Source organism: Cavia porcellus, unplaced genomic scaffold (assembly GCF_034190915.1).
Source record: "Cavia porcellus strain 051 isolate PalLab524CR breed Dunkin Hartley unplaced genomic scaffold, mCavPor4.1 scaffold_15, whole genome shotgun sequence".
NCBI classification, from domain to species: domain Eukaryota; kingdom Metazoa; phylum Chordata; class Mammalia; order Rodentia; family Caviidae; genus Cavia; species Cavia porcellus.
In genome coordinates this window covers 58248082-58387889 of record NW_026947498.1, presented here as the reverse complement: position 1 = coordinate 58387889, position 139808 = coordinate 58248082, and the positions used below count along the sequence as shown (strand labels likewise).

The following is a 139808-nucleotide window of genomic DNA, read 5'->3' as shown; positions in this document are numbered from 1 at the left end:
AAACATAGAAAGAAACATGAAATAGTAACCTGTAGTACAACAAGTATTTGTAGAGAGATATTAAACAGAACCAATATACCGACGTTGAGATTGCCTAGAATATGAACTGAGCATACAAAGGTCTTAAAGCAGTTTTGTTGCTGTTGCTGCTCTTTGTTTAGTTGTTTTGTTTTTTTATTTTAAACAGAAAAAGTGAAAAGTAATAATAGCACAGTTTCAAAACAGGTTAGTAGGAAAGTAATCAACACATTGAGCATTGTTATATTCATAGTGTTGTTCGGAGTACAAGATATAGACAGGAAACACTGTCCAGAAAATTACTAGTACAAAACTTTCTCCTCAGTGAACCAAGAGAAACCAGCTGTATAACTGTCTTAACTGATACATATATATATATATATATATATATATATATATATGTATATATATTATATATGTTTAAAGCTATATATATATATATCTTAATATATATCTCATACTTCGTTAGAGTAGTTCTAAAGCAAGCCTTATTGTAGGTCATGATCTTTATTCTTAAAGTATATTCTTTCTGGTCCTAAACAGTCTGTCTTTACTTGCAAGATTCAGATTGTTAAAAGTATAGATATAGATATATAGATAGTGTGTGTGAATATATATATATATATATATATATATATATATATTCACACTTCTCCCTCCCTTCCTTTCCCCTTTGCCCCATCACACTTTTTCTTTCTTTTTGAACAGTTTCTTCTTTATTCACAATGTATATTGTACATTTTTTATCTTATTTACTCTTTCAGATTCTCACACTAGTGAGACAATACAATGTTTGTCTTAATCTCATGAGTCTGATCTCACTTATGAGTCTGATCTCAGGTTCCATCCATTTACCTATAAGTCTCAAGTTTATCTTTCTTTATGGTTGAGTAATATTCCATTACATAAAACAACCAAATCTTTTTTATTCATTCCTTGATCAATGGGTATTTGGGTTGATTCCAAGATTTAGCTATTACAAATTGTGCTACTATAAACATAGGTGAACATATTTCACTATGTTGTGATGTTTTAAATTCTTCTGGGAAGATACCCATAAGATGAATAGCTAGATCAAATGGGACCGGGTTTTTAAGAAATGTCCACACTAATATCCACAGTGGTTGTGCCAGTCTATATTCCTAACAATAGTAAAGAAGTGTTCTTTTTTCCCCATAGCCTCTCCACCATTTGTTATTGGTTGATTTCTTGATAATAGCCATTCTTTCTGGAGTGATATAGAATCTCAGTATTGTTTTAATTTTCATGTCTCTAATGAACAATGACATCTTCTCATATATTTATTTGCCATTTGTATTTCTTCATTTCATATTGGGTCTTTGAATTTGGAAGGAGCTGATTTTTTTCAATTCTTCAAATGTTCTGGATATAAGTCCCTGTCTAAGAGGCAACTGGCTATAATTTTTTCTCACTTTGAGTGTTGTCTTTTTATTTTGTTGGTGACTTCTTTTGTTGTGCAAAAGCTTTTTAATAAGGTGAGATCCTGTTAAAGCAGTTGTTAAGAACAGATTCCTTCACAATAAATGCTCTGAACAAATTTAATGTAGAATAAGCACACCTCAGTATAATAAAAGCCATATTTAACAAACCCATAAAAAACATTATGTCAAAATGGAGAAAAGTCAAAATCCTTCTACGGGCGAGGTGTGGTGCCACATGCCTATAACACCAGCACTCCAAAGGCTGAGGCAGCAGTGTAACTGTGAGTTCAAATCCAGCCTGGGCTACATAGTGAGATCAAAGTCATTCTGAACCACAAACCAAAATCCTGACTCAAAAAAATTTCTTCAAAAAAAACCAGAAAACCTTCCTGACACTACCAGAAAACTAGAAGAAGCAACAAATTCAGCAAAAGCACAGGACACAAAACAGCACACAAAAATTAGAAGCACTGGCTGTGTGCTGATAGTGAATTGCATACATAAGATAGCTAAAATGACTACACTACTAATTGTATTAGCCACTAGAAAGGAATATTTCAGTTAATATTCATATGGTTAGATCAATTTTACATGTCTATATCTGTATTCTTTTGAAGGTAACAATATGCAATATTACAACCACTGTCAAATTCTTATCTTGCTTTGTAAGCATATACTGTTATTGTATTGGGTTTGTTATTGTTGTTTGTTTATTTATTTTGCTTTTTGTTTTTCTTTTCTGTCTTTATTTCTCTTAAATAAAAAAAAAAGAAAGGAAGGAAGTACTGAGTTTGAACCCAAGAGAGTACATGGCTCTCTTTACTTCCTCTTTTGAGCACAAAACTCAGTGCTCAAAATGTGGTTAGGGATGATATACCTCTACATGTTTTCCAGATCCCTGGATATACGGACATAAGGGCCTCTGGAGCAAAAGGGATACAGTTAAGCCAACAGCTACAAAGCTGCTTGGGGACAAAGGTGGCTCAGGACACACAGAAGGATGCAAACACTCAAATCCTCTGGAGTGAATACAGCCCTCAGAGAGACAATGTACCATTGACTGAGCACACAACATCCACAACAGCAAGAATCTATTCCATAGATTTGGGAAAAGTAGAGGCCTCAGTTGGGATTTGCTCTCTCTCTTCCATCCCTGATTATCTCAATACTATAGGCCCTAGAAATTACCAAACCGAATACTTCAGCATGGAGGAGGTTTTTGTTTATTTGTTTTTGGTTTTTTCTTCTTTCTCTTTTTGTTTGTCTTTTGCTATTTATTTTTCTTTTTTGGTTTTATTCTCCTTAGTTGGATTTTCTCTTTTATTCCTTCCTTACCTTGTTTATTTTTTACATTACTGATACCTACTTCTTTTTTTAATTATTTAATGGGATTTTAATTTGATTTTCTTTACTCCTCCTTATTTTATCTTGTCTTTCTCTATTCTCACATTTTACTGCTTTTTACATTGTGCCTCTCATTCCCTTTACTTTCATTATTATTACTATTAACCTTTATTAATTTGTAGCCTTTCAGTTTATTCTATTTATCTTTGATTTTTTCTCTGCTGTTGATGATAAAACTATTACATTTTTGCTATATGTTAATATCTTATTTATCTTTGTGACCCTGACATTACTGTGATGATACTTCTCCTTTGTGATTTGTGCTGAGGAATATCCCTCAAAAAAAGGTTGGATACTAAGATTCTCAAAACTAGAAGACATAGCTATCACAACAGTTATGAAACTCTCACTATAGAAGCACAAGAAATGTAGAAAACAGCTTTTGAACTTGGAGCACCCTGAAGAGTCCAGTAAGTTCTGCAAGTTCCCATCCAGCACGTAACTGCCATCTTTAAAGTCATCCCAGGGGCTACCAGGAAGATGGCAGAATGGTGATCAGCAGATCAGCAGAGAAAGTCTCTCTGCAATAGGAGCAGGAAAGTGAGTGCAGCAGGGATGTGAAGAATTGAAACTCACCAGGAGAGTTAACAAAGAGACATCAAGCAGAAGAAGGAGTCAGCAAGCAGTGGCTTCTCCCTGAGCCCTGACTCGCTGCATGGGAAGGGAAGCTTGTACCCACAGAGGCATAGTGACTACTGGCAATGCCAGAAGCCTCCACAGATGAACACACCAGGGGAAAAGAGTAGTGGAAACAGAGAACTGCAGTGGACAGTGAATTATTTGGGTTCAAATGTCCTCAAGGAGAGGGCAGTTATCTGGGTGCCACCTTGGAGAAGGGCTAACTGAGCTAAGAACACAAAGCAGCTATGGGCCAGCTCCATCTGGCAGGTCTCAGTGTCCATGTGAAGCAGAACTGATTTCAACTGAGGAAGAGATCAAGCTAAGCTCAAGCCAGCAGGGCAACTCAGGTTCTAGCCTCATTCCCAGAAACCAGACTGAACCTCAGTAAAATAAAGATGCGGCCTCCCTGGAATTACCAACCACTCCGCTGTAAATCTACTTCTGGGATTAATCAACATGAATATGAGCTCTCTCTGACCACTCCGAGACTGGAAATATGCTTTGAAATGGACATTTTTTTCTTCTTTCCTTCTCTGTTTTGTTCTTTTCTTGATTCAGTGTTCTTATATTTATATGAGTGTGGCCACTGTGTCTAGCTTTTGCTATTTTGTTGTTTCTTTCTTCTCTAGTTCCCTTTTGTGTTCTTCATCACTATCCCAAAATTGGCATAAACTTTCTTTGCCCTCCAACAATGCTTCTAATCGCCTTCTCTTCTTTTATTTTGGTTTCTTCCCCAACCCCTTTTAAAATTTCTCCTGGGAGAGTAGTCACCATATTGATGGCATACTTAGTGTATACAATTTTCTAGTTTGTTTCAGATTTTTTTATATAACCACAAATCTAGTTCATAGAGTTGGAGGTAGTAAGTTAATAGCTACCACAGTTTGTCATTTTCTAAGTTGTGTTTGATGTTATTATTATTATTGATTGTATTACTTTATCTAAGATAATATAATTGTTCTAATCAGCTACTCTCTCTAGAATGCCAAGACTGAGGTTGATAAATAATAAAATGCAAAAAAACAGAGAGTAGGCCAAATAGCAACTTCTCATTCCCAATAAACTGAAGAAGTAGGACCCTACAACAAAGTCAAAATTCAAATCCATCTATGCCTAGAAGGTATCTATCACAAGTAGTCAATTCCAAAGAGTTGTCAACACCAGCAATGAAACTACCCGCCAAAAGAAATTTAAAAGCTTCAACTCAGGGGAACCAAGAAGTACAAAAATTCAAAAACCACCCACATGAACTCTCTGAATTGGTGACCACAGAAATAAAAAAGCAGATGAATGAGGCTCTAGGAAAAGCTCAAATCCGAAATAATTTCTCAGATAGCCACAGAGATGGTAACCCTAATGAAGGCTAGTGACTCTAGAGCAGATACAGATTTTTTAAAAAATAGGATCTTAGGAAAATTATGGAAACAATAAACACCCAGTATAGGAAAGAAATAGAACCCAGGAGACAGGGTCAAACAGATTTCCAGGAGATTAAAAATTCCATGGAAAGTATATGCAACAAAATGAGCCAACATGAGGACAGAATATCTGAAGCAAAAGACAGGATTAGGGTTTGTAATTATGAAAAAAAAAAAAGATTTCCTAAAAATAGCAAGGAATCACAAAAAAAAATCACTCCGAAAACTTGTACATGATACAAAAGAATAACATGAGGTTGATCAGAGTTAATGAAAAAGCAGGAGATTGCACAAATGCCATAAAAACCTTGTCACAGAAGTAAAAATAGAAGACTTCCTAAGCATGGGAAAAAGAATTTAGCATACAAATAAGTGAGGCATTGTGGCGTGGGCTAGGAAGAGAATCAGAGCTCCCGAGACCCGGCCATGGAGGGACTCAGGCAGCTTATTCACCCGCCCTCTTGGTAAGCGCCCCAGTGAGGGCCAGGAGGAGAACCATTGCCTGTGAGCCTACTGCCACAAGGACTGAAAATCAAGCACCCTTCTCCCCTCCTGCCCCACCCTCTGCTGCATAGCTACTGGGGATAGATGTCTCAGCATCTCTTGGGAGGATGACCATATGCAGTACAGCAAATATGGGGGATTTCCTTCTGTCTTCTGTTTGAAGGCAAAGGTTGTTTTCACTGTTTTGTTTTGTTATGTTTCTTTCGCTCTATTCAGTATTCTCATTTGGTTTTATAATGTTCTATTTTTGGTTTGAGTTTGCTTTACCTAATTGACTGAACAACTATTGTGAAGTTAAAGAGGTATACCATAGTACCTATTACTACTATCCCAGTATCCTACTTTGAAATCCTGTACCAATTTCACTGCATTGTCTCAATTGGCTTTGTTCTATCCTGACTGTTGCATTTTTACTACTTTCAAAATAAAATTAAAAGAAAACAAGTAAGTGAGGCATGTAGAACTCATATTAGTCATAATCAAAACACTCTACACCAAGGAACATACCAGTCAAGATTCCAGAAATTCAATGCAAGAGAACAGAGTATTAAAAGCTGTTAGAGAAAAGAAATAACCTACAAAATAAAGACTATCATATTCACTCTCGACTTTGCAACACAAGCCTTAAAGTCAAGGAGAGCTTAGTGTGAAGTATTTCAAGCCCTAAAAGGAAACAACCTCCAGCCCAGATTGATATACCCTACAAAACTATTTTTCAAAATTAACAGAGACTGGCCAGGGATTTAACTCAGTGGCACAAGTGCTTTCCTGGCAAATGTGAGGTTGTGAGTTTGATCCCAAGGACAAAAAAAAAAAAAAAAAAAAAAATTAATGGAGAAACAAGATACTTCTATGACAAAAAAGAACATCTAAAGAAATTCATGACCACCAAGTCATCACTCCAAAATATTCTGAAGGACATTCCATAAAGAAATAATAAGGACTACAATGCAATGAACCCCAACACAATGAATCAACCAGATAAGACAAGTAATTTAACAGAAAGAAAAAAAGGAATCAACAACGGAAAAATAACATGGCAAATATAAGTCAATACATATCAGTTATCACCATCAATATACATGGTCTCAAATCACCAATCAAAAGAAACAGATCGGCAGAATGGATCAAGGAAAAAGAGCCAACATATCCTACATACAAGAAACAAATTTAATTCAAACAGAAATTTATAGACTTTTGAAAGTCAGAAAACAGCACTCTCTGTGACAATAACTCCCCCCAAAATAGGGGTAGCTATTCTGTGTGCAGACAAAATAGATTTCAAGCCAAGACTAAGAGAGACAAAGGTTACTACATCCTTATAAAAGGGAACAATCCAAGAGGAACAGATAACATTCATAAATATCTATGAATACCCAACACACCCAGCTAGGTAAAACATATATTAACAGACATGCAAAGTCAAATAACCTCTAACACAATTGTAGTGGAGTAATCAATACCTCATCATCAAAAATAGACAAATAAACTAGACCAAAAAATCAGCAATGAAATACCATAACTGAGCCAAACTTTTGAATTTACTAAATGTCTATAGTGTGTTCTACCCTACAACATCAAAATACGCATTCTTCCCAGCTGTTTATGGGATGTTCTCCAAGATAGACCACATACAACCTTTAAAAACATGCTTAAATAAATGCAAAATAGTTGAAATTATTCCATGCATATTATAAGACCATAGTACAATAAAATTGAAAATCAATGGCAAAAGAAACCACAAAAATTATGTAAACACATGGAAAGTAAATAATACCCTCCTAAACAACAAAATGCATCACAAATACAATTAAATAATAAATTATACAGTTTCTACAATTAAATAATAATACCAAAAATATATATACCAGAACCCATGGGATTCAAAGAACACTGTCCTATGAAGGAAATTTACAGCAGTGAATTCCTATATTGGAAAAGCAGAGTGAGCTCAAATAAACAACCAAATGTTGAATCTCAAGCTTCTATAAAAAGAAGAGTAAGTCAATACAAAAGCTTATACAAAGGAAGAAAGTATAAAGATCAGAGCAGAAATTAATGTAATCGAGACTAAGAAAATGACACAAAAAGTCAGTGAATTGAAGAGCTGTTTTATGTAAGATTAAATTAAATTGACAAACCTTTAGTCAATTTTATCATAAAAGGAAAGACTCAAATCCACGCAATTCACAGTAAAAAAAAAGTGAAATCACAACAGATTCTTCAGAAATTCAGAAAATCATCAATACTTCAAGAAACTGCACTCTAGTAAGATGAAAAACATAGAAGAAATGAACAGATTCCTAGATACATATGAATTACCAAAGCTGAATCAAGAAAATAAAAATAAACCAATATCAGTTAATGCAATTGAATACGTAATAAAAAACCTACCATCAAAGAAAAAGCTAGGCTCTGACAGATTCACTGCTGAATTATACAAGAAATGTAAAGAAGACCCAATGTTGCTACTTCTCAAATTCTTTAATGAAACTGAGTGGGAATGGGCTCAATGATAGGAAAGAAAGAAAAGAAAAGAAAGGGGGAAATCAATTCACTCCTGGAAGCAAGCATTACCTTGATAGCAATACCAGAGAAAGCTCTAACTTAAAACAAGAGAACTTCCTAGGGAGTATAGATTTTTAAAAAATACTCAATAAGATACTGGTAAACAGAATGCAGCAAATCATTCAGAAGATTATGCACCATGACTAAAGAGCATAGAACAAAGAAAAAATATTACTCAATAAGATACTGGCAAACAATGCAGCAATCATCAAGGAAACTATGCACCATGATCAAGATTCATCTAAAGGATTCAGGATGATTCAACACATGGAAATCAGTAATGTAATACACCATATTAACACAGTAAAGAATAAAACCCATATGATATCACAATAGATGCAAAAAAAACTTGGCAAAGTCTACCACTCACTCTACAGAAAATTGGAATAAATGGTATTTATCTAAATCTGATAAAAGCCATCTATGGCAAATCAACAGCCAACATGATACTAAATGGACAAAAATTAAAAGCTTTCACTTTAAAATCAAGAACAAGACAAGGATGTTCATCATCACCAATTTTATTCAGTATAGCTCTGGAAACATTAGCCAGAGCAACTGGACAAGAGAATTAAAAAGAATTAAGGACAGGAAAGGAAGAAATTAAATTACCATTATTTGCAGATGACACGATACTCTACATAGAAGACCCAAACACTCCACCAAAGGACTTCTAGACTTAAATGAACAAATGTAGTAGTGTAGCTCGACACAAAGTCAACACTCAAAAATTAATAGCATTCCTGTATGCAAATAATAAATCACTGATGGAAAAATTAGAGGGATAACACCTTCCACAGAACATTCACAAATATGAAATAACAAAATCCAACAAAACAAAACAGAACAAAGCCAATCAAAACAAAGCAGTGAAAGTGGTATAGAACTTCAAAGCAGGACACCAGGAAAACAATAGCTACCACAGTATATCTTGTTATCTTCACAATACAAGCCCAAAACAAACAGAATATTGAATAAAGCAAAACAATCAGATCACAGCAAAAGTGAGAACAATACTGGATTTCAAAGGCAAGCTAGAAGGAAATCCCCCATATTTTCTCTTTTGCATACTGTCATCTTCCCAAGAGATGCTCAGACTGCTGGCCCCAGGCCTGCAAAATCAATCAGACAATACAAGCATTTAGGTGCTTTATGTACCTTAGTTGCTATGAATTCAGCCTGTCCTCTGAACCAGCCGGTTGCTTATGGAGAGAAGGGGACAGGGTGGTGGTGGTGATGGTTGTGGCTTGATTGTCAGCCAGGAGGTGATGAATTTACCTGTAAGTCTCGCAGCTTGCACGACATACCAGAAAGGCTGGCTGGTTGGCTTCTTGTTGGATCCTCCCAGTCCTAGCATGGTGGATTCTCAGGAGGCACTGACTTTTTTCTTTAGCATTTGCTTTTTTAAAATAAAATTTTTATTCATGATAACATCTAGTCCCTTAGAAAGAGGTAAAAATTGAATGATAATGGGTAACCCATCATATTTTTATTATGTTTATTGGTACAATTGAGATATACATAATGATAACATTTATTATAGGGAACTTGTACGTACACATGATATATCTTAGTTCCTCTTTCTTTTTCTCCCATTCCCCTCCTCTCCAATCAATCCCTCTTCCCTTCCTTATTTACAAAAGTTTATTTCCATTTTATCCTTTTCCTCTCATTTTCCCCTGTTCTTTGTTCCCATTTCCTTTTGCACAATTTCTATTTCACAATATTGTTTATGTATTTCAGTTCTTATTTACACTTTCAGCTTCTCACACCAGAGAAACAATGCAATATTCACATGCATGTCCAATGTATTGTACTTAAAAGTATGATCTCAAGGTATACCCCTAGCTATAAATATCTCAAGTTTATCCTTCTGTATGGCTGAGTAGTATTCCACCGCATAAAAAAACACAAATTCTCCAAACATAGTATTATTTGCAATATTTTTTAGGTTGTCCAGATTTTATTTTGGCAATCTAAGCCATTGTAGTAGAGAATCAAAGGTATCACAGTATTAGTCATTGTCAGTGCCTGTCTAAGTTTGTGCATTTGATTGTAAACATATCCTTACAGAAGATACTGAAATATGAAATAATGTTGGTATTGTATATGGTGGATACACAAATAGAGACAGAAAGAGACAGAATAGAAAGTTCTGTGTGCAGGGTTAATTTTTCCCTTAAGAATTGTAAGTTATGGTATTTGACCTTGGGAGGGCATGTGGAGCTCATTTCCATTTGACAGAGAAGTAAACCACTTTTTAGAATATTTTCTTACAAGGCCCTGAGCATCATTTGCTTTAATTATCTTTAAATTTTAAAAAACCTGCTTATTCCTTTGGCCTTGGAATTTTTTTAATTTAAATAAATTCTTTAACCTTTACAGAGACTACACTTGCTTTGGTTTTATTTTTCTGTGGATATTTATCTATCTTATAAACTAGAAACAGGAAACTTGCAAAGGAAGCAACACCCAACCCAAGGTTCATTCCTTCAAAGGGCAGTGCTGTTCCATTCTGCCAGCTATGTCCGTAAAAAAACCTCTTGGTAAAATGAACAAGTTTTTGTTTGTTCCCAAACATTAGCCTCATCAATAAAAAATAAGCCACTGACTTATTAATTCTGACAAGTTGGTGCAGCTATATGCTGAATCATTTCACTAGAATGCAACAGCCCAGCCTCAAAATTCACCCAGAAAGATACTGGACCTCCGTTGCTAACTGCCTTTAAAAAAAAAAAAAAACTCTCTAATAAGAACTATCAAAATTAGTAGTATGGTTCTCTAACACATAACTCCCAGATGTTCGTTCAGACTCATAATCAGTTCATGTTATGTGCGAAGAAGCAACTAACAGAAAGTTATATTCAGAAAGACTGCTCAGTCTCATCCCACCACATAAGACTTCACCTTCTATTGAAGGGAAGCCTAACAGAGAAGTTGTAACTAAGGTATTAAACTTCTAGTTCTTCAAGATGACTTTTTTTAAAAAGCTCTTTTTCTATCATAAAATGCTCTAAAATGATTTTCCTTTTGCATAAATTGGTGTCCCAGATCCCTTCTCTTATTTCACAAAAATCCAAAAGTGACTGGGCTAAATGCTAGAATTATCACAAGAAGATCTTTGATATTTCAGGAGCTTCTCAGAGTCACTCTTATCCTAAAAATATTCATCTGTCTTGGCAGATGAAACCATCCCAGAGTTTGAAAACCACGTAAGAATGGGAGGTAGTAACACACTTCAAACACGCAAACATACTGCTTTTGACTGACCAATCTGTTGAAAGCCAACTTGGTCTTTCAACAAATGTTTACTAAATAGGATAATGAATAGACAAGTTAACATCTTATTTGAACTTATATCGTAGCTCTCTCTCTTAGTATTGGGATAGAAATCTGTGACTTCTAAGGATCACGTGCTCTCATCTACAAAAGAGAGGAAATTGTATTTATCCTACAGAATTAAATGAAAACATCAGAAATTGCTTCCAAATCAACTCACAGAATGCCTGGATAATTAGAAAACCCTTAACAAATGGTTATTATGATTATGCTATACTGTGATTTTAAAGGTCTATCAAAACATTGGTCATTAGTTTTCTACAGTAATGCCAAAAATTAGGAAAGCAAATTTAATGATCTCAACCTCACCTGCCTTTCACTTTTCCGTCATCTGCTTACAGATGTCCAGGTTTTTGCTTCCAGCTCAGTTCGCATGTTTTCTCATATGTGTTAGAGACAAACACTAATGAGAATACAGAAGCTGCAATTTAAAGCTCCTATACATGAGCATGTGTTGCTATGCTTTCATTTGTACTGTGTATTTATCTAGCTCAGTTTGTTTCACAGTAATAAATGACTGTAATAACTACCCTGCTCTTTTGGCTGTCTAGCAGTCCGGAACTTTGATGAGCCCTAGCTAACACTTGCATAGCTCTGCTTCTCCACCTACTGGTTGAACTAAAACTGAAGTTACAGAGTTAGGAAGTGACACCTACCCTAGCCTTCATTTACAGTGGACTGATCGCCTTCCAACCCTCACTCCTACTCGGTTGACCCGGGGTGCAAAGAAGCCTTTGGATGACATTGGAGCTGGTTGAGCCTCTCAAAGGGTAGCATTCAAGCTGTCCGCGCAAGCTGACAAAACCCAGAATCTGAAATACCTTAATTCTCAGCTACCCTAGGTGAGGACTCAGCCACAGAGCAACTCACTCACTGATTGTGCCTCCCATCTCGCCTCAATGGGCTGAAAAGTTTGGGACCTTGCTCCTGTTCTCTACATGATACAGGAGGTGCTGAGACTTCGCTATCCTCCCCTCTCTCCATCCTCCTTATGCATACACACACAAAACAGCAGACAATTGGTTGTTATCCCAAATTTTCTATGCATATAAGACATTCATTAGTATTTATTATAATTATCCTGCTTAGGAAAGGAAGTGCTTTTAAAAGATAATAATGGGAGAAATACAAAAGGGTACACATAGATTCCTTATATCTATATGTAGTATATACCTCTAATATTTAATGTTTTGTTAAGAATTTTCTCTCTTCACTGTTTAATCTAATCTACTGATAACAGTTTTCATAAATTTCGGATATTTATACTTTAGAAAATCTCCCTTCTTGATGTCTCTCCTAATTACCTGAGCAATGAAGGAAAATTTAATGAAACTAGTCTTATAGATAGTCAAGTTAGATAGAAGATAGCAGCTAGCAGGAGAAGCACTGGGTCCAAGATAGAGTCAGAATGACCAGGTCTGGGTCAGACAAGCAGGAGCCTGAGGTTGGCAGTGAAAACTAGGTGGAATTAAATAACAGGAAGACAATTAGCAAGGTCATAGATAGTCACCATGACAGCTTCTGCCCCTTCCTAACTAGAAAACATTTTTTCTTTTCTCAATGAATTTTAATAAGCCACTTAAATAGATACAGCCCACAAAGTCACCTCCAGACATATGCTTGCACATTCTCAACTCCTCATACGTCTACTTCTAGTTTAGGTAAGCTTGATTTATCCTGTAGGTTGACTTCAGCTTGATTGAGAGTGGTCTGAGCCCTGGTCATTTTTGGCATAAAAGTTCCTAGACAATACCATCGGCAATCCATTTTTGAGTCTCCTCTTGATGTGGGTTCATGAACAATATAGGAATCCAAGCAGCCTAATTGATAATGTGGAATTTTATTAGCTGAGCTCAGGACCACTCACATTTAGACCCCTTTTTCAGAGTCCCACTGAGTGACCAAGAGCTGGAAACTTTCAGAGCTTTTAAAACAGAAAACCACAAAAAAAACATCTGGTGGAAACACTAGCTAGAATCTTACATTAATTTTTGGTTGACACCTGTATCCTGCTTCCTTGTTGAGCAGGTTAATTTTTCTCTTGTGAGTGCAGCTCATTTTGCTTTTCTCACGGGATTGTACTCTAAGTAATTTTTCACTTTTCTGGGTCAACTACAGGGCACTAGTCAAATACAGGCCACAAGATGGCATCAGTTATGCCAAGCTATACCACTCTTCACTATTGAGAGCTATTTATTTCTTTTGCTTTGAGATGAAGTCTAGCTATGCAGTGCAGGCTTACCTTGAGCTCATTATGTAGCCCAGGTTGGCCTTGAACTCATAGCAATGCTTTGCCTCAGCCTCTGGTTCCTGGCATTACAGATGTGAACTACCGTGCTCAATAATTCTACTTATTTTCGATAGATACTACATTTGCAGTTTGGATCCAGGTGCCAATCAAAGCATCTGTTCTCCCAGGAAAATTTGTTTGGTGATTACATTTCCAAGAAAATAACTCTGGGTCCTTGAGGAAACATTTCTAGGTTGCATGCTTTACCTTTAAAACATGTCACATGCATTTAAAAGAAGGAGAGAAAAAAACAAGTTTTCTAAAGTAAATGCTTTAAGAAAAAAAGGAAAGAAATCTTATTTTCAACAAAGAGAATACTTTTGTTTGTATTTTCCCTTAAAGAACTAAAACACTGGGCTTGCAAGAGTGCTGATTATCCTTTCCTTCAACCAAAGGGTCCGGACAGGCCAACAAAACCCACAGTGACACAGTAGGCCCCAGCTGGGATGCACACTATGCACAGGTGGGTCTGGTGGCCTGGAAAAGTCTGACGTAGCAGCAGCAAGCCAAGGATTGATTCACATCAATACTCCTAGGTTAGACAGCCCAGATCTAGGACTTGCCAACTGATCCCACAGGACGAATTCAAGTGCACAGCTCCTCCCCTATATCACAGGACCTGCTAACTTGCAGAATGCTAGTCACACAATAGATTCTGACTAAGGCATGTACGACAGGCAGGTGAAAGTAGCCAGATTAAAAAGACAAAATATGAACAGACAGGATTGGTAAATTAGGTGAACCAGCATTGTGCTTAGGGACAAAGACATAAGGAATAAAACCAAGTGGGTAGGGTGGTCTTGTATTTTATTTTATTTTATTTTTTTTGTTTAGATAACTTTGTTTTACTTTATCTTGCCTTTTGTTTTTATCTTTCTTTTCCCTTCCTTTCTGTTTTCTCAATTTTTTTATTTCTCTTCTCACTTTTTTCTTTTTTCCTTCTTTATCTTTCTCTCCTCTTTATTGTCCTTTCTTTTGTTTTATTTTTTCTCTATTTTCTAAACAGCTGAAGAGAATTTGAGCCATGCAAAACTAACCCCACCCCTAAACCCAATCACCAAATTCAGATAATCCTTCAGACATCCCCATCGTCTAGTTTCCCAAACCTTGTCTGATCACTCTTATTCCTCTAACCTTGCTTCTACCTCCTTTCCAGTTGTCTTTGTTTTATATAATATTCTCCCTATGTTTTCCCACCACAAGATAAAACCACTCTATTAAAAGGAAATATTTTACATACATAATTTTAATTTACTATGTATTTCTGTTAAATAACTATAGATTTTTTTCCTGTGGTCTAAAATACAAAATCAATAGTTACCAAAGTTTGTCAGTTTTTAAATTGTGCGTGATGCTATTGTTACTACTAACTGTACTATTTTAGCTGGGATATCAGACCCGTTCTAATAAGTTGTTTTCATTTCTATGACAATACTGGAAAGCTCTGGAATAATAACCTCACAACACTCCAACACAAAAGGACTTGGGACAGAGCCAAACAGATAATGAACATCCCATTATCAGTTAATTGAAAAGGTAGGATCCTGGAGCAGACGCAAACTAAGAACCTCTTATACACAGAAGACATCCCTGAAGGACAGACTCTACAGAGGCCTTGACACTAATGATATTGCTACCTAACACAAAAACCCACAAGGATCATCACAGAAAACAAAATAAAAAATTTTTTGAAATGGAAAATGACAAGATGAAAGATCAAAATGCAATCTCAGAGCCCTAGCCTACCTAAAACAAGTCAAGGAAACATCAACATAGAAGACATTGGAAGCCACACAATGAAATTTCAGAAAAAAATGAGAAGTGAAGTAAAGAAATAAATTCATGAGGCTACAGAGGAAGTCAGATCATAAACAGGCTCTCAGAGACTTCTGGGAGAATATGGTGGATAGATAATAGCAGCTATGGAGGCTCTCTGAGATAGCCAGCTTAGATTCCAGGAATGGTGCAGTATGGGAGTCCTAAGCAGGGGAGATAAACCCTGCCAACCCAGGAACAACCTAAACTGAGAGAAACCAACTGGAAATGCAATCATGGTGCTATGACTGGAACAGCTAAAGTTTCAGTGTCGCCACAGGAACCCACACCTCTGGAAATCATGGCTTGAATTTCCTGCTGCCGCTGCTGCATCAGAATCAGCACAGCAAGGAGAGAGATGCCAAAGCTCTGAGAGTGGGAATTCGCAAACCGAATTGATAGCAGAGCTGGCGGGGAGCTCTGCATCAACCTGCGGTGAGTGAGAGGAACAGGGACCCTTCCATAGATTAGGAGGCTCCAACAGAGGACATTCTGGGACTGGGCAGACTATCGGAACAAGACGCTGCAGTGACTTCAGCCACATATTCCACTCTCAAGCGGGATTGGTGGGGAGCACTTGACCTGGGTGATGCCATGGACTAAGACCGAGTAGGCTAGCCCAAACCAGGTCCCTGTGCCTGGCAGTGCACCCTAATGCAGTGAAGCCTTCAGCAGGTTGACTGACCTGGAGGGTCAGACCCAGCATAGGCTGCCCAGGTCCGTGTCTCCTAGTACACTGCAGTGGGTGGGAATACCTAGCTGGCGTGATTCAAACAAACTGTAAATGACAAAAAAAGAAACTGGGCCTCCTATATATGCTTGTATGGAAGGAACAAAAAGTATAGGAAGAGGGAGCAAAAAGAAAGGGTACTCAGACCCAAATCCTGAGAACACTGATCCAGGAAAGGTAAATGCAAAGGAGAATGAGGACAGAAAACATGCAATATCAGGCACGGCACCAATAGACATAAGGCGATATCTCCAGGACCTCATAGATGAGTTCAAAAGTGAAGTATTTAACCAAGTAAAGCAAGATATAAGTAGAATAATTAAAGAAATACTAAGCACCTCCCAAGAAAAAACAGATGGTAGAATGGAAAAACAGAAAAAAAGGGGGAAATTATTTGATGGAGAAAATAGAGAAAACATAGAATACATGAAGCAGGTTCAAAGAGATTACCAGGAAACTAAAAACTCTATTGAAAGCTGGCATAACAGCTTGAAAGAAACTAAGGATAGGTTATCTGAACTGGAGGACAGATTTGTAATGTGGGAGCATGAAAGGAAAAACTTCTTAAAAATAACAAGGAAACAAGCAGTAACAATACAAAGGCTAGAAGATGATAAGAGGATCTATAACTTAAGAATTAAGAATGTAAAGGAAGAAGCAGGGATACAAACAAATGAACTGCAAAGTCTATTCACAGAAATAATCAAGGAGAACTTCCTTAATATAGGAAAAGGTAAAGATACTCAGATCTATGAGGCATACAGGATCCCAGCCACCTACAACCCAAACAGAACTACACCAAGGCATATAATAATCAAAATTCCAGAAATCTAATATAATAATAGAATATTAAAAGCTGTCAGAGATAAGAAACAGATCACTTACAAGGGAACACCGATCAGAATTACAGCAGACTTCTCAGTATAAACCATCAAATCACGAAGAGCACGGGGCGAAATAAATCAAGCTTTGAAAGATAATAACCTCCAGCCAAGATTGATATATCCTGCACAACTGTCCCTAGAAATTAATGGAGAAACAAGGTGCTTCCAGGATAAAGAGGAACTAGGGGAATTTGCAACCAGCAATCCAACTATACAGAGAATACGGCAGGACATTCTAAAAGAGAAAAATATCAAGATTCCAGAAACAGTGGCAGAGAGGCCACAATGAATGGAGCAGAAAGCGAAATGAAGAAGATAAACTGACAACTAATGACAGAAAAAGAGCTCAACAGAAATGAGGCAGAGAAGGTTGGATGGTAGGAACAGCTATTTTGGAGAAAACAAGACATCATAATAGCAAATGCTGATTTAATATCATTTGTTTTGAAGTTCCATCAAGTTTTTGTTCTTCTGTCCCCACCAGTCTTAACAGGTTGTATCTTATTGGATTTTATTATATGTGATAATATAAACAAAAACTTTTATAGACAAGGAGATAATACAGAAACCATTGTTCATTGTCTGTTGGTTGGTTTTAAATACCCTGTAATACTGTCATTCTCTTGAATGGTTTTACATTGTCTTGATATGTTTGATGCTACAGTATACAAAGTTATACTCAAAGATTTCAAGGAAAGAGACACTACGGTAACTACTTTTATATCAGGATATCTTGTGGTGAAACACTATTTTGCTTAAATGGTTATGTTCTGACCTGTGCTGTTTTGTTGTTATGTCCTCTTTTATCTCAATCTCCTTTTATTAGTATTTATTTTTTATTTTTATCTTTTTAATTAAGGGAAAAAATAAATAAAAAGTAGCAGGATATATTATAGTAACCCACTTTGATTTCCTATTAACTTGATTTGAAATGCTGTATTGCTCTCACCATCTTGTTTTGACTGATTTTACTCTATTCTGTTTTGCTTGATAGTACCAAGTTTGAGAGTATAGGTAATAACTGTGAAGACAATAAGATTCACTATGATGCCCATTCTGGTTTGACTATTATCTTCTTTTGAAGTCCTGTAATGTCTCCAATGTTTTGGTTTTATTGGTTTTGTTCTTTACTGTTTTGTTCAATTTTATTATAACTAAGGATATAGGCAATTCTTTTTAAGATAGCAAGAGACATTATGGTAACCATTGTTGGTCACCTTGTATACTGTTTTTACATCATGTACTATGTCCATCCTTTTGATTTGACTGACTCTGTTTTGTTATGTCACATTTGGTTTTATTGTCTTCAAAAAAAAAGTAATAAGAACTGTGGGAGTAATAAAACCTAAAATATGTAAATGTCATTGTAAAAAAGAAAGGAAAAGAAAGTACTCTAAAGGCTATAACTGCACGTATATTTAAGCATAGAGATAGATAACCATATTACTAAGTTTTTGTTGGATCATTGAACAGAATTGTTTGCAGTCTCACTGTTTGAATGTCCACTTTATATGCTTTAATTTTGTAACTTGAACAATTATTTCTAAGATGACAATATGTAATCTATTAACTAGTGATTTCCTACTGTTTAGGGGTTTTTTTGAAATTCTGTATAACTTGTACCCTTTTTCTGTTTTTTTCTTTTTCTCCTTAAATAAAATTTAAAAAAATAAATAGTCCCCTAGGCAAAAAAATGAAATGACAACCATAATGAAGGAATTGCTCAATATAGCTGGGGAAGCATAGATTTAAAAAACAGAGGAGCATAGGAAAATGATGGGAAGCCTTGAATGAAAGATATAAAAAAGAAACAATTCACAAAACAGATTGAAAGAGATATCCAGGAAATTAAAATTCCATTGGAAGCTGGAAAAACTGCTTGAATGAAACTAAAGATAGACTTTCAGACCTTGAGGACAGGATCATGGCTAGCAATAACAAAAAGAAAGATCTCTTAAAAAGTAAGGGCCCATAAATAACAATTCAACACCTCCAAGATGATGCAAAGAAAAGCAATATAAGACTAATATGTGTCAATGAAATGCAGCAGTAAACACAAATGACAAAAGAGAGCTATTTGCAGAAGTTACAGCAGAAAGTTTCTCAAGCATGGGAACAGAATGTGACATACAGATAGGTGAAGCATATAAAGTAACAAACAGCCATAGCCAAAATAAATCTACACACAGACATATAATAAAATCTCAGAAATTTAGCAAAACAAAACTCCCAGAATATTATAAACTGTTAAAGAAAAGAAACAGATCATCTACAAAAGAAAGTCCTTTAGAATCACAGGCAACTTTTCAACGCAAACCCTCAAGTACAGAAGAGTTTGGAGTGAAGTATTTCAAGTCCTGAAAAAAACAACTTACAACCCAAATTAATGTACCCTTTAAAATTATCTTTCAAAATTAATGGAGAAACAAGATTCTTCCACTACAAAGAACAACTGGAAAAATTCATGACCACCCAACTAACCCTAAAAAGAGTACTGAGAAATATTATAGATAAATAAATAAATGATTACAATTCCAAGAAAAACAACAGAAAGAAAACACCTGACAGGGTACTCAAACAGAGGAGAAAAGCGAGGACCCAACACCAGGAAAGTGGTATGACTGAGATAAGCCAATACATATCAATTATAACCATCAATGTAAATGGCCTCAATTCATCAATCAAAAAAAACAGATTTCTGGAATGGATTAAGAAGCAGATCCAACAATATGCTATATATAACATACATTTAATTAAAAAATAAACTTATCAACAGAAAGTCAAATGATAGAAAACAATACCCCAGGCAACAGGAACCAGAAAAGTATTGTATTTGCAGACAATCATCATGAAGAGATAGATCAAGTAAACAAAATGTCAATAAAGATATGACAGAATGGAGTCAAACATGTGAACAATTGGCTTACTAGTTTACAGAGTGCTCCCAACATCAGAGTACACATTCTTCTCAGCTACACAAGAGATGTTCTCTAAAATAGACCATATACTAAGTGATAAAACATACTTAAGTAAGTGCGAAGAAGTTGAAGCTAACCCATACATATTTTCTGACCATAGTGCAATGAAATTAGTAATTAAGGGCAAAAGAAACTGCAAAAACTCCATAAACACCTGGAAATTAAATAACACTCTTCAGATCAAACAATGGATCACAGATGAAATTAAAGAAGGAATTAAACAATATACACCATACTGGAGCCTGTGGGATGCAATAAAAGCAGTAATTAGAGGAAAATTTATAGCAGTGAATTCTCATATTGAGAATATAGAACAAGTAAAAATAAGTAGCCTAATGTTATACTTCAGGCTAATAGAAAAAGAAGAGCAAATCAAGACTAAAGCCCATAGAAGGGAGGCATTATAAAGATCAGAGTAGAAATTAATGCAATTGAGACTAAGAAAGCATTATAAGAATTATTGAATTTAAGACTTGGTTCTTTGAAAGAATAAATAAAATTGTTAAACAAATAAAATAGATAACCAACCCTATTAAGAAAAGGAAGGAAAAGACTCAGATTCATGCATTGAGAAATAAAATGGGTGAAATCACTACAAATCCTGTAGAAATTCAGAAGATCATCAATTTCTACTTTGAAAATCTTTACTTTCATAGGATGGAAAACATAAACTAAGAACATGGAAAATTCTGGATAATCCATTATTAGTTAAAGAAATTGAAAATGTAATTAAAAACTTGCCAACAAAGGAAAGCTCAGATCCTGATGGATTCATGCTGTATTCTACAAAACTTTAAGACATTTAATGTTAATACTCTTCAAACTCTTTAATGAAATTGAAAAAGGAGGAATTCTCTCTAACTCATTCCTGGAGGTAAATATTACCCTGATACCAAGACCAGAGAAAGACCCAGCCAAAAAAGAGAACTATGGGCTAATTTCCCTAATGAATGCAAATGCAAAAATTTTCAATAAAATATTAGCAAACAGCATGCAGTACATCATCAAGGAGATTATGTACCATGACTAACTGGGACTAACTCATCTTAGGAATGCAGAGATTCTTTGATATGTGCAAATCAAAAAATGTAATACATCGTATCAACAAAGACAAAGACAAAAATCACATGATCATTTCAACAGATTCAGAAAAAGCTTTTGACAAAGTCTAACACTCATTCATGACAAAAACGCTAAAGAAAATCAGAATAGAGGGTCTTTACTTTAATCTGATAAAAATCATCTATGACAAATCAATAGCCAACATCATAAATGAAAACAAAAATTGAGAGCTTTCACCCTAAAATCAGGAACAAGACAAGGATGTCCACTATCACCACCCCTCCTATTCCATATAGCTCTAGAAATGTTAGCCAGAACAATGAGACAGGAGAGAAATATAAAAAGAATAAAAATAGGAAATGAAGAAGTTAAATTATCATTATTCACAGATGATATGATATTCTACATAGAAAAACCTCAAAAACTCTACCAAAAGACTATTAGATTTAATAAGCAAATTCAGCAGCATGACTGGATATAAGATCAACACTTCAAAAATCAATAGCATTTTTGTACAGAAACAACTAATTCACTGAGAGAAAATCTAGGGCAACAACATCTTTCACAATAGCAACCCCAAGAATGAAATATTTAGGAATCAGTCCAACAACACAAGCAAAATACCTATATATTGAAAATTATAGTTCTCTGAAAAAGGAGATCAAAGAAGGTATCAGAAAACAGAAAGATATCCCTTGCTCATGGATAAGAGGAACCTACACTGTGAAAATGACTACATTTTCAAAACTGTTATAAAGATTTAATGCAATCTCAATCAAAATACCATTGGGACATCCCATAGATCTAGAGAAAACATTCCTAAAATTCATTTCGAAACAGAAGAGACCTAGAATAGCAAAGGCAACACTAGGCAACAAAAGCAAGGCAGGAGTATCACAATCTCTGACTTGAAATTATACTACAAAACTACTGTGATAAAATCAGTATGGTACTGGCAAAAAAAAAACAGACCTAAAGATCAGTAGAACCAATCAGAAGATGCAGACCCAACCACAAGCATACTTACCTACCTTATGTTTGAATAAAGGGCAAAACATGTTCATTGGAAGAAAGATAGCCTCTTTACAAATGGTGCTGAAAAAAACTGACTTTCCACATACCAAAGATTAAAACTAGACACATGTATAACACCATGCACTAAAATAAAAGTGGATCAAAGATCTAAATATTAAAGCAGAAACACTAAGTCTAGTGGAAGACAAAGAAGGTAGAAATCTTGAAGATCTAGGAGTAGGCAGAGATTTCATATGAAGAAAACACAAACTGCATGGGAAGTACTTCAAAGAAACAACAGCTAGGATCTCATCTCATTAAAAAGGTTTTGCACATCAAAAGAAATCAACAACAGAGTGAAAAGACTTGTTCAATCAATTGAAAGTCATATATATATATATGATAGATAATACTGCTAATTGTTATTAGTTCATAGAAAAGAATGGTTTGTGCTTTCATGGTTTGATCAAATTTTCTTGACTATATCTTGTATCTGAGCAGCTACTTTGAAGATAACAATATACAATATTTTAACTATTGTTAAACTCCTATTATTCTGTTTTGAAATTCTGTGTCATCATTTTTCTTTTTAAAGTAAAAAAATTACTAAATCATTACAAATAAGAATATGTTTTCTTCCTGCATCAAAATCTCTTCTGAATTGCCTTTGCCTTCTTGCCCTCAAAAGCCTTCCTCATTGCAGAACACTTTTTTTTTCCTAGCAGCGTTGCTCACTTCTCCACTTATTTTTAAATCTGCCCCCAGAAATAACGTGCAGGACCAGACTGAATTCTGGAGAGCAGCTACGAGCCCGGTGTGAGACCGGTCTGCCATTGCACGACTGATATACTCATGTCTTTCTATCTTGTTTCTGGCTGTTTCAAGCATGACCTCTTATTTCTAGGTCAGGCAGCACTTTGTTTTATTTCATTTTAAGGAGTTCTACGGGTCAGGGGTAGAGCTCAGCAGCACAGTGTGTGCTTGGCAAGTACAAGGTCCTGAGTTCAATCTTCAGAACAACAACAACAAAAGAGCTAAGGAACGATATGAGGGCAGACCTGCATCTGCTTTGGCTTACCACTGAACTAATAGTACACAACACATATAAAAATAATGCCAAAACCCCAAGATTCCTGACCCTAAACCAATTTCCTTCTTTTCTTTACAGTACACAGCTGCAAAGACTATGAGGAATATATGGAAACGTGACCAGCACAATGATTTAGAAAAACAACAAAAATTCTCACTACTCAGAAAGTCAATCCCTCCCATATCTTTTACTCTTACAAATACTTATGTGCTTTCAGTTCTGATGATTTTGTTATATCCCAAATGTCACAAAAGGTCAGCTTTAAGTCTAAGTTCTGTCACTTAGCACAATTCATGTGAGATTCATCCAAGTTGTTGCATAAATTAGTAGTCCATCTTTTTACTGCTGAGCAGTATTCTGTTATATGGATACAACACAACTTGTTCAATCAAATGAAGATCATTTGGGTTATTTTCAAGGCTTTTTTTTTTTTGCAGATCTAAAATATTATATACAAATTTTTATAGGGCATAAGTTTCACTCTTAAATCACTAAAAGTGGAATTGCTAGGTTTTATAGAATATTTATCTTTTACCTTGCATGAAACTGCCATCTTAGTTGCATTTTTCTTGTTGCTGAAAGAAAATACCTGATACCCAAAATTAAAAAGGAAAGGTTTATTTAGCTTACAATTTACTCCATCTCCAAAAGTTGCCAGAGTCCTAACAGTTTCAGCATTGAAAAGTCTGAGTTCCAAGTCTCCTCCAAGATGTAAGGTAAACTCAACTACAACCCACTGCCAATGCAATGGCACAAGGTAAACATTACCATTCCAGAGTGTAGAAATGAAGATACAAATGAAGTCTAAAATCCAGCGGGACAAACATTAAATCCTGTAGTGGTACATCCAGCATCTAAAGCAATCTGTAGTAAATTATGAGCTCCAAAGAGCAGTAGCTTCCACAGCTTCTCTCTTCTCTCTTTGTTTCTCTCCCTCCTTGCAGGTCTCCTTAAATGATCCACATTCCTAGCTTTTCCCAATTGCTAGGGTCTCCACTGCATCATTGGCTTCATCCTCACTGCTTCACAATGTGCCCTCTCAAGGGCACACTGCCTGGCCTCCAAGGCCTTCTGAAATCCAGGTGAAATCCTTTTCAACCTCAGATCTCTTGCATTCTGTACACACCTAAAACCAGCACCACATGGATGATAACAAAACTGGCTGCCAACTAGTGAATTAGCCAGGCTTCTTTTTTGTCTACAGTGGTTGAGTGCCTGGATCACTGAGCACTCTAAACCTGATTCTGAGGAACAAATTCTCTATGCTGCCAACATTCTGGAACCTGGTGTGGTCGTTTTGGAAACTTGTGTGGCCACTGGAACATTGTGCTCTGTAGATTTCTCCTCAGAGGAAAGTCTTTCACTTATGCAATAATGAAGCTTCAAAGGGTACAGATCCACCAGTTCCTGTGATGTCCCCAGGCTGTCTTCTCTATTCTGTTCCTTCTCAGCAATCAAAATCTCAGCTTTATCTTTACCGTCTACAGCTTTACTGGAGCTTTCTTTCTGGCCAAACTCAAATTTAAATCATTCTTCTGGGCTCTTTGCTTTTGATTTGCAACATAAATCTGACTAAAAACTCCCATAAATAGCCATGCCACTGCCTCAATATTCAACTGCCTTGAAATTCTTCTTCCAGATCAATTAGTGTGATGCCCTTAATCTCAGACGCAGGCCAACTGTCTGGGAATGAGCAAAATACAGACAAACCTTCTGCCAAGCCATAACACATGTCATCTGGAGTCCAACAGCCAATGCAGTCCTTCTTTCCAGCAGAAACCTCTCAAGCCTGGTCTTTACCAGCAGGATTTATATCAGTCTTCTAGTTTTCAGAGCTCTGATCAAAATCTCCTATGCAGAGCATCCTGAATCTTTCCAACATCTCTGAACCTTTCCAAACTCTTCCCACAAGCCATTCCTAAAGGCTCTTGAACCACATGGTCAGATATAGTCACACTGACAACTCCACTCCACTGGTACCAAATTATGTCTTAGTTACATTTTTCCTGGGATAAGATACCTGAGATATTGCTGGGATAAAATACCTGACACCCAAAATTAAGGAAGGAATGATTTATTTAGCTTCTAGTTTTTAGATTTTCAGTGCATACTCAGCTGGCTCCAAGGCAGGGTGGCATGCCTAAGGGGCAAACTTCATGGCAGTCGCAAGAGCAAGACTGAAAAGGGAAAAAAGGAGGAGCACAGAGAGAAGACATTCTCTGCCCCTTATATTGTGTGTAGGCCACATTCACCAGGGTAGCACTCATACCCATAATCCCAGCATTGGACCATGAGTCATTTACAAACTCTAGAAGCCTGCCTCTATGACTGCATGAGGCTTTGTGGGGACTTCGAGACTCAAACTATAACACTGCCATATTGGTTTCCTAAAAGACTATATCATGTTGTGTTGTCAGTACCAAAACATAGGGTTTATATTCATAACTCATTCCTTGTCAGTACTTGGTGTTATCAGTTTTATTTTGGTTTTTAACATTAAACTTTTTAATAAATGTGTAAAGGGATTGCATTGTGGTTGAGACCGTATTTTCCTAATGACCATGGCATTGAGAATCTTTAAATACATTTAGCATCCCCACAGTGTCTTTGATGAAAAGTCAGTTTGAATTATGTGTAATTTACCATTATATGTTTGTTTTCTCATGAGTAGTTTTGAGTCTCTTTCATATATAGCATTTTTTTGGTAGCCTGTGGCTTAATGCTTTGCTTTAATCTTTTCTCTTTTAAATAAAGTTTCCCCCTGTGGTTTTTCTAAGACAAACTAATTTAATAAATGTATGCATTTTAAGTGAAAAACCTCCACAGCCAGCCCAGCTGTAACTGCAGGCTTGAGTTTCCCCCCAAGGCTCACAGAACTCACTGACCAGCAGCTTGTGATTATGGCGAATGATCCAGGCTCTGACATTTAAGGACCTTCTATGTGTATGCACCTTTAGCTCCTCCCCTCTGCATATACCCTTCTCCTTTCTGTTCTCTGTGCAAGTGGCCAGAACCACACAGCACCTCAGCTCAGGAGCCACTTTATAGAGTGCAAGGCCTGCGTGCGAGGAGGAAGTAGTAAAGGGACCAGGACTAAGAGAGGCTGTTGAGAGGAGTGAAGCATGGGAAACGATCTCCAGAGGAGAAATAGGTAAGTTCACACTCTGCCATAGAGCAGAGGAGAGGGAAAGGACCAATGGGAGAAAAAAAGGAGGCTGCTTGGGAATGAAGAGAATTGGCTAAGAATTCAGTGCCTGCTACCTGCCAGACACCTTTTAAATTTTCTTGTAAATTTTGCCTTCCTGCCCAGAATCATGCATAATGTTGATGGATCTTCATCAAGGGAGGACCCTATAATAGAAGCCACCTAAGCAATGAAACAACTTTCCAAGGCCTGGCAAGGGAAGGTTGTGCCAAGCCCTAAGGCTCCAGAAAGAACTCAAATATACCTACCCTTTTAACTATCTTAATTTAAAAATAAAAAGCAAGTTTCCTGACACTATGAGGCTTCGTTTAGTTTACACTCCTCAGTCCTTAAAGGACATAAGCAGAGTTCATCTATAAAGATAGAGAAATTAGCTTAACTTTTCCAGAGTTTAGTTTCTTCATTTTAAATGGAATAATACAGGACCTACTTGAGAGTGTTCTAGCATGTACAGTGGGATCAAAATACCTGATACACAGAAGGGTTCCATAACTAGAAGACATTCCTGTTTTTATATTTTAGAATCATGATCTTTCTTAACATCAAAGCCACTATTGTGAAGATTAGTACTACCAAAAACAAGGGACTCTTTAAGGTATAAAGTGAGGTGATCTAGGGAGAGAGAGTTGGCCTGGGACTCTTCAGATGATTACATTTGGTGTCCCAGGTCTCAGATTATGACACTGGAAAATGGAACAAAAAAAACAGAAAGTGGCCCAAAATACCACTTACAGAAAAGTCCCTTCTTGACAATTATTGTCATCTGAGATTTCTCCCTAGATCTTTGTAGAAATGAATTCTTCTATAAGATTAGAAATTGTGAGATCTCCAAATGTAGGAATTTTTTTTGTCTTTTTGAGACAGTCTCAGTATGCACTTCAGGCTGGGCTTGAACTCACTTTTAGCCCAGGCTGAGCTTGAATTCTCAGTGATCCTCCTACCTCAGCCTCCTGAGTGCTGGGGTTATAGACATGTGCCACCATGCCACGCCAATCTATTGTTTTTCACCCTTTCTTGAATTCCTGGATCCTGGGATTGTTTCTGAGATTAAACAAATGGTTGAGAATATAAGGAAATATCTGTTCCTGGGAGAGAAATAAAACAAAATACAGATATGATGTGACCAAGAAAGTACTGATTGGTACCACATACAGAGTTTTGTTTTGTTGTGGAGGTGAAGCGTTACAACATGGTTACAATGTGTTTTCATTGTAAACATAATTGGAAAGTACAAAAACCTGAAAATGAGGTAAAACGGTAATCATAGTGTACTTAGGTCCGTTATCTATATTCAGTCATTTATACTTTTTCATCAATAAAGAACCGATTGTCCCATTTTTGTTTTGGATTTTGGTTTGTCTATTTATACTTTGAAGAAATTAGCCTTTCTCATAAAAATTGAAAAATAAGTATTTTTCTAGTGTGTGTGTCTTATGTCATCTCTACTTTTATTATTTTGTGTTTATTATATTTTAAAGATAATTGAACCTAATCTAGATGGCATTTAGGTTTCTATCATGGCATTTATGCTTAGCATCCTCTCCCCTTTCCAAGATAAAACAAATTTGCACAAATATATTTTGTGAGGTTTTATTGTTACACATTTATCCCTATACATTTGCTATCCGGCATCAGATTTTTTCCCCAAATAGTTGATCAGTTGGACTATCATCCCTTTGCTAACTTAGAATATGTCCCTAAATCTATTCAGAAGTCTTACCCTGAGTGGGACCTGGTTTTCCACTTCATGCCTTTCACCCAATTATCATCCAACAACACCCCCCTATCATGCCTCTATAGATGAAATATGTTAGGAAAGCCAGGAAAATTAACTCCATAGGCTAGAAGGGCACCTTTCCTTCATGAGAAGAGGTCAGATTTCAAAGCAAGGAATCTGCCTAAATAAAATCTGCTCTTACCCTCACCAGTTGTAGACCCTCGGTTAAGATGCCCAATGCTTTGGATTTAGTTTCTTTATTGATAAATAATAGGATGATAATATCAACCTCACAGGTTTATTCTGAAATTAAAAACAATTTAACACATAAAATGACTAGCTGGCAATAAGCAGTGTTTAGTTGTTTGTTAGTTTCTTTTTTCTTTATACCCCTCAACTTCCAGTAAATGAAAAGATGATTATGCAGAAATCCACCCCAAGCAAAGCTAATTTATTTTCTTTAATTCTTTTTCCTCTTGCTTCCTGCCATGGTCTCTGCCTCTGTATTGTCTGTGGAAGATGGTGATTGTTGGTGTACCTTTGCTTATGTAGCCTTCCCCCATTGTTTGTGTACAGCCGTTGGACTATACCAAAATAGACAATGATAGCAAGAGGACAACTCCTCTCTCTTTGTGATGCTGACATTCTTAAGGATGAGGATTCCTGGACACTTGGAAACAAGTGATTTAGGATCAGAGGTGTATGTTTGCTCCCAGAGAAAATTAGTGGGCTGTTCCTATGGCAATATAAAGAGATCTAAAATGATATAAAATGGAATGTTGTGTGTGCTTTAGGAGTATTAGAAAATGAAAGGGTGACAAGGAAAAAGCTAAGGCAATTTCATATACAAAAGTAAGAGAAAAATTGGAAAAATTTTTCAAAAGTAGGAATCCTAGAGAGGAACCCAGAACCTATTTCCCACATGTTGAATTTTAGGTGGCAGCAGGACACTCAAGAGATGCCTTGAATTCGAGGCTCCAAAATGCCAAGCAAACAAGAGCCAGGCAAGCATGCTCAACTCTTCTAAGGTTTTGAAAACATGGAGCTGAAAAGCAGTTACTGAGCTAAAGACTTATTAGGAGCTAAAGACCCAGCAGTCCCTCAGCAGACTGCGTTTCTTCAGTGCAAGCTGAGGGTTCTGTGAATCAAGAAACGATATCTCATGGAGTTTAGAGATATGAATCCAGTAACTCAGTATCTCAATATTCTCATCTCATGCTCACACCCCCTCATGAACCTGATTTCCTAGCATTGCTTTGATTCAGGAGTTGCCTGATGATGTTTGTAGCAGTAGCAGCAGGAGATGAAGAACAGATGGTCTAAAGAATACTGAAGACGGGGAAGAACTCTGACCATACCCTTCAACACTGAAGTCTCTGATGGTGCAGAGACCTCGGAGGCAGTCAGGACACTCAGCCAAGCGGGTGGCCACAGTCATGGTCACAGTGCCATTAGCCACTGTCGGTCACTACCTCTTCTTAGGGAACTCCAGGAAAAAGCTCATTGGGGAAGACATTTTTAGATGGTATTTTACAAATGATTTTCCACTGTAGCCAGTATATATAGTACTTTACAAGGACTTTTAACATTCACCCATGTAGTTAGTTGATTATGCTTCAGATTTAGAAATATTCCATAAATGATGCTTAGAATTTAACTTACATGTCTGGCTGCAGGGAAATCCTAAACCCATCTGTGATAAACTATATAATGTTCTCTTATATAGCTATACACTGGAGTTTAAGTGATAGATCGGATGGCCTCCTATTTCAGCTACAATTGCTTTATTTTTGGCTATTCATTCATATCTTCATCATTCATTATCTTCCTTATTCATATTTCATCAAATATTTATTGAAAACATTTTATGTATTACCTTCCAGCATATACTGGTGAGACACTCCATGATGAATAAGATAAATGGTCTCAATCTTGTAAAGTGAGCACACAACTACAACAGAAAGGAGAAGAGCCAAGTCAGATATCAGTGAAATCCTACAAAAATGCTGTCTATGCCATACCTGAACAAAATGATCTCTCAAATGTCTATGTGCTTATCCCTTGATTTCCTGCAAATACTTCTTATGTGGTTTTCATCACAAAGAAACCAAATAAATCATTAGAATTGGAGATGAGAAACCCTTTCCTCTTTGCTTAAAATACAGCAGAGAAGTTTTTATTCCCCGATTAGGAACTGACACATCCAGGTCCCCTAAAATGAATGCTTGCTTGGGGAAACAAAAAATTTTCCCCCAAGAAGTGGCAATGGGATGGGACTATCTCACAAAGCTTCAGAAACCAATCCTGTGACTGTGTCATCTTTCTTGGGTTTTTCAGATGCGGGGATCACCATATTATCAAAAGTTGTTTCTGCTTTCCATGGTAAGTTGAGAGCTGCTCTTACGAGTTACTTCCCCAAACGTGGTTTCAGTGTGGTATTTGCCGTAAGTTACCTGTAACTCCCTGCCATTTGTGGCGACCCGGGGGCCTGGCACTAAGCCCAGATGCAGTCACCTAATAGCCACTCAGGCAAGCAATCCTTCAAGTCTGGTAAGAAACAGGAACGGCTGTTCCATGGGCCGTACACTCTCCTTCAGTGGGTTAGCCTTATGTCAAAATGAAACTGGCTACTAACATAAAGACTTTTTTCACACTGCAAATCCATATACAAATACATATACAAAAACACACGTTTCTGTCCCTTGCTCTGAGATTGTAAAGTCCGGAGTACAATATAATTTAATTTATTGTCCAAACTGAGATAACTTTGAGGGTAAAAAGGATTCTAAGAATAGCTCATGATTGCCAAGGGATTGATAATGACATTAACCAGAGTGAGCAAATGAGAACATATGGCAATCCTTCTGAAACAAATTTGCCCTGTCTCCTGAGATGATAATTAGTTTCCATCACATATACATCCACTTATCCAGGGTGTGTTCTAGTGGATGGTGTGCTTTTGTTTTGGAAATTATAGTTTAGGCTTGACAATAATACTGGCTCCTGCACACTCATGGTATAAAATAAACTAGTAGCTAATCAGAAAAAAATTCTCCAAAAGGTAACCTATAATGGCATCATAGTTGTCCTTCTATGGGAATAAATTCTGTATTAGAATTTTTAAAAGGAGGAGGTAGGAGGCTTTCTATTTGTCCTCATCTTTATTTTTCTTCTAACAGTTGTATGTTGAATGACGTATCGTGAAAGACATACAATTTTTAGAAATTAAAGATGTTACATAGGTCAGTGTAATTTTCTTTGAGAGTTTCTGAATATTGTAACAACTAAGTCACTTTTCTCCTTTCTTAAACAGGAAAAGAATACGTAAAGTCAGCCGAGACCAAAAGGAAAGTAAGTCATCACTGTCCCGTCACATTTTGCATATACTACCTACATATTTGGCTGCAATTTGCCCACCTGTAGGTCTGTTTTCCCCACTAGGCCATGAGTTCATTGAAGCAGGGATCACCTTATGGAAATCTCGGTTCTTCACTTAGTGCCTGTGGTATGTAGATGGAAGGAAGGGAATAAACAGAAAGCTGGATCAAATGGAACTTATAAAGGACATCAAGAAGGCCACCTAAGACACAAAGCAGTTAGGAGAGGGGCAGTTATGGGTTATATCCTTACCTCGACAGTGACCAGCGATAGTAAAGGACTCTACAAAAAGACAGGTGTAATCAGATTTGCATTTAAAAAAGATTCACCCCTTTGGTTTTGGGCAGAGAATCTATATTAGGAAGTACCAGAGCAGACATCAGGGAACCACTTGGAGGCTGGTGCTATAGTCTGTGGGGACTCATGAGTGTTAAAGTTAAGGAAAGAGAAGACTCTAAGATGGACAAGGTGGTAAGTAGCATCATATGTAAGAGAATAAGAAACTTCAGCCTGAGACAGGCCACTGGATTTCTGAAGAGGAAAACTGTTTTGACCTTCTCTTAAAGAAAAGGACATGGCCTTTGGGTGGTGTGCCTCAGTGGGCTGTTCACATTATTGAAATCTCTAAAAAGTTCACCAGCACTGGTGTAATTCATTCACACACTTAGTTTTATGAGTCAGCTCTGTAAGATATGCAGAGATATAGAAACAAAAGAATATAAACAAAAAATCTAACCCTCTTAGGCCTAGCTATTTCATCCAAGCAACAGTGGTTCCTAAGATACTCTGATCTTCACCAGAGAAAACAAGACCCACGATGCTAAAACTCTAACACTCTTTTCTTGTAATTGTAATGAGGGGAGTCGTAGATGGAAATGTGAGAATTGCGGGAAATGTAAATCTCTGTACCAAGGTACCATATCATAACCACCTGGACACATCTTCCTGGACAAGCTTCCATGGAGGATACCTGCTTGCTTACTGAGCTGGCCCTTTTATGAAGGGGTAGCAAGCATTCACTTGCTTCTTTGCTGGGTAGCCAGAACCAGCTTAAAGAAATCTGGCTTTGGGAAAACTGGCCTGCTCGTGTTTGTGTCTTCCAGGAGCTGCAGGAATGGGGGTGATCAGCTTCCCTTTGTGTAAAACTGTCCTTGAGCACCAGGGTCCAATCTGGAACCATCCTCTGTTGGCTGCAGGATAAATGCACCCTGCTCTGTGTACTGTGGTTTCTCGCAGGCCCTGCCTGCCTCCCAAGCCAGTCAGTAGAGGACAAGGTTTTTTCTGATGCCAATATTTTGTATAGTAAGAAAAGAGAGATAAAGGAGACAGGGGATAAGTGTGACTTCCTAGCCAATGCTTCACCAAATGTCACCTTCCCCTTGGCCTCTCACTCTGAGCAACCTCTGACTGTTTCTTGTTTATATGGTCCTGCATGCACCCACTGAGGGATGTTCTGTGGTTCAAAGAGCCTAGAAAGGGCTACTGCAGCTGCTTCTTGGTTCTCTGCTTATAGTCCAGTTCTCTCACCCCTCAAATCTCTGAATAACCTGAAATTCATTGAGTGTATTTCTTTTTGCAGAAAAAGGAAAGACACTGTCTCCCAGCAAGGTAATGAGACCCCTTCTGACCTCAGCATAGAAGAAAAACATTAGACGCCAGGATTGTGAAAAAGCTAACATTTGGTCAGCGTTTTGTATACAATAAGCAATGTGCTGAGTGCTTTATAGGCATCATCTCATATAACCATCATGACAACCCCCAATTATTTCCCCCTTCATTTACAGATAAGGAAACAAAGAAATCAAGGGATAGTCTCCAAATCTAGACAGCTAAACTATGGCAAAGCCAAAATTCATAGCCAAGTCCTACTCCAAAATCCATGCTTTTTGCATTGGCTACCTCCTGAGATTCTACCTTGAGACTTCCCTTGGTAGTCTTTGGAATGAGTGTAATTAAGATGCCATTACATTGTTCTGTCTTATCAGAATGGGAGACCAGGGATATAGCTCAGTTGTAAGTTCCTGCCTGGCAAGCATGAGCTCCTGAGTTTGATTCTCAGTACCAAAAATCAATAAATCAATCAAAATAAAATAAAAAATGAAAGAATGGGTTGCCCAAGAGCCCTGAGACTCTGGAAATTATACGGGGTAGTTAGGGATCACTTGGGAACATGTGCAGAAAAGACACACTTAAGACACTTAAGAAGGTATATGCTCTGAGCAATATGAGTGCTTTGACCAAAAGTTTTAGTGGTTGGAGTGGGAGCAATTGAAAGAAAAATAGGCAAGAAATGGAGAGGACGTGGTCCTGCGAGAGATAGACTTTACCTAGAATCAGGCCTGTGTTGAAACTGAAGTGTAAGGAAAGGTTTGATGATGTTCTCCTTTGGTCAGCAGGACAATGGTACCCAGAGCTACACGGGTGAGGTGTGCTACATCCTTGTCAACCACACAGCCCTCGGGAGGAAGCCATCAGGGAACTCTTCTGAGGAGGAGGAGGTCACCGGAGAACTTTATGAGAACATCTCTTGTGAGGCTCGCAGGCCCAGAGAGTCTTTGGGAGGCACCGAGACGGAGTATTCCCTTCTCCGTGTGTCTTCCCCTCCAAGTCATCCACCTTGCCCAGAAGATGAATATGAACTCCTCATGCCTGGCAGAGTCTCCTCTTCTCTCCAGCAGCCAGGCCCACGCGTGACCCCCTTTGAGACTCAGTTTTCCCATTTCCAGTGAAGTGATTGGACTGTCTTTGTGTAGCACCAGCATAAAAAGTAGAATGTGGGGCTCTGGCTGAAGCAGACCTGGGTCACTGAACTCTTTAGCTTATTCTCCAGGATCTCAGTAGAGCATAGCATGCAAGCCACAGTGTGATCAGATCCTGCTCTATATCTGCCATCCAAAAATCAGCCAACTAATTCTGAACGCCACTATCCAAAAAAAGAGTGGCCATCTGATTCAAAGTGGCACTGCAAGGACTCTGTGGTAGGAAGGGCTCTCTGGTCCCCCAAAGCTGTGTGCACCACAAAAGAGTCTAAGCTTCTGACTAGCTTTCGTTCTTGTTGTTATTGGGGGCGGGTTGTTTTGTTTTTGTTTTTTAGTACTGAGAATTGAACCCAATGCCTCTGTAATATATTCCCAGCCCTTTTTTAATCTTTTATTTTGAGACAGGATCTTGCTAAATCACTAACGTACCTAGGCTGGACTCAAACCTGTAAATCCTCTTGTCTTAACCTCCCATCTGCTCTCTGAGGTTACAAAGCATTTATTCATCACACTAAGCATGCCCCGAGGGAGAATTCATACGTGACGGTGACTTTCCAGCTCAGCCTCCATCCCAATGGGAGCATGATATTCCCTTTACTCCCTATGCCTAAAGAATGTCCTTTACGTGGTATCTTTTGTCTTACTGGTCCCCGTGGCTTGGTTAATTATGTGCGTTGAGTCAGAAGGTTCCAATTTGTTTTATATATAATTTTAATACTTCTTTGTTTGCTTGTTAATTTTGTATTTCTGTCCATAATTTTTGGCAATGCTGGATATCAAAGCTAGGGTCTCATGCATGTCAGGCAAGCATTCAACCACTGACCCTCTGTTTTGGTTACTTTTCCCTCACTGCTGAGACAAAATACCCAACACCCAAAATTAAGGAAGGAAAGATTTATTTAGCCCACGGTTTGTGGAGGTTTCAGTCCATAATCAGCTGGCTCCAAGGTAGGGTGGGATGGCACTGGGGAAACACTTGAAGGTGGCAGAAGACAGCAAAAAAAGCATCAAGAGCCAAAAAAGAGAACAAGCATCTTCTCCTTCCTTATATTGTAAGCAGGCTACCTCCTCCCCAGGGCATGAGTAGCCCTCCTCTTGCACAGGAGGAGGGTATTTATAAAGTAAGGATCCTAGCTCCCTGATGAGTCTCTTAGTTAAATTTCTAAACTTCTCAAGTTGACACAATGTATCAACTGTAACACCCTCTCTCTATATCTTAATATTTGTCATAGCATCAGAGGATGTGAAAGTAGAAAGACCTTCAGTGGTTTTGGGTTCAGAGAGAATAATTTACCCAATGATACATTAAAGTTATAGCAGAATCTTATCTAGGTGCTGATTTACTAACTTCTAATTCAGGTTTTCTTGAATATACTATAGAATATAGAAGAGCCTTTGATATAGCATAAATAACTATGTTAAATAATATGACATGAACCACATGATTAAAATGTCCACAAGGAAGAAATATTGCACCCATCCATCCTTTCTCTAATAAGCATTCCTCTCTATAGGCCTGGATTATTTCTTTTCTACCACCCTTTAATGTTTCCGCAATTAGGTTTATTTCCTCAACTAAAGGCCAGCAAACAATAGACCACTGACCAAATCAGGCCCACCACCTGTTTATGTAAATAAAATTTGATTGGAACACTGGAACACTCATTTATTTACATGTTCTGTATGGTTGTTCCACTGTGATAGAGTTCTGTAGGCCCCATAAAGCCAAAAATATTTATGTTTTGGTCCTTTTACAGAAAACAATTTTGCAGATCTCTGCCCTAAACCATCACACTTTGAGACAAACCTAACAGGAATATATTTAGTTATCAATATAACTCATAGAAGCAGGTGCCAATCAAACAGTATGAAAATATTAAAACCACAAATGGGGAGACACCAAGAACAGTTAGCAAATTAGACTATTTCTACATTTGCACCTGTGTCACTGCTGCTGTGTAACTCATAATCACCACTAGCCTAATTTTAGAGATGTTAAAATAGCAAAAGGCCTGTTGAGCCAACTGGTAAAATATTACTATTTTTTGCTCAAAGCAATGGCTATTTAAAATGTGCTAAGTGATTAATGATGATAAATCCATTAACTGGAGATACAATGAGTCAAATCAGGTTTTCTGAGGTTTCTGATAACTTCTAAATTTAGTAAGTTTCTTTCACATGGAAACCGAAGTTTTCTCTTTGGCCAAGATTTACTCAGGCTCAGGGGAGGGTGTCTGTGGTGGCCGCAAACTGTGTACAAGTTGTAGCATTGCTTAGAGGGAGTTGTGTGGATCCAAAGTAGAAAAGCAGTGCTTTGAATCCTGGGTCTCTCCCTGCATCCTCTGTAACCTTGAGTCTGTAACTTGGAGGCTTCATTTTTTTCTTTTACCATAAATCCTCTAAAATGTGGAAGTCATCTATTGCAGACCCTAAGTAGAAATAATATCAAAGAGTAAAGGGACCTTTCATTCTGTGTGGAGAAAGAGGCAGATGCATCTGGTGACCCACCCAGCAATCCCCAACAAGGCAGAAACATCAAATTGATAAGTTCCAGGGCCAGGGATATGGCTCAGTGGCACAGTGCCTGCCTGGGGAGTGCAAGGTCATGTTATATTCCTGGCACAAAAAAAAAAAAAAAAAAAAATGATGTTTGTGCTGCAATTTTCCACATGACTACAAAACCATTGTGGAATATGTTTGGTTGAAACATTCTTAAGATGGTCTGGGCATGGTGGTGCATGCCTGAGGCAGGAGGATCACTTTGAGTTCGAGGCCAGCCTGGGCTACAAGACCTGTCTTTAAAAAAAAAACAAAAAAAGAAAAGAAAGGAAGGAAGGAGGAAAGAAAGATTATTATGAAAAGTTGTATTTGTTTAATCCTTGTCTTGTGAAAGTATTACCTGTCCCAAACACATATACGCCTTTTATCAGGAATGTAGTCAATGTAAATGCTTAGTAAAGAAAGCTGTTCTTGTAATAATGTTATATAAAAGGAAAAAAAAAATTTTGAGCAGGCAAGCTATTGGGAGTGCTTGAAAAAACCCACTGCATTGTACATAATGTTATTTGTCAAGTTAAATGTTAATTTTTAAAAATAAAAATTAGAAACATTTTTATGAGTTTAATTACTTAACGTATGGAATAGAATACGCAGAATTACATATAATATACAGAATATAGAATCTTCAAGTAAATAAATTTTTATGTCAAAATACAGCCACTGCATCTGTTTATAATGTGAATCCCATTTCACACAGATTCCAGTATTTCTGGGTGCCCTATTGGCAGGAAATGCATGACTTCATGGGGTCAGGGTTGCAGTCCCTCAGTTAAAGGATCACTGCTTTTGGAGCTGAGGTTGAGCATTATGGTTACCTTTCACATAACTGGAAAGTTTTCCTCTCCCACACTCGGCTTTGCACATACACAGCTCAAATGCAGAGGTGCAGCATGTGAGGCCACTGCAGGCTCTGTGGTTTCCATTTACGTTCACGCTAGGAACTATAAATAAGCTCTCAGTCTGTAGATAAATACTTTTTTGAAATGAAATGAGGGTGGGAAATCCTACTTCTGACAATGAGTTGAAATGCTGGCATTATTCTAACAAACCTGAGGGACAGGCCCTTCACATACTTCAGGGGGAAGGGCAGGACAGAAGAGGTGTGTCTCTAGGGTGCCCCAGGAACCCATAGAGAAAAAAGGAAGTGCTACTTCTCTTTGTCTGCTTCTATGCTTTTCCAATCTAGGCTCTGAAATTCAGAAAGTCCACTTCAACTAAGTGGACTCTGTTTTGCCAAATGTTTATGAGACCAGTGCAAATGGCTTGCACTTTCCTTGATGATTCTTTTGCAAGTACTTGGGGGAAGTGTTGAGTGGTTTTCAGCGGAGAGTTTCATAGCCATATTTGTCAATTCACTGCTTCCTCCAACCATCTGTGCTCCTTCAGATTTATAGATGTCAACTAGTCATGAGCTGAGCCTGACCATGTGGCCATTCATATGTGTGATTGCCTAGTAGTGGGTTTTGTCCTCTAAAACTATAGGACTCTACCTGGTCCTTCTCACTCTCCAGGATTAGTGTTCTGGCTGTAAGATGACAGGGCTATGTTCTGATGCCGAGTCAATGATTTCTAATAAAGCTACCAGTGATAAGATGAATTGCCTGATTTAAATCATGAAATTAAACAGTAATGAGAGAGAAGGAAGGACTCTGGGCTACCATTTTTCTTGTTTGTTTGCCTGTTAGTTACTGCACTGGTGATTGAACACAAGGCCTGAGCGTCCTAGGCAAGCTCTGTACCACTGGGCTACATCTCTAGTGCTATTTTTTTCAATTTTGTCTATGCTGACCACACGCTGAATACGGCAGGAGTTCAAAGAAGGAGTTCACTTAGGGGACCAAGAGAAGAGACTAAACTTCATCCTGTGAACACACGAATACATGCAAAGGCAGACAAATCTGCTGTTCAAATCCCACCAGTAAGTCAAGCTCCGCTTGAGTTAAACCCCCTATGTAAGGCACTCTCCAGCCAAATTACACTCTTTCTCTGGCCTCCCCCAGCCTACAGTTTGTCTTGAATTTTACACTCACTTAAATCTTGGTGTTAAATGAGGGGTGGGTAGAGCTGTTTGTCTTGCTTTGTTTCTTTTTTTTTTTTTTTTTTTTTGTCTTTTTCGTTTTTATGGGGATTGAACTCATGACTGCCTGCTTGCAAGGCAGGAGTTTATGCCGCTGGGCTAAATCCTCAGCCCCTTTGTTTCGTTTTGTATTGAGGATTAAACCCAGGGCATTTACACTGAGCTGCAATCCCAACCCTTCTTTATTTTGAGACAGGGTCTCACCAAGCACAGAGGTGCTCAGAATGGGCTTGAAATTGTGATCCTCCTGCCTCGGCTTTCTAGAAAGCTGGAATTACAGAGGTGTGCCAGGTAACTGTTGGGTATATTTTCCCATCTATTCCCTGTTTTATCTGTGCAGGTCCTGATTTCCAAATAATAACAGTTATAATAACATCTTCCTTTCTTACTGCTTTCTTCTGATCTGGTATCCTCTATAACCTGTCATGACACACATCACTTAAAGACTGGGGTTGTAGCTCAGTGGTAAATCTTTTATAGTATACTCACGGCCCTGTATTCAATGTCTAGTACCATGAAAAGAACTTTTAAAAATCTGTACAACAAAATTAAATTAAAGAGAAAGCAGAAATTACTGGATATGTGTGGCTAGAATTTCTGTTGGCAGAAACAGAAACGTGTTTCTGCCACCCTGTCTATATTGAAGTGACTTCCAGAAAGAAGTTTTTCATTTTAAACTTTTTTTAACAGATATTTATTGAAACATTACTGTGTACCAGGGATTTATTAATCATTAAGATGACTGATGACCAGTAAATTTATCTCCTGTGGCAAAACAAAGTATAAGATATGCAAGTATATTTTTTTCAAACATTTCAAAATGCTTTAGGCACACAAATTAGTTCTTTTCATGTCAGTTGGATCAAAAAGTCCTCCCTATGCCAAAACCCAAGGCAAGGTACTCGCAATTCGGTGCTTTTTAAAGGAGCAGAAAAGAACAAAATCAGACGCTGTCTCCAGACACAGACAACATCATCTTTCTAGCCCTTTTAGGTTCCTGATCCTTCTGGAGTGGGCACTCAAAGAGAGAGGATGGCTTCCTCCTGTTTTCACCCAACATTAAAGAAGGAAAAAATTTTTTGGCTTACAGTTCATAGAGGTTTCAATCCATAGTTGTCTAGCTCGAAGGCGAAGTGGCACATGGAGAGTGACATCACAGAGGAAAAACAGTTCATTGTGGGCAAAAGACAGCAAAAACAGTCGTCCAGGGACAACCATAGATCTTTCTGTCCCTGATGCCTTATCTAGGCTACTTAGGGTAGGTAGCACTCATATCCTTAATCCCAGTGTCCTTGGCCTAGATTGTACCATGAATCAATTCCAGCATCACACACTGTAGATCAGGCACCTCTGGAAAAGCCCCACCTGTGACTGCAGGAGGCTTGGAAGAGACATCTAGAATCAAGCCTTGACAGGAAGATATGGCTCACCCCAACCAAACCCGGCTCTACCTCATTCATACAGAAGAGGAAGCTATCCTCAGGACATAAGAAGATCACTTCTAATCCCAGGAAAATACCAGCCCAAAACATGGCCCTGGAGACTCCACACAGCACAAACACACCAAAGGTGAATGCGGCACCCAGATGCAAAAATACTTTATTATAAATGTTTTAAATCAATCTCCATTAAACATCTTCATTATTTTCTATACAGTGCAGACATGCTAAGGTTCACTTCTGATATGTAAAAAATACAAAGGAAGAGAAATTTACTAGTTTAGGGAACTGTCCTTACAATGAAACAAGTTACAATACATGTATCTTCTACTTAAATGAGACAGCAAATTCACATTATTCAGAACTGAGTCATAAAGAGCTCAAGTCAAATCCATACCAACACACAGCTGCATACCGCTGCCTCTCACTGACTTTCACCCACGTCAAATTTTATTTGATACAAGGACTAGGGAATCTCTCATTTTATGAGCATAAAATTCATCTGGAAAATTTACAGCAAGGGAATTTTAACAACAACATAAATACTATTCCCTCAGAACCGACAATGTTGCATCTACCAATGACTGATACAGTCAGTAATGTTCCTCCCAACCCTGAAATTATCAGACACAGGCTTCCAACAGTTTATTTCAAAAGGTTCTTCCTGTCTCACAACCAGTAATGAGACACATACTGAACACTCAAGGACACTGAGTCCTCCAGGGAGTTACCAACACTGGGCAGGACATAGTCACGGGTGGTATCAGAGGCAGAAACTAAGCGATCTTCATGATTCTCTGATGGAAGTTTATAAATACAGAGGTGGGGTAACAATCCTAAAGGATGAAGGCATGTTTAAAACTCAAAAGGACCCATATTTCCAAAGGAAGTGTTCAGGAGCTCAAGGAACATAAGAAGAAGCAAGATAATTACTATCTTTGTTTCAAATATACATATATTCCAATTTTTTTTTTCACAGTAACACTGGATGGTGTATCCAAGGCTGGTTTGTATTATCATGAAAGTGATAATACAAACACAAAGCACAGCTGTTTAGGTTTTGGAAAGTCCCTTCCTGTTCTTGACACCATCCTTTTCCTGGCTCAGAGGTAGATCAGATACAATGGTAGGGCTGGGCTCCATGGGCAGGCCTGTAATTTCTAGCCCTGAGGAGGCTGCGCAGGAGGATTACAAGTTCACATCCAGCCAGGGTAATTTAGTGAGACGACATCTCAAAATTTTTAAAGGAGTGGAGGGTGACAGATGGGAATATATTTCAGTGGGAGAGCACCCCTGGGCTGGATCCTGAGTACCACAAAGCACACATACACCAATATGGGAAGCACAAGGGGGATGTTAGGAATTGGCTCCGCTCTCCCTCACCTGGCTGTCTGTTGTCCCTGTCCACCAGCATGGGCTACCAGAATCCTGCCTAAGCCAAGGCACTGCTGCATCACCCTGTGCAAAAGAGAAACAAAAGGTCCCTACAAGAGTGGAGACAGTCAGAGTCTCAAGGACATGGGGATGTCCTGTGTGGGGCCTGGCTCACTTCACCTGCCCCACGCACTCTGGCTTCCTGCTCTGTCAGGACTGGAGCCAGCTGGAAAGGTCTCCACAGGTGCCTTGCTGGACTGGAGACAGACTGGATCTCTGCAAATCTGGAAGAAAGACAGGCTCCGCCCTCTGGTCCCAGTACAGAATGAATTCTCTTCCACTCCAAACTCAGTGGAGCACAACTTTCTGACGTAGAGTGGCCTCCACCGCTTCATTCTAAAAAACAAAACACAGATGAACAAAAGTCACTCATTTTAAAAATCAAGATTATTTTAAACATTTATATTTTGTCTGATTTGTTGGGTTGAAGATAAATCTTAGGTAAAGCTGAAATGTTTGTCAGTTCTGAACTGTGAAAGTTTACCTTCAGTCAGCACACACACACACTGGGAAGTTTTCAAAAGGAAAATAGTATTTGTTACAAGTTTGCTTACTTGTTTTGATATAATTCATGGTAAAGAACATGTTCATGTGGTCTTATGGACACTTAGAAAATTTTAACATCCAACTCTTTTTTTTGTAATCTAATAAAAAAAATACCTATAAAATGGGGCAGGGATTTAGCTCAGCAGCACAGCACCTGCCTGGCAAGTGTGAGGTTGTGAGTTCAAATCCCAGTACCCCCCCCACAAAAGCCCTATACAATGTCAGTATTTTAAACCATACAGTATACTATAAGTTTTTGTTCTTGTTGTTTGTGTGGTACCTAGGGATTGAATCCAGAGGCACTCTGCCTCTTAACTACATTTTAATTTTCGTTATGAGATAGGACTTGCTAAATTTCCTGCGCTGACCTTGAATTCGGTCCTCCTGCCTCAGCTTTGGGAGCAGCTGAGATCACAGGTGTGCAGCGCCACGCCTTCCTCCATGACACCTCTGATGAGGGAGATGGTCGGGCTGGCTGCGGAAGGTGAAGGTGCTGATGCAGGGCCTTGGAAGCTCCCTGAAAGCCCACCTTGTCTGCAGCAGGCCTCCTTTACGCTTTATTTTTTCCGTAATATTTTCCACCTGCTCTCTTTGCTTACATGGCTGTAAGGAACTGTGTGTCCTCCACAGCATGGAACAAGCCACCCAAAGTTGCCAAACCAAGCCATCTGTGCTCAATCTGTTCACTGGCTTGCTGTCCCCACTCTGATACCCTACTTTCTCTACCTACCATAGAGCACGAGAGATTCTGGGTCCAGCCCCAGCCCTGCACAGCTAGGTTCGCTCTGATCGTGGAAGTCCTGCAGCAGAACTCCCAGCACCAGCTCCTCACTCATCATGTACTTCATAAAGCCGTCGTCTTCCAAGGGAACTCCAAACCGCAGGTGATAGGTGACCGTGGAATTTTCACCACTGGAAGTCAAAACAAACAGAGAGATTATACTCTGTCAACAACACCACATTGAAACTCAGGAAATTAGCTTTAGCAATGGCATTTGTTTACTGCACATTTTCTGTCTTGAAGAATCTGCCACTCTGGTTCCATCAACATAGCCTCCTCCCTCCCCTCCCTCCCCCTTAGAGGAGGTCCAATGGGAAAGCCACGGGGCTGGCACTATCAAAGAAGGTCACCTATCCGAACACCAGCCCAGTCACTGATCATCTGAAGCAGCCAGTAAAGCCTGCCCTTTCCTCCTATCCAACTGCTCCCAACAAAGCTCCTCCTGCAAATGCAAGCCCGAGCTATTCAGTATAACCAGTTCTCTATCTAACCCAGAAAAGCTTTATGGGAGAGCCCAAAACACCTCACCATGGGCTGGGTGAGAATTTCTGAATTCCCGAGACCATCTGTGCAACGACCACAAATCGTACTTCCTATGATTGTTTTCAAAATGAGAAATTTTTCTGTCTCATTTCCAGTTCCACAGGCCCCCAAGCAGGATGACCAATGTCTTTAATTGTCAGTAGTGGGACCCCAGGAAACACTAAGTTTGAAGAAACCCTAACTCTTTCTTCTTAGAGCGTATTTTTTTCCCCTTTTCAGAGTAAAAATAATCATAGGTCTGTCGTTCGTTATTTAGAACCTTATGATGTCCTTTAAATGCGACCTCTGCATTTAGGATTTTTGGTTATTCTATTATCAAGATGACCCAGATTAAGGACCAACAGTAAAATAACTGTCAGGAGGTTCCAGGTGAGACCACCACACTAAAGACAAGTTTGATGGATTCTCTGTTCCCATTAGCAGTGAACCAGATCATTTTCTCTGCTAAGAAAAACCAAACAGCTCCCTCTTGTGACCATAGGCTACAATAATCACGTTTTATGCCGTGGTTAACAATTTTGTCTACTTCGGCCAAGAAATGCGTCAAACTCTCTGAATCAAACGAATAACATAGACTTAAGCTCTAAAGAAACATACAGATGCAAAGATTCCACTAACAACAGACTAAAAACAATCACTTTCAAACTCTCAGTGGTGAAGTGCTTGCCTACCATGCACAAGGCTCTGGGTTCTAACGGCACCCCAGAAAACAAACTTCAATTCAGCTACACTAGTTTGCAGGTGACATTATTTATTCTCTGGATTATTTCCTTTAATATTTGCCAATGATGGTCAACATGTTGACAGGCAGCCACTCTGCACGCCCACTGTCAAAGGCTAACAAAAAGGGCCAAGGTTGGACCTCCAGAAGATCGGGCCAGAAGCTGAACGAGAAGATCAGGTTGCCAACCCAGCCTGGCTACCTGCTCCCTGTCCCTCTCATGCCAGGTCACTGGGTAAATCTGCATATGGCTTAATTTAGAAGGGAGAAGGAAAAATATCTGGAAAGCATTAAATGCTGTAGGCTTCACCACAGCAGCTGCCCCGCTAACACACACTAGCAACTGTTAAGTCAAAGAGAATGGTCCAGAGTCCTTCCAAGATGAAAGTCAGGACCCCTTTGGGGACATAAAATCCCAGAGATGTGGCTGTCTCTTGCTACATGCAACAGTGTCCTTCTGGAAAGGAAGGCTTTCATTTCTTGAGTAAATATTTTAGACACCCTGAGTGGACTTTTAAAGAAAATATTTTTAGAGGAAATTTCTTTATTTACAAAAATAAAGTGTTGGGGGAGTCTTCTGTCAAATAACATTTTAAAGCAGATTCTCCGACACTGTTTTGGCCTGGTTTCTACCTCATTTCACTCATTTTTCTGCTGAGTTTTTCTGCCCCTGTCCCATACCCGCAGTTCCTCTTGACCCTCTGCATAGGGCTGGATTCTTAGACCCTAAGGGTTCTCAGGATCTTTCTTGCTCATCTCTTTCATAATCTTTGAACTGGATGTGAGGTCAAGGGGAGAGAGTAAAGAGAATCTGATGGCTTAGATATAAAACATCCCCTAAATACCTCAAGTGTCTGCAAGGTGACTGGATCATGGTGTCTCTAAAGCTGCTAGGAGCTGGCCCTGGTGGGGGCAAGTCACTGAGAGAGAGACCTGGAAGAGTGTGTTTGTTCCCAGCTCCTCTTCTTTCCCTACTTGCTGACTGCCACCAGCCAAGCATCTTTTCCCCATCAGGCCACTTCTCCCATGGAACCAATTGGCCACGGACTGTAACCATGAGCCAAAGTAAACTCCCGTTCCTTCAAGTAGTGAATGTCAGCTATTTTGCTTCAGCAATGGGAAAGTGACTAATACAGTGCATACACTCTGGTTGTGCTTTTTCTCCTTGTTTTGTGATTAAAGGACCTGTTACAGGCAGCTGAGTTAGGTAGAAATATTACAGGCAGTCAGACAGGGCTAGGCCCTCAAGAATCGGGCACCAGAAACCTTGTGACCTTGGAGGAGACAGACACCTCCCACTGAGGGCCAGATTCTGTTGGAGACCACTATGAAGCTGCTCTGAGCAGGATTTAAATTTTACTGATTGGCTTTCTATGTTTATCTGTGAGTCTGTCCTAGACCTCAGCCCCTTGCCTGGTGATGGATGGGAGCTGATTCACAGTAAGTGAACCTCTATGAATCACTGGTCCTGGCTGAGGCCTAGCGTGGCCTGTGAGGCCAGAGATAGCTCAAAGGGCAAGATAAGGCCACAGCTGAAGACACCTTGTCTCCAACACTAATTATGTATATAGAGACTGTAGCTGCAGGCATCTCATCCTGCAGTCTCAATCCTACCATAAATGCTACATTGGAGATAAATAGTTCTCCTAAATTGGCTTAACCTACTACTTGGGAAGTCTTTGAAGTGACCCCCCCCCCCAGGTACTGCTCATTTCCTGTTCTTTCCGCAGTTCCCCCACCTTTTATCTTGGTCCCAATAAAAGTGGGCTAATCCAGAGGATTTTTTGTCATAGCCCTCGGAGTCTTGAGCTCAACTAAAGGGTTTCGACTCTCCTAAAGCCCTAAAAAATCATACAATGTATCTCTTTTTATTTAACCTCTGCAGTATACTCGGTACACTCTTTTAGAAGATTGGGGATCTAGGTTGGCACCCAATAAGATCCCAAGACAAAAGGCAAAATGAATGCAACCACACCCTAAGTATAAACATAAGGGATTGATATTCTAAACAGGTGTGGTCACTTTAAGGAAGTCAGGAGCCACCATCCCGGCCCGCATAGGAAGAGTCACTGCTCCACAAGAATGCCAGTTTGCTGTGTGACTCACTTCCCCATTTGTCCCTGATTCCGTCAAGTGTACCTGAATGAGTAATCTTTTTGGCTGACCATAATTCTGTCTACCTCATGCCCATCCACCTTTGGAGTTCCCAGGTTTTCCCCAGCTTGAACTGGTCTCACCTCATGATTTTACTATCTAACGGCCCCTAAAAAAGACAGTCTTAGACAACCCACTTGAGACTCCTTCTGTCTCTCTCAGACAAAAGCTTTCTTTCTTTCAATAAATATTTCTGCTAACTTTTGTTGTTCCTAAGATTCATTCTTTGATTTTAGAGACTACAAACAGGCATATAGTAGACTGGGGTTTCATTCTCTATATCAGAAACAGTGTCGAGGCTGTCACCTTTGTAGCATATGCCTTGAGGACCTATCTTAGTTACTTTTCTAACTGTTGAGATAAAATACGCAACACCCCAAGTTAAAGGAGGAAAGGTTTATTTAGCTAACAGTTTGTAGGGGTTTCAGTCCATAATCACCTGGCTCCACAGCGGGGTGGTAAGGCACTGGGGAGGAGGGCATTTCGGAATCACAGAGGAGAAACTGCTCGGGGCAGCCAGGGCAGGCAGAAGCAGTGAAATAGTAAGAAGCAGCAGCAGTACCAAGCGGCACGGCAGAAGCCTCTCCCTTTTATCCCTTCCCGGCTACCCGCATTTTGAGTGGTGTCACCCACACCTAAGGTGGTCCTTCCCATCATGCCCACCCAGAACTATGCTAGAACAATCAATGGACTAATTTAGTAATGACCCACTCCTAATCCCAGCAGCACACACCCTAATTCAACCACTTGCAAAAATCCCCATCTATGATTACATGAGATTTCAGGGGGCATCTAGATACAAACCATAACAGGGCCTATAGAAAATGCTAGCCTGACACTGTATGTGTAAATTTCTGGTCTTTTTTGATCTTGTCTGTTATGATTTTATATCTAGATGTCCCCTGAAAGCTTCATGTGATCATAGGCAGGGCTTGGGGAGGTGGCTGGGTTATGGGGGTGGTACAGCTAGCTGGCTTAATGTTTGAAAGCAGAGTCTGGGTGAAGGCAGAGTGTCAGTGGACATGTCCTGTGGAACAGTTTGTCTCCCTCCTCAGCTCCTCCCTTCTTCTGCTTCCTATCTACCATCTCACGAGCAGCTCCCCTCAACCCAGGCCCTTCCACCATGCTTCCTGCCTTGGCACTCGCAAACCATGGGAGAAACCTCTACAAACTGTGATCCAAAGTGAATCTTTAAATTGTGGGTGTTGGGTATTGGGAGTCAGTTCTGTGACAAGAAAAGTAACTAAGACACTATCCTGCAGTTACCACTGGCTTCACATGCTTCTTCTTCCTGGACTACTCATGTTGTGATTTGGGAAATGCATGAGCGGAGAGGACAGCTTTGTAAAATAAGATAAGGTTGTTAAGCTAGGTTGTACCCAAGCCATTCTAGCATGGAGCCTCTGTTGTTCTATTATTTGTTTTTCCCACTCTGAAGCTCAGGAGAGTCTTCCTAGGTAAACAGTAAGCAGGGAGATTAGGGTAGTTCAATGCTTTTTCCAGAGAAAAAGACCAAAGCATAATGGTCCATACTCTTACCTGAAGTCCACTATTCCAACCGACATGAAATAACGACTCAGAGATGGTGATGTACTGTACACATCTGTGAGCTAAAGAAACGGAAAAAAGTACAGATTATTAACAGTCATTTTACATATCACCTGACAAAGCAAAAGGAGACTCTCCATTTGAGCCAGGAATTGATCTCTCTAGAGGCTCTTGCCTAATACAGGAAGGTGCATGTATATCAAAACCAAAGCTCAAGTTAACACTCACTTACAAGAGCTTCATTCGTAAGGACTAAGTAACCAGGCTAGGAAATCCCACTTCTCTTACGGGTCACACTGACACCTTGTGGCTTCGGTAGTGACAGGAGTAGGTGATCAGCAGCTACAGCCCGCACAGGCCCCATGGGCAGGGGAAGGGGCAAAAAGTGGCAATGGGGCAGGACATTGGCACAGGCCACTCAGTGCCAGGTACGTAACACTCAACACTTGCTTGTCTCTCCAGAGCTTCACTGAAAGAGAAACCTACACTGAGTCACAACTCTATATTGCTGCCTCTGGACAAAGGGACAAAGGGACACATTGCAAAGATACAGAGGTTTTATTTTACGCATTAAATACTGCACACATCATTTTTCTTAAAAAAGACACTTATATTTCCATCACCAAGGTTTCATCTCTTTTTATTTTACCAAACAGATGCTGCTTAATTTACAATCTGCTGTTTCAATACAACTACTGCACAATGAAAATTTTGTAAGTTGAAATACACGTGATACACACAACTACCAGACCTTGTGCTTAGCCTAATCTACCTTAAACATGCCCAGAGCACCTCCCACTATTGTACTGTTGGGCGACCATCTCAACACAAGAACTATGCTATGAGATAGTGCTGACCAGTTCATGTAATTTATTGAATATTGCACTGAAGCAAAAAACAAAATGGTTACATAGGCCAGGCATGGTGCACACTCCTGTAATTCCAGCACTTAGGATGCTGAGGCAGGAGGACTGCCGTGAGTGAGGCTAGCGGGAATAGGATACACAGTGGGCTTAAGGCCAGCCTGAACGATGAAGTGAGGCCCGTCCTTTAAAAAAGAAAGAAGGAAATAAGGAAGGAAGGAAGGAAGAAGAAAGAAAGAAAGAAAGAAAGAAAGAAAGAAAGAAAGACCCTGTCTCAAAATAAATTAAAAAAAATAAATAAATAAATAAATAAATAAATAAAACAAGAGGGGCCATAAGCTACATAATCCTCCAAGTCTTGCTATTTGCTACTTAAACATATTTAAAATTTACACAGAGGGCACATTTCCGTGAAGCTTCTTTGGTCTAGTGCCTTCACAAATTCCATAACATGATCCTACCAACTCACCTCTTCCCTTCGGCTGACCATACGCATGGCTTCCAACTATCCCTATCACAAAGTGGGTAGAAGCAGTCACCTTTGAGGAACTGTGCTTCTCATACGAGGAAGCGTTTCCCTGGGGATCTACCAAGGAATGAATTTGCTGGGTTCAAGACCAGGTAATCTTCAACTCAGCTAAATCGTATAAAATCGTTCTCCATTTTACTTTTCTCTTAGTAATGTTGCATTTTTCACACTCTTAGAAGACTTCCAAAGTTTTTGCAATTTGAAAGACGCAAAATTGTATTTCATATTGTTTGTGTTGCCTTGCTTACTAGTAAGGCTGAGGCTCTTTTCATGTATTTAATTTTTTCTTTTTTTAAATAAATAATGTATTCACTATTTTTGTTGTTCATTTGTTGAGACAGAGTCTCCCTATATAGTTCAGGCTTGCCTTGAATTCATTACATAGCCCAGGCTGGCCTTGAACATATTGTGATCCTCCTGCCTCACCTCTCAAGGGCTAGGATCACAGGCTTAAGCCCCTGGAGCTACTTCACATACATTTAATTCCTTGAGAGTTCTTGCCTTTGAATTATCTGTTACCTTCCCTTATCTCTCTGAAGTAGTTAATTGTACATTCTGAATACAAGCAACGGATACTTTGTTATACAATCTTGCATCAGGCTTTTGATTGGTCTTTCTATCATGTATCAGAAATACAAATCCTAACTTCATAGTAACCCAGAATGTGTGGCTGAACACCATTGCATTACATTTCTTGTTTTTCCCACTGAGGCATTACATTTTATGTAATATTTTCTATTTCTAGAAAAAGAATTCCAGGGTTTTCCCTGCTCTGTGTTGTTGTCTTGCTTCTTTGTAATCCACACCAGCTGCGGCTGTGGGTCTAATGTGGTCAAACTGATAGAACAGGGGCAAGTTGTTCAGCCACATTCTGAGGTCTCAGAGCTGCACATCAAAGTTGGAGCCGATGGCTTCCTCCTTGTCTAACCCACCTGTGAGGCTCACAATTTTCTCCGCCCCCTAATTATCAATGATTGGAAAGCCACCAATGTAATCATTTTTCAGCATCACAGTTAGAACCTAGATGATGACTTCGAGGCATGACCTAAGAAGAGCCCAGCACAACGATGAGCTAAAAACACCTGCAGACTTTGTTCACATGTGTCTCTATCAATAGATACATATTTAAATAAATGTAGCTGCTTACTAATGTCATTTTTATTCAGCAAATGTAAACCTTCAATTTAAAAAGCAAGCAAGAGTAAAGTAACAAGAAGCTAGTCTCACAGTGCTTTTGGTAAGGCAAGTGGGTGGGAGGAAAGGTGGGAAGGAAACTGCGGATACAGTGTTCACGGAAAAGGAGAAGGCTGGAGTAATCATCACAGGACACGAACGCTGTGATAAAAGAAGACACCATCTCTCATGCAGAGGATTTCACATGACCTATGTGGTGTCACTGTCTTCAGAAGTTTCTGAGGGAACCACATGAAAGCTAGATAGACATGACACATTCCATTCAACCATTCGGTGGCAGAAAAGTGTCAGGTCTTGCTCAGATCTTGTCAAAAGAATCTCCAATGGACACTTCATTTCATGGAATGAAGTGTGGTCCAGCTTTGGAAATGAAGACAGATGCTATGTTTGGGTCAGTGTCTCCCCAAGGTCCATTCACTTAAAGGTTTGGACACCATTCTTGGGCACAGTTGGGAGATGTAAAACCTTTAGGAGCCAATCATCTTAACCTGTTTCGGTTTTATCCTTTGACAGATCTGGAACTATTTAGGAGCCAGGAAAGAGGCTGCTCATAACCCTTAGACCTCTTGAGAAACACAGAACAGGCACCCCTGACCCCTGGAGGTCCTTCTTAAAATGAGCTCTGCTTTTTTGCATCAGGTGCCACCCACTTTTGATTGTTTTGGTTCTTGGGGCTCCAGGCTTAGTTTATATTGTGAAGAAGTATTTGATTATTGATTTGCATTGCTAACAAGTCACTGATGAAAACGGCAGTTGTATAGGCAACTTGGAGGAATAGCAGTATCACAAGGCCTGCCAACACCAGTTCTCAGAATTCACAGAATTAATTTTTTTTTCATTTAAGCTATCTATAGTTTATAGCAATTTGGAAAGGTATACTTCTGTAAACAAAAGTTAAAACTTTTAGTTTTTCCCTACCTGATTTCTCCAGAATCTGTAAACTACTGGTGAGTATTCCTATTTTTATAAGAATTCCTATTTTTATAAGAATAAGGTCATTGAGTTAGTTCAATAAAAATGTGTTTTCTTTATGATAAGATACAGTTAGAAATATTGCCTTTCCTAGAAATGCCATATTTAAAAATGTGCCTAGACCTAAGAACCTGGACCTAAGAACTCTACTCCTTGTCAAATTACAGCAAAACAAATTTTAAAAGAGCCTAAGTGCTCATTTTAGATAAAATAATTACTTTGCAAGCTAATTAGTCTTACCATGGTTACCTTGGGTAAAAACAGGAGTCATCATGGACAGAAAGATTATATTTCAGAAGAAAGTCATAATATATCTGCTATTAGCTTGTATACCTGTTCACTACTTTTGAGTATTTATGATCCACTTGTAGACTGGACTAAATTCTAACTTTTCCTCATTTTCTCCAGTATCTGGCTAAAAGTCTCTCACTAAGAACAAAAAATTCTTGGTTCTTAAACTGCAGTAGGCTGATGAATGATACAAATGTAAGTTTCAAAGGACAAGTCTCATGCCAAATATGTAGATCATTGCTATGGTTTGGTTCAGGATTTCCCAAGGGTCCATTTACTAAAGACTTGCGCACCATTCCATGGCACTATCAAGAGGTGGGACCTCGTGCAAAGAAGTTGGTCATGGGGATGCATCCTTGAAGGGAATACTGGAACTGCACCCCCTTCTTTCTTTCATTTCCTGGCCTCTATGAGGTGAGCGGCTTTCTCTGCTGAACACTCCCTGACAGATGTACTATGTCACTATGAGCTCCAAGGCTGTGGATAAGATCAAGCAACTATGGGCTAAAAACCCTGAAACCATGAGTCAAAACAAACCCTCCCCTCCTTGTAAGATAATTGTCTCAGCCAAACAATTGCAGTAAAACAAAGCTGACTAACACAACCACATACGGAGTTCACCAAAACACCTAATGCTACAACCAGAGCTATTCAAACTATAAACAAGTAAAATTAAGTTTATGCTGTAAGCAGCTTTTTCCAAGATTGTCATCAGGACAATCATAGCGGCTGCCAAGAATATAATTGGAACAATCATGATTATCTCCCTATCATAATAAGACTTTTACTTCTCTTAATTTTTCTTTGTTTATGACTATCTCTTTAATGGTGAAGGATAATTCCGTGTTTAAAACTCTACAATCAGTAGCTTCTGGGGTAACTACTTGTTGGCACTACAGTACTGTCACTTTCCTATCAAACCTAAATCTTTATAGATTCTAAGTGATCTCTTCAACATCCCTAATGCAACTGTTGGTTCAAATTGTCCTAGTGGTCTCTCTTACTTCTGTGTTAGCACTCTGCTTTAACTTAACCCAGTTCTGGTATACCAGATGACCCAGCTACTAACTACTAACTGAACAGAAAGAAATCAGGAAAGTTGTTAGCACTTTTTGTGCATGTATATAACTGGGTGTTATAGAGACTCAGGTGCAAAAATTAACAAATAGGTGACTTAAGTAAGAGGGGTAGACTCCTTGTTCATATCATTCTTTGATCCACTTGATTTTAGTTGGTTTGATTTATGGGCGCCCTGGCTAAGGAACATAACTGAAACTCTTGGTATAATCCTCCTGACAGTCATAACCTCAATCTTTCTGGTGCATTGTACCCTCTCAAAAGTTTTGGATGTCTGTGTGCAGCCATTTGTTGAATATCAAATGGTCCTTCTTTGGCTAAAACAAACATGAGGTTATCATAACCAACAAAGGATACCTTAAAAACTGGATGCTAAACACAATGTTAATGTCCTAAATTATGGTCAGGCTGCCACCCAGAAACATAATCAAAAGAGAAAAGCATTAAATAAAAACTAAAGGGAATCATTGTCTGGGGCTAAGCTACTCAACGGATCCAGCCAAAAATCAAGATAAAACACTGAAGTTTAAATTCCATATTATCAAACTACAGTGTTTATCTGACCTTGTGAGACAAATTTCCCCAAACAAACCAGTTTCAATTCATGATATAGAAGTTCCCTTCACCTTAAAACCCTTACTACAAAACAAAGGCAGCTTGAAATGTTAATCAATTATTTTTCAATTGTGCTGTTTCTCCGCCGTCTTCTTACAAGAAAGTAACTTTGAAATGACTTACCCACTGTTAGCTTTCTACTTTCTTCAGACTCTTTTCTACCTATAAAACTCACTTCCTTTGCTCCTACCATCAGACATGTACCCTGTTTTATAGAATAAAGTCTTTCATGCTTGTAAAATTGAAAATGAAGGTAATTAGGCTTTGTACAAAATCTTCTGGAGCTGGCTGTCAGCCGTGCTGTCTGTGCCCAGGTAATGACTGCCGTGCACAGTCCTCAAGGTCTGGCTGAGGAGCCTGGACTTTGATGAGAGGCTCATTCCCTGCATGTCCCCCTCCATCTTCCCAGTCCTCCAACCGCAGCCTGAGTCATGCCCTCCCTCGCTGCCATCCAGCCCGACATTCAGGCCTGCTGAGTGAGGACACCTCCTAAAGTGTCACCGAATCTTCCCTCTGTCCCCTGACCCTGCCCTCATTCGCCTCCCCACTTCTCAGCTAAAGCACTATAACACCTTCTAACTGCTCTCTTCCTTGGATCTTTCTACACTATCACCCACCAAAAAAACTAACATGAAATCTGACCACGTGATCTGCTGATTAAATGCTTTCCGTGCCTGTCCATGAATGAGAAAACTCGCATTACCTAACACCTACGCTCCTCTTTAACGTCACCCTGGCGTTAAAGGGTGCCTCACTTTCCAGCATGCTCAGGCGTACTGCACTAATTGGCAGATCTCTTCCTCTCCCACAACGCTAACACAAAACATTTTAACCTCACATTTCAAAACTCATCCTGGCCATCGTATCCTTCAACAAGCCTCCCACCTAGGCGTTCAGATGCCCCTCCGGTGAGACTGTAAAGTACACTCTGCACGGCTCAGTAACAGACACAGTGCATTGTTTATAGCTATTTGTTACCTCTCCTTGAATTGTGAGCTCCCTGAAGTGTGTTGTCTATCACATTATACTACAGGCTGAGCAAATACAGCACCAGAGTGAGAGAACATCTCCAGGGTGCGCGGAGCTGGAGGTCAGGGCTCTCCCTCCAGCGTTTCACCACAGAAAATACCTTTATAAGCATCTTCTACTAAAATCCATACATGGAATAGAAGCTCTTCGCTCTAAAGCTCTTAACAATTGTTCTGGCAGAACTCATAATCTCATATTAACAACTCAATAATCAAAAGAAAAAGAAGAAAGAGAAAAACAACTCAGTGAAGACGTGTGAATCGTAATTACCCTTTTAGTGAGCAGGTGAGGCAACTCCTCTTCAGTAACACACTCCTCTGGGATCTTCAGCATGATGAAAAATGTTTTGTTTGATGATAATTCAATTACTTCATTTTCATCTTCATCAATGTACGTTACTAAAGAGAGTGAAGTAAAAATAAAACATAGCAGTGAACGTGTGTGTAAACTAAACTTATGTATTCTATTGTCCACTATACTTAAAAATAGCCATGAACACTCATCAGGGTTAAAGTCTGGACATGGTAAGAAAGCATAAGCTTTTTCCATGGGGTAAAAGAGTGAAGGACCAGAGCCTCCATTATGATAAAAGATTTGTCTGTGTGGTCAAAGGGTCCTCGTATACAACCAAATACAGACGGGAGGAAGACCCAGAGGAAAGGAGTAGAGAACAAGAGCACATTTATTAAAAGAAATCACCAACAGACTGAAAAGACAGCTCACAGAGAAATAGCATAGCCAGTTGTCCCTCAGACAAAAGATTTACATCTAAAACATATCAAGAACTCAAAAAAATCAGACTCCCCCAAAGTCAAAGACTCAATCCAAAAATGGGCTTCTGAAATGAATATACACTTCTCAGATGAAGAAATACAAATGGCAAATAAATATATGAAAGAGTGTTCAACATCATTGGTCATTCAAAAGATGCAAATTAAAACAAAAGAAATTCCATCTCACTCCTGAAAAAAATGACTATCATCAAGAAATCAACCAATAACAAATGCTGGCAGGGTTGTGGGGGAAAAAAAGACCCCTTCTCCACTGTTGGTGGGTGTGTAGATTCATGCAACCATTATGGAAATCAGTACGGAGATTTCTCAGAACAACAACAACAACAAATAGAATTAGAGGTCCCATTTGACCCAGCTATTGCCCTTCTGGATATCTTTTCAGAAGAATTTAAAACACCGAACCACAGCGATATTGGGTGCACCCATGTTTATAGCAGCAGAATTTGTAATAGTTACATCTTGGAAACAACCTAAATGCCCATCAATCCAGAAATGGATAAGAAGATTTTCTTAGATAATGGAGTACTACTCAGCCATAAAGAAAGATAAGCTTGAGATTTTATAGGTAAATGGATGCAACTTGAGACTGTACCTATAGTGAAATAAATCAGACTCACATGTGTAAACATTGTATTGTCTCCCGAGTATGAGAAACTGAGTAAATAAGATAAAAAAAAATGTATAACAGATAGCATAAATAGAGAAGAAACGAAAAAGTATGATGAGAGAAAAGGGAAAGAAAGGAAAATAAAAGTGAAAAAAACATATATATATATATATATATATATACACATATAGGCAAGATAGTTAAGAAAGTTATACAGCTAGTTTCTCTTAGTGCATTGAAAAGAAAGGTTTGTGCTAATATTTTTGGACAATACTTCATGCCTGTATCTTGTACTCTAAACACCTATGATGAAATAACAACACACAATGTAGTAGTTATTGCTACTCTCCTACTAGCCTGTTTTATTGTTATTTTTGCTTTTCTCTGTTTAAAATGAAATTTTTAAAAAAGGAACACCTTTGTTAAACTGAACCTGCACCACAGTGGTGTGCACAGGACTCAGGGCAGGTGCCGGGAGACAGTGGGAGGTGGAAGGGAGCCACAGTGAACAGCTCCGGTGCATCACCTCGCTGTCCTGTGTTACCAAAGACTGTGATGGGGAAGCAGCACTGTCCACCAGAGCAGAGATGGAGATAGAAAATGAGTGTGTGAACCCAGGTCTTGACGTCTCCCCAGGAAGCAGCAGGTGGGCATGAAGTCACCGCCTTAGCCGTCTCCAGCAGAGAAATGCTGTCACACTTTGTTTGCAAAAGGAAAGCCAAACTGCCTGAGGGCCAGCAGGCATCAGCTTCCTGCAACAGTGAGCTCTGCATCTCTTGTGTTCTAGACACTGCTGGCTAATTGATTTTTATGCAGTTAGAGCTGAAAGAAAACAAAGCCAGGAGCCAGAAGCTGGCAGTGGTGTACTCATTTTTTCCTGGGGCTCCTCACCAGCCTCCCAGGCTGGTCCTGCTTCAGAGCCACCTCTCTGGCCCTGAGAAAGGTGTGGGTGGGAGGAACCAGTTCCGCAGTGACAGTGCCTTAAATCTCTTGCCTCCAATTAACAAAACCAGCCTCTCTTCCTGGACTTTGAAAACCCACTGCGGAATAAACTGAGTGTTTTAATGAAAGAGAAAGTTAAAAAAAAAAAAAAAGAATTCCCTAAGGAAATTTGGAAATGTGAGGCATTAGGGGCAAAGTATATGTAGAAAAGAGTCAACATAGCAGGCCTGACATTTCTAGTTTTTAAAAGCTGCTCAAGTTTAGCCCTGTAGCTGGCCTAAGAGGTCAGGTCTGGGGGAGGTTCCCACTATTTCCCCATAACAGCATTGCTGAACCTCAAAAGTTTGTGCCCACAGTGTGGTTAATGGTCCCTTTCTTTTGGGAGTCTTGAATTTTGGTTCACTCTAAGCAAAGATGACCAATGCCCAACGAGAACCCGGGGCATGGGATATCTAATGATATTCAGGTGTTCTGTCCCTGCAGTAGGAATCAAGCACATCTTAAATAACTACACTGGGAGCTGACTCTTTAAAGCTGTGACTGGGTTCTCCTGGGTTTTGCTACAATAAATTTTTTAATGCACCTAAACTATATGCTAACAAACCAGTGAACCTCAGAATGACTTCCAGGAACCCCAAACATAGGGAATTATCCTCATGTTCTTATTTGTTGTAAGTCATTGCATTACTCGGATGATAAGAGTCTATCACAGCAAAAAATTCACAAATAATAGAAAACTGTAAGAAAGCAAAAAACAACCATTAATAATCCTTTAATCAAGAAGTTCTCCTCTGTATATTTTACATTATGTATTTCCTTCCATATTTTATATTATATATTTGTAATACTACTAAATACATCACTTATATCCTGTTTTTGTCATTGTTGGCTATTGTTCATGTTTTGATTCTTTTGATGTTAACAAAAGCCATTCTCCATTTGCAAGAAATCCCTTGAAAAAATTATTTTTTAATGGCTTTATAAGGCTCATAGGGGCTGGGGATTTAGCTCAGCGGCATAAGCACCTGCCTTGCAAGCAGGCAGTTGTGAGTTCGATCCCTGGTACCAATAAAAAGGAAAAAGACAATATATATATGGCTCATAAAAGGATCATTCATTTTCTTAGTGGAAGAGAAAATTTTATTAAAAATAATGCTGTAAAGTTCATCTTTGAGCTCTATAACCCCAGACAGATTTTTACAGTCACTATTCACGCCTCAGAAAGGAACAGAGGATACTAGCAAGGTATATCAGGGAGTCTAATACTTGCTAAACTCAAGGGTACTTAGAAGCCACATTCAAAAAAGGAACTCAAATAATATCTCTAATGACACATAGAGTACTTAGCTTGTACCCTCTAAATGCATCTGTAGCAAGAGCTGACAAAATAGTTGTTTGTCAAAATAATAAAAACAACAACAGCAACAAACAGTAGTCAGGAGAGTTCTATGTTAGTAATGAGACTTAATCTGGACAGTACTTTCCATGTAGAGAGTTTTAAAAATCACAGAGGCAGATGCAGTATGTGGGAGGCACATGAAAAGAGTTCTTCAGATGAATTAGAGCACATGAAGCTCTTTAAAGCTCTTTAAAGCACACGAGGGACACTTTAAATGCCAGATGTGGTCAGGAGGTCATGGAAGGCTGCTAGACATCTCCTAGAAAGAAAACAGAGGCTGGCACGGAAGGAAGGCAAGAAGGCAGGACAGGAGAGTAAAGCCAAGCTCGATTTATAGGTAGCAGGACTTAGATCCGCAGCCCTATTATTTATTAGTCATGTGACCTTGAAAAAGTCATTTAAATCTCTGAAGCTATTTCCACAACAGAAATATCAACACAGCCCAACAGAACGGATACAAACAGAGAGTGATTTCACGTGGATAAGGATTGGGATGATGAACGTTACTGGTGCATCAAGATCTCTAACAAAGCATAAGACTCAAAGAAATGTGGCACATATACGTGGTCTGATCAAAATATACGGTGATTATTTAATTTTGTAAAACTATTACAATGAAAGACACACTGTCCTTACTCCCTCTCATTTCCAATATACTTATCTCATTGATCTTTCCACTTTCTGAGGTACTTTGGCTTGGAAGTCCTCTTCTGTGAGTGTCTTCATGAGGTGTAATAAAAAAATACAGCGAATGTTATTGCCAACTGCCATCCAGTTTAAAAGGCTGGCTTGAGAAAACACTACGATTTGTCCTCATGCACCTTATTAGTGGATCTGGCGCAGTGTGACTACTGGCTCTTCCCCAAAATCAAAATGACCATGAATAATAAGCATTTTGAATTCATTCAGAGCATTTAGCAGCCATGACAGTACAACCATAGACACCAGTGAAAAATGATTTCTAGTATCTAGAGATTGATTACTGGCTACTTCAGAAAGTAGCACAAGAGAAGGGATTGTTTTGAAGGGTATTAATGTGTCTTTTACTATAATAAACTTTTAAATGTAAGTATTCACTGTATATAATTTTTCTCATCACACTCTGTACATCCACGAGTTTCCTCCTAGGTGCTGCCCTAAGAGTGAATGAGCTTCCCTAGAGAAAGAATGAAAAGTGTGAACATTAAGAAGGCTGTAGACAAGCCTCATGGACCCACAGTTAGGGATGGAAAGCAAAAGTAACAAAACCATCTTCAAGTTCTGTAGACTCAGAGGAGTACAATTAGCAGAAAGCAGAGTAGAACATGGGAGAAGGGTCAGGTTTCATGACTACACAATTGCTAGCAACCTTGCAAATAATAATCTGGAGCCAACAGATCCAAGAGATTTAGGAGTAAGCAAAAGACATGATCCAAATGCAGACCTCTTTTTCTACAACTTTGCCAATGAAAGGAAAGAAAAAAAGTCTAAATGACATTAGTAAGAATCTGATGGAAGACTGTTTTGAAGGACAGTTGTTACTAACACATTTGAAGAATTGAGAAGACCCTGAGAAGGCTTAGAGCGGAAAGGAAACACTAATGATGTTTGGGTCAGAGCCTAGAGCAGTGCCGGGGAGCCCTTTGGAGCTTTCGGTTATACAAATGTCCCTCAGTGGCATGTGTGTGCTGCAGGTTTGCCACTGATCTAGAGGGTACTGTGTGGAAACGAAAGGTTAGGGATTTGGCTTTGGTGAGTGAGGAAAATACAAGGCTGAAGGAAAGATGAAAATGTGCAGAAACATAAAGATAGTAAGTCTACAGAGCTACTATTATGTCGCTGCTCTGAAGGGCCTGGGCATTATAGCTTGTTAATGCTCTATGACTAGGATTTCCCCCCTTACACCAGGGAGACTGCCCTGAGAAAACTGCTGGCCAACACCTTGCCACTTACAAAGTCCCCGCTTACTCCTCAGTCCCCCGGCATTCCCTGTCACTGAAGGGCCCACAAATGAAGAAATTGAGAGTCAGGCAAGCATCTGCAATGCTGGGGAATATCACAGAGGGTCTCAGGGTGTTGCATCATATTTTTAAGCACCCACCTGTTTGTTGAACTTTTACAAGTAGCGTATTACTCAGAGACTCTCCCTTCCCCACTGGGATGAGTTAGTGAGGAAAGGAAAACCTTTGAAGATACTTAACTGGGAACTTCCCTAAATTATCCAGAAAGTAAAATGAGTTTGAATGATGGGAAACTTTTCTTCTTTTCTTTTTTCATTATCATTCATTCCTCAGATAGGAGATAATCCAATTATTATTATTATTATTATTATCATTATTATTATTATGAAGCTGGGTCAAAATCAGACCTCGAGTCTCAACAGAGTTACCTGGACTCTCCCCATAAAACTGGCTGTTTTTAAATAAAACTCAGTGTCAGCTATGAGTCTGGATTATTGACCTCTCTTCCCAGCTCATGCTCAATGCTTGAAGCTTAGTCATGGCCCTGATTCTGCCATTGTTTCAATGTACAACCAGGGCAGAGATCTGGTCGAGATCATCCAGTTGTGGGTAATAGGGGATGTACAGTCTGTGGACATTAGCGACATTAGTACAAACTACTACTAGCCTGCTTTAAATATCACCACATGACTGCCGCTCTTAATGATGTTGGTGACAATATACCAGTGGGCACTCTGCTCTTGTACCCTGCTCTCCTCCCCTACTATGCTCTCCTTCTCAAATGCATTTATTGTCCTGTTCTGTATCCAATCCAACAGTGTAGTTACTATCTCCGAATTCAGTCAAGGGACTACACAGGGCCTTGAGACAGGAGACTGAGGAGATGGAGGAAGGAAAGCAGGAGATGAGTGGCAAATGTAGTTTTTGAGGAACTTGGGTCTCCCACTGGATGCAGTCAGCTGTAAGTACAGCCCTTGACGCTCCCCATCCTGCCCTTTCCCCAAACGACAACATCTCCTACATAGTACATGGGAGTTGTACAAATAGTTGATTCATATCAATGGCCTTGGCATTTAGGCAATGATTGATTACTGGCAGATTGTCATCTGAGAAGTTGGTAGAGAGCAGATATAGTTAAGGATGGGACTATAAGAGAGGTGACCCTTGTCACCTTTTTTACAATACCTTCTTTTTACAATATATTATTACACATTCTTCTCCATCATAAAAAATTCTTCCCTTAATTTTTAGAGGCTAGGCAAAATGTTCTCATTATAACTGATAATTATTTTTTTTAACCTAGCTTAAAATTCTACAAATAGGTTAAGAGGGTATAAAAACTCTGATCTCAAACTATTTTAAAATGCCAAGTTAAAAAATTAGAAGAAAATATAATAAAATATTAATAATGTATTTCATTTTATAGGTAAGAAAACACATTCTGTCTTTAAATTTGAAGCTTTTTGTGTAGTTTCCATGATTCTCCCTACAGGCCCAAAGATCAAACAGCTGAAATGCCAAAGGGAGATAAAAGGATTTCTTGGATTTTTTTTTAAATAGCTTAATCTCTCTTATAGTATTAACATATGTTAAAACACAAATTTACAATCAAATTAAAAATAAAGTTTGTCCTGTAAGTGTTAAAAATTGTTCCTTGAATAGCACCACATGACCTTTTATGTTTCCCTAAAACCTGCTGCAGGAAATGGAAACTCCTGTCCTTGGAGATTGTTCTTTGTAAATTGAGGTCAGGTGACTGTCTGAGAAGGGAAGATAGATCTTGGTTCTTGTACTTTAGAACCCTAAATAATCAACCACCTAGAAATATTTAGCGATAAATTCCGGATATTACCAGATAGATAAATCTATCACCTTTCAGGAATTTTGCACCATATGTGGGAGTTGATATGAAAAGGAAGTGTCAATGTCACCCAAAACTACCATCCTCTGCATGATGGAGTGCACAGTTTAATACCTAAAACCATCCTGTGGCCTCAGAAAAATCATAAATCCCCCCCAAAACACAGTTCCAAGTAATCGAGTAGACATAGCGTCTGTCTAGAAAATCATATCTTGAAGTTAGCTGATGTCCTTTAAATTTCCCTGTTCTTTCATAAACTACAAAACCTGAGTCAGGAAATCAAGGGGCTTGGAAAGGAAAGAGAGGCAGCTGAATGGCGAGTATATTTTCCTGAGGCAAACTCCTTAGAACTCTCTCCAAAGAAAGTTAAGAACTCCCTATTCTTGTTCTCATCCTATAACTGTGTTAACCCCAATCCTTGGGGAGGCCAGATCACCCTTAGGAAACCCAGCCATCCTCACCCACAAACACAATGAAAACAATTTCCTTCTTTCCTACTGACAGAAATGATTGTGCACTGGAGCATACTTTGTATGTATCATAAGAACTTGTTTAAAATCATACAAAATTGATAACCTAAAAGGATTTAAAAATAGTGACTTGGCAAAATGATCTCAATATAACATTAAAATCCTTAAGAAAAAACTCAATCTCAAATTATTTTAAAAATGCAAGACTAAAGAACATGTAACTATTAATATGAACAATATTAATGCATTATATGGATAACTGAATATGCGTCATTTTAAATTCAAATAAATAACAATATAAAGTAGGTCATTAGCAAAGGTACATTTGTTTTATATACATATACAACAAAATATAATAAAACTTTCTAACATAAATTTAAATAATGATAGCTTGCAGAGACATGTTCTATAAATTTTTCTAAAACTCAAATATATTACTCATGATTTTATCGTGTTAAATATAAAGATATGCCTGACAATTACTTTTATTGAACAAATTGTAAAATGAAAAAAAAAAAAACCACACAAGCATGACCTCAAATGTAACAAAATATACATTAGTGCTTATTTATGTTAAAAATTTAGAAAACCTCTTTAAGAGGTTCCTATGAGCAGAATTCAAAATAAAACACTGGTCTTCACACTTTTGGAATTTATAAAAACACAACAAACAAAATAAAACAACAAAAAAAGATCTTATCCACACCACACACTCCAAACCAGTTTTCAATTAGTTCAATTAGTTTTCAAGCAGTTTCAATTAGTCCTCCCACCTTAATCCTAGACTGCCCAGGTGACCTAATTAATTCGGACCGCACCCTAAATCCTGTTTTCCTTTAAGAGCTGGCTGTCTTCAAAGCCTGCAAGTACTTCCTGTGAGCAATCAAAAGGGGCCAGAATGACACCAGTCAACCTCCAGCTTCATTATAATTTCATTTGCATGTTGACACCCTCCCCAGCTCCACCACAGTTGGCAAGTGGCCAGGACAGTAACAGGAAAGCACCACACCAGAAGTAAAAAGAGATGGTGCCTGAATTCCCAGGAAAATCTCTGCTCATTCCCACAAAAGATGTGACTAATTTTCATCTTTATTAGCCAATCCTCCACTGTCCATTTCTTTTACCTTATATCTGTATGCGCCCCAAAGGGAGAAAAGTTGATCGGGGGAATCCATCTCCTGAGTCTTCTACTCCCGGCTAAAAATCAAAAAATCTCCTTCACTGCTCAGTGAGCACATGCTTCAAGAGGAGGACCCAGTTTGGGGTCAAAACTTGTTCACATAATTTATGCTATATAGAGTGAACTAGCAATGAATAGTTTTTCCATTTTAATGAAAGTCACAAGCATTAAACAAGTTCTTAAAAGGTGTCCATTGAGTCACTTGGAAATCCTCTTACCTCCAGTGAGACATAAGCCTAAGATGATCACGATAATGAGACCTAGAAAAATGGAGGCGATGACCATCCACAGTTTACACCTTCCGACAACAGTTTTATTACAAGAGCGCCAGGGATTTTCCTTATTAGCCTAGAAAGAAAAGAAAGAGTCATTTGGTCTTAATAAATATGTTGGCCTCCTAGGGGATCAGTGATACAGAATCGAAGGCAGCGCAGTCCTGACCTTCAGGGGCTGCCTGCTTATAAATCAAGTTTACAGGAACAGCTACTGGATAGAATGGAAGCACACAAAAAACTCAGCAACAAAATGCTTTGGGGGCTCTGACGTAGAAAAGACAGGTAGGATTTTGAAAGACAAACTTTATAGTTTAAATATGCACACATGTTACTTTTAGTTAACACGCAATTGTACACTTTTACAGGGTTCGATGTGCTGTTTCAATATCTGCATATAGGGTAGAGTGATCAGATTAGGGTGATGCTTCCATCTGCCACCTCAGACATTTATCAGTCTTTGTATTAGAAACATTCAAAACCGTCTCTACTGTTCTGAAATATACAATTAATTGTTGTCAACATAGGTGCCCAATGTGCCGTAGAACACAGAGGTTTATTCCTCCTCTCCAATTCTTACATGTGTTTATCTTTCTTTCTCTCTGCCTCCTCTACACCTTTTACAGACTCTGAAAATCACTAGTCTGCTATTTCTATAAGAACAATCCTTTATCTTCTGCATGTAAATCAGAACGTGCAATGTTTAGCTTCCTGCATAAAAGGCGGGGTTTCGAAGGCACTCCAAACCCAGGAAAAACCACGCAGAGGGTCTGACAGCCAGCCGGCAGTGGAGTCTGAGGATCAGAATGCAGGTGTCAGAGACACATAATGAAAGCTGAGGGTAGAGTGTAGGGTTGGACCAACCCTCTGAGGTTTGATTGATGCCGGAGAAGACCAGACTCATTTTGGCGTGTACTAGTCACTGGTTGAAGGTTTTGGAACACAGGAGCTGAGTTGGGCGTGAAGAGAGAGATATGTTCTTTAAACTGAGCATACCAAGAAAAAGCTAAAAGGCTGCTGCTATGGCCTCAATTCTACATAAAAAGAGATCTGGGAAAGGAAACAAAAGGATGGATGCACATATCAGTAGCACATAAGCTTCAAGGTGTGCAGTGAGGCAGAGTGTAGGGTCAAAGAAAATTATTACTGCTGCTTTGGTTTAGGGAGCACCAGTGTGATTTCACATAATCCTGGCAACTCTTCCAGGTATATATTAGCCCATTTCCAGCTTGCCCTTTAAAGGTTAGCAGGACTGATCCCTGCGGGGGTAACCTCAGAGCTCTCCTGACCTACCTTTCATGCATAACCTCCCTACTTGAAGAAACCCTACGGAGAGTGCCTTCCCCTTCCCCTAAATGGTTTTGATTCTTCAACTTCCCAAAGCACAGCTAGGAGACCATGAGACATGACGAAATATTGAGGACAAAAATAATGTGTTTCTGAATCTCAAATACCCGGATTCCATTCCATGGTACACCATTTAAAGGCGGGGTGCTTTGAGGAAGCTACTGAAATTTACAGGACCCAGTGGCCTCAACTTATGATGGGTTATATCCCAGTAAACCAATTCCAGATTAAAAATAGTGCAAACTGCAAATGCTAAGCTGCAACCACTGCAGCTTAGCAACACAGCACACTGCCCAGCATCATGAGACTCTCACCACTGTGCAGCCGAGTGCAAGCTGTGCTTGGCTGCCTGCCATTGCTCACCCTCACAAGACAGTAACACTGGCCCCAGAAAAGATCAAAGTCTAACTTCAAAGTATGGGTTGTACTGAAGGTGTATTCATAAAGCCAAAAAAAAAATTATTAAAAACCATGGAAAGTCAAGGGTAATCTCTGTATAAAAAAACTAACCCAAAGATCTGCTGTAAAAACTAGAGATTATTTGCAAAACACATTTGCTAAGCAGATACTAGGTGCTCAGCCAAGGTGAGAAATCACTAGTCAATTTACTGGGAGTGTTCACCCATCCCACAAAGTAGTTCAGGCACTCTTGAACTGACACCTTGTTCACTTTCTCTCCTATCCTTCTTGTGGTAGTGTGGATCAGAAAAGGAAGTCTTCAGTCCACACTAGGGTGACACTTCACACATCTCCTGGGGCCCCAGCCTAGCTGCATACCGAATCACCTGGGGAGGATTTGAATGGACACATCATAGGCCCTCGCTGCTCAGAGTAGACCAGGCCCAGGCTTGCCATTTTTAACCTCCTAAAGTGAATCAACTGCTTTACAAGGATTAGAACACCTGATGTGATGCCTCACCACCCTTCAAGAGCCAGGTCAAGCCCTCCTTCCCACCCATTCTTTGTGCAACGTCCTCTGTGCAACCTCCCAGCGCTGCTGCTACTGAATATCTTGTCTGGTCCCATGTTCAAACACAGAGACGAGCCTTTTCTTTCTGGGTGCGCTGAAACTGTGGAGAGGGAGCGGTGCTTCTTGAACTTCCCTGTGCTGACATCCTACAGTTGTGCCTCCCACAGGCAGTGGGCATTTCATAAATATGTGTTGCTTAGCCACAGAAGGTTCCAGAATTTTTTTCTTTTGAGACAGGGTCTCCCTTTTGTATTCCTGGATGCCCTTGAAACCATTATGCAATGCATGCTGGCAGCGAACTCACTGATTCTCTCCTGTCAAATATTAAGATCACAGATGTGTGTCACTAGACTCCATAGCTTGAAAATTGTAAGAATGTTTTTTAAGAAATTCTAGAGGAGGAATCAAATGGTGGAGCCTTTAAGGTCATCTGCTGTGTGCAAAAAACTTTTTTCCGTGGCTCAACAGTTGCAGACACTTTTCCTATCGTATAAGAGATTCTGTACTTTTTCATCTTTATCGTGGCATTTAACTCATGTGTTTGATCCAAGTACAAAGGAGTCAGCTGATCAACCCCCTAGACTAGTGAATGATGCGTAGCAATGGGATGAATTTTGAGCCCATTCAGATAAGCCTTGCTTGCCTGAAAACTACTAGTTCACTTTTTATTACTAAGATAACAATCCTAACATCACTCAAAATATTCCCAGGACTTCTGAGTCAAAGGCCCTGTCACATGCCATAAAAAAAAAATCAGTCTCATTCTGTTGACTGTAATTTCCTTCTCACTTTTGACCTAGTGATATTCACACGCTTACAGTGATAGTAAAGTGAAACTCAGTGACTAACATCCCTTTTTCCATAACCCCTAAACCCAGATTGAAAATGGAGGTAAAACATTCTCTCTATGTCTTTGTATACATCCGCAGTCCGGCTCTCTTGGGCAGGCAGATACCAGTGACCCGGCCTGTCTTCTCCACTGACCCAGAAGTGCTCCCTCCCCAACATTCACCTGTGAGTCCCTTGTCAGCCAGAAGCTCCTCTCAGCCTCTCACAGTTCGCTCAAGTTACCTGATTATAAGAGACCTAATTTGCCAAAATGAGCAGTATATGATTTGTAGTTTAGTCAACAGTACATAAACAATTATAAATCACATTTGCATATATATGTGGTAGATGGATAAGTACACAGATAGGCAGACACACAGGTGGAATCAGTGGAAACAGCACAGACCTGAGTGCAGACTTGGGGACACCTCCGTGTCACTGCGCATTTTAAGAATTCTCTGAGACTCAGTTTCTGCTTCACTCAGTTCTTTCCTCTATCAAGTCAGAATAGCAGCATCTTCCTCTTAAGTTTGTGATACATAAATCCAATTATGTCTCACACTTAATGACCTCACATTAATTGATGGATCTTTCGAGCTGAAATACACTTCAACTTATTCTATAGGAGCAGATAATGATGAACACACTAGGTAGGGGAATTTTAAAGTTTTGTCTGCGCACCTCCATCTTCTCCTCCACTGCCTCCTATTAGTCACCCTGGCTTCCCTATTTGGTGACCTACAAAGCTCAATTACAGGGAAGTCTTGAGTATCTGTATATATCTGACTAACAAAGAATCAGAACCTGAATAAGCAACCTGTTCAAGGTGAAGGATAAATAATTATAAAGCGCTGAGAGCCAGCATGGACTCGGCAGGTGCCCTTCCTCACCTCCTTCCATAGCTGACCCAGGCCTCACAGAAGCCCACGGGGAGTCATTACAGTCCCATCATTGACAGCCTTAAGCCAGGAGTACATTTTTTGTTGGTAAAGCGATCACCAGAACAAACTCAAACCGTAGAGTTGTGGGTGTACGCGGTCTAGCCAACGTGGGGCCAGCATCCCTAATACCCACGCCGCAACCGCAGCAAGTGCATGGCCATGGCCGCTAGCCCTGGTGATCGGCCATCGTGTCCAAGCTTCACTCGGCTGGGGCTCTCTTTCACTCAGATACAAGTCAGCCATGTACTCCCCTGGGTAACCATAAAAAAGAAGACTTCCATGCACAGTATTTCTAGGAATCCGTGTGGAACAAAATAAGTGTGAATTTCCTGTTTTCCCTTAAAGTCAATCGGGCAACCAAAGGGGTGGGGGAGTGAAGCAGGGAGGCCGAGGAATATCAGGCTAGGATTACGGATGGGGGGAGTTCCCGGGTCCTAATAAACCTCCAGCCAGTCTTGAGGGTTAATCGGAAGAGGTTACTTCGGACGTCAGAGGCCCAGGTGTTTCACAAGTTATTCGACATGAGTGAATAATATTCCATCGCTACTACCATCTCATTAGATAACAGCTCAGCCTCAACACACCACCAAGAGCTTCCTCAGGGATGAAAAGGAGGAAAAAGCTAACGGAGGTTTGCGAAGAAACTATTCCCCTCGAAAGAGGCAGCAAGTTCTCCTTTCCAGCCCCTCCCTGGGCCGGCTCAGCCCTCCTGGCTGTGCCACTCTGTCTCTGGCTGCTCTGCACCCTCTTCCTGCCCACAGAGACAGCCAAGCTGGGAGAAACCCGAAAGTGTCCGGGCGATGGGGGTGACCTGGGAGAGGGAGGTGAGAGTGGATGGGGACTCTGAATGAATGGGAAAATGGAGAAGGGGAGAGAGAGAGCGGGCAGGGCAGGAGAGAGGGACAGACAATGAATCAGCCTTTTTTCTCGGGTTGAAAAAGAAAAATTCAATGAAGCTGCCCAGGACTCCACAAACCAGCTGTGTCTGCAGGCTTTTCCGAAGAAGGGAGCGGCCGCCCCTCACCGGTTGCTCGGGCGCCCCAGGTCGGTGCCCAGCGCGGGCTCCCCGAGGTGGCGCCCTGCTCGGAGCGAGCGCGCCGCCGTCACCGGGACCGCGCCTGTGCGGGAGCGAGCGCTCGGACCGGCCAGCGCCGGGGCCTCACCTGGGCCGGGCCGGGGTCCTCGGCCGCGCGCGGCAGGACGCGGACAGCCCCATTGAGCGGCGTCTGCTCCCCCGGCGGCTGCCCGAGCTCCGACAGCTCCAGCTCGTCCCGCGGCGACGGCGCAGGCTGGGCGCCTTCCATGGGCGGCGGGAGGCTGCGTGCAGGCAGGAGCTGCACCTGGGGGTGCAGAGTCCGGTCCCGGGCCGCCCCACACCCAGGGCGGGGCCTCGGCTGGGCGGCCGGGGGCGGGGCGCGGGCTCCCCGCCCGGGAGGCTGTTTTTCTGGTTTGTGCAGCAGGGCGCTGCCTGCCGTGCCTTTCCCCGCTGGAGCCAATGTCGCCGGCTGCGGTCCAAACGCCCTGACCCGGCTGCACAGTCCAGTCCTGCGGGCAGAAAGTTTCCCTCCTGTCCTAGGAGCGTCTGTGGGCCTGCCTATCCCAGATCTCATGCCCAACTAAACACAGCGCACGCCTGGAGTCAGCAACGGTGAAGCATCTGCTTCCCGCCAGGTGTCGTCTAGTTTCTGAGCTAAGACGGTGAATGAAGCGCAGGGAGGCGCTTCCTCTTACTAGTCGGGCACAGAGACGGTATCAGAGGTGGTGAGGACCACAGGCTCGACAGTTCCCCACTCAAAAATTCCTAACTGTGGGACCCACGAGCCTCACCTTTCTGTGCCAATGTCCTGGCCTGGACAGCCAGCACAGTGTTAGGTCCACTCTAATGGAATGGATGTAGGCACTCAGGAGCTCATAAAAGTTGGCGATTACTATTTATCTTTAAGGGGAGGTGTGGCACACACCCACTCCGTCACATACATGTAAAGAAAAAGTACCTGGGCACAGAGGCACACATGCAGTCTCCTCCACTCTCTGTACACTTCTGACTTAGTGAGCCTGGAATTATGTTTGCAAAGCAGGCGTGTGTTGGCCCAGAGACCTCTCCTCCAAACCTTTTGTCTATTGCCACTGACGGCACTCCCTATTTCTTACCTTCCCCCAGTACACACAGATATTAAGATCAGCTTTGGATATGAAGCAATACAGATTATCTCCATTTTAGAGCATGTTGACTGTGTCCAAAATTCTGTACTCTCACTCAGATGTTCCAACACTTTGCTTCAACGTCCTTGCCCTGGAGAGATCAGGCATCTGTGAGCAGACCACTTCAACTGCAGGCTGCGTCTGTCTGCCCAGGGTGTCTTGGTAGTTGCAGAGACTTTAGCTGGCCTGCTCTGACTTTGGCTTTCTGCGCTAACAGGCAGATCCTAAGGGATCAGCCTGCGCTCTCACCTGGGTTTTTTGAAGAGGCTCTCTTAATAAAGGAACAAAAATCAAGGGAATCAAGAAAGATTGCTGAGGTATCCAGTGAAGGGCAATAACAGGGCGCTGGGCCCCCTTTAGCCTTAAAAGGGACTAGTGCTTAAAAACTGGAGCCCTTTGAAGACAGATGGGGAAATTGTGATGGGACCTGTGTCGCCCAAAACTACAGACTCGATTAGAATCACAAAGACATTGCACACTATGGACTCCCACCTTCACTGGGGCCTAGACAACTTTTATCATGGCTCCCTGGTTTGAGTACAGGAGCTTGGTCTTAGTGACAGATTCACTCATGTCCAGTTGATTATACCTGGTTTCTCTGTGCAAAGTTACTACAATCTGCTGTATTGCAGAGAACCAGAGGGCAGCTGCTCCTGCCACAAGCTCGCTGGAAACCGCATCTCCTACTGCTGGCTGTGTGCCATGGGCAAGGTTCGCTTATTCCCCAGCCTCAGATGCATTTCCAGAATTTCATGCCCTGGTCATGTCCCTGTGGTATGAGTGGAGGGAAGAACTACAAGTCTTGAAGGCAGGCAAACAGAAAAGGGTTCAATTTAGATTCTATCAGTGCTCTCTGGGAAGTTGTTAGTGGCGTTAATTTCTTCCCCCATTGTAAAATGTTTCCTACCAGTAAAGTAATTAAAGCATTTATTATTGCACCTTAAAATAGCAAAACCTTAGTAAATGGCCCCTTCTTTCCATGAATACACATTTTAGCTATTCTTCCCGACAATCAACCCTTGGCACCAACCACTAACCTTTGATTCAATACATATTCATTAAAATTAATTTTTCCTTTTGTTCTGTATATTTTCCTGACCACTGACACTTGCTGACACCTCCCAGTATTAACTAAAATATGTGTTACTTAAAATCTGACTCCCCATCTGTTCCTGTTTCTGGTAACTACAAATTTCTTAATCACCAGTTGACCTAGAATGTAGATAAGTGTCCCAGCCTCTGCCTGAAGACAGATCGGATCTGTGTCACCAAAAGTCACAGACTTGACTAGAAGCACCAAGATCTCACACTCCTGGCTCCCATCCCACTGCAGGCCGACTTTTATCACGGCTCCCCAGTTTGCGTAGAGAAGCTTGATCCTAGTGAGAGATTCGAGATTTGAGATTCTCCCACTAAATCTCTTGGTGGGAGATTTCTTTAGCTGTCAGCTTGACTTCAAACTAAGGATGGAGAATGAGTTGGAAAGAAATGTTCCCCTCCAAAAGTGCAATGGATTTAGGTTGACAATCTGTGGGGTATGGCGGCATACACCTATAACGCAAGCTACTCAGAAACTGAGGCAGGTAAACCTCAAATTGGAAGGAAACAAGAAACAGGGAGAGCCTGTGTCACACTAAAAAAGAGTTGGTGGGGGGACCTGGAGATTAGTTCAGTTATACAGCACCTCTGGGTTCAATCCCCAACAGTGTTAAAACAAAAGTTAAAATAAAAAGATTCTTACAAAAGTTAAATATTTGTAAATGAGGAGACAAATCCTACCTAGATTGCTTTTGCAATTTCTCCAGGATTTATCTAAGTTTGGCTTTCTAAACTACACTATTATTCCACAAATAGTTATCTTTAATATAATTATAATTATTACTGGTTCAGTGGTTTTAGATTGTTCAAGAGTCAATTTTACTTTATTTTATTTTTCATTTTTTTACACTGTGAATGATTACATTTATTGTAGGGAGCTGGTACATGTACAGGAGCAATTTAAAAAGTGAATATGTAGGTAAATCTGAATAATTTTGCTTATCCAAAAAATAAATTTAAAATATACAGTGTAAGGGTCCACAGTTTGATAGAAGGCTAAATAAAGACATTTTCTATAGCTCTTGTATTATCCAGAAAGCAGAAAAAGTGAAATGTAGATTGTTTTCATTTTATTTTATTTATTAGATTATGTTTTAATAGATCAAATATGTATATTATAATCTTTAAAAGTGACAACTGAAAGACGAGTTTAAAAATGTATAACTAACAAGCAAAAAGGAGAAAAATAGAAGAATAAAAATTCTATATAAGTCCAAAATAAGGCAAAAAGGAAATAAAAAGAAAAAATGAAGCACATAGTGAAATGGAAGATTTAAGCATAAATATCATTAATTCTATTAGATATAAAGTCTCTTCTTAAAAGACAGAGGCTATCAGATTGGAAAAATAAAACTCAACTATCTAATGCTTGTAAGAAATACATATTAAAGTAATCTCAGCACTAAGGAGGCAGAAGCAGGAGGATCACATGAACCCAAAGTCTGAGATCAGCCTGGGCAACACAGTAAGAACCTTTCTGAAGACAGGCCACATTTTAAGTTTAAAAATTCAGAAATATCAAAAATAAAAAATACATGTAAACACTAACTAAAAGGAAGTCAATATTGCTATCATCTTAATTGCAGAAGAATCACTAAGAGTAACATTTCATGATGACAGAAGTCTCACGCTACAGGAAGATGTATTATGTTTACATTTGTGTATACTTAATAACACAACTGCAAAATATGTAACAGAACCACAAGGAAAAGTTAGAGGAATCTACAGCCATAACAGGAGATTTCAACACATCTTTCTCAGTATTTGATAGATAAAAGAACAAAAATTTTAGAGGTAATAGTCACTTTTAAACATTAAAAAGGTAAAATGTAATTATTGTCAAGATTTACTGACCAATATAAGATTTTCTATTTTGCATTTCTTATAGTACTCTTTTTCTATTTATCTCCTTAAGCAAGTAATTTCTGAAATCATTTCCATATAAGCCAAAAAAATATAGTAACGATAATGAAGACTCACCAATACTCTGAAGAATCTCATTACCTTCAAATAGGTCTGTGCATCCTGAAAACATAATAGTTTGCACCCATGCATTCAAAGACAGCAAGCAGTACTTACTGCTACTCTGGATGGTGGCAGTTGGGTCAGCCACTTGATCACGCAGGCAAAAAAAAATTGAGAAATGGCTTATGATGCTTCATTTTTCAAGGCACTGGGAAGGAAGACATGAGTTCTGCAATTCTTTCCTATAATCGGCGTATGAAATACTTTTGGCTTGGTTTATAGAAACTATTCCACTCCCCTAACAATACTTAGTTGGGGATTTGCCTTAATTCACACCATTGCATGAGTGAAATGTATATTCCCATGTTATTCAGGTTTTAAAAACATCTGTGTTGTTCTCAACTGTACAAGCAAGATAGACTGATGCTGATCAACTATCTTCCAACCCCATGGTGCTAAAGAACATAACTGGTACCAGCAAGTGCCCAAGTGGTAATGCATATGTGTGATTTCAAAAACTATCTGCCATGAATCTGACAGATCATGCCAACCTTCTTCTTCCCATAATTAAGATCACAAAGATATCTCTAGTTTATTTTCTGAGGCACAGAATGTGCCTTAGAAATGTCCATAAAGTAAAAAGTACGATTCGCCTTATACACAAATCATGGCTGTACCAGGAAAAATAACCTAGATTATAAAAACTTACAGCTGAATTTGCTAGTGTAAACTAGATTTAACAGTTCAGTCTCACCTTGTGAATTAAGTGATATACTTGGTCCTTGGAATTAAACTTAATTGCATAGTTTGTTTACTATCCCCCTAGGGACTTATGCAGAGAAGTATCATTAAGATAGTTTATTATTTTTGCTTTGTTTTATTTTAGTTTTTTGAGACAGTATTTCACCATGTAGTTCAGACAGGCCTGAACTCACTGTGCAGCCCAGCCTGGCCTTAAACTCGTGTCAATCATCTTGTCTCAGCCTCCCAAGTGCTGGGATTACAGCTGCACACCACCATACCTGGCAGTACTTTCTTTATGAGATTCTCGGGAAAACTTCATTCTTGATATTCTCAGAAAAACTGCAAAAATGCTCATTATACTGGGGAAAATCATATGTATACTTCAGTCTTTGTACCTAATTTGGGAGATGACACCTTTTGCTATTACAATAAGATTTTCTGAGGTTCTGGGAAGCATTTGGAGCCTTCTTTAATAACAGCATTATTACTTCCTTGACTTTGTCCCAAGAAAAGCAAATAATATCCTTCTTTTTTATCTGGTGTTTCAGCCTGTTTGTTGGCACTGTTAACTCTGTCTAGTTATTGAAGAAATTATTATGAGATCAAGAATGAAGTCCTCTAAATCAAAACAAAATAAGTCAGGAACTAGGATGTACTGAGAATGTACTATAGCTTACCACTATACAAGCTATCGTAAGGCCTACAAAACAAAAAAAAGTATTGTCCACTGGGGTCTTGTGAAAGAACAAAAACCCAGATAATAATACATGTGAAAATTTTCACTTTCACAAAATCGTCTAAAAATGTCTTTGTCTTGTCACCATTGATCAGCATTACCACAATATCTTCAAATCCTTTGTATGTGCTTTCAATCCAATTGCCACAATGCTTCATTCTACTATTTTAGTAAAAGTAGCTAGCTCTTAGTTTTGTTCACTGACTGACTGATTTCTCCATGCACAATATTACCATGCACCATGGTTGAAAAGGGCTCATTATGACACGGTTAGATGAAATAGGATTGCAAAGTAACAATATGAGTGCCTACTCTACCAATAATGGAGTTTTGTTTTATTTGCATCTGTGAAATTTTTATACATTTAATTTCATAAGAATGCTAATGGTCAGGTATTGTTCCCAATGGAATTTCTTATTATAGTAAGCCAAGTAAGCTCAGTCCTTATAAATATGCACACACAGGAACATAAACAAGAATATATGTCCCTTATTTTTTATTATGTTTAAGAGGATTGGTTTGTTATATTACTTTAGGTTTCTTCATCTCTGAACCAATGACATTCAATGTCTTAGAATTAATACAGCTCTAACATTGGAGCAATTTTTATGGAAAATATAATGTCTTGGTTCTTTTCTCATTGCTGAGGCAAAATACTTGACACCCAAAGTTAAAAAGAGGGAAGGTTTATTTAGCTCACAGTTTGTGGAGGTTTCAGTATATAATCAGCTGGTTCCAAAGAAGAGTGCATATGGTAGAGGGTCATCACAGAGAAGAATAGTTCATGGCACCCACAAGATAACAAAAACAACAAGGGAGGGGCCTTAACAGCATCTTTCTGAACTTTTTATACTCTGTTTTGGCCTACTGAGACTAGGGCAGTGCCAAACAATCAGTGTCAAACAATTACACACCCTTAATTCCAGCCTTGCACCATGAATTTACTCTAAATCCAGCCATCTCTGAAAAAGCTCCACCATGACCAGATGAGGCTTTGGGGAGACATCTAGACAAAAGTCATAATATAAAATAATGTGTCTTATAACAAAGGACAAGTTAAAGTCATTTGTAGGAAAATGAATGCACATTGAGGCCATAATGTTAAGTGAAATAAATCAGACGCATAAGCTTAAATATTGTGTGGCTTCTCTTATATGAGAAACTCCAAATAATAAATAAAGAGCAAAATAAAAATAGATAATAGGAGGTAGAGATGGATTTTTTTTCAAATGGGAAGAAGAGGAGAAAGAGATGGAGCGAGGAGGAAGGAGAGGAATGAAAGGGAATGAAAAAAAATGGAAATCTGTTCTGTACATGTGCTAACTCCCCACAGGGAATGTATCCATTATGTCCTGCAAACATGTACTAATAAAAAATAAAAACTGAAAAAAGAGAGAAAATAAAACATGCACAATCTGATATTTCCAGTTGACAAAAATTAAACTTATTTTATTGATAATTATTGCATTCTTTTAAAAGAATATCATATAAATCACAATATTAGAAATCCAACTGGTATAAATTACAAAAGAGAAGGGACATATTTATGAATCCAGGGAACAAAGTATGACACACGTGTGTAAACACCAGGAAAGTTTGGTCGTCCACATCCATGTCCCCAGCTAACAATGCCAGTCAAAATCCACTTTCCATCACTTTTTCTTCGACAAGATAAAGGTCCACCCGAATCTCCCTGCGCGAAACAACAAAGTAAGCATGAAGACGTTTATCTCATAGTCATCAAGTTCATTGTGTTTCTAATAGGTTCTGTTAAAAAATCCAACTCTGACATTTTTTTGTTCGCTACACAGTGTCAAGAAATTATGTGAGCAGGTGCGATGTTGCAAGCCTGAAATCCCAGCACTTGGGAGGCTGAGGCGGGAGATCATCATGAGTTTGAGGCCAGCCTGCTCCTTAGTGAGTTCAAGGCCTGCGTGAACTGCATAATGAGATCCTGTCTCAAAGACAGAGACAGAGACAGAGACAGAGACAGAGACAGAGACAGAGACAGAGACAGAGAAGAATGTGATGTTGCTACCATCATTTAATAACATTATAATTCTTCTGTGGATAAGAAAAAGCTCCATTCCTCGAAGAAATATTGATTCTTTAGTCTAAGAATAACATTAGAGGATTCTTGCAGGAGAAAGCAACTTTCTCTTACTCCTCCCAATAAACCTCCTAATAGGAACGGCCGCAGTGGCAGTGTGTAGTAGTAATAGCAGCAGTAGTAAAGGCTGACGTTTATTTGATGTTAGCTATGTGCCAGCCACTGTTTCAGGTCACTGAATCCTCACAACAAACTTATGATCATGTTGGGGGTTGACTTCTGGCTCTGGACTGTGCAACTTTAGCAGTTGGCTTGCAGGCCCCAGGAAAAAAAACAGAATATCAGCTGCATTCATTAACCAGCCCTATTAGTCACTGGACCGCAGTTTTCATAGACCAGTTGCTTTCATTTGAGTTTTGACATCTCAACTCCAAACAGCAAAAGTTCAAAAAATTCAAAATTGAAATATAATTTTTATGGTACTAATCCTTTAATATAATGCTTGAATTTTATTTTTTCTATTTTGGAAGGAAAGTAAACTTAGGATTTACAGAGCAGCAAAGACAAGGAATCTAAATGTGTCTATTTACAGTCCCACCCCTTACAATTTATGGTGGATAGGTAAACTTGGGATTGATTTGCTAAATTCTGACTAATAGGGAAACTGGGCTCTTTATTTTAATGCTGCCGTTCCAACTCTGCTAAGTGTACATTAATTTAATGTACAAATTGTTGTGCCTATGTGGATAGGGCCATGTAACTGATCAGCTGCAGGAAACATCCAAAACATAGTAGCTTTATAGGATCAAAAATGGGATTAGAGGTCCCGTTTGACCCAGCTATTACACTTCTGGGTATTTTCCAAGAAGAATTAAAAACATCATGCCACAGTTATTTATATGCATCCATGTTTCTAGCAGCACAATTTGTTATAGGTAAATATTGGAAACAACCCAAATGCCCATCAACCAAACAATGGATGAAAAAGACGTGGCCTTTTTAAACAATAGAATACTACTCAACTATAAATAAGGATAAACTTGAGACATTTATAGGGAAATGGATGCAACTTGAGACCATACTCTTAAATATATATATATGTATGTATGTATATATATATATATATGTGTGTGTGTGTGTGTATGCACACACACACACACACACACTCAAAATAGCTAAGATAGTTTTACTACTAACTACTGTTAGTTCATTGAAAAGAAAGGTTTATGCCTATATTGTTTGATCAATTTTTCATGCCTAATCTTATGAGCAACTACTTTGAAGATAACAAACAATATGCAACATACTGACCATTGTTACTCTCTTACAATCTTATTTTGAAATTTTGCACCATTTTTATTATTTTTTTCTTTAAAATAAAAAGTTTAAAAATACAATGACTTTAGCAATAAAGAAGAAGAGTTCCAGTCCCAGCCCAGACATTTGTACTTGATAGCTGTATGAGCTTGGCTAATCTGCTTACTTTTTCCATCCCCCATTTTCTCTTCTGTATAACTGCCATAAAAGAATGATTTGAATGAATTTATGTGAAGGGCCTAGTGCAGTGCCTGCCATAAAACAGAATCTTAAAAGATCGAAGGCTTTGTTATAAGTTTTTGTGGCATTGTGGCTAACATTGTAGAATGTTATGAAAACAGCTCCCAGAGTCCCCCACGTCCTCTAAATAAGTGTTTACTCTTTGGTGGGCCAGACTGCATAGACAGGAATCTCAGGCTTGGAGAAGCATCCTGCCCTAAGGTGCCTTCCTACTGTACCACTCCTCCAGCGAGCTGCCCAGAGGTCCCACCTGAGTATTCTGAACTCTTTCTCCTTTAGCCTGTGCTTCAGAGGACTCAATCAGTGAAACCTTTGTAATTTTGGAGTTAAATAGCTGCCACAAAGGAAACAGGTAGCAATCCCGAAACACAGAGTGTGTGTGTCATTTTTTGCTTTGCTTTTTAGATTCTGGTTACAATAAACCTGACATAAAATGAGAAACGTTGACTTCATCCTGCAAATGTTGGGGGAAAAAATTCAGGTGACTAGAAAACAGATTCTATAAAACCAGTTCGTTTATCTCCTTTGCCTGTTCTAATGCAATTAGGTTGTAATTAAAACCTGCACTATTCTGATGAGGTAAGGGGAATACTTGCCCCAGTTTTTCCCCAGGGTTTGTAGGTTAAATGTGAAAGCATTTGTGAGAAGTGCACAGGCCAGGAAAGGTAAAACAACTTACTTTGCAGGCATCTTGTTTGCCTGACATCACTCCTGCACAGAGCATCCGAGAGGTGATAATCCCGTAGGTAGAAACACAGAGGGTCTGATCAATGAGTTCTACCTCTGCTTGCTGCAAAACAGGGGAGCCTTTGTTATCTGGAAAACACATTGGAGGTAGAAGTCATGGTACTGATAACTATGCTTCTCCAAGGTTTCACTGAAATGATTAATACAGACTTTGTTTGAGACAGAGCAATGCTTTGAGACAAATTCTGTGATTGGCCCATTTTGCCAATGAAGAAACGAAAGTTCAGGATACTGAAGGATTTGCCCAAGGACACTCAGCAGCACTCAGCAGCAATCAGACCCAAGGTCAGCCTCCATCGCCTGAGTCACTGGGCCATACTCCTTCACCAAGTATGTCCAGCTTTTGTTTTCAGGGCTGTGGCTGTCCTAGGTTCTTGGTGTCTCAAAGGATTGAGCTGGACACACAGAAGCAGAAGTTAAAGCATACATTCATTCATCAGAATGTTTGCTAGGGTGGGAATGGGCTCATGGCCCTGAAAATGCCAGGCATCAGAGCCTATGTGGCCTTGACAGGGAGAAAGTAGCTTTTGAATTGAAACACCAATTCACAAGATTCCTCTTTTCTGTTGGAGGGGGAAGTTTTTGCCCTTTTATTGACCATTAAGGAACTTTCATGGTCCCCAAACCCCAGAGGGGTGTGGAATGCAACATCAGTGAGGTTACAATTAACTATAATTGGGTTGAGGTCACTTTTGCTTGTGCAGCATATTTTATAATGCATATGTCCCCAGGCATGGCTTAATCATGAGAGATGAGTACTCTGTGGTTTCCAGAGAACTTATCTTGGGCCTCCCAGAAGGCTACAGACCACACATCCTGATGTCTTTCCTGTGCATGGCCTAGCTGTCACATGGCTCTTGAAGTCAACTTCCTCTTTTTCCTTGTGGCCTTCAGGGCCCCTTCTTCCAGGACTTTTTTCTCCCAGGAAGATTTCCTCCCTACCTCCTGCCTCACTTTCAGAGGACCATGAGTCAGCCACAGTTAGTATCAACCAATATTTACAGTTCAGGAGGGCCTCTTAAAAGGAGCAGCTAAGTAATATATAGGAGTCTCTCAGGAGCCATAAAAATATCACTGCTTTCACATAGCTTTCACTTCCTTTTAATGATTCAGAAAAATATAGACACACACACACACACACACACACACACACACACACACACACGTACATGGTTGGATAAACTCTCCTCTTGTGATATATGACAATGTAATTAAAGCCCCGAGCTCAGTAACCTATCCATTAGAGGTGTTCAGCTGGTTAGCTTCCTTCTCTCACTGAGACTCTGACTCCTCAGCAAACCCAAACTGGTAATGACTATTTTTACTTTGGTAACTAAAATGCAGGCAGTGGGCATTTGAGAAACTGTACACAATGGGTCTTCAGAGAGTACAAAGTAAGGCTGAAGAGTAACATTCACAGACACTGCATCTGTCCCCAGCCCTGTAAAAGTAAAAGAAATCTGAGATGCTTCGGAGATTAAAGGAAAATATTAAGACCAACTTTCAGGGAGACTTTTGTGAAGTTGCATTCTTTACTCTCACTCTATATTGAGAACCAGTCATGAGTCCGGCACCATAAAAAACTGGACGCACGGATGGAAGGGCTTCCCTAGCGTAAACCTGACCTTTGTACATACTGAAAAAGATACCTTTTGTAGGTGGGAGAATTGCAAAAGACGTCCCCTTGGTTAGATCAGTTTCAGGCTGATGTTACCCGGCCTGACTGCGCAGTGTGAAGCACTAAAGAAAGGCTGCAGTCCAGCCCTCATTCTTGTCCTCGGCCAGCAGCTATGTACTGACCATACTTGCATAACTTCCAGACATTTGTCTGAGCTGCCACAGGGGGATGTGCATACTTGTGCCTTCTCTTTTATAATGATGAGCCACCCCTTTGGATGAAAAGGGGCCAGGGATTTAGCTCAGTGGCTCAAGTAATTGCTTGGTAAGCACAAGGCCATGAGTTTGACCCCCAGTACAAAAATAAAATAAAATAAAATAAGGAAGAATTGTTCTTCTACAGTGGAAATCCTACCAGTCAGCTGCAGAATTTGAAAAGGACCATACTATCTAGTCAGTCTCTCTTGCTCTCAGTTTATCAGCTGGGTCTTGCTTCTTTCAGATCAAATGGAAAGGATCATGAAAGAGAAATAAAAGTGCCTTCCTCCAATCTATCCTCCAGAGATGTCAAGAGGCCCAAAGGAGACAATATATACAAACGCTGTCTAGGAACCCCAAAGTGCTATATAAACACAAATTGCTATTCCTGTGAGCGGAGATCGCGACAATTAATTCATACACACACCTACTTCATGCTTTCGTCCCCAGCCAGTTACCCAGCATTTTTCCCCACTGCGCACTCTCTGGCCTGCAGGAGGAATGCATATTGGCTGAATGAGCTGTTTCAGGGTCTCAGGCCAAGCGATACTGAGTTGCAGCAGAGCAATATCGTAGTCAAAGGTCTGGCTGTTATAGTACTCATGGACCACAATCCTCCTCACTGGGGACACAAACTTGGCATTTCCCTGCACATACATCCCCAGGTGAGCAGTCCACGGAGTGGGATCTGACAGCCTAGTGGAAAAGGAAGAAAATACTATGTTAGGGATTTGAAGAACCATGTGTGATTTAGAATCAAGCATCCTACAGAGAGATGGCGCTAAAAAAAGAAAGGACTGATTTCTAGGGCTCATATCTTAGTTACTGGCTCTGTTCAGGGACATGGTAAGAAGCACTGATTCCTCTGAGCCTCCCTGCTGGGCAACCAGAGATGAAAGCAGCTGTTACAGGAATAGCAAGGTATAACTAAGTTCCAGAAAATCCCCTCAATAGTATCATAAGGAAATGCCTGGGAATTTTCTTGTGGATGTATTTCATGACTGACAGAGGTCAAGAATGTAGATAACTAGAGTTAATTTGTTACATCCTTCCCATGCATGCTGACAGTGACATTTTTTTGGGAAATAGTGCCAGTAAAGTGGTGATCTGGGAACCCATTACCAAATTCAAATGACGTGAGTACCATGATAGATTAGCAATGCAAGTTTTAGCAGATATTCAATGAAATTTCTTCCTGAAAACTACGAATCCTTATAGTTCACTGTTCTTCATGCTCAAATATGACTATTTATAAGAACTCCACACTCCAGCCTCATGATCAGTGCTTTTAGAATTCTAATCTTGACCCCACTCTAACCCCAGCCTTGCACAAGTCATAGAGGGACTTTCGGTCTCCAGCTGAGGCTTCAGTCTCAACCCACACAGCAGCCAGAGAAGACTGAGCACAAAAAGAATGTGGAAAATTTTAAAGGAAGTAAGGACAGAGTCTAGGACTGTGGTCACTGATCTGCTCAGCTAATATTTCATGAGTGACACTGAGATACAAAAGAGTATTAAGGCCAACGTATTCTTTGGAGCAATTTCACAGCTCTTAAGACTAATGAACAAGACAGAAGTGATTTCAGTAATTAACCTGAATCTTGCGATTTCCCAGAAAAGCAGAGAGTCAAATTATATAACTCCCTTGAAACACTTCACTTTAAAAATTTAAAGAAGGAAGTGAAAGGTATTTTTGTACCCAAGATCCAATAGATTTCAAGTAAGTTTAAATTTTGAACTTTCACTCTTAGACAGAAGAGTGTATATCCCTTAGTATTGGCATTGGAAAAGGTAGACAGAGATCCACCAATGCCAACCCTAATGGTCCTTCCCAAGACACCCCTGGTTCTAATCAAGTAGGGACCGCACTACCCCATTGCCCTCCAGTGCCACCTTTCTCTACATTCTCCACACGGTCCCCCAGGTTTGTCCCTCTGACTTGAAAGCCCTGTCCTTACTTCCTCAGAAAAGTCTACTCATTCTGGATGCTTCATATCCTTTTTACCTTTATCAGTAGTACTTTTTTTTACATGTCTGACACACACTTGTCTTCCTCCCCCCACTACACCAACAAACAGAAACCCTACGCGGTGACTGTTCTATCAGAGAGCTGCTTCCCACAGCCAACCCCAGGAGCAGTCTGCAGCTAGAGTGCACCACTTGAGAGTGAGGGCTGGCATGCCTTACCTGTTTCCATGGAAGCAGTGGGCTGCAGAGAGAAGCCACTCCCTGGAGATGACCGAGGCACCACAGTAGGCAGATCCGACAAAGTGGAGGCTGACCTGCCATGGCCAAGCCCCCTCCGGGGAGTCTGCGCCCCCCACTATGCGGTGCAGAGCAGAGGAACTCCTGCTGCAGCCTTTAAGAGGGGAAGGGTCACGTGACTTAAAGGGAGCTTTGGAAGGAAACTGGACATTAGATCAGGTTTAGAGCTGGACTAGGAACTGACTCGCGAATCTCCTGTTTATTTAGACTAGAGGAGATCTATGGGTGTAACTGAAACCAGCACCAACAGCCTACTCCTCCCCTCCTGACTTGGTGTGTCTATATTGTAACGCATGTGGGCCCAGGGCGACCTGGGTACCAGGCAGACTGACATGGACAGCTGCCTGAAGTGAGGTTGCCAGGTAGGAAGAAAGAGATAAATTCTAAATGTACCAAATTTAAAAATGTCTTTGAAGTTGTGCTGATCTGAGAGAAAGCTTTGAGGAAGAATTTTTAAGTCAAAGACAAATACACACTTACTAAGAAAAACTAGCTATCAGAATAATAACTTTCCAATGTAAACAGTCTTGCTAAATATATATAACTAACATGTTGTCACATGGCAAATTAGAGGTCACATGACCCAAAGGACCATATGGTAGATCAGTTATTGGGAAAGAGCCAGAACTAGTTATTTATAACATAAATAATAACTGACAATCATCCAATGAGTCCCACTATTGATTTTCTCACGAGTTATTTTAAGAACTTCCTCCTTGCTCTCTTTATGCACATCTAATGCTTTTTGTCAAAGGAGAAGATGGAATAAAAATCTAGAGCTTTTATTTCTGAAAAACAATTTCACACTCAGTTCACCAGTATTTATCATTACTTGCTGGGTCAGTGGCAACTTCTGAGAGGTGAAATAATAAGTCAAAAAGAGACTAAAAATGGAAAGCGGGTCAATGAAGATGGAATACAGGAAGCCAAGGGGACACATTTCTATTCACTGCAGCTGTCTTCCTCGCTTCCCTCTGGGCAATCCCCTATCCCATCGCATCTTGCATTTTGCTTCTTAAAGCATATGTCATTGTCACACTTAAAGGCTCTATTGGTGCATGGGATGCCTTAAAATTAGCTTAAAAAGCAGGGTTTTTTAAATCCAGAAACAAATTTGAGTGAAAGCCACTGAATTCTGCAAAGGATGGGCTAGCCACAGAATCGCTACTTAACGCTCTGGGAGAAACTGGCAGAGCCAAATGCAGCGACCTCGTAGTGACATTTTCTTTCAGCTAAGCAGAGCCATTGAAAGGCAGGCACATCTATCACTTGAGAATCATCCACTGTCTCTCCTTCCTTCCTCTGAAGGTGAGATGTAAATGAATTGGCCCAACCAGTGGTTTTAGGCCAGACTCTCGATTACCTTGTTTTGTTTGCTAAGAAAATTTTTGAGTGAAAATCAGTACTATACTCAATCGTTGCAAATCATTAGAGAAAAGAAAAAAAATAGACAAATGCTGTAAAATATACTGCATTTGTCCACAAACTTGGAGGTGTGTGTTTCTACAGGGTTAGAATAGATGTCCCTCAGGGTCCCTGCTAAGGTCCTGTATATCGGGTCTTCAGTATCCTACAACCTCAGAAGTGCTAAAAGCAAGCAAGCGGTGAGAACCCACCGAGATCCCACAGGAGCACTCACACCCCTAACTCCACCCCAGTTAGGCAAACCAACACCTCACTTTGCCCAGGACTGAGGAGATTCCCAAGACAAGGGAATTTCAATAATAAAACTGGAAAAGTTCTGGGGGAAACTGAGACAATGTGATCGCCCTAACCCAGCAGGTGTGTTTGGATTATGATTGGGCAGCGTTCTAAAGGAATAGCAGCGGCTCTCCCTTCCTCACTCTGCGTGCAGTTGTGCTCGTCCTGGCCATTGTCACAGTCCCTGAAACCATCGCAGACCAGCGGGCCTGGCTGTCCGAAGACGGCAACATCACAGGCAGGCTTGATGGTCACTGGAACAGGAAAAGACAGAAAGTTCGTGAGCCTGAGACATCCCATCGCTGTGCTCCCTCATGACAGCAGTGCTTTTCCAGTGGTGTAAATCATTAGGATCATAAATAATACACAGAACATATTTTCTTTGAAACTGACACTTTCATGAGGAAAAGAAGGTATTTAAACTGCAGGGTAAGTCCTAGTACCTAGGTTTGTCATATCTTACATTGTTGTTGCATAAATTCGTTAAACTTTGGTGGTTTGATTAACTACAGTTAAATGCATTATAAATAATCTATTTTAAGTAAAGTAAATATCATAAGCTATTATCTAAGCTAAACTTGTTTAACTTCCTAAAAAGGTGGAAATATGCTTAAAATAGGCATTTTTGTTTTATTCATCTGAATGTCAAGCCTTTGACCAAACAGTAGGTATCATGAAAGGTTTTTAGAATGAATTAATGCATATGAGTTTCCTTCCTGTGTAAGAAAACTCTTTAAAATTACTCTGAGAGGCACATTTCCCAAAGTGGTAAATACCAGGGTCAACCCATCACGTGTTTTTTCTTTGAAATATTTCATTTAATTTCCATGGACAAGTGATAGGCATAGTATATTAACAAGCATGTTTTAGAAGGTTATGATTTCTTTGTAATTTCTAGGTTTTTTTAAGGGAATCAAGTTTCATTGTTCAAGCCCATTTATTTACGAGTACCTCGTGACTTATTTTGCACCCACTCTCACTCCTGCCAAGGGATAATGGGAGAATATTGCTCCCCTGAGAAGTAGCATGGTCACTGTTTCCATGGCCTGTACCTGATGCCTCAACACTAACTCAAAAAAAAAGAATCAATGACCCTGAGACTTATTCATAAGAACGTCAGTAGTAAAAGGTTTAATACTCACCACAGAAAAGTTCATCACTTTCATCAAAACAGTCATTCACTCCATCACAGCGCTGAGCCTGAGGGATGCACAAACCAGAGGAGCATCGGAAAGATTCAAGAGGACAAGCTATGGACAATAAAAAATAGAAAATCCTAAAAACCAGCCGACCACATTAGCAAAAAAATAAAGTGTTTAGTGGTTAGGAAATTGGCAAAGTAACCCGAGTAATTACACAAGTTCTCCATCCCATCAAGACTCTGGGTAATTAAAAGGAAAAAAAAAAAACCTAAGTAAGCAAAGAAAAAAACTGATTTAACTCACAAAGCTTTGAAGGAACACTGTATCCAGCCAACAGGCACAATTACACTTCTACTCTCTCCATAACCCTGACTTGATCTCTGTCATTATCTTGGACTAGAACATATGAAAGCTGAAAGATAGCTCCAGAGGCCAGCATTCTTAGCGTGCAGTTATAGCTTCCAGGCCAATTACAAATGGACTTCTGATGCATTCGAATTCTCTGTGATCAGACACAGTATTTCATAACCCTTTAATTATATTTTCAAGTGAGCTGTGCTCCAAAATATATTAGTAACCACTGACCTTATAGAAAGCCCTGGATTCCTGTTTCCTATCTCACTGTCCCCCATCTTTTCCACTAAATTAGGCTCTTCATCAAAAATCCATGTCCTGCCTGGGTCTAAATCACTAATGCCAGACTTATAGATGAATATTATAGAAGTAATAGGTCCTGCCGTCCCTTGTACAAAATAAGTGGTCATCTGCTGCCTCAATGACATGCAATGGAGTTAATAGATGATCTGCTGAAAAACAGAATTTGAAAGAACAATTAGAAATAAGATAGCTCACTACCCCTGTGTCCTTGCCAGAAATTAAAATATTCTGGCATTCAGAGTATAATATTCTGAGTCCAAAATAGGTATTTTGGGACTGGCAGAGCAGGACATGGCCCAAAGGAGCTTTCGCTCAAATCACATTCTTATAGTGAGTAGCAGTTACTTTTCATCCTTGCAAACATGTCTAGACTTTCTCAAACAAGTCATTATCCACATTCTTTTACTTTAGTGACTCTTCTGGGACATTCCTGTTCTGCTAACTACTTCCTGGACACTGTTCTAGTGGTTTAAAAGTCAACTTCAAGTTGAACATTCTGAAGGCTGATATTCCAGCTCTCAGCTAACCAGCTCCCTTGTGTATCATAAGCCAAAGAGAATCAAGACTGTTTGCCTTGGATTCACTTAGCACTGGTGTAAATATATTTCCAAATTATGGCTAGCAAGAAATACAAGGAGGGCCAAGGATATAGTAAGAACCTGCCTGGCAGGCACAAGGTTGTGAGTTCAATCCCCAGTACTGAAAAAAAAAGGAACCAGGAAATGGTCTCATTCTGTATTTTTGGAATGATGCAAGAAGTTACATTTCAACTAGAAGTCACTAATGTCCGAAAGTTAAATTATTTTCTACAATTCATAATACAGAAGCAATATGTAATTTTATATGTATATTTATTATTGTTGTATTACATTGTTAAGAAATATGTGGCAGGAAATAACAAAAAATGAAGTCATATTCATTCCTTGTATTTTCAAGGTTTAGCATTCTAATGCTGGCTTACATTTTATTGCTTATTAGGGCTTTATAAGCAACGTATCACAGGCTTACGTTGACTGATGTTGTAGCTGCCGTATTCCACCAGAAGGGGCTGGTCGGAAAGCCTTGAACTGCACTGGAGCTGAACGTGAACCAGAGGGCTGGGCACACGGAAGATTGTCTGATGATCCATGTAAGAGCCACAGTACCTAAGAACAGAGGCAACGAGGACATGCATCTTGAGGGTCTGTCAACTGCATTCCTACTGACAATGAATTCACTAAAATTTTGGTCAGCCAGATTCCAGGAACAGGGATGCTTATAGTAGAGGTAATGGCACTTACCCATCCTGTGCTAAGGAACTATGACCCAATAACTCCTGATCCCCCAATTTTCTCCTCTGTTTACAGTACAATCAAGTACTATCTATTTGTGGTTTTCCTCCCCAACAGCTATAAGCAGAATAACCAATTGAATTCTTCCATTCCTCTCTTCTTTTTCAGTATAAAAAATTCTAGTAATAAGAATTGACTACTTCTGCTCACAAACCTCTTTGCAAAGTGGAATTCTTGAGCATAGGCAGAAAATATGCTAAGAATCCCATCAACACTCGAAGCAAAAGACAACAGCATTATTTCAGTCTAAACTGAAATTTCATGTGCATTCAGGACTTGTCTTTGGCAAAGTTTGAAAGAAGTACTGTCTCTCTGTAATACTCCGCCTACTCTGATTTTTTTCCTCTTACATCTCATCATCTGATGCCAGCAGAGTTTCCATTATTCTTTTTAGAAAATGTCCCTCTGGTAAATAATTCTCACTATGTGAGCCCTATAGTTAAATGGAGTGCAAATTATATTCTGCTGCAGGCTCATAAGATAGTCTATCCATCAGCCCAAATGGGCAAGGCATTTCCCAGGGTGAAACTAGCAATGTCTCCACGGGAAACAGAGAGCAAATATAAAGCTAAGGGTAACATTCTTCGTAGAACCTATAAATACCAGTCACTCGATTCCCAGAGCACCTGAAGACCACATATGTACCATAGATTAGATACTGGTGTTTAGGAGTACAGGTAGCCTATGATTATAAGCCTAGAAAGAGGGAAGCATTTACATGAAATTCAGGAAGTTTTGCAACTGACCAAAATTCTGAGAGTGAAGGGCTGGTTGGCCAGCTCCTGGGATAGAGAATATGACAGCAGCAGGTGGCCACTTGGCCAAGTGGGAGACAGAGGCTACAGAGGCAAGGCAAGCTTTGGACGCTATTCTTCTCTAGCTGGTCATCATGGTCTCAGGTTCCTACACTCTGAAGACATGAAGATTCTGTCATCTGTATCTCACAATGGTTTGTCCCCATTCCATTAACATTTTGTATTTTCTTGCAAAGATGAGCCCCGCTGGCGCACGACAAGGAAAATCAAGAAAAGAATCTTTTCACCCATATTTAGGTTAGAGTGTAAAGGGGGATATTATACAATAGGATGTAACAGTGGCTTGTAGAAAGTATAGAAAAGGGAGAGATTGCAAAACCCAGCCAACGTCAATTTATGACCATAGACATATAACAAGTAAGGAAAGTGAGGTGTAAAGAAGGGACGCAACTTTTTAAAGTTCAAATGGAAGCAAGTAGAACCAGGATTTGGACACAAGTTAACCTAACACTACACTCGTGCACATTATTTATTTATTTATTTGTGTGTTTTTGTCTTTTTGAGACAGGGTGTCGCTATGCAGTTCAGGCTGACCTTGAGCTCACTATGTAGCTCATGCAAGGATCCTCTTGCCTCAGCCTCCCAAGTGCTGGGATTACAGGCATGCAGCTGGCTGTCTATGGCACTTTTTTGGGAAGGAGACCAAAAAATGGGGAAAGGGGAAGAGAATGTGTTATGTACATGTCCCAACTCCCCAGGATGAATGCAATCATTAGGAACTGCAAACACAGATTAATAAAAATTAAAATTTAAAAAAAAAAACCCTCTGGCACTTTCTAGCTTGTCAAAAGCCCTTCTTTTCAGGTTTTGCTCTACTGAAGTTATAAAAAGGCTATTATCTCCTTGGGGCTGAGCACACACACCTTTCCGCCTATTCTGTGAGAGAGCTTTAGGCTTCCTTCCCACTGCAACGTTTAGAAAGGACTGACAAGAGAAGAGCTTGGCATTTTAAATCCTACGGGAACAATCAGCATCCAATCAACCAGGCTGATAAAATTTTAACCAGCCCCAGGGCCACCAGACCATTACCAAATACAAGACTGGGCCTGCAGGTGTGGGTGAAGCAACCCAGCGACTTGGAAGTGTGTGAAGCAGCAGCCAGGAGCCAGCAGGTGGCTCTGGAGAACACCGCCAATGGAAGACCAGTAACACTCCCCACGTCCAGAAGCCACGATCAGCTCCATCCCCAGCACAGTCCTCAGCACAGTTCCCAGACCCGGCTGGAGCACACAGCAAGCTCGTTCCTGGGATCTGACTTGGACACTGTCACAGAAGTGTAAACACCAGGAGCATTTTGCTATTCATATTCTCCCTTGTTAGTCAGAATGGCTATCTCTTTCATTTCTGGCTGTATTTTGTTTTGTTTTGTTTAGTATTTTGTGGTTAGTTTTTCTGATCTCCTTTTCTTTCCTTTTTCATTATTCTTTCTTCCTTCTTTTTTCACTGTTTAGCTTTCTTACCTTCTGTTTTATTTTCTTCTACTGATTCTCACTCTCCTTCCTCAACTACCTCTTGAATTTAAACTTTCAAGTAGGCAAACATTACTCTTTTCCTCTCTGATTACTCCTTCACAGTCTATGTCATACTATCCTTTCTGTGTCCTCCAGTTTTCCAAAACCTGGGTACCTCCAGCCTTAATTCTACTATATTTGATCTCATCTGTCATGTAATCCTGTCCCTTACCCATTTTAACCCCTTCTGACCCCTGTAATAGGGTAAAAGCATTCCACTCAGGGGACAATAATTGCATACAAATTTATGGTATATGTTTGGTTTTGTTATATAACTTTAGAGTTTGATCCTGCAGTTGGAGGTAGTAGATTAATGGTTATCATAGTTTGTCAATAGTTAAACTACTTGAAACTATTATTATCACTAACTGTACTACTTTAGCCAGGATGGCATGCATGTTATAATCAGGTTTTCTCCCTTGTATGCTAACACTGTGATTGCGTGGAGTCATAATCATCACTGCAGTCCAATATTAAAGGACTTAGTGCTGAACCTAATCATAAATTTGCATCCTTTACAAATTGGGAAGGCAGGTTCTTGGGATAGCTGTAAAAATGACCTACATCTAGAGGACATCCCTGAAGATCTCCAAGGGAAGCCTCAATACTAGTAATAAAAGCTATCTATCAAAAGAAATTGGCAAACATCAACATAGAAAACAAAATAAAATAGAAAATCACATCACACAGAAGCAAAATGTAACCCCAGAACCCCAAGCTTAGAGCACAGTGAGACAGATGAAATTGGAAGTCAAACACTGGAAATTTATGAAATGATAGAAATAGAAGTGAAAAAACAGGTGGAAGAGGCTAGAGAGAAAATAAACTCTTGGGTACCAAGAGAAATCAAAGATATTAGAGTAGACACAAATAAAAGAATAGAGGAGTTTAGGAAAATGTTGGAAACAAAAAATGCCCAACAGAGGAAAGAAATAGAATCCATGAAAGAGATTCAAATAGAAATTCAAGAAAGTATATGTAGCAAACTGAATGAAGATGAGCATAGAATATCAGGGCTTAAAGACAGAATTGTAACTAGTGATCATGAAAAGAGAGATATCATAAAAATAGCAAGAGACCATAAAAAATGAATCCAACAGTAGCTACGAGAAGAAGCAAATAAGAATACCATAAGATTGACTGAAGAAAATGGAGACAGCTTAAATACCATTAAAAAAAACTTCACAGAAAAAAATGCAGAAAATTTCTTGAGTATGGATAAAGAATTTAATATACAAATAAATGAAGCATACAGAACCCCAAACAGCCATGATCAAAATAAAACTATATCGAGACATACAATAATCAAGATTCCAGAAATTGGACACAAGGACAGAATATTAAAAGCTGTTAGAAGAAAGAGAAAGCCCTTCATGGAAGACTTCTTAACACAAACACTCAAGTCAAGAAGAGCTTGAAGCAAAATATTCCAAGTCCTGAAAGAAAACAACTTCCAACTTAGATTGATGCATCTTGTAAAACTATCTTTCAAAATTAGTGGAGAAATAAGATACCCCCATGACAAAGAACAAAGAAATTCAAAACCACCAAATTAACACTACAAAGAATACTAAAAGATCTCAAGAAAGAAATAAAAGTGACTACAGTTCCAAAAACAACAGAAAGAAACCACCAGGCAGGACATTCAAGTAAACAAAGGAGAAAAGAAGGGAACCAACACCAGGAAAACAGCATGACAAAGGTGAGCCAATGCATCTCAGTTGCAACCATCAATGTAAATGGTCTCAATTCACCAGTCAAAAGAAACAGATTTTTTAAAAAAGAAAGAAACAGATTTCCAGAATGGATCAAGAAACAGATCCAACAATATGTTGCATATGAAACACATTTAACTCAAAAAGAAACTCATACATGGAAAATTAAAGGATGAAAAACAATTTCTATTCAATAGGAACCCAGACAAAAGCAGGAGTAGCTATCCTGTTTGCAGACAGTGTGAACTTCAAACAAAGAATGATCAAAAGAGATAAAGAAGGTCACTATATGCATATTAGGGGAAAACTTCAAGAGGAAGAGATAACAATCACAAATATGTATGCACCAAATACAGGAGCACCCAACTATATAAGATGAATATTAATAGACATGAAAATTCACATAAACAACAACACAGTTGCAACAGGGAACCTTAGTACACCACTGTTACAAAGAGATAGATCAACTAGATTTTTAAAAATCAGCAAAGAAATGACAGATATCTGTAATAAAATTGAAAACATATCTAAAAACTTAATAACAAAGGAAAACCAGGCCCTGATGGATGCACTGCTGAATTCTACAAGAAATTTAGAGAAGATTTAATACAAATATTATTCAAATTCTTTGATGGAACTGAAAGGCAAACAATATGCTCTAACTCATTCCTGGAGGCAAGTATCACCCTGACACCAAAACCAAACACAACAGAGAATTACAGGCCAATACCCTAATGAACACAGACACACAAATCCTCAGGAATGGTTCAACATATACAAATCAATAAACGTAATACACCATATGAATAGTGCCAAAGGCAAAAATCACATGATCATCTCAATAGATGCAGAAAAATCTTTTGACAAAGTCCAACACTCATTCATGATAAAAAAAAAACCTACAGAAAGTTAGAATAGATTTTTTACCTCAATCTGATAAAAACCATTTATGACAAATCAATGGCCAACATAATACTAAATGCACAAAAACTGAAAACTTCACTCTAAAATCAGGAACAAGACATGGACATTCACTATCACCACTCCTATTCAATACAGTCTGCAAACACAAGCCAGAGCAATTAGACAAGAGTGAGAAATAAAAGGAACAAGAATAGGAAAGGAAAAAGTTAAATTATCATTGCTCACAAATGACATGATACTCTATATAGAAGATTTTAAAAACTTTATCAAAACACTTCTAGATTTAATAACGAAATTCAGTAGCATAGCTGGATACAAAGTCAACACTCAAAAATCAATAGCATTTCTGTACACAAACAATAAACTCACTGAGAGACAAATTAAGGAAACCACACCCTTTACAATAGCATCCAAAAAATGGAATACTTAAGAATCTATCTACCAAGGAAGTAAAAAATTACAGTACTCTGGAAAAGGAGATTGAAGATTATATTAGAAAATGGAAAGATATTACTTGCTCATGGATAGACAGAATCAACATTGTGAAAATGGACATACTCCCAAAACTTTTATACAGATTTAATGCAATTCCAATCAAAATATCATTAGCCACAGAGCCTGCCTGGCAAGCATGAAAGCCTCTGTTTGATTCCTGATACTAAAAAACCAAAAACAACAAAAAAACACAAATCCGTTAGCATACCTCACAGAAAAAGAAAACAGTCCTAAAAATTCATTTGGAACCAGAAGAGATTTAGAATAGCAAAAGCAATTCTGGGCAACAAAGGCAAAGCAGGAGGTTTATCACCACAGATTAAACTAAAGTCAAATGGATCAAAGAACTAAATATTGACACAGAAACACTAAATTTACTAGAAGAGAAAGTAGGTATAAATTTTAAAGATATAGATATAAACTGAGAGTTCATGAATAAAACCCAGACTGCACGGGAAACACTTCAAATGATCAACAACCAGGATCTCATTTTACTGAAAAACATTTCTACATCAAAACTAACTAACTAAATAAATAAATCACCAACAGAGGGAAAACACAAATCATAGAGTAGGAAAAAATCTTAGCCAACTGTCCCTCAGACAAAGGATTTATACCTGGAACATATAAAGAATTGATAAATATCAGGCCCCGAAAGTTAAAGACTCAATCCAAAAATGGGCATCTGAGATGAACTTCTCAGATGAAGAAATACAAATGACTAATAAATATATGAAAAAATGTTCAACATTATTGATCATGGGAGAGATGCAAATTAAAATGAAACAGATTAATCAACCATTAACAAATGCTCTTGTGGCTGCAGGGAAAAAGGAACCCTTCTCCACTGTTGGTGGGAGTGTAGACTGGTGCATCCACTGTGGAAATCAAGGGATTCCTCAAAAAACTAGAATTGGAGATCCCATTGCTATTGCCCTTAGGCTATTGCCCTTGAGAGTATTTTCCCAGAAGAATTAAAATCACCATACCAGAACAATTTATGTGCATCCTTGTTTATAGCAGCACAATTTATAATAGGTAGATATTGGAAACAACTCAAATGTCCATCAACCAAGGAAAAGATAAAAATGATGTGGTCTTTTTAACAATGGAGTATTACTCAGCCATAAAGAAGCATAAACTTGAGACTTTTATAGGCAATTGAATAATACAATACTGAGATCATACTCCTAAATGAAATAAATCAGCCTCACATGTGTAAACCCCATATTGTCTCTATAGTGTAAAATCTGAAAGAGTAATAAGATTCAAAATGTACAACAGATGTGGTGAAATGGGAAGAGACTATTCAAAAGGAAGAAAAAATTGGGATGAGAAAGGAGAAAAGAAGGAAGTGAAAAAGAAAAAAATACATGTATATAAATATACAAGCTCATTAAAATAATTATACTACTAATTTCTATTAGTTCATTGAAAAGAAAGATTTGTGCTTATACTGTTCAATCTATTTTTGGTTCCTATAGCTCATACTCTGAGCTATACTTGGAAAATAACAATACACAATGTGTCAACCATTGTTATTCTTCTATTATCTTGTTTTAATTTGGGGGGGGGTACCAGGAATTGAACTCATGACCTCACATTTGCCAAGCAAGTGTTGTGCCATTGAGCTATATCCCCTGCCCTTGCTTTGAAATTTTTAGTGTGATTTTTCTTGTTTTTTTCTCTTTAAAATTAAAAAAAAAAATTCAACCAGCCTAAAAAACTGGTTCTTCAGGGAAAGTGAGGGGCAGAGTGTTTTCTTTCCTGGTATTGCTTGGGATGAAACCTGCTAGGTGAAGCAACACATCCTGGTGGTGGTTGTTTTTTAGGGGGGAAAAAATCTCTCCTTTTCCAAGCACCTTCTGTCATTGGCTTAATGTTTCATGGAAGATTTGTGTCCTGGGTCTCTATTTTGATGAAGTACCAAAACATAGTGCCTTTAAGGACACATACTAGAGTGTCTGCCCATCAATGCCATTTACAAAGTAGTCTTTTTACTTATATTAGTAGCTAATATTTTTATGCATAGAATGCATTAGTTCATTGGATGTTTTTAGCAAACTCTGTTAGACAAAATTATTACTTTATCTTACAAGTTGAAAAGAAGTTAAGTAATTTATTCTATTTACTACAGCTATGAATGGCTAGAATTCTGCCTCCTACAATATGGGCCTTTGTGCTCCCCAAAAGAGTACAGGCTACATTTTAATAATAGGTCCAAGAATGCTTTCAAATATGACATGACCTATTCCATGAATACAGAACCAGTGGCGATTTTACAGATAGCCTGTCTGAAGGAAATCAAAGAAAATTCACGAAAAGCACTTCAAAAGGGAAGACTTCCTTCACACAATAACAATGGGAAAAGAATTAGCAGGCAACTCCTTTAATATTACAGGATTCTTCTCAGAAAATGAACTAAGAAGCTACTTTGCTGTTAAAACAGAGCATTCAGTGTCTTTGAATACTGATATAGCTGAATGCCTACTGAATATGTATTAAAGTTTTAGAAAGAAACAAAATTTAAGGGGCACATTTAGAATGAGGACTTACTAGGTTGATTCAGGAAGCCCAAGAAACCAGATCTCCTGAATTTCTTTCTGATCAGCTCCAACTCATTTCTCAGCCTTAGAATCCAAGCTGGCCAATCGAGGCTCTCCTAGCACACAAGACTGTCTAATGGCCTCAAACTCTTATACCGTGATTCCTGTTTTATTTTCCCTATGGCTCTAGTATGCTGAAAATTTTATCTATTGAATGCTTTTATGACATGTAGAAGATACATATTGGTTATCAAGCAGAGTTAGGAAGAAGCCCTAAGATTAAAAGCCTGTCTTCATTTCTCAGGAGGCGAGGGCCTTTTTGTAGGTTCTTTAACTATTCTGTCCCTCAGTTTCCCTCTGGGTAAACAGCAGCATGCATGCTGGGGCTAGGAGATGAGGATGTGTACTTCCCATCAGAGTCCTCACAATGAAAATCACTTACATGTGCTCGTTGATTTCCCACCATCCGTGCTCACAGCCTTTTGCGCTCTTCCTGGTTATTGAATAGTTGTGGAATTTCAGTGCTATTCCAAGACTTGACAGGGGAGTCTGTGAAAAGCAAACTTGAAGTCAGAAAATTGCTTTCCTTGCTTGTTGTTCTAAAGGTATTTTACTCCTGTCCACCTGAGGCCTGTGGTGGTGCAGACCAGTTCCCCTGCGCAAACCAGGGTAGGAGGAGATCAGGATGGAGAATGAGTGGACAGCAGGCATTGGGGAGGGGCCACTGGACCTAGGTAGAGTTGGGGAGTGGAGGCATATCTCAGTGTCTCTGGGTGTCACTTTTCTCCTGCTAGATGAGCTTGATTTGCAAACATTAATAAGTACAAATATTTCGTTCGTTGATAAAAAAAATAATGACTTGGCTTTTTAAAGTATCATTCAGATTCTTCGGATAAAGGAGAAGTGAATTATCATTCTTTCCGTGCTAAACATAGTTGTTCCTATAATCTATTACTGAGTCACTGCTGGTCTTCTCAGAAGAGGTCCAGCTGTCCGTGTGTACAACCAGCACACAAACACTGTGGGTCTAATGTGTTTATTGAACTGTGGGATGTACACACACACTATGTCTGCTAACACTAAAGTTTTAGTTTTTATTTATACTTTCACCCAAGAGAGTTTTTACATCTCCAAAGAGTTGAATTTGGTCTCACACATTTTCAAAACTTTCTAGTTTCATTTTAACTCAATAAAAGAATTTGGTTTATATTGCTTTTGGTTTTTGAATTCATTAAAGAGCTTTTAAATAAAATATAAATAAATAAAAGATAATTATACTACTAGTTTTTCCTAACTCATTGCAAAGTTTGTGCTAACACTGTTTGAACAATTTTTCATGCTTGTATGTTGTACTCTGAGTAACAACTTTGAAAGTAACAATAGGTGATAGAATAATTATTGTTACTATCCTATTATTTTGTTTTGAAACTTTTTTTCTTTTCTATAAAAGAAAACCAAAAAATAAAGATTTTTGAAAGAGTGTTGCCCTAGAATAAATTACAGGACATGATGGCGGTGGAAGGCCAAATCGGGGATATTACCCTGAGGTTACTTCCTCTTTCCCCTATTACAACTTCCTTTTTCCTTTCCCAGTGCTTGAGAAATAAATTCCAATCAGCTCCTCGTGGGTCATCAATGCCCACCCTAAGCACCCCCCCAGTCAAAGGTTACATATGTCCCATACCCCATATTCCAGTTGAAGGAGACAGCCCAGCCGCCATGGGTTGTGTCTCCTTCCCAGGTGCTCAACTCAATAAACCTGTTCGTTTTGTACTTGAGCTTCTCTATTGCACCAGAATATTCGAACATTTTTTATTCTGTCTTTTTGAGATAGGGTTTCGTTACGCAGCTCAGGCTGCCTTTGAACTCACTATGTAGTCCAGGCTGGCCTCACATTCACAGTGATACTCCTGCCTCAATCTCCCAAGCGCTGGAATTACAGACATGTTTTGATTAAATTTATGAATGTTTCATGGCCACGTGAACATGGGAGTATTCTCTGATTATGCTAAAGTCATTGGTACAGTTAATGTCAAACTCATTTAGTGTCCCTATCTCTAGCATGAACCAAGTAAGATCAAGAGAAGGGGATCAAAATCTATTTAACCATTGTCCACTTCCCTTTGTACATCCTGTGGTTTTCCCTTTATGAGTATTAATGCTCTGTCATTTGATGCATAAATAGTGGTCACAATTAGATCTTGCAGTCCACCCTTTTCATCATGACAGGCCTCCTGTCTTCTGTCACTTTCAAATCAGAAACGTAGTTTCCCTGGTTTGTGTGCTGCCTGGCACTAAGATTATGAACATTGCTTTCTTTTCATTCTTATTTGCCTATCCTTTTGGTTCAGCTTCATTAAATTACTTTTTTAGTTTATTTTGTCTTTTGAAAATAGCATAAAGTTAAGTTTTAGGCAATACTCTAATTCAGCCCTACCGCCATTTTATTTAGATGAATTTCACTCACTGACTTTAACCAGTATGAGAGATGTTTGTTTGTAATTACGTAACTATTTTTTGTGTTATGCTTTCCTGTGGGATGCACGTGTGTGCATGTGCATGTGTGTAACACTTAAATATAGACACTCACCCTTCGCTACCTACCTTTGAGAGGGAATGAATCAAATACTTTATATTTCTCATTTAAACATCGTGACCACCCTGTTAGACAAGTAGCCTGAATCTCATTGTATAAAGGCAATGCCATAACTAATTGAAAATAAGCAACTTTCTCAACATAAGGAAATGCAGATGAGAGGTTCAAAGCAGTCTTGCCTTTCTCTACAGGCCACTTTCCCCTCAATCACCATGCTGCTTGGAAACTGACGTGCAAGATTCCTCCTAAGAGGACCAGGAAGATCTTGTGTTGAATGAAAGCCCAGAGCCAATGAGAACACAGATCAATCTTTTCTCAGGCTTTTCATTGGATTATTTCTTCACATATAGAAGACACAAACTGAAAGACAGTATCTCAAGCAACAAAGATACAATTTACAGTGTGCAGATGGCTGCAGTGATGCACATCTGTAATGCCAGCACTCCAGAGGCTGACACAGGAGGATCATGAGTTCCAGGCCAGCCTGGACTACATAGTAAAAACTTGTGCCAAGAAGCCCAAAAGCTTTAGTGTAAGAACATCTTTCACTGCAATTCTCTACCGAAAAGCTTGCTTTGGTGTTTACGCTATGTTCTATTGCTTCCAAATAAAGTGGATGTTTATGCATGACCACTCCTCAATCTTAAAGTTCTGTTTAATGAAAGGAAATAACACTACCTTTACTGACAGAGTCTCACACATTTCTACATGTGCATAGATTGTCTGAAAGACACTACAAACACTAACCTGCTTGACAAAATGAATGGAAAGATACAGTTCCACAGTGCACAACAAGCTGTTTTGACAAGTGAACAAAAACAAATTTGTTATTTCCTTATAAGTTCTGTAGTCTCAGTTTCCGTCCATTCTCCACCGTCTGCTTTTGGGTTAGTAACTTTCTTTTTTTTTTTTTTTACAAGTTATACAGATTTACAGAAGAAAAAAATGCGCAGTAGGAAATCACTAGTTAATGGATTACATATTGCCACCTTAGAAATAATTGTTCAAGTCACAAAATTAAAGCTTGTAGAGTGGACATTCCAACAATGATACTGCAAACAGTTCTGTTCAATGATCCAATAAAACTCTGTGATATCATTTTCTATCTTATACACTTAAATATGCATGCAGTTATATAGTATAACGCCCATTCTCGTTGACTTTTATTTACTTTTGAAGACCTACAATGTCTCCAATGTTTTGGTTTTGTCGGTTTTATTCTTTACTGTTTTGTTCAATTGTATTACAACTAATGATATAGGCAATTCTATTAGAAATAGCGGGAGGCATTATGGTAACCATTGTTGATCACCTTGTATTATGTTTTTATATTATCTATTATGTCCACCCTTTTGACTTGACCGATTCTGTTCTGTTATGTCACATTTGGTTTTACTCTCTTCCAAAAAAGCAATAAGAACCATGGGAGCAATGAAACCCAAAATGTGTAATAGTCATTGTACAAAAGAGAGGAAAAGAAGGATTAGTAACTTTCAACAAGCCTTGGTAACTTAAAACTTTAAAGAAAGGAGTTCTAATCTGAACCTGTGCTATGAAATTGTTTCCCTAGTCCGTGATGGCAACATTTTGTCCTAAAGTTACCCCTGCATTGCCGGTGGTTGGGTATACACAACCCCAAAGCCCTTGTCATGTGAGTGCTGCAAGTTTCTGTGGAAAGGGGACCTGCATATTCCCTTTACAGAAGCAGAGATAGGGGCTTCCTCCTGTGTGCACTGCTTCCCTAAGTGACAGGAGGAAGTGACTTCCAGGGCACCAGCGTCTGGTGATGGAGCTAAACTGAGTGACTGAGGTCTAGGACATCTGTGATAAGGCAAGACAACGCCCTGCAGTCTGTTCTTCGAGGTTTCTGTAACAAAATCTACTAGAAAACAAAGAAGGTGGAGGAAAGGGAGGTAAGTGTTTAGCTAAGTGATTATTAGGAAGCACCAGGAAGATGAACACCTTCAGAAACCCAGAAAAAGGCTGGAGGTCTAATTTATCTACAAAGCAGTGTGATTTTATTTATTTAACCTCCACAGGAGGTGGGCATGCCCTGTTCTCTGCAAAACTGTGCTGTCACCATTTGCAGCCCTTTACCCCTAGCAATGCAGAACGTGCTTTGATATTCCTGTTTATGCTCTGATTAAAAATCCTAGCAACAAGGTCCAGGAATTTTAATTTTCTATGGCTTACCATAGAATCGATATTTATTTTACATCAGAAGACTTTCGGGCATTTGACAGAGCTTTTGAGAGGGCACCACTCTTGTTCTGGCTGTTATACTAACCCGGGAAGACAAGTCTGCTTTGTGGAAATATTGAAGAGACAGAGATTCGATGTTTTTCCTCCTTCCTTTCCAACTCTCCATTTCATCTCCTTTTTCTTCAGATCTCACCCCTACCCTCAGACTCACTGATCGCCTGAAACCGTAACACTTGAAAATCTGGCAGTGAAAAAGATGCTAGCATTTTTCTCTTCTAATTATTTTGGAAATGTTCGTGAGACTAACAAATAATTTAAGACTATATGTCATCGGGACATTGACACAAAATATAAATTTGGAGAGAGTCATGAAATTATTTAAGCTATTTAACTGGCTTGACTGCACACAAATAGTAATATTTGCATCTAGCACTTCCTGCCTGAGAAGCCTTTCTCCACCTGCTTCATTTGCTTCCGAATTCTTATCCTACAGCTCTACAGAGTTAGTTCCCTCATCTTTCTCTGATATCTCTGTAAGGTTCTCTTGTCAGTGAAGCTTTCTTTGACCATCCTATTTTAGATAATAAACCCCCAACTTGTTCCTTTCCAAATTTTCAGTCGACCTATACAGTTCTCCTCCGTCTTTTTCTCCATAGTGTTATGTCACCGTGTCACACACTACACACAGTTGTCATGGCTCTGTGAAAAGAAATGGTCTCAGGACATCAACAACCATCCAGATCTGTGGGTGCTCAAGTCATTTGTATAAAATATTGTAATATCTGCATATAACATATCCACATCCTCCTATAAACTTTTAAATCACCTCTAGATTACTTATATAACACCACCCATAAAAATGCTGCATCAATAGCAACGTAAGTTGTATTTTTTTAGGGAACAGAGACAAGACAATTTATGGACATGTCCAGTGCAATCTGCCATCAATTGTATAGACACAGAAAACACAGACACGAAACTTAATTGGATATGTAACATAATTGTTTGTCTCTTGTCTCCCTCTACTGGAAGGGAAACTCCATGAGGAAAGATTTTTGCTTTGTTGCTGTCCAATTTCACAGATCCTGTGAGTCCAGAGTAGCACCTGAGTAGCTAGCCCACAGTAGTTCATTCAAAACCACATGGATGACACAAACTACATACAATTACTGTTTTCATCTAATTGCTGTGCTGCATAATCATGATTCTATATGTGTACTAAAGGAGCAAAGGTGATAACTTTGCCTTATCACTGCATGATTCTATTGCTGAATAAAGCCTAGTCTAGACTGAAAAATATTAACGCCCCATCTGACACAATAGTGGTATATTTTTACATAAATTTACACCTTTGTTTGTTTATGCAAAATATATATTGCATAATCCAATTTATTATTTTCATTATTTCTATGATGAATTAATAATTGATAAGTAAACTCAACCATAATAAAATAATTGTTTGATTCTGTAATAACACCTTTGCATCTTTTGATATAAAGTAAGCTAGAGAAATAAGCCCACTGCTAAGCACAGTTGATTTGTCAATAAAAGGTTAAATTACAGGAAAATTTCACTTCTTAGTTAATATCTCTGCATATGGTTCAAATTTTATAAAATTAAATGGTATTATTTTTGTAATTTAAAAGATAAGGGTAATGAAAATTCACAATAAAATAGTTCCAAACATAGGAGAATAGTATTTTTCCAAAATTCGGATAAAACTCAGCTACCTGAAATTTCCAGGTACACTTGCATTTTGGAGGATAGTAGCTTGGATAATATGGACTTGAAATTTTCCCCTCAAATCCAGGGATCTCATTGACCAACACTGTGTTTTGACATTCTGAAAAAGATATCCAATAACACACAATGACTTGCAGTTGTGAAATTATACAAAAAATCAGATCATCCATTTCTGTAATTGAAAATGCACACGCCCTTGATGAACAAACTGGTATATTTTTGAACCTAAGTTTCATTTTTTTTTTAAAGAAATATCACTATACAGATGCTTAGCTAAAATACTTGTTCTCAAATTCCATGTTTGTTTGTTTCAAATCCTGTATTTTGGCTACAGAGCTATAGGATGCTATGGCTTTCTTTAAAAACATAGTTCTGAACTCAGAGACAGCAGCACCATGAAACAGCCGTTTTTCCAGAGGCCAGATATTCATGCATGGCCTCTTCCTCCCAGAGCTGTGACAGCTCAACTTCTTTCTTTCCTCCAACCTGAGAGCTGCTGACGTCTCCTAACCCTTTAGTTTCTCTTTTTTTGAGTTACCTAATCAACACTCTTATGACAATTTACCAGGACTTTATTACATGCACTCTGTTCTTTCTCTTCTGACTGGGCTCTGAGTCATTCAGAATAATAACTAATAAAGACTAATTTTACAACACACTTCCAGGAAAGATAAGGCTAGAGCATCACAGCAAGTATTTCCAGAGGTTATTGTTTTTTTAAATCAGAGAAGACTTACTTTGCTCTGGAATGACCTCAAAATAAGCCCGGATTCCTGATAGCCTCCGTATGTAAGGAGATTTAAGTGTCACTAACATGAGATTATTTGTAGAAACAAATGACATTAGTGTCCTCGTGGGTTCACAAAGTCTGGAATCAGATAACAAAACAAAGTTCGTGAACAATAGGCCATCTGAGGAATAGACCTCTATCTGACATTAATTCCACACATTTCCAGAACCACACACCCAGTGCTCATGACTCTGTCTGCAGCCACGTCTTTACCAGTTAGTGGCTACAGAGTTCTGCAAATAGATTGGAACTGAGAAAGATACAGAGATGTTTGTCCAGTAGATACCACCAAAGAATTCACTTGGACGCCTGTGCCTGAAACCTCCTTAAGTACCAATAAGGTAAAAAGGAAGGACATGTAACAGCTAAGGTCATGGACTCTGCCGCAAGAATACTGCATTCTGAAAGCAGTTCCCCCAGTAAATCACATAAAGATGCCAGGCAATCAATGACTAAATGCATAGATTCCAGTTTCCTTTCAATAAAACCGTAGTAATAGTAATAGCATGCTTCTCAGAGGACTGCGCAGGCTTAATTGAGATAATGCTAAGAATATCCTCAGGGCTGGAAAGAAACTAGCAGTCATTGAGGAATGAGTCAATTTAAAACTTACTTTCTATTGCATATCCTTTTATAGTGCTGAATCTTTAACGTGCACATTCATCACCAAAATATAAGATATATACACACCCAAATAAACTATTGTGATGAACATAAATACTACTAAAATAGTAAAGTAATTCACATATTTTTACCAGAGAGTAATAAGTCAATTCCTTAATAAAGCTATTATTAGCATTATAAATTTATTTACTTAACTGTAGACATCTATTTAAATATCCTTAAATAGATGTTAGACATCTATTTAAATATCCTTAAATAGATGTCTACAGTTAAATAAAAAATATTAGGGTATAGATAAATACATGTATGCACATATGTATATAAAAATTTATGCTAAAATATAACAGAAATTTTTTCTGGGCAATGAGACTGTAAAGTAACTGATGTAATTTTCTCCAATAGACTTCATTTTCTACCACAAACTTTTATTATCATTGTAGTAAGTAAAAAAAAAAATGTTTTACTATTGTTATGTAATCATCATAGACCATTTATTCATAAAATATTTACTCACTATTTAATAATTTGTTGGAACAGCAGATTTCATTGTCACTGCACTAAAAGTAAAATTAACCAAAATACCTGTTATTTTTAGATAGATTGGTTAAAGTTCCTGCCTTCCTCATTCTGAGAGACTGTGTTACAAATGCAAAACAAAGATCAAATCTGATCTTCTCTGGCAAAGATGCAAAAATATGACTGCAAAATAAGCAGAAATCCGTCTTTGACTGTGAGTGTACATAAAAATGTTTTCTTAAAATCCAGGGGAGCCTACATACTGCAAAACAGAGATTGTAAAAAAAAAAAAAAAAAAAAAAGCTCTTTCCATCTGTTAAGCAGAGTGGCAGCCACTTACCTGTACAGAGCAGTGCTCCGAATTGGCAAAAGGGCATCGTAAATGGTGAGCGAGTCGGTGACACAGTTGTCAGCTTCCAGCTGAATGGACTCAATTGAGAGACGAATCAGATAGCCCACGATGGCCACCAGCTTGAAGTGACACATCAGCTGCCCTGAGGTTGCAGAGATCTCCAGAGGGTACCGGAGGGACAGATGCTCTGCATAGAAATACTGAGAGCAGCCTTGGTCTGTGGAGATAGCGCTTCCTTTTGTTTTTCTTTCTTTCTTAATATTTCGTTCTTTATTTACTTTGATTTTTTTAGGAATGATTTTTCTAGAAATATTTTTAGAAGAGTGAAGAGTGAAAGAAGTCATGCAGAGGACATACCCCCGGGGAGAGCCCTAGAGAAGCTATTTGGGATAAAATCACTCCCAGGTCCAGAGGTGGGCACAGGATTCAGACCAGCCAACTAACCCAAAGAACTTCATCTAAAGCTAGGCACATCAGCCAACCCAGGCAATGACAGTCAGCCCCGGGACTTCCTCAAAAACTGTCAGGAAATATGTTTGGGGGGGGGGGGGTTTCCTACCACGATTGAGAAAATTATAAACTACAAGCTTGGCCTGCATGGGGGTGGCCATTTTTGCTATCAAAAAATTGAAGAGCAGACTTGATCGTGAAGCCTTAACAGACGAGGGTAGAATGCAGTCCTGATGATGTGTTATTTTAGATACTAGACTGAATCACACCTCAAGCCAATGCATTCCACATGTGTCCCAGTTACCACGCCTGCGGAGCTTCCTGTGTGCTTAGGCCAATTCTATCATAGAAAGGTACTAGCAACTATCATCATTAGAAAGAGGAAATCACGAGAAGAAAAGGAAAATTATGGCCAAAATGATACAAGAGATGGGTAAAAGGGACACATAAGCGAATTTACCAGATCCTATGGTTGAAGAGTAATCTGAACGAAGCCCAGCTGCATTGAAAAAACACATAGAAATAGACTGTTGATCTTAACATTTCATTGTGTTAGAATTTTGCTTAATAAAAGTCACTTTTGGTCCTTCTTTAAAACAATCAAACACATATGAGATTGTGTTTTAAGATAATTCAATAACAGTGGGGAGGCTATTTGAATAGTTTTAAGAGATTCACAGCTCTAAATTGAATACAATATGTGAGAGTTTATGTTTCTCTTTACTTCAGTATCTTTCTAATTATGCAAAGTTATGAAGTGTAAACATTTCTTTTTTTTTTTTTCTATCAGTGATCAAACTCACAACCTTGCACTTGCCAGGCAGTGCAAGCTAAATCCCCAGCCCCTGAATCTGTAAAGATTCTCCTGCTTCAGCCTCTTGACTGCTGGGATTTCAGACATGCACCACTACACCTGTTTTAAACATTTCTTACAGGTAAGGAAGCAACCAAGTAAACAAAAATAATGGCTGAAATAGTAAATACAGTGCCAAATTTTCCACTAGAGATTTTTTCATTCATTCATTTGAAAATATTTATCATCTAGTGACCATATGCCCCATGTATCTTAAATCAAAAGACAAATCTGCAGAAATGTTGGGTGATTAAATGATTACGTGATTAAACCATTTATATCACTGTCAAAAAAAGTGATCCAATTTGCAGCTTGATGGAAATAAAAGACAAGCTGTTTTGGAGCACTGGGAGATATTACATGTTATCGATATAATTTTATCTACACAAGGATAGAGACAAAATAAACCTCACTGAAATTCATTTTGTAAGTCTTTGTTCTTTGCGGATTTAGTTTGAAGATGCATAAGCAGAATAAATGTAAGGTGGGCTACATTTTTAAAAATTCTATTTTGTCTACATTACATCCTCAATTCTATTCTTCAGTTACTGACTACACATCTCATTTAAGAGTTTCCTTAACTGGTCCAGCTCCGATGCCTTCAGCTGATGCTGTGTCACTGTGATTCAGGAAGGGAACGCTATTGTGATACTAACTATGATAATGTCGAGTATCAGCCATGCTGCAAGAAGGAATGCTTTAAGGAGAATTACCCAACAATCACCATTTAGTACCACAGAGTCCATGTCCACAGCCAGGCCCTGCAAGCTCCCCACAGAGGTCCGGTTTATAATGCTTGTCTGGATGGAGTCCTTCAAGATGGCAGCCACACAATCCTCACAGAAAATGTGGCCCTTGGCATGTGGCATGACAAACACAATCCAAAAGTGGACAAGGAGGCCACCTTTGTTGTTGCTGCTGTAGTGAAAAGACAAAAATATTCAGGGTTTGCTGTGGGGGATGAGGTGTCACTTTGTAGGCCCAACCCCCTCTAACCTGCAATTTACAATAGCCGCCCTGGTATGCGAGAAGGAGGTAGAACGGGAATGCCTGTTCTCAGTGAGCCCTCACCCTCTGGAATCCATACTGTGAGCTGGCTTTGTTTTGCAGAAGTCTTGAGGAAGTGGCTGGCCACCCTTTGTGACACTAACAGCAGACAAATTAACAACATTCTTGAGCTAATGAATTTCTTCCTGGGCTAGAGAAGTTGTGAGAACTGGTTGTGATTATTTACTTCACTTAGATAGTTTTAGAATAAACATTGTAGTCTGTCACGTTGTAGCTTGCCACAAAGAATGCCTTTTCACTACTTAATTATCTGGGCTCTGTGAATTGATCGGGTTTACTATATATGAATCCTAAAATAAAGATTGTGCGTACAGTGCAGTGCAGTGCAGTGTAACGCGGTGCAGACAGCAAAGGTGTCTCTCCTGTCTTTCTTTTCCAAGCGCTGTACCCCCCGTGTCCCGACAAGGCGTGCGTGTTTACCTTGCCCGGAGTTCAGAGTGCTCTAGACACTCACGACAAGTGGCGCCCGAATTCAGGGACTCCGAAGGTCGCTTAGGAAGGTAAGTATAATTTTATTACGGGGAAATGGGACAATCTGCTTCCTCTCCTTTCTTAAAAATTCTTAAACATTTATTATCTATATATGGCATATCGCTCAGGTCAGCTGACTTGGATATGTGTATTGATACAATTAAAGAATATAATCCTTGGTTTCCAGATGAAGGAACTTTGGATGTAGAAGTATGGAGGAAGGCAAGGGTTAGTATAGAAAGGGCTATGCAACAGGAGGAAAAGATTCCTTTACGTTTTTGGGCTATTTGGTCGGTTGTGTACTCTTTATTAAAAGCTATGGAAGATGAACATATTGTAGAAAATCTTCAACTAGAAATTAAGCCAGTTATTCAGGAATTGCCCCTCACAGAGGAGGAGCAGAATGTAGTTCAAAATGACGCTATCGCTTTAAGTAGTGAAAAGGCGTCCAAACTAAAAGTAAAATCCACTACAGCCGACTCAGCTTTAGCTGCCGCAGCAATATCAAATTATGACAATCGCCCAATTTTACAGGCTATACAGCATTTAACACAAGAGGTGAAACAACTCTCCGTTAAGCAAAACCCGCCTATAGTTCCCTCTGCACCTCCTCCATCTAACCCTAATTGGAGTAAAGCCAAGCTAGCTTTGGCTGATTTACCAAAATTAGGGGATTCTGATGAGGAAAAGCCTGCCTTTGCTTTCCCTGTAATCAGGCCTCAGCCAATAGATGGAGAGGCAGTTCCCCCTAGATGGGAAGCATTTAATATGGATGATTTAGCAAAATTAAAAAAGGCTGTAACCCTTTATGGCCCTCAGGCTCATTACACTAGAGAATTAATAACATCGGTAGCAGATCACTATGGTAATCTTGCTCCTTATGATTGGAAAGCCTTGGCCAAAATTCTTTTAAAGGAGCCAGAATATTTACAGTGGCACATGTGGTTTATGGAAGGTTGTGCGAAAAAGGCAAGACAAAAATGCTAATATAGTGATAGAAATGTTTTAAAAGATATTTTAAAAACTTTACCTCAATATTTTTCTCCGTTTGGACTTGTAATAGCACAGGATAAAATTCAAAAGGAAGAAGTTAGTCATTATTTGGGATATATTCTTACTAGACAAAAGGTGATTCCACAAAAAATGTCTATTAGGAGAGATAAGTTATCCACTTTAAATGATTTTCAAAAATTATTAGGGGATATTAATTGGCTTCGTCCCACACTAGGTATCCCTACCCATGCATTACAACATTTGTTTGCTACTCTACAGGGCTCTTCAGATCCATCCAGCCCTCGTTCTTTAACAGCAAAAGCAGAGCAAGAATTACAGTTTGTAGAACAACGAATTAAGGATGCATTTTTAATTAGGATTGATCCTAAATTGCCTCTAACTTTATATATTATTAATACTTTTCAATATCCCTCTGCAGTTTTAGGTCAAAATGCTATGCCAGTAGAATGGGTATTCACTAAAACTAAGCAATCTAAAAATGTTATGCCTTATATTGACATGGTTGCAGCTTTAATTATGAATGGTAGAGCTCGTTCTATAACTTTGATAGGAGAAGATATAAACAATATAGTTATCCCTTTAACTAAGGAACAATGGGAATATTTGTTGTCAATTACTGAAACCTTACAAATTGCTTTAGCAGATTTCATGGGAACTTTTTCATATCATTTTCCTAAAAGTAAATTATGGGATTTTTTTAGACGTCAACAATTTGTGGTTAATACCTTATTAGCTGTACAGCCAATTCCACAAGCTTTGACTATATTTACAGATGGATCTAAAAATAAAGCTGCATATTGGACTCAAAAATCTTACTGGGTACGTCAGACAAATTTTAACTCTGTACAACAAAATGAACTTTTTGCTATATTACAAGTGTTTTTAGATTTTCATAACCAACCTATTAACATTATAGCCGATTCAGCCTATTCTGTTGGAGTAGTGACAAATATCTATTCAGCTGTGTTATATTCTAATAAGCCTGCTTTATTGTCTTTATTTCAAAATTTACAAATACATGTTCAAAAAAGAAATCATTCTTATTTTATTACTCATTTACGTTCTCATTCTCAGTTACCCGGACCATTAGTATCAGGTAACAATACAGTGGATTCCTTAGTTATGTTCACCACACCCGTTAAAGAACATCAATTTAATCATGCAAATGCAGGACATTTGCATCTTAAATATAAGATACCTTTTACAAAAGCTAAACAGATTGTAAAAGCCTGCCCTATTTATAGACCATTACATTTAAGAATTATTCCCGCAGGTGTCAACCCTCGAGGAACTCAACCTAATGAATTATGGCAAATGGATATTACACATGTACCTTCTTTTGGTCGGCTTTCTTATGTACATGTAGTTATTGATACCTATTCTTCATTTCTATGGGCTACTGCTCAACAGGGAGAATCCACTAAAAATGTTATTATACATTTATTAGAGACTTTTGCAGTTATGGGAATTCCTTCTAAAATCAAAACAGATAATGGACCTGCTTATACTAGCAAAACATTTAAACAATTTTGCGATCTCCATAATATTATTCATATTACAGGGATTGAATATAACCCCCAGGGTCAAGCTATTGTTGAAAGAGCACATGGCACTCTTAAGTTGCAAATTAAAAAATTAAAAAGGAGGAGTCAGGAGGATATTCAGATACCAATACTGTTTAAATTGCAAAACAGTCCAAAAACATTACTGCATCAAGCATTGTTTATTTTAAATTTTCTCAATTTACCACAAGGTGAAATATTAACAAGAGCTGAAAAACATTTTGAACAGCAACAACAGCCTTTTGTGATTAATGAACCTATTTGGACTAAAACAGCTCCAGAGGCTGAATGGGAGAGGGGCACATTGCTCTATAGGGGGAAAGGTTTTGGTTATATCTCCACAGAAAATGGAATTCAGCAGTGGGTCCCTGGACGATGGATCAGGATCCGCGCCTCCAGACCCTGTTCGCCAGCCCCGGAGACAACTCCCCAAGGAACCGGAACCGTGCCTTCAGAAGCGAGCGCGAAACCAGCTAGAGGCTGAGGATGCTGAGCTTGTTCCTATCGCAGCCATGGCCAGATTAAAGCTAAGAAAATCCCGCCGCTCACAGCGACCAAATTTAAATCCCCTCCCTACATGGGGACAATTAAAGAAATTGACCATAGAAGGGCAACGGCTTGTCCTTCAAGCAGGAAAGCCTTTAAACCCCGAAAACTTGTTTTTAGCTTTATGTGCCTTGCTCACCGTTGCATCGGGGACTGAGGTACCTCCACATTCGTACTGGGCATATATTCCAAACCCCCCTTTATTAGAACCTGTAAAATGGGGAACTAGTGATATTTTACTTTATACCACACCTAGAGAAATTTTGTCAGCACCGTGGGCTGATTTAACCCCCCACAATCAAGATGATGGGACACTATTCAATTTTACTTATTATGGTAATCAAAGGCCTATTTGCATTGGGGAACCGCCTTGCATCCCTCTGGGATGGCAGTATTGGATTCAACATGGAATAAAAGCAGGCAACAAAAGAACAAGGCTTCAAGCCTTGGCTGCTCAAACCTTTAATGTTACCTGGAAAAATTTAACAGCACCTGATACAAATACATTTCCTGTATGCCCTGAATTCACTTATAAAAATATTTCTTATAATCCCATAATTTGGCAACTATGTATGGGAAAATTTGCTAAAAATATTGATGGGTATATTATTTGGGGACCATTTGGAAAATTCGTTAATGGATGTGCTGAATGGAATGAGACAAGATGTAATCTCTCTGTTGTGTATAGTCTTCCAGATCCAAAGAAAATAACTGACGGAGCTCCTATATTTCAACAAAAGACGGCTCTCTTGTGGTGGGGAGATGGTGGAATCGCTAACCCTGCTGTTGCAGCCGAAGAATACCCTCATCACCTTCAAAATCATATTTGGAAGATCCCAGCCGCTATGCAACCTGTAACCTTGTACAATGTTTCATATTCAGGGACTAGTCGATCTGTATCTACTACTTATAATTTTACTAGGTTTAAAATGTATAATATTACTGTTTGTGCACCTCTACCTTATGTCTTTTTAGTGGGAACTTTTAATTTTACACATTTTTCTTGTACTTGTTTAAATTGTCAATTGTTTACATGCTTAAATAGCACACTAAATTTCACTAAGCCTTATACAGTTATGCTGTTACAACAAAAAACTCATATTTGGTTGCCTGTAAATTTAACTCGACCTTGGTCTCAAGACCCGGTAATTTCTGTTACTACTGAATTTTTTAAACATCTGTTAAAACGTACAAAAAGATTTATTGGAATAGTGGTTGCTGTACTGTTAAGTCTGATAACTGTAGCCTCTCTAGCAGCAGTCTCAGGAGTAGCTTTACATACCTCTTTGCAAGAAAAACATGTTGTCGAATTATGGCATGAGAATTCTCATAAACTTTGGTTAACTCAGTGGCAAATAAACGCCAAACTACAACAACAAATAGACCTCCTTAAACAAACAGTTGAATGGATGGGTAGAAAAATATTGGCTCTTCAGCATCAAGTGTTTTTAAAATGTGATTAAAATTCAACTACTTTCTGTATAACCCAACGACCTTATAATCAGACAGAACTTGAATGGGAAATGATTAGAATGTATTTAAATGGAAACACCTCTGCCCAGGAGGAAATAGAATCTTTGCATAATCAAATTGACAAGGATTTTGCAAAGCAAAATGATGATAAATCTCTAGCACAATTCGCGCAATTGCTTGCTCAATCTTTGAAAGGATTAGATTCCAAAGGAATCTGGCAGAGCATTACCCACACTTTTAGTGGCATGGGACTTAGTTTAATTATAGTTCTCATTGCCATAGTTCTTGTGTATTTTTACTGCATAAGACGAAATGCTATTAATAACCTGATCTTATGGAAATTGTTGTTAAAAAATAAAAAGGAAGGAAGTGTGGGGGATGAGGTGTCACTTTGTAGGCCCAACCCCCTCTAACCTGCAATTTACAATAGCCGCCCTGGTATGCGAGAAGGAGGTAGAACGGGAATGCCTGTTCTCAGTGAGCCCTCACCCTCTGGAATCCATACTGTGAGCTGGCTTTGTTTTGCAGAAGTCTTGAGGAAGTGGCTGGCCACCCTTTGTGACACTAACAGCAGACAAATTAACAACATTCTTGAGCTAATGAATTTCTTCCTGGGCTAGAGAAGTTGTGAGAACTGGTTGTGATTATTTACTTCACTTAGATAGTTTTAGAATAAACATTGTAGTCTGTCACGTTGTAGCTTGCCACAAAGAATGCCTTTTCACTACTTAATTATCTGGGCTCTGTGAATTGATCGGGTTTACTATATATGAATCCTAAAATAAAGATTGTGCGTACAGTGCAGTGCAGTGCAGTGTAACGCGGTGCAGACAGCAAAGGTGTCTCTCCTGTCTTTCTTTTCCAAGCGCTGTACCCCCCGTGTCCCGACAAGGCGTGCGTGTTTACCTTGCCCGGAGTTCAGAGTGCTCTAGACACTCACGACAGTTTGCCTCTTTGGAAATAGAATTTTCTCAGGAAGGCAGAGACCCAACTAACACAGCCAAAGCTGGTAAGCACAACCCAATTGCCTTTTGCAAGTGGTCACTGGCTCTTATTCCTGGGGCTTAGAAAGGAAGAGCATCATAGTAGCTGCACTCAGAACACCGGGTCGGATTGAGATTTGGAGTCATTAGTAAACAGTTACATCTCCATGGAGAATACACTATTTCTATGGATATCAATCACTGTTCACTATAAATCCCAAAGCAAGGGACATACATTACCTGACATCTGCAACAACTGACTGCTTATAAAATTTGGAGAAGGCAGATGTTGTATAAACAAGGTTTACCTGGGAAAAAATAAATCATGTTAATTCTTTCAAACTCAATTTCCGTATTACCCGGTATCCTGCCTCACTCGGCAACCTAGCTGAATTTCTCCTTTGTATTGTTTTGTTTGTTTGTTTGTGATACTAGGGATCGAACCCACAGCCTTCCCACTGAGCTACATCACTAGCTCTTTTTTCAATTTCTTATTTTGACACAGCATCTTGCTAAACCATTAAGTTATCCAGTGTTGGCTTGAACGTATGATCCTCCTGCCTCGGCCTCCCATCTTGTTTCTCTCTCAGGATAGGGTGTCTGAAGTTTAGAACTTTCTCTTCAGGTGGCCTCCCTAGAACTGATTGGATACTACATGGTTGCCAGAGAGACCACCAGACAATCTCAGCACCTTTATAATCCCATTTCTGACACACCCCAGCACCATGAGTGCTGGCATTGGTTGATGACAAATGGAAAGAACCATATAAGGATCAAAGAGAGGTCATAAGTTAGATAGATGTTAATAGGCAGAGGCGTTGGATCCTCGAAGAAGTTACATGCAAGCCTACCTACAAATAAATAGCAACTACCTGACTAGCTAAGCCTGGATAGACACTGGGCACATAGCTAGGTGACCAGAACTTCTGGACCCATACTCCTCTCCCTTCCCAAAACACCTTCACTCATTTTAAGATTAGAAATTGTAGATAAACTACATGTAAGTATGAATGATGCTTCTCGTGTATCCTGGCCATGTACTCCCCTATTGAATCAATATTAAGTGACTGTACCTGTGATCCTATAGATTGATTACAGTTTGACCCATGTTGTACTATGTTGTGATTTTGCTGCATAAAATACTCCTGACAAAAACCTTTAGCAGCCATCCACTTGAGACTCCTCCTTGAAATCCAGGAGCTATTATCTTGTTTCCTAATCTCCCTTTGATTCAGGACTTCATCCTTGGATGTGTTGAGACCATAAGCATGGCCCATCCAACATAAAACAGGTTGAGAATTGTTTTCTGCCCTCACAGTGATATCTGAATCCCCAGAAAAATCTCTACCCATTCCCAGAAAAGACATGAATATTCTTCGCCTTTATTGACTTATCCCTCCCTCTATAAATCTATGATTTCCACCCCCAGTGAGCTGAGAGGCTGACTTGAGAATCTATCACTAGTGTCTAATATTCTTTGGCCAAGGGTTAACCTTCTTTCACTATTCAATCAGTGGAAGAACCCAATTTGGGTAAAAAAAAAAAAAAATTAGCACAACTTTTCCATCATCTTGCGTGTTGTAAGGCCATTCCCTGACATCTTTCAAGGAGTAAAGCAAGCCTTGAACTACAGGCTTCTAAGTCTAAACCCAGACATCATTTCTTTAATTAAAATGTGTTATTATTGAAACACTTCTTGGGTTACATACTTTCATTCTGTCCGTGAAGAATAATTTAGTTACTCTGACTTATTTACTGCTTTCTATAACGACTCTAATCAAGTTTAATTTCTGTGTTCTTCCTACTTCAAAAGTTTTCTCCATAGTTAACAAATCAAACTCATTTAAACCCATTTTCATAGTTTTGACCCCTTTCTTTTTTAAGGACTCATTCCTACATCAGCCACTAGGGGCCAAATAGTTGCTATAGCCAGGGCCACCATCCCTGGAGCTCAGGATCTCTCAGGGAAGCACTCAGCCATCTAAAAACTTAAGAATCCAAAGGTCCTGTGGTAAAACAGTGGTGTATTTGACTCCGGATCAGAAAGTTGCATGTTCAGATTAGTACAGATAAGACACTGGGGCCTGAGGAGCTCGCTCATCACCACCCACTTGAGCTGGATCACTGTCCTAAGGTCATCCCTCCCTGACTCCCCTCCCCCATTTAAGAGCATCCCGCACATCTCCAGACCAAAGCACATACAAGCTGTTTTTCTTCTTTCCCTCTCCTGTTCTGGAACTCGAGAGCATGTGACCTTTCCTGTGACCTTCAGTAAACCTTGCTACTCTTCCCCCACTATGGAGTGTATGTTTTACAATTCATTGCTTGCTGTACGCAAGAACCTGGAATTTGTGGGATCCACACTCAGTAACCAGAGCGCAAACAGGGTCAGAGGCTGCATATTCTCCCACAACTCAGTACCTGGCTCTCAAAGGAGAGCTGCTTGCATCAGCTTAACTTCTTTGCCCCCACTTAGCATCCTTAAAACCAAAACCCTTCTGTTCTCCAGTCTTCTCCTCCTATGTTCCTTTTCCTACACAGTAGCAAAACCACCTACTGAACTGCTTGGGATAAACATTAAAAACTTTTATAGATATGGAGTATGGCGGAAAACAATACGAGGTCTAGAGTTTAAATTCACTGTGCTACACAGAGTAGATTGCTTAAATCGCCCGAGCCTCTGTTGCTTTTTGTTTTGCTGTTTTGTTTTTTCATCAGTAAAACAGGGATTGAAAAGCCTATCTCCTGGGGGTATTTTAAAGAATGACTGGTGCACATGTATTAGAGGCACAGGGTTTAGTAACATGCCCAGTGTCCAGAAGGCAATCGGTCAATAAACAGAGCCACTGTGAGCGCTATCTAGCTCAGCCTTTCTCACGGCCCTGCACTGTGCTTGGTGTAACATCAAGCTCAGGGCAGGCCGAGCTTCCCGTGATTGTCTGATTGCAAAGTGGCAGAAAGTTTCTAGTTGGCAACAAATGCCAAGAGCCATGCATCAAGATTTTTGTATTTGCCCGTGTAAGTACACTTTTAGGAAATCACCTGAGGAAGTAACCACAGACACCCAGAAACTTTGTGGCAGTTTTGTTGCTACATTATCCATGGCAGCAAAAAATGAAAACAGTCTAAACATCCAATAAAAAAGAATTTGCTAACTTTGAAATGATCAGAACTTATATTTCTGAAAGAATATTTACTAACACAGAAACATGCAATGCAAAGAGAAAAAATCAGATTATAACACTCAGTACTAACACTCCAGTGTGGCATTATTTCCTATGTCAGTGTAACTTGGAATCAAAAGAGGCTTTATCTCTGGTGATGACATTAAAATTTTTAACGTCTTCAATTCTCAGAATTTTACTAAGCTTTCCAAATAAATATTTATAAGTTCTAAATGAGGAATTCTTTTCAAAAGCCAAGAGATTGCCAGTAGATCAAGGTTGGAATAAATGTGCACAATCACAGAATGAATCAGCAGTCACGTAACATCACAGCTGGAAATCATCTACAACATCATCTGACCTAGTTTCTTTATTTTACAGGTGAAAAAAAACAGAAGTCAAGAGAGCTGCTGTTTCTTTTTACATTAAGAAGAGGGAGAAAATCAAGCCTGAATTATAGCAAAGATAAGCTAAGTCCCATGTCTTAGTACTCTAGCTTCTGCCATTTACACTGGCGTGTGCTTCCCTGTCGTGTACTACCCCTGTGTCCCTGGCTCCCCCTGCTGGCTTCTCCCATACACCCCATCACCTCACCACTTGCTGCACAGTCCTCGCCACTGACAGAAATTCCCTGGACTCCTTCTGTCGGTACTCGGGAAGAAACTCAATGTTGGTGATGCGAAACATCCCCACAAAATAAAAAGCATCTCTGCTTTCTGTCTTACCTACAAAATAGGAGAGAAAGTGATTAGGAGATATTCCCATAATCTGAGAAAAGCTAATCTGAGCCTCCTAAAATGATTTTATTTTAGCTGTCATACATTTACTCCATCATATTCTGTGATGCTCTTCTAAAAGTACTTAATGGTATCTCTTCCCTCAGCAGCAAAACACCATACCTTTTAAAATGCTCTCTTCTTTCTGATGGTTTCTACCAAATATTTACAGGCAAGATTTAAAGGTAGAAACTATATGCTAGAGTCTCTAAAGAGTAAAAAGGATTGTACAGTTTTCATGGGTTCCAAGTCTGTGAAACTCAACGTGCTAAAACCATGTACCATCAGTTAGTACTGTGGGGAAAGGAGAGAGCAATTCCCATCCACCGTCTGAGGCTTCCATCCATCCCCTATCTGGCCACGTGGGCTAATGTTCGGGTCCTGGGTCAGTCTGCAGCTCTGTCCACGCTGGGAAGAACTTGTCCTTCCAACGAGCCAGCCAGGGTGTACTATCCACTTTGTCTGATACTCCTCAAATTCTCTGCCCAGTGGAGACTATAGAATTGAATGTTAGGCCTGCCCAAAGGCTTTGCAGAAAGAGAGGCAGAGACAATGCTGTGACTTTTGTATTGCCTTTGGAAAGAGGCCGTAGCTAAGGGAAAGAAAAACCTCTCCTCTCACCCTTTCTTCATAGTTTCCAAGGTTTGTGTTCTCTTCAGAGCCTCTCCAGGCTCCCATGGTGCTTGCACATTCCTTTCTGCAGCTGGCTGCATCTGAACTACTATCTGTTTGAGTTTGATCTCAGAGAAAGTGGACAGCAGCTTAGTTGCTTTTTCCTCAGCAGCTGTTAGCCAGGTCCAGGCTTAGCTTTAGAGCTCAGTACATGATTGCAAGAAGGAAGGTAGGGAAGGGCTGGGTGGAGGGAGAGGGAATGAATGATGGCTGAAGTAAAAAGACGCAGTGTACAGGGGCAACAGGAAGGAGCCTCCACTGTAGGACCCAGCCATAGTCATTGTGACTCTGAGCAGGGATGCTGTGGAAGGGCAGAGCACACAGGGGGAAGGCAGGAGACCTGCCATCCTGTGCTGCATTTGCTCTTTCTAATTATTGACCATGACAGATCACCTTGCCTTACTAGATCTCCCATACAAAACAACAATTGTTTTTAGTTTTCTTCTTATTAGGCAGGTGCTTCTGAGATGTGTTTTTAGCTACACTCTTTAAATTTGAGTGGAAGCTAGAAGTTCTTTCTAAAAGCTCACACATCCTTCTTATATCAGTAAGTACTCAAAGGTCAAACAGTAGCAATACAAAGATCAATTTAGCACTAAATCTGATTACGTTTATTTAACTCTAGCTCATCCCAACATACGAGATCATCCATGGCCTCTGTAATGAACTGTCTACCTCACTTTCAAGGTTACCCTCTATGTCCAAATTTTTCATATTAGATTAACTTGTTTTCTATTGAACAATTATTATTTATACATATGAGGTTCAGTCTGGAAACCAGTGCCATTCATGGGCCGCTGCTGGACTGGGAACAACCAGACCCTAGCCTGTCTCCATGAGTCAGCACCATTTGCAGACTGGGAGGCAGGCGGGGGAGGCGGGGGAGGACCACAAGGCCACACCAGCAAACAAGCCCAGTCTGGGAACCAGCACCATGTATGGGCCACCGCCAGACTGGAACAGCCATACCCCAGCCCCTTCCATGCAGGCTAGCAAACAAGAAGCACCAGTCACACACCCTCACCATCTCCCACATGAGGAACCAATCAGCTTATCCAGAGAAACAGAGGCTGAAATGCAATTGGATGCCTGTGGTGCTTTAGTGTTACACTAACACTGCAGGTCTGGGGCCAGTGGTCTGATCCTAGGGTCTGAGGATAGTGGTATGCAGTGTGGCATCTAGGGGGGATCTCCTTCTGAGGGTTGTAGCCATTGTTGATTCCCTGTGGTCTTGTTATAAAGTCCTATATCATTTCCATTGTTTTGTTGGGTTGGGTTTTATTCTCTTTTGTTTTGAGTATGTTAAATCCAATGGCAGGAGCAGGTATTTCAAAGAGAGTGAGATACATTATAATAGCAATTTTAGGTTTACTATAGGTTTTTTTTGAAGTTCTTTATTTCAATTAATATTTTGTTTGTATTGTTCTATTCTATTCTGTTTGATTTATGTCCAAAGTTATCTGCAGCTATTTTGATGACATCACAAGGCATTATGGTAACTATTGTTGATTTTGTAATGTTTTGAAGTCTGCTCTCTTACATTGGTTTGTTTTGATTGGTTTTATTGTTTTATCTTCTTTTTAAAATTAAAATTAAATAAATATACATAGGAGTTTGCCTTTGCTCATGCCAGTCTGTCTCTATATCCTTTCCAATTATTATTCAGCTAGCAAACTTTCTGTACAAGTGTACCATGATCCAAAACTTTATGCAGCAACTCCAAGCCAATACAAATACGTCAGCTGAGATACAGCAGAAATATAAATTGGCTTAATTTCCATTGTAGTTGTGTGTTTGTTTTAATTAACCAATGACTTGATCCAACTTCCCCATTAACCTGTGTAGCAGGCATAAATTATATTCCATTTGCCAGTCTGCCCACCCCTTGCCTATCACAAGGGCCACACACAGTGGGCATTCCCAAAATGTACCAAGAATATTGGCAGAAACAATTTCATGAAGGTTTCTTTGGACTTCATTCATGGATAGGTTGCACACCACTCTTCCGTGATCACAAAATAACCACTTAAACAAAATAAATAAACAAACAAGTAGTATTCTCCCATACAGAACTGGGAGTTTTGTGGAAGTAGAAAACACATCTGTGAGATTGTTAAAGGTAGCCTAAGGAATTATAGTGTGCCAAGTAGATTACATGTGATCAGTTTGTATTTTTTTTTACCTGTACCAGGGATCAAAGTTATAACCACGCGCTCGCAAGGCAGGTGCTTATGCCACTGAGCTAAATCCCCAGCCCCGATCATTTTGTATTTTATAACCTAAACTAAGATTATTTATTGGCTCTTGATCTTTAAATTTTGCCTACACTCAGATTTTAGTATCCTTGAGAATACACCTAAAAAGTAGGTTTTTCTACTCAAACTACTTTCAACTTCAAATGTGTGGAGTTTTTTTCCCCCCACAACAAATAACTCTTCAATTTACTGCAGACTTCAGCTGGATAGTTAAAAATTTGATTTAGTTCTTGCACTAGTTCTCTGGAGCTGGTGGCAGCTCTCAGATGAAGGGCTCAGCCCCACAGCACTGAACCCACTTTAGATTCCGTATGAGGTCTCTGGGCTGCACACACTGCTCCTGCAGATGAGGTGTTCCGGTGACCCCTCTGGTATGATAATTTGCTACAATGGTTTACAGAACTCAGGGAAAACTTTTCTTAAGGACATTGTAAAAAATACAAATAAACAGCCAGGTGGAGGGATATAGCACCCAATCCAGGCACTCCTGTTCTTGTGGAGTTGGGGCATGCTAACTTCCCAGCAGCAGATATTTTCACCAGGCCAAGAGCCCTCTGTGCCTTAGGGTTTTATGGAGTTTCTATTATGTAGATACAACTGAATAAATAATCAGTAATGAAGACTGAGTTCATTTTCCAGCCTCTCCCCCTCTACCTTGTCCCCAAGGTGTGAGGGAACTAAAGTTACAATGCTCTAATCACAGATTGCTTCTTCCAGCTTTCCAGGGGTGTTCAGTCACCAGTCATCTCATTAACATATGAAGGATGTCCTTAGAAGCTCTGAAAAGAACTGGAGCCTAAGATTGTCATAGCAAAAGATGCTCCTATCATACCTGTAGCACAGAAATTTACAAGAGGGTTACAACCCTTGGGTCAGAAACAAGGCACACAGACTAAGTATACTAAACACTTGTTTCCTAATATCACAGTACATGTATCTTCTATCAGATATACTAGCGTGTATAGAGTGAAAACTCTAACCTAAATCAACAAGGATTGTAGTTATTGAGTTGTATAAGTAGTCTATAGGAAAAGGCTTAGGCATCGCATCTGTCCAAAGGATCAATTAGATAACAAAAACATAACAACAGTGGAGAGGAAGATGCTTCTATGAACAGGAGCTCAGGGAGCCAGGAATTTAAGGTTGCCTAGAAACAGGCTGTGGGTGGAATGAGGAAGTGAAGCGGCTTAATATTCCATTAATTTTTTATAGCCACAAATGCATTACATTGCTGAACTGGTTGAAATCTCCTGAGCATCCCCTTAGCGCTTCCTGTCCTAGCTGCCATCTCTCCTCCTGTGGCCTATGGAAGGAAGTGGCAGTGGTGAAAGAAGAAAAGAGGAAGAAATCCTCATTTCTTCCTCCTTAAAATTTCAAACCCGGCTTTGGAAACAGTGTGCAGCCTAGGCTCAGATGACTCCTGCGAGACTCACATCATAAGCCCGAGCCCCAGCCCCAAAGGAAGTTAAGATTTTTAACTTACTGATATAGAGCCACAGAAGTGTCCAAGCTATGACTGCTAGGATGAATAAAAACAGTGTGAAGAGAATGATTTTGTTTTGGACATTCCAAAACGGTGTTCTCTTCTTGGATTTCTTGTTGGGTCTGGCTTTGCCAATGGGTTTTCGAAGTGGTCGTCTCCCTGGTAGTCTTCCGGGGACACTGACCACCTGAATTGATATATTGGATATCTTTTAAAAGAGAAAGATACATTGTAATTAGAAGTAGTTGAGAGCTTAAACAGAAAGATTTTGGTTCTGAAAGGACTAACTATGAGTTAAATTATTTATAACAACTGAATCTGCATTAAGGCACGCAGTGAACATCAGAACAATCAGACATTACAGCAACCTTAGTGAAATGGTTCCTAGTTGTCCCCAGTTGTCTAGTCCTGCTAAATGAATGCTGTGGAGCAGAGCCCTGAAGTTCATGAAGCAAAGTATATAAAGATATATGAAGGCCAGGGAATGAAGGTAGAGATTCTGCATGTAGAGTCATGTGTGTTCTCAATTCGCTGTCCATGTCTTTCAGATATCTGTGCTATATCGCTTTTATCTTGTAACCAATTCTATCTTGGCTGAGGCAGTATTAAAAATAAGAATTAAAATAAGATTTCTCACAGAAATAAATTGATTTCACGATTATTGCTTCACAGCTGAGACTGGATGGGAGAAAATGTGATTGTGTAGGGTTGTAGGAAGGAAATCTAGTGTGTTTCTATTACCACTGGCAACCACTAAAATGATAGGGGACTCAGTTTCTCAGGCATAAGTGAAAGCATAATTTAAAGCAAGGAGCTAAGTGTGGTGGCATACCCTTGTAGTCACGGCACTCAGGAGGCTGAGTCAGGAGAATTGCTGCAAGTTTGAGACCAGCCTGGACTCTACAGTGAGTTCAAGGCCAGCCTTCACTCGATAATGAGACTTCATCTCAAAAAACTAAAAAGAAAGATAAAATAATACAAAAACAAAATAGAGTACTCACTGAATTGGAAAACAGTTGGCTTACATGTATGGGTGTCCCACACATTATGTGGAAGAGGAAAAAAATACGTTAACTGTTTCCCCTCCTCCTCCTCCTCCTCTTTTCTTTTTTACCTTTTGCCATTGGATACTGTGAATTACTTAATAATGTATGCAACCCTTTAGCTTCTTTGACAAAGAGATTTATACATGTCAGGGTAACTAAACTCCAGTGATGAAATAACTTTTAACCACACATTCTTTTAAAGGCGACAATCTACCATACCATCTCAGGAAATAGTCTTTCTTTTGTGACTTGTTAAAAGTTCTCTCATTCTCTTTTATTCTTCCTCAGCTTTTCCTTCAAAATTCATGCCTTCCGGCCTTTAATCCTGCCAATTAATGGGATAATATGTGGCCAAGCACACTTTGAATTATTTATGACTCCCTTATTCTTTTTGCCAAATACCCTTGTCAGCCCTGGGAGTGAAACGTCGCTTGAATCCCTCCTGGTGGACCTGAACTAGAGCAGACATCTTTTACCGTGGTGTCTTGTAGGAGTCAGGGGTGTGGATAGCTAGACAGGCAGACACCCCACTGCAGGAGCTGACTGTGGGATCACACCTTCAGGCCTCCCTTCAAAGATGTAAACGAAACGCACAGAAGTGCCAAAGCGTACAGAATCGACAAGACAAAGCTGGATCTTTAAGTGGAAGAACACATTATAGGCAGTCTCAGTTAGCACTGATTAAATTTTAAAGTGGAATTTGTTTTAAGATCAGGACAATTTCCCTGGAGTTTTAGAGAAACAGCTTCTAATCAATTGCCAAGTAAAGTTCTTTAAAACAATCTCACATCTGCAAAATCTATTAAGTATTTAAAAAGAAAGGTGGTTTTCTTCTTTTTTTTTTTTTTTTTGGCCTTTAATTTATATAGAGTCATGAGGGCTCATTTTACTAACAGGTTTAACAACAAATGACATTCAAGTAGGAGAGGAGGCCCCCACACACACTTACTTTCAGGTCGGCAGGTTTGGGTGAAGCATCACTGTTTTCTTTGTCCATGTTCAGATGTTCTGTCTGTGACCATCTATGGGTGCCTGCAAGCCAGTTCTCACCATTACATGCTCCCTTGAGAAGAACTAAGAGAACAGTCACCACCCTGAGGCTTGCTCTCGGAGGGATGGAGTCAATTTACCTCCACCGGGTCCAGTTCAGAAACTGAAGCTCCCTCATTGCTGTAAAGTGGGTGTTAAAGGGCCCCGTGCACTCAGCTTTTCTCCACAAATGAGCAGCTTCTTATGCAACTTAGACCTCAGCCTCAATGCACTTTCCCTAAAAGAAACCCAAAAATGCACACTGGAGTGTTATTCAAGTTGTTACCTGTGTTTATAGAGTATAAAAAGACTAATTTATAAGCCTCAGCACCATTTCTTAGACAACCTTACATCCATTCATCTTGTTTCTGAAAATGCCCTTCTCCAACCTGCTCTCAGCTCTCCAGCCATGTTTTTGGAAAACACTTATCCAGCAAGACTTTTTTTTTTTTTCTATTTGCATTCTTTTTCCTTTTTAAGAGAACAAAGAAAATTGCACTTATTGAGGCTAATTAAGATTGATGTCCAAGAAAATAGATTTAAGCAGTCTTGAAAATGTACTCTGGGTTTTTACAAAATGTCAGCTATTTCATAAATTTAATCAGTAAGGAAATGGTATCACCAAACAGGCTTCAAAGTGACCCCCAAAAGCAGAAATAGGGAATCCTAACTCACTCTATCCACAAGATTTTCTGCAGGTTCACTGACTTCTATCAAATAAAAAGAATTTCCAGAACATGTAAAAAGCATGAAAGGACTTATTAGGCAGAATTCAAAGTATACACTCAAGAAATAAAGTATAGATCCTCAACAAAGAAAGAAGTATTATGGTCTGGAGCTTGGAATATTTATATGCATTTGATGGTGGAAATCTGTGGAATTATGAATCTATACAAAATTTGACTTGGTTTACTAAGGGAGAAAAATAATGTTGCACCAACTGATAGAAAGATAATGGTCCATTTTACAGGAGAAAAGCAGATGCAGTCTATTGTATTTTTTAAAAAGATGTATAATCTAAGATATATTGTCCAAAAGCATTGTTTGTGCTCTCTAAATCTGTTTGCTTATGTTAAAATTAGGTTTCTACCTTTTATCAACTAAACTAATTTTTGGATTTACATTATCTTTTCAGAATTCTGGGTGTGATGGAACTGGGAGAAATATAAACAAAGAATACAGATATGGATAACCTTGAGCAAATTTGATTGTGTTCTAAATTGCAGTCGTATTTAGTGCACGGTTTTTAAATTAAGAGTTTCCTTGTCTCCTTTCTAACAATCTTTATTTCTTCTGCCTTACATCATTTCTTCCACTGAGACTTTAATCCCTTATTCTTCAGGAATGCAAACAGGATGAAGATCTGTCTTGTTATGCCTGCTTCAGGCTCAGACAAGTTGCTGACCCTGCCCAGCAGGAATCAAAAGTCTCACTCGGGCTGATCTAAAGAAAAGTTTAAAAGATTAGATTTTTGTTTGAAGAAATATCATCCTTTTAAAGTTTATAAAAGAAAGCAAGGACATTAGTAGATCCTTGCTGTTTGAGTTTCATTGTATAACCATGTTAAACGAGCAAGGATTAAAAAGAAAAGTAGAGTAGTGGTGGATTTTGGCTCCAAGAAGTGGTGGAAGTCAGACAAAATTAGGAAGCATGTGCCATAAACCTTTTATCTTTCACTTTCACTTCTACTTGGTTTGAGGCATTTATTCAAATAAAACAAGTGGTTGAGGAGTTTATAGACGCCTTCCTATTTTGTCAATGAGAAATTCAATGTCTTCCTATTTCAGGTGTAGTTATGTCTAATTAATACACTAAATATCCACGTTTTTGTGAACATCTGTTATGAAAAGTTTTACTACAGTGCTCAGAACCTAGAGCGGGCCTCTATTTGGTAGACATGACGATATTTTGTAGTGACCTGCACCAGTTAATATAACATCTGAAATAGATAACAACGTTAGCGTGCACCATAAAGGTAACAAAGTTTAGTGGCTAGAATATTTATCTTGGCAAATTTATCCTATAGACAGACCTGTGGAAGAAGCTCAATCTTTATTGATCTTTTAACCTTTATCCAATCTTTTAAATGTATATCAACATAGCATAATATTAGTATTCTTTTTTTAATGTTTGTATTCTAAAACAGGTTGAAGTAAAAATTTTAGAAAACCTAGTGCAGTGGTTGATTGATTGTGTCAATTTGAGACATTTAGAAGCTTAACTAAACCAGGTTAGCAATTCTACAGCCAAGAATGTAGAAGAAGACCCACCCTAGGATGTCTTCTAGGATGCTCATCACCTGGAGGTATAAAAGGGAAGTTAGGAAGGACCAATGCGTTCCATTCTTAGGAGAAGCTCCAGTCTTTGCCTTTGGTTTGGACGTCATCTCCTGGCTGAAAAGACTCTTCATCATCTCAGAGCCTTCGGCCTGTTGCAGACCCATCAGCCTGCTGGTGTGGACTTGCACAAGACACAGGGTGAACTCCAGATCTTGGAATGAATCCTTTGGCCTCCAGTGCGTAGACACCCTCTGCACGCTTTCTCATTGGACTCTGTGGCTGACTGACTATTGTAAGCCAATCTTGTTGTTTCTGTATATCTTGTGTTATATCTTTTCTCTCTAGTAAAACCCTGACCAATACACCTAGTGAGACTGAGAATTCAGCTCTCTCATGGCTGTAGGTTAAGATGTTGTAAATGCAGCTGACTGCTTGTAGGGCCTGGTTCATTGTTTGTAGCCTCTTTTTATAACTAGCCTATCTGGTTTTTTTAGTTTTGTTTTGTTTTGCTTACTTGTTTGTCGGAGACAATCTTGCTGTGTAGTCCATACTGACCTATGCACTCAGTCTGGCCTCAACCTCTGGGAATCCTCTTACCTTAGCCTCCTGAGCACTGTGGTTACAGTCATCTCTTTCTCTGTTTTGCATTACTATTAATTTCTCCTTTTTTGATTATACTTTCTCAATGGACCTTTGTTAATCAACATTTATCTGTATATTTGTCAAAGGTCAATTAAGAATTGCATAGCCAGAGTTTCATGGCCCTTTCAGAAGTGTCCTGTCATGCCCTGAGTTCTAGTTGACCTCTGGCAAGGCCTAAAAATACTAGCTGTCCATTCAGCTCTTTATTTTCTTTGGTTTTGGTCTCTAATCCCTTGGTTTTGAATGCCTAGGTCAGTTACACTACTCTTCAAGTGACCACAACAGATCTGTGTCAGTGCTTACTAGAGAAATATTTACTACAAGATATTCAAATATATAAGAATTTACAAGATTGGCTTACAATGGTCACCCACAGAGTCAGATGTAGAAGAATGCACAAGAGTTGTATATGCCCTGGATATCTGAAGGAACCAGTTGAAGGCCTGGAGCCCACTGTAGTGTCTCATGTGAGTCTGTATCACAAGGCCAGTGTCAGCAGGCTAAGGTACCTGTGCTAGAAGCTAAAGAGTATGCACTAAAGCCAGGAGATGGCATCCAAGGTGAAGATAAAGATTGGAGCTCCTCCTCCGAAAAAGTAGAAGTAAGGTTTTCTGTTTTATTTCTCTTTTATACCATTCAGGCAAAAAGCCTATCCAAATTGGTTCTTCTGTCTTCAGGAAATCTCAGCCATATCCAGAACTATGCTGATACAATTTAATTGGACATTTCTCATTCAAATCACATAATCAGTTAATTATCACAGGATCTAATCCTAATTATTGAAATCTTTTTGGGTACTGGGACAATTTAAAATGTAAAGTGTAACCACAGGACAGCTACCTCTTTCATGAATCATGGTCAGCATTAGTATTGGAAGTCTAATGGCCCACCATCTCAAATACTGTTTAGACTGTCTTTCACAAGTCATATTCCAAAATAGTGGTCTCAATGCCTCTTTAAATCCTGGAGCTGTTGTCCCTTGGTTGGGCTGAGGTGGTCCCTAAATCAGAGATGAGGAGCTTTGACTCATCCTATCCACAGTAGGATGTAGGTTCATTGAAATCCATCACGGAAAAAGATTTTCAGAACACTGGCAAGAAGGCTGAAAGGGATTTATTAAGCAGGATTCAAAGTACATACTTAAAGAAATAATTTGGTCTTGCAAGAGATGGGTGCTTATTTTTCATTCTTTAATCTTGCAGTAGAATCTCTATTACTATTGCTCCCATTTTTACCAAAATCAGGCTGACCTGAGAGAGGGAAGATGAAATCCTGAGATGCAACATCAGAATATCCCTAATTGTCAGTACCTTTACATCCCATGCCCCAGTGGGCCCTAGGCCTGGGTGGACAGCAGATCGGTTCAGTTGTCCATTAAAGGAAAGATATTGATCTGTTGATCAGGATACAAACGTGAGCATCAACGTCTATTTGTATGGCTATTCAAAGGCTGTGCAGAAAGAAGCAAGTGAGACTTTACCAATTGCAGGCGGTAAAAGATGAGTCACATTGCCATATGTATAAAATTTGATCTAACTGGGGACAGGGGAAAGAATGCCAAACAAATTATTCAAGTAGAATAAATTTGTCTTTTGAATTTTGTTATTTTTTTTTAGTGACACAGATTAAATAACTAACATGATTATTTTGGCTTTCTAGTTATAGGATGAGGACTTTTTTTTTTAAAAAAAAAAGCTTTATTTAATGATTCATCCTTCCTATATTATTTCCACTATTTATTCCTATTAATAATTCATATTTCACTAATACAAAATGCTATATTATTTCCACTATTTGTTCCCATAATTCATATTTCACTATTATAAAAGACTATAAGTTTTTTTTAAAAATTTTTATTTAAAGAAAGATTAAACAAAACAAAATTGGTAGAAATAGTACATATGTTCAGAGAAAAAAAACAGTAAGAAATCACTAGTTGATGTCATTTTACAAAGAGTTGTTCAAGGTACAAAAATGGAACATGTAAAGTGGGAATTCAAACAGAGAGACTGCAAAAAGTTCTGTTCAACTGTCCAACAAAAACTTAGTAACATGGTTGTTAATCCTATACATTTAAACATACATGCAGTTATCCATATCTCCATTTATGTTTAGATTAAACAAACTAAAGCAGGTTAAAATTATTCTGAACAAAGAATAATAGTATTGCTGGATTTCACATCATGATACTCCATGATCAGCACTGGGTACTGTAGTGTCTTCTTTTTAAAACAATTTAAAGAAAGACTAAAAAAACAGAAAATGGGTAGAAATAATACATAATTTCAAAGAAAAAATAAATGGTAAGAAATCACTAGTTGATGATTACAGATTGTCTTCTTACAAATAGTTATTTAAGATACTAAAGTGGAGCATATAAAGTGGGGATTCAAACAGTGAGATTGCAACCAGTTCTGTTCAACTATCCAACAAAAACTTAGAAATGTGGTTATCAATCCTATACACTTAAACCTATATGCAGTTACCCATATCTTCAATTATGTTGACTTTGAATAAACCCAAGAAGGTTAATATCACTGTGAACAAAGAATAACACTATTGCTGGGTTTCACATTATGACATTCCAGGATCAGCACTGGCTATATTAGGGTCTCCTTTTCTTCAAAGTATCTGTTCATTTCATCAATTGTCATAAGATCAGTTCTCATAAACTATTTATAGATTCTACACATGCATGAGTCTTAACATGTATTTTTTTTTTAATTTTGAAAGTAGTTAAAATGCAACAGCACAAGACAGAACAAAGCCAATCGAGACAATGCAGTGAAATTGGTACAGGATTTCACAGTAGGATACTGGGATTAGTAGTAATAAGTACTATGGTATATCTCTTTAACTTAACAATAGCTGTCCAGTCAATTTCATACTGTAAAATCAAACCAAAAATAGAACATTGTAAAACCAATTGAGAGTACTGAATAGAGCAAAAGAAACATAACAAAACAGTGAAAACAACCTATGCCTTCAAACAGAAGATAGAAGGAAATCCCCCGTATTTGCTATACTGCATATGGTCATCCTCCCAAGAGATGCTGAAACATCTATCCCCAGTAGCTATGGGGGGCAGGTGGGGGAAGGGTGCTTGATTTTCAGCTCGCCTGGCAGTAGGCTCACAGGTAATGTTCTTCTCCAGGCCCAAGCTGCGGGTGCTTACCAAGAGGGCTGGTGAATAAGCTGCCTGAGTCCCTCCATGGCCAGATCTCTGGAGCCAAAATAGTATAAGTTTTATGTACTTGATCATAGCCCCTTTTGAAGTTTTCTTTTCCTCAAGATTAGCCAGGCTTAGCAGAGCTCCATGTTTCAACTGGATTTTGTTTTGAGGACTGATCCAGGCTAACACATCCCATTTCTATCACAAGTAATGTGACATTAAAGGGTGTCCCCCCGCCCTAGACATCTGGTGAAATTCTTCATCTAATCTCAGTGCATAAATCCTTGAACTTTTCTCTACTAAGAATTTTGTTCGGAGAGTTTAGCAAGAATTCTTATGCATATATATATATATATATATATATATATATATATATATGAAAAGGATATATAAAATAAGCACAAACTTCAAGGTGTAATGTTTTTATGTGTATGATTTTTGTAAGCAGTGTTTATTTTGCTAATTTTATTTTTATCCACATAATTGTATATAAAATTGAGAACAGAATTTCACTGTTTTTCTAGCTCTTATAATTGTTCATTTCATGATTTTACTGAACATAATTTCATTGTGTACAGAACGAGAATGTTAAAATAATCCACTCCCAGATATATGGTAATGTGTATAGGCAAATATTAATGACACAATCTAAGTATGGATGGATAAATCTGCACTATAAAATACTTTCAAAGACATATTTGAAATTTTTCTACATAAAATGTTGAGGGGAAAATGATAACTTTTGGGAATCAAATACACTAGAAAAATTTCAAGAAGCTTATTAAATATGCATGCACTGACTTTGATGTTGCTTTCACTGAAATGGCAGTTTGGGTTCAAACTAATTTCATCACGAAACACATGACCAAACACCAGAATGACCTGAGAATAGTTGACATTCCCCATTTCTAGTTATTTTTTCATTATGGAGACAAAATACCCGAGTCTCACAAGTTAAAGTAGGAAAGGTTTCTTTTAACCCACAGTTTGTGGAGGCTCAGTGCACAGTTGGCCGGCTCCAAGGTAGGGCAGCATGGCAGAGGAGCATCACAGAGGAGAAACAGTTCATGGCATGACAGGCAGGAGCCCAAGAGCCGTCCTTCTTTCCTTTTTTGTTTCATTAACACTTGCAAGCCTATTGGTTGGTGCTGCCACACCCAGTGCGGGTCTTGCCTCTTCCGTAAATCCATCTACCAGGACCAGAATCCTGCTAAGCCAGTGATTGAACTAATCCAGTATCCCCCACCTATAAATCAGAAAGCTCTGGGATGACAAGCCCAATACCACCATAAGGAACTTGGAAAACATGGAGAGATTTGTACTTCTTTCTCAGCAGTAAAGGCCCTCGTGCTAAGTGGAAAGAAGGTATCCAGCAGCTGGCCAGTCAAGCAGACAAGAATGCAATGCCCTGAATCAAAGTGGGGCTATCTCTCCACTCAAGTCAGCAGTGGTAAATAAGAACATATACTTAATCATGATAGGAATTCAACCTACAAAAGCTTTTTAAGGTGTTTCTTTATATTTTTATTGGTTCTTGTTTGAAGTACATAATGTTTACGGTCTCAGGCAGGAGGTATGTGTAATTGATATATTTTACTTGTTCTGATTATCCTTTCTTCTTCTGCTGCTCATCTCCCTCTATCTCTAGACCTTTACATTTGTAAAGAATCCATGTTCCTGTTTCCTGTTGTCTATTTTTTATTTTATTTTAAAATAATTCATACTTTATGTTTTTCATATGAGAAGTTGTAATATTGAAGTTTGTGTCTCATTTATTTCACAAGGTGCTTCAATTTGTCTACAAACAATTCACATTTATCCTGCTTTATAGCAGAGTCATACGTCATTATGTATAAACGCCACATTTGCTTTATCCATTCATCTGTTGATCAGTATATATGCCCCTTACAAGATTTAGCTATTTCAAGTTACGCTGCTGTAAACACAGCAGTACATGTAACACTGCCGCATGCATCTTTAACTCTTTTTGGAAGATAATTAGAAGGGGAATAGCTAGGTCAGATGGAATTTTTAGTTTCAGTTTTCTGAGGAAACTGATGTATTGCCATAGTGGTTGTACCAGTTTACAGTGGCAGTAACAACGTGGAAGTGTGACTTTCCCTCTGCAACCTCACTAAAATTTGTTATTGTTTGGTTTTTTGATAATTGTCATTCCTTTTGGAGTAATCCATATTACTCCAATCTCAGAGGTGTTTTAATTTGCACTTTTCTAATGACCACAGATGCTGGCATTTTTCATGTACTTTTTAACCATTTGTTCTTCTTCTGAGTATGTCTATTGATTTCAGTTGTTCAGTTTTTATTAGGTCTTTGGTTGGGGGAAGTCTGATTTGTTTAAATTCTTCCTAAATTCTAGATATTAGTTTTCTGTGAGAGTAATAGCTAAATTTTTTTTCCATTCTGTAGATTGTCTTTTCACTGTATTTGTTTCCTTTGCTGTGCAGAAGTGTTTTAATTTGATATAATTCCCTTTGTTGACTTTTCATGCAATTTCTTGTGCACTTAAGATTGTGCTAGAAAGCCTTTCCTTTTGCCTATGTTTTAAGAGTTTTAGGAAACAACCTCAGGAATATTAAATCAGGCCTATTTAAATTCTGATATGCTGGTGCACACCTAGAGTCTCAGCATTCGAGAGGCTGAGACAGGAGAATTGCCATGAGTTCAAGGACAGCCTGGATTGTACAGTGAGTTCAAATCCTGGCTAGACAACAACAGTGAGACCCTACTTCAAAAAAATAGTTTAAACTATTTTAGCTTTCATAAAATCAAATGTTTCTATTTTAATATTTATGCATTTGATCCATTTTCATTTTATTTGTGGTGTATGGTGAGAGGTATGAGTCTAGATTCAATCTTCTGTATGTGTATAACCAATTTTCTGTTGTTTTTGACACAGGGTCTTGTTATATATTCCAGGGTGGCCATGAAATAACTCGATAGCCCAGGCTGGCCTTGAACTTGCTGCAATCATCCTTCCTTAGCCTCTCAAGTGTTGGAATTACAGACGTGTGCCACCACCTCTAACCACCAACATCATTTGTGAAAAGGGCTTTCTTCAGAGTATACTTTTGGCTCCTTTGACAAGGATCGCATGACTCAATGTCCCGGGGTGTTTCTTCATCTTTGTTGTCCCATTGAGTCAGAGGTCTGCTTTTGTGCTAGTACCATGCTGTTTTCATCACTGTAGCTTGGCAATGTAATTTGAAATTGAAGCTTTTGGTGCTTCCTGGTTTGTTATGACTGCCCAGGATTGCTTTTGCTTTTCTTGGTCACTTCTGGATCCATATAAATCCTAAGATTTTTTCTAACTCTTTTAGGAATATTGTTGGCATTTTGATTAGAATTGACTCTTTCACTTCTAATTGATAGGGTCTTTTCTTTCATTCTTTTCATAAGTTTGGCTAAAATCTGTTTCATTTTTCTTTCAAAGAAAAAATTACTGATTCATTGATTCTATTTTGTTTGTCTTGATTTCGTTGATTTTCATTCTGATCTTTGTTATTTCTTTCCTTGTATTAGATTTGGGTTCCAACTGCTCTTCTTTTTTGTAGTATCTTTGAGTTCATTCTGTTTTTCTAATGTAGACCTTCATAGCAATAAACTTTCCTCTCAAGACTGCTTTTGTTGTGTTCCATAGATTCTTATATGTTATACTAGCATTATGGTTTGAATCTAGGAACTATCCAATTTCATCCTTTATTTTTCCTGCAATCTATTCATGTTAAGGAATATGCTATGTAATATCTATGTGTTTATAAAGTTTGTGTGCCTTCTTTTATGATTGACTTATAATCTCAGTTTGCTATGATCTGATAGAATATATGGAATAACTTTGATTCTTTTTTATTTATTTAAGCACATTTTATGGGCTAGTGTGTGGTCTATCTTGGAGGAAGTTTTGTGTGCTCCTAAGAAGAATGTGTAAATTGTTGTAATAGGCTAGAACTATCTGTAGATATCTATTAACCCTATTCGTATGAAGATGTGACTCAACTCTGGCATTTCTTAAGTTTTTTCTCTAGCTTATCCATCTGTGCAAATGAGGTGTTAACATTCCATGCTATGATTATGTTGGCATTTATGAGATCTTTTATATCCTATAGTGTTTTATAAAGCTGATGCACCAGTATTTGGTGCTTATATATTTATGTTATTATCTTTCTGTTGAATCTTTGCCTTGACTAATATGTAGCAATCTTTTTTGCCTCTTCTTGAATTCTAGAATTATCTTGAAATCCACTTCAAGAATAAGATTGCTACCCCTGTTCATTTGGAGGGTTCTAGTGCATAAACTACTGCTTTCCATTCGTTGATTTTTAGTGTGTAAGTTTATTTTTGAATTTGATGTGTCTCTTAAATGTAGCAAACTTTTGACTTTTATTTTTTGATCCAGTATGACAATGTGTGTCTTTTAATTGAGGAATTGAGGGCAATTATATTGAGAGTTATTACTGAAAGGTACTGGCTTGTTCCTGTCACCGAACTATTATTTTGTCTTTGCTTCCATTATATTTCCCTTTTTTTAAACTGTTCATCCTGCTTGATGGATTCATTTTACCAGAATTCTTGGCTTTTTTGCCACTATTTTCCCTGTCCAGGGCATCCTTGACAAGTTTTTGGAGTGTTGCCTTGGTGATCACAAATTTCTTAACCTGCCCTTTATCATGGAATGTCCTTATTTCTACAATTTTGAAAGACACTTTTGTAGAATATATTAACCTGGGTTTAAAGTTGTTTTATCTTAGGGCTTGAACATTTTCCTCCAAGCTTTCTTGATCTTTAAAGTTTGTTAAGAAATCTGCTATAATCCTAGTGGGTTTATTTTTGTAAGTGATATTTTGCTTTGCTCTAATAGCTTTTTAAGAGTTTGGCCTTGGGTTAGACTTCTGGGATTTTGACTATGATGTGTCATAGAAAGCTTCTTCTATCATAATTATTTGGGGTTCTATAAGTCTCACTTACATTTATTTTGCATTCTTTCCGCATAATTTGAAAGCTTCCTGCTACTATTTTTTAAACAAATATTTTATCCCACACTTGCTATCCACTAGTTTATTTCTAACTTCTATTAACCTTAATCTGGTCTACTTCGTGTCATCTAGTAGCTGTTGGGTCAATTTTCCTTGCTTCCTAATTTTTTAATGAAAATTTTGAAAATATTGTCTTGTGCTTCCAATCTGTCCCTGAAATCTGACACTTTCTTCTCACTTTGGTCAATTCTGTGATCAACAGAATTCTTTATCTCCAAGACTTTTATATGGCAACTTTTCACAAACTCTCTTTAGAAAATCAATAATCCTGTTTTTAGAGTAAAGAAGAAAAAAGGGAAGCCAAGGGGATAGGAAAAATGAATTTTGAAGAAAAAATAAGGAGGTAGAAAGTTTAGAAAGGGAAGGAGGAGCAGAATAAAGGAAAAAATGTAAAAAAAAAAAAAAAAGTAATATTAAAGAAGCTAGAATCAAAGAAAGAAAAAAAGCCCAAAGAGAACTCAGAAAAGACAAACAAGCAAGAAAGGATTGAAGCACCCGCGCCCAGCTGCCCTGCCGTACTCCCAGCGTGTCCACACAGTTGCCTTTATGCTGCAGACATAGCTGGCTTGCAGGCAGCCAAATCAGACTCTCCCACGGCCGTGTCGAGGGCTGTCAGTCTCTCTGGACTAGCCTCTGGCTGCAGGCTATGCTTTGGGTGTGGCCAACTGCACATCTCTATCTCTGCCCCAAGATCCAACCACCTCAATTAATTTGGAAAGAAGAGTATGTGATGTAGCGTGCATAACAGCTGGTTCTCTGCCCACTTCCACCAGTTGCCGTCCACTACTGCTTCCCCTCCTGCAGGGCAAACCTTGCCCTCATCTTGATGTTTTCCTATGAGTTCCCTCCAGAGGCCTTCTGCCCAGTATATCAGCAGAAGCCCTCTACTCCAGCAAACTCTTTCTGTTCCTTCTTGCTCTGACCTTTATCAGTCACTGGCCCTTAATCTAAGAGCTCCATTTTCCAACCCACAAAACGGGGAGCAGTCCCCAAGCTTGACAAAAAGACTCTTTTCCCTGCAGAGATGGTGGGCACTGGGCAGGATCCCCACTCCTTCAGATCTTTCTGGAGTTGGGGAAGTAATATAAAAGTGCCCACTCTGGTCTCACTCCAGTGAGTCTCAGCCTTCCCATGTGTTTCCACCAATGTGGTCCACAGGTTGCTGTCAGCTAGCCCAGAAATACTCACAATTCATGATGGTTAGCCTTTTCCTTCCTATCCCAGGACTCTGCCCTGTGCAACACTATCTCCTCCCCTCAGGTTGGTAGAATCCTTAACTGTTTCAGCCTTCCTTAGTTCATGGAGAAGGCATGGAGGTCTGTCCAAGGTGAGCAAGATTCTAGCCCCAGGCGTAGAAGACTCTTAGCAGTGAAGAGTGACACTTTCACTTTTGCCCAACTTCAAGAGGGATAGTTCTTCAGAAACTGATTAGCGTATTTCTGCTACTTGGCATCCACTTTGGTCTATTATGGTAAATGGCCATATGCAAAATTGCCATCCAATCACCACAAAGAATCACAAGGTTATGCAGGTCATTTTAGGGCTCATAATAAATTGGCACAAGATTCTGGCCTCCCTTTCTCTGCTGATTCGTAAAAGCATGAACCTAATTTCTTGTGTCATACCACATGAATCTTTTAAAAAGGAAAACTATAGAGCAGCATCTTACAATCTAGGCTATTGTAACATCTCTTTAGTTGGTTTTCTTCCTATAGAATCTCACACTGAAACTAACCCATGTGCAACTACTGCTACATAAACCTTCCTAACATGCCTCTTCAATTACTTCAACCCTTCACAAACAGTAATCCTTTTTTTCAGTTCCCCACCCTGGCATTTTAAGTCTTTCCTAGTGTGGCACTAGAGATGAACAAGATAGAGGTAAGAACATTATGTTATACATTCGTTTCTCAAGGCCACTATTTTAAAAGTGCTACTGATGGAAAGACTTAAAACAGCAAAAATTTACTATCCCACAATCCTAGAGCCAGAAATATAAAAATGAATGTACGAGCAGGGCCATGCTATCTCTGAAACATCTGAACCCTTCTTTCTTCTTCCTTTCTCCTGTGGTTTACAAGTCATTTTTAGTATCCATTGGCTTGTAGCTCCAACACTTGTCTGTGCCTCTGTCCCCACATGGTATTGGCCCTCAGGTTTGTGGTTCCTCTTAGGCGGACACCAGACATACTGAATGAAGAGCCCACTGTACCCTAGTATGACCTCCTCTTTTTAAAATTTATTTTATTTTGAATGTAGTAAAAATATAACAGAACAAAGCCAATCAAGACAATACAGGGACACTGGTACAGAACTTCAAAGCAGGATACTGGGATAGTAGAAATAGGTACTAAAGTATATCTCATAACCTTCACAATAGTTGTCCAGTCAATCAGGTATAGCAAAATCAAACCAATTGTAAAACCAGCTGAAGGAGAATATTGAATAGAGCATAATAATCATTACAAAACACAACAATGAAAATAACCTTTGCCTTCAAAAAGAACATAGAAGGAAATCCCCCATATTTGCTATATTGCATATGGTCATCCTTCCAAGAGGTGCTCAGAACTCTGTTCCCAGTGCTGATGCGAAGGGGGGATGTTTGGTTCTCAGCCCATGGGCTGGTAGCCTCACAGGAACAGCTGACTGGTTCTCCTAGCCGGGGTCAGGGGCACTTACCAAGAGAGCGGGCAAATTGACTTCTTGTGCAGCCACCTAAGTCCCAACATGGCCGGATCTCAGGTCTGACCTCCTGTCATCTATGATGGTCCTATTTTCAAATAAGTTTACATTTTCAGGTAATGAGACTTAGGACTTCAATGTATACCCTTGGGAAGACAAGCATACACCCTGCCAGCCCTCTAGAAGTAAGAGACCTTCCATGTCTATTTCTCTTAATAGGGTAAACTTTCCTCCAATGGATTCATCCACAAAAACTCTAAAACCTGCTCACAGTCTGCAGCAAGTACAAGTGGCATCATAAACATTTTACCCTGAAACTCCATTCTACCTTTTGGTCTCTTTCTCCCTCTGTTACAGGGTAGGAAGCAAAAGGCAGTGTGACTTAGTCACGGCCCAGGAAGAGCCATTAGTTCACTTCCCATGGTCAGCTATATTGATCCCCAGGTGTGAGTGTTCAGGTAAAAATGTCCTCTGAGACCGCTAATGAGAAAATAAATGTATAGATAACTAATTGCTCTTTTCTTCCTGGTTTAGTTGACCCACTATAAAAGCCTGCTGTTTCCTCTTTAATTGTTTAGTATGCAACATGTTCAACTCAATATAAACTTGGGCACAAGAACCACGTGGTAAACTGGTCCAAAGCCATCTTAGCTCACACACTTAGCACAGATGGTCCAGGGCAGACGGCAGTCTCCCGGAAAGCTACCGTCACACAGAGCTGGCATGGCATCTGGCTCGCAGTAGGAGCTGAGGTTGTTAATGTTTGATGAAGGAATGTATCCACTGCTCTAATAAGTATTGACCTTGGAAACTATGCACAAGATTACAAAGACATCTTTTAAAAATCAATTTTACAAATCAGATTAGTAAGAATAGAATGATAGGGAATGAAATAAAACAGATGAATAAAACTAAACTTGGCAGAGAGAAATGTGAAGGAAAACGAGCAACAAAACTACTAGTTTTCATAGTTCAGTGAAAAGAAAGGTTTGTGCTAATGTCATCTAGAGAATTTTTTATGCCCGTATCCTGTACTCTGGTTAACTACTTTAAAGATAATAATACTCAGTGTATGAACTATTGTTATTTTCTGATTAGGTTGTTATGAAATTTTGTTTTATCTTTTTCCATAAAATTTTTTAAAATGAGAGGAGGAGAAAACAGAGAGACCAAAATAATCCTTGTAAATGTGCATTATATGTCTTACCTTGTGTGGGAAGCAGCCACCCCTTAGCAGGTCGCAGTCAATTCTGTGTTGCAGACATGAGGCTTGGTGCTCAAGAGTGTTTAGGGCTTCATGCCTTGCATAATAACATTTCCATGGACTATGTGCATATTCCAGAATCTAAAATAAACGCCTTTCAGCTCTTTGCTCACTATCACAAATCATTGCCAATTAGAGATGGCAAATAAGAGAAATGCCTCAGAATTTGATCATTTGTATCAAAAGCTCCAGTGCTTGGGATTACAATCCAAATAAAAACAGTGATGTGGTCACAGAGAAACCTCATCCTATCTTGTCTATCCCTCCAGAAGATCAAAGTACTTCTGAATTGAATTAAGTTCTTCTATACTAGAAAAGGATTTGGCCTTCCCACATTATTTACCTTAATTAATTGAAGAATTAACTAGCACTGAGCAGTTGGTTGAGTGTTTGGGGGATTTTTTGTTATTGTTTTACCACAGGTTCAGTTTTGTGCCAAGGAACATATGCAGGGTCTGCGTGTGGTTTCTGTAACATTAGCTACTAATTTATTTTTTATTCATTTCCACTAGCATCTCTACTTAATTAGGTTCACCTTAAAACTGAGATAGGTGCATATTTGCATAAGGTCTCCTATCTTCCATCCACACTGTTAATGATTTCTTGAGAATTATGAAATGTAAGTTGGTTAAATTCATGTGCCTACCCACAGGAAGAAGTAGCCTTAAGTGGAATATTACCAGAGTAATAAATAGCCCTGAAAGGCTGAGCGCCCCTGCCTTTCTGGGGGTGCTAGCTGCCCTCCTGTCACTGTCTCTTCAAGCATAAAGGGCATAGGAGTGGCTATCTTGCCAAGTGGTCATGCAGCGCAT

General features: G+C 39.1%; 3 protein-coding genes across 4 annotated transcripts; 1 reads left to right on the top strand and 2 right to left on the bottom strand.

The window, feature by feature from the left end:
• The first annotated feature begins 26191 nt into the window (after positions 1–26191).
• On the top strand, positions 26192–37347 carry Gcsam (germinal center associated signaling and motility). 2 transcript variants are annotated; one of them, XM_013151719.2, is made up of 5 exons: positions 26192–26328; positions 30437–30481; positions 31413–31450; positions 33057–33085; positions 33874–37347. In XM_013151719.2, exons 1-5 carry the CDS (start codon positions 26300–26302, stop codon positions 34204–34206), a joined length of 474 nt encoding a protein of 157 aa, XP_013007173.1. In that variant the 5' UTR covers positions 26192–26299; the 3' UTR covers positions 34207–37347. The 2 variants fall into 2 exon arrangements, with proteins under 2 accessions (XP_013007173.1, XP_013007174.1); XM_013151720.2 differs by having other exon boundaries at positions 33871–37347.
• A 3095-nt stretch (positions 37348–40442) lies between these two features.
• On the bottom strand, positions 40443–70415 carry CUNH3orf52 (chromosome unknown C3orf52 homolog). The gene is made up of 6 exons (XM_013151847.3): positions 69323–70415; positions 64020–64149; positions 54879–55006; positions 48030–48100; positions 43022–43203; positions 40443–42081 (listed from the first exon to the last, which is right to left on the bottom strand). Exons 1-6 carry the CDS (start codon positions 69767–69769, stop codon positions 42077–42079), a joined length of 963 nt encoding a protein of 320 aa, XP_013007301.2. The 5' UTR covers positions 69770–70415; the 3' UTR covers positions 40443–42076.
• Positions 70416–76325: 5910 nt separating this feature from the next.
• Positions 76326–123871, bottom strand: Tmprss7 (transmembrane serine protease 7). Its single transcript, XM_003469201.3, has 18 exons — positions 123824–123871; positions 121829–122036; positions 117237–117367; positions 113719–113786; positions 107086–107279; positions 105969–106007; positions 105047–105275; positions 103514–103644; positions 102764–102876; positions 96678–96784; positions 87907–88043; positions 86242–86349; positions 85243–85353; positions 84349–84465; positions 83321–83492; positions 81561–81829; positions 79191–79327; positions 76326–76597 (listed from the first exon to the last, which is right to left on the bottom strand). Exons 1-18 carry the CDS (start codon positions 123869–123871, stop codon positions 76427–76429), a joined length of 2490 nt encoding a protein of 829 aa, XP_003469249.1. The 3' UTR covers positions 76326–76426.
• Between the last annotated feature and the right edge of the window lie 15937 nt (positions 123872–139808).

What these genes read in the sequence shown, in the direction of transcription:
- Tmprss7 (XM_003469201.3), bottom strand. Translation starts at nt 123,871, where the DNA reads ATGGACAAAGAAAACAGTGATGCTTCACCCAAACCTGCCGACCTGAAA. An exon ending in AGTGTACCTGGAAATTTCAG is followed by an intron (nt 96,785 to 102,763) that starts GTAGCTGAGTTT and finishes TGCTTTTCACAG; the next exon opens with ACTCCCCTGTCAAGTCTTGG. An exon ending in CGAGCACAACTGCACGCAGA is followed by an intron (nt 84,466 to 85,242) that starts GTGAGGAAGGGA and finishes GCTAATTTTAAG; the next exon opens with GCATCCCATGCACCAATAGA.
- CUNH3orf52 (XM_013151847.3), bottom strand. Translation starts at nt 69,769, where the DNA reads ATGAGATCTGGGATAGGCAGGCCCACAGACGCTCCTAGGACAGGAGGG. An exon ending in AGGCTTATGTCTCACTGGAG is followed by an intron (nt 55,007 to 64,019) that starts GTAAGAGGATTT and finishes CACTCTCTTTAG; the next exon opens with TAACGTACATTGATGAAGAT. An exon ending in GTTGGAATAGTGGACTTCAG is followed by an intron (nt 43,204 to 48,029) that starts GTAAGAGTATGG and finishes TTTGACTTCCAG; the next exon opens with TGGTGAAAATTCCACGGTCA.
- Gcsam (XM_013151720.2), top strand. Translation starts at nt 26,300, where the DNA reads ATGGGAAACGATCTCCAGAGGAGAAATAG. An exon ending in GATCTCCAGAGGAGAAATAG is followed by an intron (nt 26,329 to 30,436) that starts GTAAGTTCACAC and finishes TGGGTTTTTCAG; the next exon opens with ATGCGGGGATCACCATATTA. An exon ending in CAGCCGAGACCAAAAGGAAA is followed by an intron (nt 31,451 to 33,056) that starts GTAAGTCATCAC and finishes TTCTTTTTGCAG; the next exon opens with AAAAAGGAAAGACACTGTCT.